The sequence below is a fragment of the Thalassophryne amazonica genome, chromosome 10 (genome assembly GCF_902500255.1).
Source record: "Thalassophryne amazonica chromosome 10, fThaAma1.1, whole genome shotgun sequence".
NCBI lineage: Eukaryota > Metazoa > Chordata > Actinopteri > Batrachoidiformes > Batrachoididae > Thalassophryne > Thalassophryne amazonica.
Window position 1 is genome coordinate 29,681,858 of NC_047112.1, and position 121,896 is coordinate 29,803,753.

Sequence of the window (121,896 nt, forward strand, 5' to 3'; positions counted from 1 at the left end):
CTGGGAGGAGAACTGAGGACCACGATCCGAGACAATGTCTGATGGAATCCCATGCAGACGCACGACGTGGTGGACCAGGAGGTCTGCAGTCTCCTGGGCCGTCGGGAGCTTCGGGAGGGCCACAAAGTGGGCCGCCTTGGAAAACCGGTCCACTATCGTTAGGATGGTGGTGTTTCCCTGGGACGGCGGGAGGCCCGTGACAAAGTCCAGGCCGATATGAGACCAGGGGTGACGAGGCACCGGCAGAGGCTGGAGGAGGCCTTGAGCCTTGTGATGGTCAGCTTTGCCCCTGGCGCAGGTGGTGCAGGCCTGGACATACTCCCGGACGTCGGCTTCCATAGACGCCCACCAGAAGCGCTGCCGGACCACTGCCACGGTTCTTCGCACCCCTGGGTGACAGGAGAGCTTGGAACCGTGACAGAAGTCAAGGACCGCAGCCCTGGCCTCTGGTGGGACGTACAGTTTGTTCTTCGGACCGGTCCCCGGGTCCGGGCTCCGTGTCAGGGCCTCCCGGACGGTCTTCTCCACGTCCCAGGTAAGGGCGGCCACGACAGTGGACTCGGGGATGATGGTGTCAGGGGGGTCTGACAGCTCGGTCTTGACCTCCTCTTCGTGCACCCGGGACAGGGCATCAGATCGTTGGTTCTTTGTCCCGGGGCGGTAGGTGATCCGAAAGTCAAAACGCCCGAAGAACAGCGACCAGCGGGCTTGCTTGGGGTTCAGACGCTTCGCGGTCCGGATGTACTCCAGGTTCCGATGGTCCGTGAAAACCGTGAAGGGCAACGATGCCCCCTCCAGCAGGTGTCTCCACTCTTCAAGAGCCTCCTTCACCGCAAGAAGTTCCCGATTGCCGACGTCATAGTTCCGTTCAGCTGGGGTCAACCTGCGGGAAAAGTAGGCACATGGATGGAGAACCTTGTCGGACTCCCCGCTCTGGGATAGCACGGCTCCTATCCCTGAGTCAGAGGCATCCACTTCAACAATAAACTGGCGCTTGGGATCGGGCTGCACCAGAACTGGTGCAGTTGAGAACCGGCGTTTCAACTCCCTAAACGCGGCTTCGCACCGATCCGACCAGGTGAAGGGGACTTTTGTGGAGGTCAGGGCTGTCAGGGGGCTAACTACCTGACTGTAACCCTTGATGAACCTCCGGTAGAAATTTGCAAAACCGAGGAACTGTTGTAGTTTCCTACGGTTCGTTGGTTGGGGCCAATCTCTCACCGCCGCAACCTTGGCCGGATCAGGGGCGACGGAGTTGGAGGAGATGATGAACCCCAAGAAGGACAAAGAAGAGCGGTGGAACTCACACTTCTCGCCCTTCACAAACAGCCGGTTCTCCAACAACCGCTGTAGGACCTGACGTACATGCTTAACATGGGTCTCAGGATCCGGAGAAAAAATGAGTATATCGTCTAGATATACGAAGACAAACCGATGCAGGAAGTCCCGCAAGACGTCATTAACCAATGCTTGGAACGTCGCGGGCGCATTGGTGAGGCCGAACGGCATGACCAGGTACTCAAAGTGACCTAACGGGGTGTTAAATGCCGTCTTCCACTCGTCTCCCTCCCGGATCCGAACCAGGTGATAAGCATTCCTAAGATCCAATTTCGTGAAAATTTGGGCTCCATGCAGGGGCGTGAACACTGAATCCAACAGAGGTAACGGGTATCGGTTACGAACCGTGATCTCGTTCAGCCCTCTGTAATCAATGCATGGACGGAGTCCGCCGTCCTTCTTGCCCACAAAAAAGAAACCAGCACCCATCGGGGAGGTGGAGTTCCGGATCAACCCGGCAGCTAACGAGTCCCGGATGTAGGTCTCCATTGATTCGCGTTCCGGACGTGAGAGGTTGGTACAGCCTGCTGGACGGGTACTCAGCGCCCGGTATCAAATCAATGGCACAATCGTACGGACGGTGCGGGGGCAGCGTGAGTGCCAGATCCTTGCTGAAGACGTCAGCAAGGTCGTGGTACTCGGCTGGCACCGTCGCCAGATTGGGGGGGACTAAAACCTCCTCCTTAGCTGTCACACCGGGTGGAACCGAGGATCCTAAACACTCCCGGTGGCAGGTTTCGCTCCACTGAACCACAACCCCAGACGGCCAATCAATCCGGGGATTGTGTTTTAACACCCATGGAAAACCCAATATCACTCGGGAGGTAAAAGGTGTTACATAAAACACAATCTCCTCCCTGTGATTCCCAGACACCACCAATGTCACTGGCTGAGTCTGGTGTGTGATTAGTGGAAGAAGGGTGCCATCTAGTGCCCGCACCGACAATGGTGACGGTAAGGCCACTAGAGGGAGCCCAACCTCCTTTGCCCATCTGCTATCCAGCAGATTTCCCTCCGACCCCGTGTCCACCAGTGCTGGGGCGTGAAGGGTTAAATCCTCACTGAGGATCGTGACTGGGATTCGCGCACACACACACACACACACACTTTGTCATTTTAAATTACAGTCTTGATCAGAATTATTGTTCCCTCTGAAATTAAATATGCGGTAAAATTTAAAATATGTTCACAATTTAAAAACAAAAAGAACAACATTTGTATAATCTGAATAATTAATAAACTGTCCATAAGAGTTGAACAACAAAAAAGCTTTCATATAGTGAAAAAAATAATAAAAATACAGACATTGAATGTATGCATGACACAGTTCTTAAAAACCTTCAGTCGTGAGGGAAGCCACCAGAACATCCATGACAACTCCAAAGAAGTTACAGGCTGTAGATGTGACTAGAGTAACTGAACATTCATTATCTAGTTTTACAAACAGGAAAACGTAAGGAAAGTAAATTCCACACACTTCGTGAGGTTCCATGTAGGTACCTTTAATCATGAAGTTCACTAAAGTTTAGACACGTTGTCTTTTCAAGGTATCTGATCTACAAACATTTGCACAGATAGTAAAGGTAGTTGGTCCACCTGGGTGTGACTGTTCAGGTGATTCCTGGTTGCAGTAGGTAAGTGCCTCAGATTCTGTCAAAAATGTTGAACTGCCTCATCACGTCTGCAATACTTTCCTCACTTTCTCCTGTTCATAATTTGTTAACAGAAGCACAGAGGTATGGATTTGTTCTCTGTTTTATTTATAGTGTATCTTTAGCCTGTGATATCACCAGTTATAGTGTACCATTTTATGGTGGTGTAAACTCAAGAAGAGAAGAGCTTCAACACAAGAAAACAGATCAAACCGACACTTGAGTTTCCTGTGTGACTTCTAGCTTTTTATTTCACATCATCTTTTTGAGCAAATCCTTCAATGTTCCACTCCAACATAAAGCCATGTAACTGGATGGACAATGTGAGAAAAATATGTGTATAAACTACACTAATCGATCTGTGTAGTGAAATACACATCGGCCGTGGATATGAGATGAATGCGTGGCACAGTACGATGTCTGAATGATTGATCAATCATGTCCCGATTCAAACGACACCATCACCTATCTTCCGACAAGCTGACAGAGACAGAGCGGTGACCTCCGAGCACAGCCCAGAGCTGAGACAGGAAATGATTAATCATTCACATTGAGCTCGCTCAGCATGGCTAACAGTCTCTGGAGACCAATGCTAAAATGTGTACCTTATCATCAAACAAGACATGTTCTATAGAAGCACTGGATGTGCTGTCTTGGAACCAATCAAATTAAACCATGAACAAAATATGTCATGGCCTCTTTGTTCAGCAAGTGCATTTAAAAACAACAATGACAAGGCAACTGCCACAGAATCTGTCCCTAGTGTGTGTCACCTAATGTCCCACAATCACTTCAAACCAGCTGGAACTGAGCTCTCAGACTTGCAGCTCTACTGCACAACAGTGAAACTCAATCAAGACACAGAACTTCAACCATGTCGTGCTCAGTGTATTTCAGGTCAAGTCCAATTTTGCAGGCAGTGGTGAGCTGTCCAATCTTCAAAAGCTCAGCCTACCCAAACCTAACCTTAATCTACCCTTTAACTAACTCTTACCAAAACCTCCTTCCTTCCTTCCTTCCTATCCCGTAGGCTTGGTCAGCTGTGGGGGGTACGACAAATGACCTAGCCACAAGTTCCCTCCATCACTCTCTGTTCTTGGACTCTCAGGATTTTGCAGTTTTTTGTCTGTCTATTCTAGGATGTCATTCTATTTTCTCTCTATCTCTCTCTCTGCCTCTCCTCCTTCCTTGTCCTGTGCTCTGCAAGTTTGTCTTTGCAAACTGATGATCATGAAACGTGTCCGTACCATTTCAATTTGCAGCTCTTTACTATGGTTAGGGGGTCTTTATAGGATATGACATCTTGCCTGATTTTGCTCCTGGCTTCTCCATTGGTGACGTGGTCTTTGTAAAAGATGACGAGAAGCTTAAAAATAGTGATGTCATGGATCACAAAAGCAGGTGCTTGGAAAAAGTTGAGACTACAGTGTTTGTTATTTTCTGGAGATATGGAATTTCTACCAGTTTGGCTGTGCACACACATCGAACGGGAAACTCATTTTAGTGAGCTAAGCACCATGCAGAGAAGAGATGATGGACACTTTGCCCTCAACTCTCTTAATTTTTGTGATCGCAGCACCTGCTCTCTGTATCGGTCAAAGCACAACACCGTTTTAGCCTGGGTTTAACTGGTTTCAGCCAGGCTGTGTGAACGTGCAGCTTAAACTCCCTATAACTCTGTCTTTACAGGCTGCTTGAAAATGCAACTGTAATTCAGATTTTTCACCGTTATTGCAATGATGACGGACACTTATGAGTGTGCACCAAGCTGTCTCTCTAGCTGCTTTTAACAGGCTGTATTCACAACTGTGCACACGCAGCAGTCCCTTTTCTCATAGTGAAGAGGGAACCAGGGCCACTCAGAGCGAACCAGCAGCAAACCAGCCAGTGAAAGCGCTGCATCGCTCCATCAAAAAGGACTGGAAGAACAAATGGAATTGGTTAACTTACTTTTTCTTTCAAACTAGGAACCTAAAAGCCAAAGCGTATGGATCCAGATTTGTCTTGATTCACTGTCTACGTATGGGATCAGACCTCGCCGCATGTGAGTTTAGGAAGGCGGCATCACCAACTTACCACAAAAAATGACTTTTTAAATGGTTTAAGATTTCACAGATGGGATGTTTTATGTTTTTTAATCTGTACAGAGTGATGCTTTATGACATGCTGTGATATGCACAAAAATTAAAACAAACACATTTGACAAAATATTGACTATGGTCTGGCTCCACATGTTCCACAACTAATAAAAAAAATAAAAAATGCTGCAGAGTAAATTCATCCAATGCAAATGAGAGCTTTAACAGAAATCAAAAATGTTTAATGAAAATAGAAAGTTTACATTTACTACATTTAATACCTTTATTCATAAATTTGCTCTTGTTTACGTCACCTTTTTCAAAATTAAAACTACATAATCTTAGACAAACTTTGCTTTCATGGCATCATTTGCCACACCACCTTTCTTCGCACACTTGCAGCACACTTGAGTAGTTTCTGAAATTAGCTGAATTGATTTAGAATCGAAAATCGATTTTTAAATCGAAAATCCTTTTAAAATGAATCATGACCCCATGAATCTGAACCGAACTGAATTGTGAGATGTTAAAAAATTCACCTCCCTAGTTAGCTGCCACGCTAAGGTTAACTAGCGCATTTTGAAACTATCAATCCCCACACATTTAAACTCGCACCAAATTGCACATCAACACAAATTTTATCCTCTTTCACCAACAAAATTCCCTGCCATACTGTACTTACAGTCTAATGTCTAAGATTTATTAAAGCACATCATTATCTTATAGCCTTCATTGTCTTTGCCGAGTGGCAACACTAAATAACACTCAATCAGACATTCACTCTGAAGTGTTGCTTGTTGGGAAATTGCTGTAAGAGTTGCTTTTTGCAACTTTGGAAAGTTTCAACTTAACTTCTCATGAACATCCCCTACACTTTTTCATGCAGAAGACCTAAGAATGTAAGAATTATGGTAAAGCCAGTGGCAGCATGTGGTGACACCGTGAGTGGCCTTGTGTGACTGTGCATGTATGCACTTATCTCTGTCTGCCCATGGTTCAGATTGAACTATGTGACGTCCAACCCAACCCCCACACAATGTTGCCATAGCAATTAAAATACATCAGAGGCATGGGTCAGTGTTGTTCAAAGTGTCACCTATTTTTAGCAGCTGGAAGCTTGTTATTCTGAAAGAGCACAAACAGGTAGTCAGCACTACCAGACCGGACTGAGTTATGGTATTTTACTTACCTTCAACGGATGGAGCTTGGTCCTGAGCAGCATACAGCATTTCCTTGAATGCCTGATGAAGGAATGAGACAAATAATCATGAATTAGGTCTTAAACTCTCTGTAAATGTTGACAGGTAGTTGATTGGACATGGTTTGAAAAGGCGCCCACTTGTCTACATATAAGCTCACACAATTGACAGTGCATGTCAGAGTACAAACCAAGCAGAAAGTCAAAGGAATTGTCTGTAGACCTGAAGGTCCCAATGAGCACAGTGGCCTTAGTCAGCACTGCTCTGTGGAGAGAGGAGAATCTTCCAGAAGGACAACCATCTCTGCAGCAATCCACCAATCAGGACTGTATGGTAGAGTGGCCAGACAGAAGCCACTCCTTAGTAAAAGACAGATGGCAGCCCACCTGGAGTATGCCAAAAGGCACCTGAAGGACTCTCAGACAATGAGAAGCAAAATTCTCTGGTCTGATGAGACAAAGATTGAACTCCTTGGTGTGAATGCCAGGAGTGATGTTTAGAGGAAACCAAGCACCATCCCTACAGTGAAGCATGGTGGTGGCAGAAGACTAGTCAGAATTGAAGAAAAAAAAAAAGATGAATGCAGCAATGTACAGAGACATCCTGGATGAAAACCTGCTCCAGAGTGCTCTTCTCTGTGGTAAATCTTTCAGCAGGACAATGACCCTGAGCACACAGCCAACATATCAAAGGAGTGGTTTCAGAACAACTCTGTGAATGTCCTTGAGTGGCCCAGCCAGAGCCCAGACCTGAATCTGATTGAACATCTCTGAAGAGATCTGAAAATGGCTGTGCACCAGCGCTCCCCATCCAACCTGATGGAGATTGAGAGGTGCTGCAAAGAGGAATGGACAAAACTGCCCAAAGATAGGTGCACCAAGCTTGTGGCATCATATTCAAGAAGACTTGAGGCTGTAATTGTTGCCAAAGGTGAATCAACAAAGTACTGGGCAAAGGATGTGAATACTTATGTATATGTGATTTCATAGTTTTTTGTTTTTTTTTTAATTTACAAAGAAAAAAACTTTTTCATGTTGTCATTATGGGGTGTTGTGAGTAGAATTTTGAGGGGGGAAAATTTATTTGCTTCATTTTGAAATAAGGCTGTAACACAGGGGTGCTCAAGTTCGGTCCTTGAGAGCTACCTTCCTGATACTCTTAGTTGTCTCCCTGCTCCAACACACCTGAATCAAATGAAAGACTCGTTAGAAGGCTTTTAATGAGCCTTTCATTGGATTCAGGTGTGTTGGAGCAGGGAGACAACTAAGAGTGTCAGAAAGGTAGCTCTCGAGGACCAAACATGAGCACCCCTGCTGTAACATAACAAAATGTGGAAAAAAATGAAGGGCTGTGAATACTTCAGACACACCATATTGAACAGGATAAAGAAGAGCATCATTTGGGCTCTAAGGATTAAATAATTCATTTTGGCAAAGGTCAATGTGAAGAAATTAAATTTTCATCCTTATCTGGATTCAGTTTGGCACACAATTAAGTGGATTCCAGAACTGCCATGGCAAAATCAGCCAGATGTGAATTACCTGGGTGAAGTTCAGAAAGTAAAGTGTCCCTTTCTTATCAGCTTGCAATATTTATTATTATTATTATTTTTTATCATTAAGACTTAGCAATGATGCACACCTCACGTTTATATAAGACAGTTCCATAACAAAAAGGTCACTGTATTTTGTCTGTATAACTACACTGATATGGGTTCATCTTCACCAGTTTCACTATTTGTGCTTAATTACACAATACCTAGAGGAGTAAATAATACAACTTTAATTTCACACTTAAATTCTGTTTTGTTTGACTTACTATTTTAGAGCAAGTAATTCAGAGCAAGAATACGAAGGATAGAAGTAATTTATAGCAAGAGTTTGTCTTTAAAAAGCAGACTGAAGCAGAAGAAACACACAGATATATGAGAGCCAGAGATAACTGCAGCACTGAAATAAGGCTGATTCCCTGCTGTAACACTGGTCTGACAGATCAATTGTATGCTGGTTCATATCAGTGGTAATTAAACAATGGAATTAAACACTGTTTCAAGAGATAAAAATGTATTGAGGATTACGTTGTCTGAGAAACAGTTATAAATAAATACAGTTGTTACCCATTCAACTCCTTATAGTTTAGTAAAAAACAAATTGACATCTTTAAAAGTGCACAGCCTTTGGGGGTTTTTAACATTTAAATCATAAAAAGAATTTTTGGCACCACTATAGGTTTATTTATTACCATTTAAATAGGGGATTCATACTACGACATATGATCACTATGATCAAAATTTGCATTATTCAACAAAAAAAAAAACAAAAAAAAATAGTTCCCCTGAGGGGGAAAACTTCAAATAAACAGACAACCTTGAACTACTTATGATAGTGACCCATACAGTCTATGATAGCAATGTCATAGATCATGTGGGGTCTTCCACTGACTTGCACAAGGGATGCTGGGAAGCACATGGTGACACCCAATCAGAGTAGAGATGCACACTGATGTTTGCTGGCTGCTCACTCGATCAAAATAATCCAACATGGCGGAAGACATGCCGAAACACCTTATATTTCTGTATAAATCTAATATTTTTCTCATAAGGCTCAATCCTGACTAATTTCCAGTTAACATTAACATTCCCTTGACTAATAGCTGGGGCATTCAGACAAGGAGGTGCTCATTAACATGAAGGCGATGCCATGGCGATGGTAATGAGAAGAATGGGGGCAGGGTGTCTCTTTGGGGAGTTGAGATGAACCTGTGGGCTTGGCAATAATTAGTGGAAAAACCTGTAGACAATAAATAAGAAAAAACTAATGGTGCCATCAGCTTGAACAGCCATGTTTTAAAGTGACGATTGCAATTAAATGATAAACATGATGCTGAACAGGATACCAAAATATTTGAGTACTATATTCACAAAACATTCCTCAGGCTTGTTATCTGTGTTCTCAAGATTAGAGCTGCAACAAATTAATCGATTTATGTAATCAATTAATCTTTTTTTTTTTCTTGTATTAGTCTATTGATTATTTTCTACAAATAACTTTCAATCTTGGATTCAATTTTTTTTTTCATAAAACTGCCAGAGACAAATAAAGAAACCAGAAAATAATCACATTTAAAGAAGCTGAAATCAGAAAATTTAGACCTTAAAAAAAACTGAAAATGATTCATCTATTACCAAACTAGCTGGCGATTAAATTAAAAATGAATTAATAATTGATTCATCCTTGTAGCTCCACTCGGGATGAATGTTTGTATGTCTAACAAGATTTCCAACCCAAATGGATGAATCCACTCTACGTCTGAGTGGACCCCTTCACAAAAAGAGGAAGGGAGGAGGAGAGGATGGAAGGAGGGGTGGGGGAAGAGAGAGCAGAGGGCAGGTCTGGTCGGGGACCAGATGTCCTCCCAGTGGGGGAGGAAAGACGAGGTGAGGGATGCAAGGAAGGAGGGAGTTGCGAAAAAGGAGGTTCTCAGCAGTTGCTGTGCCTGTTGGATACATAATGTTATAACACGCTGATAAGATTTGTTGCTATACCACAGCTGACATGAGCGATGTAAGTTCTTTTGTGTGTAGGGCTGCAACAAATGATTATTTGGATAATCGATTAATCTGATAGGGTTTCGACACGATTAATCAATTAATCGGATTAGCGGGGAATTTTTTAAAAATGTGCCAGGGAAACAATTTTTCTCTCCTTCCATCACTTTATTTAACAACAGAACATTATTTGAAAACTTAAAATACTTGAAAATCAACAAATCATCAAATGTCCCTTGACTGTTGAAATATAAAATAATAAAGAATAAAACAGTTTATAATAAAGAACAAAAATAATTATTTCAAATGGCATTGCTTTATCAAAGTGCTGAGTTGCCATAAAACAACATTGAAACATATAAATGTTATAAAATATATGGTGAAAAAAGAGGTATTTTTGTTGGTGCAAAATAAGCAATTAGCATAACCAGTTAACCATAAAACCTAAATCAAAAACTGTAGCCTGACTCATTATATGTGCAACATTCTCTGTATAACTTATAAACTATGTGGTCATTTCACATTGACACATGTGACTCATGTCTCTTTCTCTAAAATTGTATTGTAGCATTATTAGTTATTATTACTATTATTATTGTTGCTATTATTATTAATATATAAATAAAAACAAGTTTAAAAATATAATAATTTGTAATACATTTGACTCTTTTACAACAACAAATGCTGAGCCATGAATTATTATACAGAAAACAAATGCACAAACATGCTGAAATGACAGCATCTTAAAGCTAACTTTAACATTGAAAACGCCATAGACATGCTAATGTGTTAGCATCGGTGTTAGCATAAAATACATCTATCAACTGTTTCAGAAGACCATAACAGGTCAGTTTAACATTAAAAAAAGGTAAATATTCCTCACAGACATATGCTCTTTAGGGTTTTGGTGGGGAAAAATTAAGATAAAGCGAAATAAAACAAATGAAACCAACAAAGCAGCAGCTCGAAGCACTCCTTCACTGGTTCAAGATTCAAAGCAAAGCTCGGTTGATTATATGGAAGAAACAAAACATTTGCGGTAAAACAACGTTATTTAGCAACTAATCGATGACTAAATTAGTTGACAACTATTTTAATAATCGATTTTAATCGATTAACTCGATTAGTTGTTTTAGCTCTATTTGTGTGTGTGTGTTTTTTTTTTTTTTTTGCTCCATTACCATTATGTCTCAAGCAAAGCAAAGATTGGCTTGTCAGTTTAAGCATTTACACGTCAGTGGAGAGATTAATTAGAGAAAGGTGAGGCTTCACCTCTGGACAACCACCAATTACTTGATGAAATCACACAGCCACCTGCTTATGGCCAAACACCCCCCCAAAAAAACCAGGACTTTTTTCATTTGAATTGTAAACGCATGTCTCGACAAGCACCCTCCTCCTCATCTTTCACAAGTGATTAGACTGCGGCAGAAAATGCATGAGTGACCTTGCTCGCTCGCCCATGCCTGTAACGGTCTCGCTTTATTACAGATGGTTTGCGTTGAGCACAGCGTTATATATGGTACAGCTCTGAATTCAGCAGTTGCAGTCTCTTGGGTACAGTTCAGCTAATCAACTAACACCTAATTATCGAGCCTATGTTTTTCGCTTACGGATAAGCTTTTCAGGTAAATCTGAAAACCCTTAGAGGACCAATTAGCTTCTACTAAATTAAGTTCCGCTAACTTCAAGTCAGCTAAGTTTAACAATCAAAAATATCTGTAAACCCTAAAATCAGATATGGTTGTTCCTGTTGGAGCTTATAGACTAAGCCAAGAAGCAAAAGTAGAAGCATCACCTCCAGGGCATGGAGGAACAGAAGGTCAAGCCACAGTAAATGCGAGTCTTTCATTGGATTCAGGTGTGTTGGAGCAGGGAGACAACTAAGAGTATCAGGAAGGTAGCTCTCGAGGACCGAACTTGAGCACCCCTGAATTAGATAATAAAATATTATTTTGCAGATGTGTTTTCTATTTAATATGTTTTTATTAATTTAATACTTTCTGTACCGTGACTAAACTGTATGTTGAATGTTAACTATTGTTTAATTTCATTTGTTCATTTAATTATTTTTGTACATCTTGATCATCATTTGATCTTGATACGCTAAGCCTTTTTGGGAACCGACTAGCTTACGCTACAGAATATTAAAATTTCCACTCTTTGTTCTGTTTTACATGGTTTTAGAGTCAAAAAAATAAAACAATGAACTCCAAACCAAAGCTAAATTCATCTAATAAAAGTTAATGGTTGGCGTAGCCTCAGCTACTAAACTTTTAAGGGGTTTATCAGTTTAAGAGCTAACGTTTAGCTTAGCTGTGCCCATTCAAACAGTTTTCACAATTGATACTCAACAATATCTTCCACCATGAAAGCTGGGTTGCGTATGAAAATTACTCAAGAATGCTATAAATAAGATAAGATAAGATAAGATAAGATAAGATAAGATAATGCTTTAATAGTCCCATGGCTGGGAAATTTACAGTGTTACAGCCAGAGGTGGGATGAAGTCACCATCATGTCACTCTGAAGTCATGAATAAGCAAGTCCCAAGTCAAGTCTCAAGTCATAATGAACACCAGTTGTTTGCAAGCTGACTCGAGACTTGACTTGGGACTTGCTTATTCATGACTTGAGAGTGACTTGACAGTGACTTCATCCCACCTCTGGTTACAGCAGCATAGGGACAGTCACAGAACAACAGTGTAAGTATCCAAAAATAAGGTAAAAGTAAAATGATTACCAAATATAACACAATATACACAGTAGAATAGATTAAACTATACACAAGCAGAAGGAATGTACTGTAATATTGCACTGATGTTGTACATGAGTGTACAAGTATTGTTGCACAGAATGTGTAGTATTATTGCAAATGGCTGAAAAATTGTTACTATAATGATATTAATGATTTGAATGATCTACTCAAATAAATTGAGATTGTTAATAAAATTAACTTTTTGTGCATTTGAAAGCAAATCCTCATCGAATCTCTCCACCTACATACATCTCCTGCTCTTTGGCAGAAGCTTTCAGAGTCAGCAGGACACATTCACCTCTGTTACAACCAGCTGTTTAAATCTACTCCTTCACTGAAAAATAATTATTTCACTATTCCCCCCATCAATCCCTGCATGTTTAAACCTCCACATCAACCTAAAAGCTGGTTTGCCGTAAAAGTGGCTTTGCCGCATTCTTCTCATCTGCATAGAAACGGGCTGACCAATCGGAATGGACGGCTGTGATAGTCTTCAACACAATAGCTTGCACCAAAAGAAAAAGGAGGCCCGTGAAAAGTGGGCAGCAGGTTAATTAATCCATCTGACACATAGCAGCCAGAATATTACATCAAACCACAGTCAATTTGCCTTATTGGACCTGCCACGGAGACGCCATTTGACTACACAGACGAGAGACTGTGTAAAAATGGATCTGTGCTGCTGGAATAATGTGTCACTACCATTTAATAGATACACAATGTGTTAGAAGAAAACACATTCTGTGCAACATTCAGTGTAAATACACACTGTGTAAGCATTTGTTACGGCTAAAGGTGTAATATAGTAACTAAATGATTTTGTGCATTCCTCAGGGGTGTTTATTATAGGACTCTTTGTAGAATATAGTCAGCTCCATCATTTTCAGGATAGTGATGCATTTTTTTTTTTTTTTTTTTTTTGTAATTTTGCCTCTATATGCAGCCACAGTGGAGATGAAATGAAACAATCAAGATGTGCTTTTGGAATTTCAGCCCAGTCTCACGTTTTTTTTTTTTCGTCCTCGTCACGAAAATTTGAATCATTTCGTGATGGGTTTTTTTAACTCACTATTACGAACCTACTCCTACCCACAACCCTTAACCATAACCATAACCATAACCTAACCCTACTCCTTCCTCTAACCCTAACCATAACCCCCCCCCCCCCCCCCACTGCACTTTTAATTACGTGCAGCCATCACGGAATGAATTAGAATGAATTCATGCTCCCATGACGAAAATTTTCCACTTTTCGTGACAATATGACAAACCAATAGATGAATGTATATTTCGTGCTGCTGAATCACGACAATCCATGAGACTGGGTTGGCAATTTCAACCATTTTTATACACAGTGCAGATACTTTTACAGGCCATACATAATTAGACAAACTAAATGTAAGTGTTAATGGTAATAGTAGAGAAGCTTGAATCTTCGACTGGACTGGGTTGCTTGACGTGAAGACGTTTCGCTTCAAATCACAGAAGCTTCCTCAGCTAAAATTCTTGCTCTGGTAGTCTGACTTCTGTCTTGACTCTTGTAGAGAAGAATAAACCAGAAGCCAACAAAAGCTGGAGTTTTTAACCTAACCAGACCCCTCCTACTGAGAAGCCGACTGCTATAGGCTAGTGACTAAACAATAGCTCTAATTAGCACCTATTGTGCACTCTCCTAATGATGGGATGGAAGCCTCCCCTGATGGCTCCCTTGACGACTCTCCTGATTACATGAATGACTCATTACCATGAACAAAAGACTGAAACTGCTTTGACCTGAGTACCCCATTGTAAACAGGGGACAAAGCGTGTCTGAGACCCGCCCCCCGGTTAAGGCTGGGTTTCAACTGTTTTACAAAGAATGCTTCCTTGACACCTCTCTCAAACCATTTCTTCTCTATGGCTAAGATTTTAACTTCCTTGTCCTCAAATGTGTGGTTAGTGTCTTTCAGGTGGAGATGAACTGCAGACTGAGGTCCACTGGCGACCTCTCTGCGGTGCTGGTATAGCCTCTTGTTTAAAGGTTGCTTAGTCTCACCTATGTAGTGTTCATTACAGTTTTCCTGACATCTGATATAATACACTACATTGCTCTGTTTGTAACTAGGGATCCTGTCCTTAGGGTGAACTAATTTCTGTCTCAAGGTGTTAATTGGTTTAAAGTAAACTGGGATTTTGTGCTGTCTGAAGATCCTCTGTAGTTTTTCCCCTACTCCTGCTAAATAAGGGAGAGACACTCCTCTTCTTCTTTAGAATTCATCATAGTACAGAAACAGCATTAGTGAAGGTTACAAATGATCTTCTTATGGCCTCAGACAGTGGACTCATCTCTGTGCTTGTTCTGTTAGACCTCAGTGCTGCTTTTGATACTGTTGACCATAAAATTTTATTACAGAGATTAGAGCATGCCATAGGTATTAAAGGCACTGCGCTGCGGTGGTTTGAATCATATTTATCTAATAGATTACAATTTGTTCATGTAAATGGGGAATCTTCTTCACAGACTAAGGTTAATTATGGAGTTCCACAAGGTTCTGTGCTAGGACCAATTTTATTCACTTTATACATGCTTCCCTTAGGCAGTATTATTAGACGGCATTGCTTAAATTTTCATTGTTACGCAGATGATACCCAGCTTTATCTATCCATGAAGCCAGAGGACACACACCAATTAGCTAAACTGCAGGATTGTCTTACAGACGTAAAGACATGGATGACCTCTAATTTCCTGCTTTTAAACTCAGATAAAACTGAAGTTATTGTATTTGGCCCCACAAATCTTAGAAACATGGTGTCTAACCAGATCCTTACTCTGGATGGCATTACCCTGACCTCTAGTAATACTGTGAGAAATCTTGGAGTCATTTTTGATCAGGATATGTCATTCAAAGTGCATATTAAACAAATATGTAGGACTGCTTTTTTGCATTTACGCAATATCTCTAAAATTAGAAAGGTCTTGTCTCAGAGTGATGCTGAAAAACTAATTCATGCATTTATTTCCTCTAGGCTGGACTACTGTAATTCATTATTATCAGGTTGTCCTAAAAGTTCCATGAAAAGCCTTCAGTTAATTCAAAATGCTGCAGCTAGAGTACTAACGGGGACTAGAAGGAGAGAGCATATCTCACCCATATTGGCCTCTCTTCATTGGCTTCCTGTTAATTCTAGAATAGAATTTAAAATTCTTCTTCTTACTTATAAGGTTTTGAATAATCAGGTCCCATCTTATCTTAGGGACCTCATAGTACCATATCACCCCAATAGAGCGCTTTGCTCTCAGACTGCAGGCTTACTTGTAGTTCCTAGGGTTTTTAAGAGTAGAATGGGAGGCAGAGCCTTCAGCTTTCAGGCTCCTCTCCTGTGGAACCAGCTCCCAATTCGGATCAGGGAGACAGACACCCTCTCTACTTTTAAGATTAGGCTTAAAACTTTCCTTTTTGCTAAAGCTTATAGTTAGGGCTGGATCAGGTGACCCTGAACCATCCCTTAGTTATGCTGCTATAGACTTAGACTGCTGGGGGGTTCCCATGATGCACTGAGTGTTTCTTTCTCTTTTTGCTCTGTATGCACCACTCTGCATTTAATCATTAGTGATTGATCTCTGCTCCCCTCCACAGCATGTCTTTTTCCTGGTTCTCTCCCTCAGCCCCAACCAGTCCCAGCAGAAGACTGCCCCTCCCTGAGCCTGGTTCTGCTGGAGGTTTCTTCCTGTTAAAAGGGAGTTTTTCCTTCCCACTGTCGCCAAGTGCTTGCTCACAGGGGGTCGTTTTGACCGTTGGGGTTTTTACATAATTATTGTATGGCCTTGCCTTACAATATAAAGCACCTTGGGGCAACTGTTTGTTGTGATTTGGCGCTATATAAATAAAATTGATTGATTGATTGATTGTCTCCGTCTCCTGTCTATCTGGTCTCTTTGTTTTCTGGGACTGCTGCACTTTGTCCAGGGACCATCGTGGGTACCCACATACTGTGAGGGCTTTCCGTACAAGTTGTTGTTCTTTAGCCCTTCCCTCTGCAGTTGGTTGTTTCTGGCATCCAGCCAGAAACAACCATTTAGCCTTCTTGGACTGTGATGTTACGATTGGAGAGAACAGGCAGCTCCAGACAGAGGTTTACAGAAAACCCACTCACACTGACCCATATCTGCTCTTTGGCTCAAACCATCCGCTTGAACACAAGCTCGGGGTGATCAGGACTCTTCAACACAGTGCCCTACAGGTGCCGACAACTGCAGAGGGAAGGGCTAAAGAACAACAACTTGTACGGAAAGCCCTCACAGTATGTGGGTACCCATGATGGTCCCTGGACAAAGTGCAGAAGTCCCAGAAAACAAAGAGACCAGATAGACAGGAGACGGAGACAAGAAGAAGAGGAGTGTCTCTCCCTTATTTAGCAGGAGTAGGGGAAAAACTACAGAGGATCTTCAGACAGCACAAAATCCCAGTTTACTTTAAACCGGTTAACACCTTGAGACAGAAATTAGTTCACCCTAAAGACAGGATCCCTAGTTACAAACAGAGCAATGTAGTGTATTATATCAGATGTCAGGAAAACTGTAATGAACACTACATAGGTGAGACTAAGCAACCTTTAAACAAGAGGCTATACCAGCACCGCAGAGAGGTCGCCAGTGGACCTCAGTCTGCAGTTCATCTCCACCTGAAAGTCACTAACCACACGTTTGAGGACAAGGAAGTTAAAATCTTAGCCAGAGAGAAGAAATGGTTTGAGAGAGGGGTCAAGGACGCATTCTTTGTAAAACAGTTGAAACCCAGCCTTAACTGGGGGGCGGGTCTCAGACACACTTTGTCCCCTGTTTACAATGGGGTACTCAGGTCAAAGCAGTTTCAGTCTTTGGTTCATGGTAATGAGTCATTCACGTCATCAGGAGAGTCGTCAAGGGAGCCATCAGGGGAGGCTTCCATCCCATCATTAGGAGAGTGCTAACTAGAGCACAATAGGTGCTAATTAGAGCTATTGTTTAGTCACTAGCCTATAGCAGTCGGCCTCTTGGTAGGAGGGGTCTGGTTAGGTTAAAAACTCCAGCTTTTGTTGACTTCTGGTTTATTCTTCTCTACAAGAGTCAAGACAGAAGTCAGACTACCAGAGCAAGAATTTTAGCTGAGGAAGCTTCTGTGATTTGAAGCGAAACGTCCTCACGTCAAGCAACCCAGTCCAGTCGAAGATTCAAGCTTCTCTACTATGGAAACCACCTGGACAACTGAGAGCCTACACAGAAACATTGTTAATGGTAATATGATTCAGAACTTTTTTTTACAGTAGGTTTCTTTAGACAAGTCAGGGGATGGACACATGAACATTTGCAAGTCACTGAATGTCTTGGATTTTATTTGCATCAATCATCACGAAATGCAAACAGTACTGTATGGGAAATCTGTTTGGAATCAGCAGTTCTCAATAACTTAGTAACCATGCTAGAGAGGGAAGCCACCAAGACACCCCAAGGCTGTGACTGGATAGACTGGGGATGGTGCAACTTTTGTCTGCTGCATCAACAGTTACATAGCTTCATGATGGAGTGGAACAGACAAGAAAACAGATCAAATCCAAGCTTGAGTCTCCAGTATGTGAAACTGGAGCTGAAATTTCATATTTATCTTTGGGGAAATCCTTATCTGTTCCACTCCAACAGGATGCTATGATTGGTGGTGCAACAGACAAAGGTTTAACCATGCACAGCTTCTCCGATCACAGCCACAATAGCCGATAACGCCAAGCATGTGTGTCTTGGTGGCTTCCCTCATAAGTCTCCTTCTTGCACAGTCACTCACATTAACGTAAATAAAGTGCAAGACATATTCAGTGACTTTGAAAACTTAATGTATCCATCCACTGGCATGTTTAAATGAAACTGACTGTAAAAGCGATGCCCTGCATTAACAATCATTTTCATATTTAATTTGTTCAATTACTTATGATGACTGAAAATCGAGGCACTGTGGCTGTTATTCCTAAACACTTGAATTAAAACGTTTGAATTAAAGTTGAAAGTCAGATGTCCATCTAGAGGTGTGATGGCAGCACATTCAGGAGGCAACAATATTTACATGTTTCAGACTAAAGGCAGGTATGGGAACATAAATGCAATAAAACTACTTGTTGATGGTCTGAGGATGCTGACAGAAGTGGAAAAGCAGTCTGTTATGAGGCATCAAAGATTGATTACAGTTGACACACTGCATTCACTGTCTCAGGTCCAATAAAAATGAACCACAGCATTTGTTCATCACATTAGCACTGATAAAACTCATCAATCCTTCCTGATATCAGAGGTGACATATTCCAATATCTGAGGATTAACTCCTCATATCTAAACACTGATGATATCAGTCAAAAACATACGATCACCTGTACTCAGTCGTTCTTGAACTAAATGACTACATCTGACAGGTTTTTCTGAACATAACCTGCTAAAATAGACCAATATTACAACTGTCACGTGAAGATTAATTTAAAAGGCAAAACTATCACTAAATTGTGACACCATGCACAGACGACTTAGAAAATCCATCATCATCCATCTCAGGTTTGTAAGTGTGGAGCCACAGACTAGAGGGGTAAAATGGCCGGTAAACCACTGCGCAGCTGCCCCTCAAATAACATATACAATTATGTTAATTATCATTTCAAATAGACTCTTACTGGAAGGTTTTGCTCTGTCAAATGTGTCCACTCTATCAGACGCATTTTGAGTTCTTTTCAACTTGCATCAGGTTGCATGAATGTTTGTCATATATACAGTTTCAACAGCGTACCATTTTGAAAGCTGGATAATTACACACACACACACATACATACATACATACATACATACATATATATATATATATATATATATATATATATATATATATATATATATATATATATATATATATATATATATATATATATATATATATATATATAGTGAACTCAATAATAACATCCGAGCCATGTTTCCAAAATGATACCAATGGGTTGTGCTCCCAGAGAAGGGGATGGAGGCTGCAGAGGTTGAGGAGAACGGGGTCTTTGTCTATAATTCATAAAGCTAAATGGAACGGAGCAGTCTGTCCTGTCACAACAGGTCTGCAGTCAAGCTCTTACTGCAAAGCCAGTGATAAGTGGACTGTGAAAATAAAATATTCCTAATGTACTCAATAAAACATTAATAAATAAGATTAAACACAAAATGTGATTGAATAAAGGACTTAATTTACAGGCATCAGGAGTTAAATTAACCTTTGTAGGGAGATTCTCCTAAATAACAGTCCCTTTTTAAAATATACACAACATTTAAAAACAGCATGCTATATCAATAAAATAATTTGCATTCATGTCTCCAAATCTTCACAAAAAAATGAGTAATTACACAATATTTGAAATTTCACAACAATGCATAATGTCTAAAAGGCAAAGTTAAATAATGAAAATCAAAGCAAAAATCAAAAAAGTGCAAATTTATTTTAAAAGGGTGCACAAATTTAAGAAACAACACTGACTGTTAGCATTTAAACCTTCAATTATATGATTAATAAATACGATAAAATGTTACAGGGTGAAAATAAAGGCGTTTTGCAGAATCCTGAAGTCATTAAAAAAATCAACATGTGCCTAAAAAGCACGGAAGAAAAAACTGAAAACACACAATAAAAAGAACTGACAAGAAATAAACCGACTTGATAAAAATGCATTTAAAATGAATGCGTCAGTACATCAAAAATGTTAAGTAAAATGTAAGATTTTGTCTCTTATTATTTATAATACTGAATTCACGCACATTCTGCCATTCACCATAAACAATAGAACATCCTTCATCTTCTCTGTTCTAAAAACCAATCATTCAAAATTTTATTTATAACTGAAAAAAAAAAATAAGAAAACTTTCCAGGTATTTGAACTATTACAAAGCTGCTTTTGATTATTCCTCTAAAAAAATAATAATAATAAAAATAATAAGGCGGCGGCGCAGATTTTCATGTGATTGTATGAGTTTGTAAGTCTGTATTTTAAATAAAAGCTCGATTCCTCCTCACCTCATATTGAAGGTACTGCTTCCTCCACTCCGGAGTGATGTGAGACGAAAGATGCTCCGCGAATTTCATTTTGCCGGAACAAACGTCCACCTCAAACCTCCGTTAAATCCGAGAGCGGCTGGTTTCGTGGCCGTCGACGGCACTTGTGTTATTTCACTCAACTTGCTGCTGTTGCTGCTGCTGGCTCGACGCGCGCTCCGCGTCAGGCCGGCGCGCACTTTACTCCACTTGGTGCTGGTCAGCGCGCACCGAGCGGCTCCTGTCCCGCATATTACTCCGCTTCCACGCAGTCCCGGTGTGTGTCAGGTGCGCGGCAGTCTTGTTTCAGTGATTTGGCTCCGTCCCGCGCTGGGAAGGTCCGGAGACTGTGCGCTCCGCCGTCGTACTGAGTCTCAGCGGCAGCAGCGTGTGTGCGTCAGTGCCGCCGGGCGTAGTTAGGACCTCCCGTGAAAACTGACCCCTCACCGTCTGTTGCAAAACACACACACACACACACACACACACACACACACACACACACACACACACATAATACATGGCGATAAAGAAAATGGCTCGAAATGAAAATAGAGAAGCCTCAAAGTAACTTTGCAAGTTGTTTTTCTACTAATAATGTGTGCAACACGGCATGTTAGTGCAGGGGCGGCTCCAGAGGGTTTTTTTTTTTTTTTTTTTTGGAAGTGGCTATTCGCACGACAAGACTGGTGGTAAAACTTGGAACTACTTGTATAAACAATGTAGCGGGATGAAGGTCCTGACTGAAAAGAAGTTCCCGCCACCTTGGTAACGGGGAATTCTAATTTGGCTGACCTGGTAGAGGAATGGTCTTTAGTGCGAGCCGTCCGGGTTCGATCCCACCACCGTCCCAGCTACGAAGGTCCTGCGGTCACACAAACATACTGCATTAAATGAGAGTTATGGACACGGCTGCCGTTCGAATAGAGTCGGCCTTTTGCCACCAGAGTCTTGCTATGCGAATACTGAAATGAGAGTTATGGACACGGCCGAAAAAAAAAATCAAACTCGAAAAATATTCAAGGAGTTATGACATCTTGAATGCAGTATGTTTGTTTATACAAGTAGTTCCAAGTTTTGCCAACAGAGTCTGCGTGCAAATATACGTACCAGAGTCTTGCCGTGCGAATAGCCAAATGAGAGTTGTGGACATGGCCGCCGTGCGCCACAGCCTTTTTTTTTCCATGGTAGGAGGATTTTTTGTGGTAGTGAAATATTGTTTGTTGCATATATGCAAATACGCAGTTTAAAGTTAATTCCAAGTGCCAAAATACAGAAAAACTACACAGGTAATAATCCAATCAAGACAGACAGGTGGTGTTATTCTTCTACACATTTTCCCACTGTTGGTCTGTCATCCTGTTTCTACACAGTAAAATCACCAGTGTTAAATTAACACTGACAACAAACATATGGTCCCACTGATTAGAGTACCATATGTACACTGGCAGTGTTAATTTAACACTATCAGTGTTAGTTTTACACTGGTGATTTTACTGTGTAGTGGACCTGTTACACCTTGACGATTTAGCCACGAATGCCGACTTATGAGAGATTTGATGAATGCGTTGGCTACATTATGTACGAGGTGCCTTCAATAAGTTTGGAGACTTTTTTCATAGGGGCATTTATAGTCATCCCACACTCTTGTAATTTTGATATGTCATTACCATATGTCTAAGGAGATAATCTACCAATTTTTGTTATTCCAGGTTGAAAGAGACGGCTGTATGTGGACGTTAAGTGGACCCTACTAAATCACGCTCATCACAGCTGACTTTTGCAAAATGCAGTCAGGACGGGAGGACACTTTGGAAAAGCGATACACTATAAAATTTTGTGTTAAGCTCGGAAAGAACGCGACGCAGACTTATGAACTGCTTCAGACTGCTTATGAATTAAATTGCATGGGCAGAGCATGGTACATGGTGTTTCGATGGCACAAAAAGTTTAAGGGTGGCAGAGAGTCTGTGAGAGACGATGAGAAGTGTGGGAGGGGGAGGGAAGTCAGAACACCGGAGCTGGTGGGGAAAATTTGTACTTTTATGGATGAGGACCCTCAAGTGTCAATAAAGACAATAAGTGTAGAGTTTGAAGTCAGTGTGGGAACTGTGCACACGATTATTCATGATGAACTGAACATGCAGAATATTTGTGCGAAGTTCAGGACAATGCACCAGTCCACAACTCCATCCGTGTTTCCAACTATTTGACCAAGATGGGCATCAAGACAGTTCCTCACCCTCCCTACAGTCCAGACCTTGCTCCCTGTGACTTTTGGTTGTTCCCTAAGCTCAAGGAAAACCTTAGAGGCAGTCGTTTTGAAACCATTGAGGAGATGAAAGAGGCTGTGACAAGGGTCGTGGACACGTTCACACCAGAGGACTTCCAGGGGGCCTTCCAGAAGTTGTTGGAACGATACAACAAGTGTATTGCATCTGGAGGGGAATACTTTGAAGGGGACTAGAGTTTCATGCTTGTCCGAGGAAAAAAGTGTCCCTACGAAAAAAGTCTCAAAACCTATTGAAGGCACCTCGTAGCTGTAACACCATGAAGATTTAGCAAGGAACAACAGTACGGGTCGTTACTTTAAAGTCTGGCTTGGGTTGTGTTTCTACCGCCAGCAAAAGTCTTTTGTTTAGTAGACGGAGCATGTAGATGTTGGCATGCATGTCATCGAGAGAGCAAACACTTTCATGCAGCCTCACCCCCTCCCCACAGAGGCCAAATGGAGTAATTTAACTTTTTTTTTGTCTTGGTGGATCATGGGATTTATTTTCATTGCATGCAGAATGTTGAAGAATCTACTGATGCCCGTGGAAAACGCTGACGTGAATGAATGAGGTGCTGTGACTCTTTCATCTTTTACATACAAACATACATCTTTAACCACTTATCTGGGATCAGGTCACGGGGGCAACAGCTCCAGCAGCGGACCCCAAACTTCCTTTTCCCAGGCCACATTAATCACCTCAGACTGGGGGATCCTGAGGCATTTCCAGGCCAGTGTGGAGATATAATCTTTCCACCGAGTCCCGGGTCTTTCCCAGGGCCTCCTCCCAGCTGGACATGTCTGGAACACCTCCCTAGGGAGGCACCCAGGAGTCATCCTTAGAGATGCCTGAGCCACCTCAGCTGGCTCCCTTCAACACAAAGGAGCAGCAGCTCTAATCCATGCTCCTCACGGATGACTGAGCTTCTCACCCTATCTCTAAGGGAGACACCAGCCACCCTCCTGAGGAAAACCATTTTGGCCACTTGTACCTGCAATCTAGTTCTTCGGTCATGACCCAACTCAGGATCATAGGTGAGAGTAGCAACAATGATTGACCTGTAGATCAAGAGCTTCGCCTTTTGGCTCAGCTCCCTTTTTGCCATAACAGTATGGTAGAGCAAATGTAACACCGTCCCTGCTGCACCAATTCTCTGGCCAATCTCACTCTCCACTGTACCCTCACTTGTGAACAAGACCCCGAGGTACTTGAACTCCTTCATTTGGGGCAAGACCTCATTCCCTACCCGGAGTAAGCAGTCCATCGGTTTCCTGCTGAGAACCATGGCCTCAGATTTAGAGGTGCTCATCCTCATCCCAGCTGCTCCACACTCAGCTACAAACTGACCCAGTGAGTGCTGAAGGTCACAGGCTGCTCACAGATCTTTCAACTTTTAAATTAAGTTAATTTTCTTGTTGTGGCACAAAGTACCGGCATCCTCTGATTCAGGCTGAGAAACACACCAGGAGCAGACAAACACAGAGGGACTTCTTTTAAAATGCTACGTTTATTCAGTGTCAACAAGGAACTAAAGTACTTTCAGATGTCGTTTTCCATAATCAGGATGCTTTATGTGGATAGTTTTTTGTCAGGCTGTGATGATAAATCTGACTGAAATGTCATAACAAGTAAGAGTAAGACTTTATATTTAAGCAGTGTGTGAATTATTTTAATATTTGAAACAGTCTGAATTGTTTGCATGACTCCAATCAATTGGCAACATCAATGGAGAGCATCAATGGACATATTTTGACTTATGAGTAACTTACAAATAACGTGTCAACAATTGCATAACTTACCAACAACTTATGGCCTGTGTATGCAGGAGATATGAGCCATGTGCTGGCATGTGTCAAAAATATTGTGCGTGCTCAAAATTTTTTGAAGAACTCGCCATACTATCACATATACCAGCATGCTTCAATATGTTCTTAACTTACACAAAACTTACCCATAACTTATTACACGTACACCATTGTATTCTGTGTATTTTTTATGCATTGGCATACGCAGGCTAAATTGTTAAGGTGTGACAAGACCGTTAGTTTCACCAGGTTCTAGGTGCAAGATGGTGTACAGCAGATCTGGTAAAGACCCGGATTGGGATTTGGCACAGGTTTTACACTAATGCAACTTAGGATGCAACCAATCTGATCCAGTATTGGGATCAGCTTCCGATACTGACGTAATTCGAGTATCGGAAAATACCAATACAACCTGTAATGTTTTCCGATACCGGAGAGGAGCCACTGTGAAACCTCTCAACTGCTGCTGCATGCTCTCTGCTTTGTTTGCTGTCAAGCGTGAGGAGGGGAGGCTGGAGGTTTCTGAAGCTGAACTGTTTGAGATAGGTCTCTTCCGCACTGTTCTAAGCCACGGGTAGCGGCAAATTTCCACCTGGATTTTCCAAAAAATGAAGTGAATTGTTGCTGAAAATGTGTGCTGAAATGTTAGCCGCTTCAGCATCCAGAGACTGTAAAACGCTATGAAACACCAGCTCAGAGCACAGCTGAGGACAGCTGAACAGAGATTCTGTCTGCTAAAAGGGAAAAAAACAATCTCCATCAAAATCCTTCAGTATTAATCCAGAGTTTCTCACGTGAGCGTCGCTGGTGATACATTTAGAAATTTACAGTTCATTTTACAGTTCAAAGGCTTCGTGTTTCCAAAAAGTTCCAAGTTTGCTCAGTAGGAAAACAGCGAGAAAGAGAGAGTGAAAGAGAGAGACAGCGAGCAACAGAGAGAGACAAAGCGCGAGTGAGAGAAAGGACCCCTGTGGAACCCCAAATTTCATGTCACTAAGGTTAGAGGTAGTGTTATTGTACAAAACACAGTGAGAACAACTGGTCAGGTATGATGTCAACCATGCAAGGGCATTCCCAGTTATCCCAAAATGATTTTCCAGCCTATCGAGTAGAATATGATGATCCATGTTATCAAATGCAGCACTAAGAGCACCAAAACTGTAGTGGTGTCCTAATCCATTACAAGCAGCAGATCATTCACCACTTTAGTGAGAGCTGTTTCTGTAAAAGCAGACTGCAGTGGCTCAAAAAGATTTTTCTCAGTAAGGTGGTCCACGAGCTGCAGTGAAACCACCTTTTCCAGAATTTTAGAGTAAAATGGTAGATTTGATATCGGCCTATAGTTTTTCAGTACACTAGGGTCAAGATTACATTTCTTAAGTAATGGTTTAATCACTGCAGATTTGAAACATTTAGGAACAGATCCAGAGGTTAATGAGAGGTTAATAACTTCCAGCACAGTCGGGCCAAGAATGGGCCACAGGTCCTTAAATAGTTTTGTTGGTATGGGATCAAATAAGCAGGTTGTGAAATTTGTCAACGTTCTGAGTTTTGTCAGCATGTCTAGTGAGATACTATCAGATTCTGTAAATCTAGGTAATACCTCAGTAATGGCACCCACCGCAATAGCAGGGTGTAGTGGCTGGGTTAAGGAATGCTGTGATATGTTTAACCTAATGCTGTCTATTTTCTTCTTGAAGTAATCCAAGAAATCTTGTGCTGTAAAAGGAGAGCGACTGGTGGTTCATGGTGGTTGTCCATGAATAAGTGTTGCCACCATGTTGAAAAAGAACTTTGAGTTATGCTTGTTTTTGTTGATCAAATCAGAGTAATAGGCCAACTTTGTAGCTAGTAGTGTATGGTTATAGTCTAAGATAGCATCATGCCACGTGAGGTGAATACTTCCAATTTTGAACTACGCCATTTCTGTTTTAGACATCTAGCCTTATGCTTGAGGTCACACAAGTAATCACTGAACCAAGGTGACTGTGTTTTGGGGTGTGTGGTTTTATTATAGGTGGCACAATCATGTCGAGTGTAGTTTTGAGCTCTGAGTTTAAACGATCCTCAAGACTGTCTACTGATTGGGCATTTTCCAAATGTGAAGCCAGGATATCAAGCAGTCTAGCTTTGAGTTCAGTCATAGTTAGTGAAACTTTAAACCTAATTGAGTGATCAGAGACCACCGATGCAAGAGGCATGATGTCAATATTTGTGACAGCAATACCACATGCGAGAACCAGATCCAGGGTATTTCCACTAATGTGCATCGAGTCGTGAATGCATTGCTGAAATCCTAATACATCCACAATTTCCATAAGTGACTTGCAGAGGGGATCAGAAGGCTTATTTAAAATGAATGCTGAAGTCACCAATAATCAGAATGTTATCTGCACTAGTCGACAAGTTAGAGATGAACTTACCAAATTGATCAAAGAATTCAGAGCATGGGCAATGGGCCTATATACAGTGACAAAGTAATACAGCTGATTTTTGTTCTTCTGACTTTGGCAGAATCAAATGTTCAAACAAATTATATTTGTGACCCCCAACAGCTAATAAGCTAAACCTAGATTGATAAATAAGATCAACACCCCCGACTTGCTTTGCATCACGAGGGACATGACAAAATGTGTACGCCGGTGGGCAGGCCTCATTTAAGCAGAGGACAGCTGTAGGTTTAAGCCAGGTTTCACATAACGCAATCATATCTAAGTGATGATCCATAATTACATCATTAATCAGCATTGATTTTGAGGGTAGTAATCTTATGTTAATAAGACCCAGACTAAGGACCTCAGTGGAGTTGACAGTTGAACTGTTTGGGTTTAGGGGTGGTTCCAGAGTAGCATATATAAGATTCCTGGAAGTAGGTTTAGGTTTGAGACATTCCACGCCGGTTGTAGGTATCAGACATGAAATATTGCTGGAACAACCACTGGGCCATCCTCAATTTCAACATCATCCAATGTAGTAATGGGTATTAAGTTTTCAAGGCATATCCCTCTATTACCTTGTATGGACACATCTGCAGAAACAGGCCACAATCTCAACTTGACAAATTTTCCTCCCTCCCACATAAACTGCACTATCACCATAGTGGATTTTCTGTACTAATTTCCCTGTTAAACTAATGGATTTCACACCCACATTTGTCATAAGCCTTGCAGGGTTTCTAATCACCTGCTCCGTGGCCTGCTGGAAAGTCATAATGTTATCCTCCCTGTAGAAGTAAAGCAAAAATCCCTCTCTTTAACATGGAACAATTTTTCAAAAACTCATAACTCTGTCAAAAAAAGATAACTTTTTCATATTTGATAGCAAACTTTGATCTGGATCTGATCCAGATTACAGATTTTGTGGCCATTTACATTTAACATTGAAAACCCCTTTTAATGCAAATTTTACATCATATCTTAATCAAACCTGCTCCAATAACTCTCATATTTGAAAGTGAGGTGCAGACTGGCACAAAGTTTAATCCGGATTGTGGATTTTGTGGACATTTGAATTTATTATTGAAAAGCCCATTTGGTGTACATTTTGCATTGTATCTCAATCAAAAGTGCCTCAATCCCTCTCATTTGTGACAATGAGGTGCAAACTGGCACTCTCAATGAATAGACAAAGTTTGATCCACATCTGGTCTGTATTGCAGATTTAGCAGATATTTGATTTTAATATTGAAAGGCCCTTTTGATCTATATTTTGTATTGTATTTTAGCTTATGAAAAGCCACGTCTAACAGGACTTTGACCTTGAAAATCTTTTCGAAGGTAAAAATTTGTGGAATTGGAAACTGGTGTTGGCAGAGGTTTGCGCTCTACGAGCACGGTGCTGTAGTTAAAAAGTGTGCAAATTAACGCCAAGTAAACACAAGCTACCCATGCCCTGGGAACACCCATCAAGCTACAAACTCCTTGTCGCCCTGATTTGTAACTAATGTGACATCCAGTAGTGAGGTTACAGATTGCATTATGCCATTGCTGATCAAGAATTTGTTTTTCTTCACATTTTCATTTCTTTGGCAACAGGGATTCATGCTCCCTTGCCTCCTCTTGTGATAAGTAATTTGTCTGATCCTCTATTTCATAAAAATGAGAGTTATCAAACTTGTTAGACTGTACTAGCAACCAGTAGACAGTATGTAGAGAGCATCCACTGATTCCTTCTCTTTTTCTTTAGTTTTGTCGAGGCATGCAACATGGTGACGTCATACTCGGCTTATAAAGCAAACTGATTCATTGTTGCAGGTAATAAACAAGTTGCTATATTCCATTTCTGCTAATAAATGCCCCAAAATCCTACATGCTGCAGCTTTAAACAAAAATATTCTCACCATTTACATGGTTTGTGTTTTTAAAAGACTGTGAAACCATTAGGTTCAGGCTTGTGCACATTGTTTGTAAATTATTGGGAATATAATAATATGTTGCAAAAATTCATCATCATACTAGCTTTTCTGATTAGACCAGTTTTTAAATGGACTGCATTTATACAGCGCTTTTGCATCTGCATCAGATGCTCAAAGCGCTTTACAAATAATGCCTCACATTCACCCCGATGTCAAGGTGCTGCCATACAAGGCGCTCACTACACACCGGGAGCAAGGGCCCTTAGTGATTTTCCAGGCAGGCTGGGATTTGAACCGAGGATCTTCTGGTCTCAAGCCCAACGCCTTAACCACTAGACCATCATCTCCGTGTCACCTTTTTAATTCACATTTTTCTTTGTTTGAGTGTCTCTGCTGGAAGTGGAGTTAAAATCTTCAGGCATTGTCCTGACACGTAAACAAATCAACTTTAGACCAATAGCGGCATCTGCTGGACGCACCACGCTAATGCGTTTGTTTGCTCTTTCCCCAGCAGACAGGAGCTCCCTGAAGACTTCTGACCTGAAGATTTACATTATAAATAAGTTGGTGTTGTTTTCCCTTTGGGAGCTTCACAGTAGATCCATCAGAGATCCACATTTGGATTTGGCACAAGTTTTACGCTGGATGCCCTTCCTAATGCAACTGGTTTTACTTGGAGAAATGGAGATTAAAAGAACACTGTTGAATCAGTAATAGTAAATACCCAAATAAATTGTAATTAATGTACTATGAGCATACAGTTTAAAAGTTTTAAAATAAAGTATGTACAAAGCAACCCCCCCCTCTCCAATTTTTATTGTCCATTACAAAGATTTACCCTATAAATATCATGACCTGCCATCTAATTCTAAATCATACTTTGAACCCCTTTGTCACTTTCAGAGATATGCACCCTGAAAGATCACAGTCTACAACTGAGACAAACATGCATGTGAAGCACACGGCTGCCCGTGGATGCTCGAGGGCGGCCGTCTCCGCTGGGTTGCACTTGAAAATTACATTTTAAAACTCAATGTGGTTTTAGACTGGTTTAAAGAAAGAAACTGAATGTGATCTAGCACATGGTTTGATGTGAAATGTACAAAAACAACTGTAATATTCCTGTTGTACAACATTAGTACAGGATAGGAATGTCCAGAATGAAAAAATATCTGGATTCATCTCAGTCACCCTCTTGTGACGTTCCTGGATGCGTATTCACAAAATGGAAACCAGCTCTTTATTGTGTTATAAAGGTTGAATACCTGTGCAAACCATTTTTGCGCTTATTTTTTTTTTAGCCTCCTCCTACTTTCCCCCAAAATGTCATGAAACAATAAAAATATATAAAAGTCAAAGAGGGTCTGTGCTTGTTATGGTTGCTGTATGTGAATGTTTTCTAAACATTCCACAAACTTGCCCTGTTCAGTCTGTATTTTCTTTCTCATCTGTCAGAATGAGCCAACAAGAAAAACTGAAGACGACACTGGAAGTAAAAAGTTAATCCCCTCTCATGCAGAAGGTATGTGTGAGCCGTTGAGAGGCGCGTGTAGCACTCGCTACCCAACTCTCCACTATCTGCCACAAACACATCACTACTCACAAACAAACACGTCACACAATGCCACGTGATTGCTGGCACATGCCAATGCCCACCTCCAATCGTCATATGGTGTCCCCTTACACGCCACTAATGCTCTATACACACATCACGCACACTGTGGCTATGTGACAGGCTGGAAAGCACCAGGTTATTCATGAAATACAAATCCATAATAAAAATCAAAGAAAACAGAGTCAAAGTTCATAACCACTAGCCAGGAAACAGCAGCAAAAATGCTATGTTAAATGCCGCACTCCAGAAAGAAACACAACTACCCCAAAGTAGTTATAGAAGGGGCTCAGACATGATTAATCAAAACTTTGATATTATTAAAAATGTTTAAAATTTGCTTCAAAGCAATAAAATCAATTTTTATGCTGTAAGTCTGGTTGGAGCTGAGGCCACCCATCACCCCCCTCCTGCCTACGCCTCTGCGACCTTTTTAGCAAGCACTAAACCAGGTAAACAACGCCAATTAAACGTCGTCTAAATAATTGTACTTTTTGGTCTGAATTTAATAAAATGCATTTTATTCTTGAATGTTTTTCTTTAAATCTCTTTACATTTCTTGCCATGGCGCCAGGTGACCGTTGACAAACGGAATCCGGAACCTTCCCCATAGCTCTCATTTTAGCCGGCGCTTTTAGGTAACAGTACCAAAAACGGACCAACAGTAGAAATAAATCCGACTATTACGGATATTATTATTCGGCGATAACGGACTAAAATTCGTTGTTGAAACGCTTCCGAATATCTCCACCAGACATTTATCAACGTATATTGACACACGTCTCGGCTCGGCGACGTCTCGCTGTAAGGAGTATGGCCTCCGGGTCACCGTCGTCCTCTCCGGACACTGCGACGGGTTCGGGTACGGACCCGGCTCGGCCTGACACAGGGGAGCCCCTCGGCGGAGCGGGCTCAGACTCCGACTCGGACCTGGGTTTGGGGAAGTTTGATTGCAGCGCCATGGAAATGGCAGAGCGGCTGGAGGGGGAGGACCTGGAGCAAGAGTTTGACTCCGCAGCCGAGCGGGTCAGAGATCTGGTCCAGACAGCCGGCAGGGAGCAGCTGCTGTACCTGTACGCTCGGTACAAACAGGTACAGCACCGGCCGGGGAGGCCACTGGCTGTGTGAGATTTAGAAGTGATTTAAAGGCTGATTGGAAATGCAGGTGGATAAGCTGAACAAATGGTGTTCTTGTTGTGTTCACAGGTCAAAGTGGGGAAGTGCAACGCACCAAAGCCTGGCTTTTTTGATTTTGAAGGACAGAGAAAATGGTACGTACCCAGAATTGGTTGTTATAACTGTGATTTTTTTTTTTTTTTATGTCATTTTTAACTTTGATTCTTTTTGAAAATTCCAGTTTAATATTGGCACTGTAGTTTTGCAGGGGCAGCACAAGCAAATTTCACCAGGGCGGCCGAATGAAAAACTTTTTTTTATTTTTTCAACTGGAGTGCAACTGCCATTCAAGTCAGAATTACAAGTCGGACACTTGGGCAAGATCTGTGACAACTGAGGTCATCCATCTCATGTTACAGCCACATGATGGTGCAAATAGTAAGAAATAAAAGAATAATCTTTGAGTTACTTTTTACTTATATGTTGTGTTTTATGCAATCCAGTGGCTTTGTATTTCCGTAAATGCACTGTGATTTTCCAACAATGCACTATGATTTTTGGCGTGAAAATCGGTGCATATCTTTTTTGGTAAAGGCGACTGCAATGGAGGACACAGAAGGTGCCTCTTTTTTGATTGATTCATCCAAATTAACTGGTCTGGTGCAGGGGTGGTGGACAAGTGGTTAGCGTGCTTGGTTTTAGTGCGGAAAGTTCCCGGTTCAAAACTGACTCATGTCATATTTATCGATGCATTGTGGATTTGCGTCAGGAAGAGTGTCCAGTGTGAAACTTGTGCCAATTCAACATGCAGCTTCACCTTGAATCTGCTGTGGCGATCCCGAGTGAAAACAAGGGAGCAGCCGAAGGGACTCGCATTTTTACCAAAATTAACTGGTCTGAAAAGAAGGAAAGTGGTTCATACAAGTAATTTTTGTGATGCTCCATTTGGCAGCAACTCATCTGGGAAAGATATGGTGATTGGGATACTGCAGATTCCCACACAAAGAATGACAAAAATTACAACAATTCTCCCAGGAAACCAGAAATTGTCCCTCACACATCTCGGACGAAATTGCGCACTTTGAGAGTTTGTGATCTTTCAACATGCGAAGCCACTGGATAAATGTATCTGACAGCTCTTGACTTGGGTTGTGGATCTTGGTATTGCTGTTAGATTGGCAGTGGATCGCAAACACATGACAGTCCTCCTCCCAAGGCTGATAATGAAAAATATTGCAGAAAGAGCTTGATGTCCTTTTCCTGGGCAGATGTACTAAAACACATTTAGATCAGATGCTGGAAATACCAACTCTGAATTATCGACTTCCAACGTGCAATAGAAAGCAGTAATATTGTCTTTATGGCATATTTGGTCATACATGAACAATATGCATTAGAAATATAGGCATGATTTTTTTTATTTATTTTAATGTATCTACTTAGCCATCAAACTAGTACTACAACTTGATAAATACTATAAATTTGAAAGATCTGCTGTGCTTCAGTGTGAAGATAGAGAGGCCTGAAACTGCTCCAAAGCACAATTAAAAAAAACAAAAAAAACAGTTAGCAAATTAAACATGACAAATATGCAACTGTATGTGGAGGAAAGATGATTTCCGCATGCCTGTGAGGTAGGGCATACTGGCCTAGGGCCATCCCCGTCCTGGTTGTCTTTCTCCAATTTTACAACTAAACATCTAATCATGACCCTGACTAGCTAAAGGCCATATTTGTATTCTGATTTTGTTTTTGTTACGGCAAAGGTCCTTACAGTGGTTCTGACTGAGAATGGAAAGACAGAAGGCTCTGGTGGTACATTGCATGTTGTACCTTTTTCGAACTTCTCCAGGTGCATCTATTTCTGTTTTCTGTTTTAACCAGAAATAATTCTCTCATCGATATGTCTGACTCCTTCCGTCACCACTTTCATTTTATCATTTTATGCTAACATTCATCACAGAAATTACACAACACTGGCCATCTTACAGGAGTTGAAGACATCTTGTACTTAAGTAGTCTTGAAGATAACGTCCATGAATAATTCAGATGTAATAACTTATGGAAAGTTTTCTGTACAACTTGTTTTAAAATACAATCTGCGTCACAGCCCATTCTCAAAGCCCAGTATACCAAACATAATGTGTATATATAAAGCTGAAATTTTGTATGGTGTTTACTGGGAAAATTAACATTTTGTGAAAGTATGAAGCTAATCAAAGCTAGCCAGCAATGAAGCCCCCAGTGATGTCATATCAACTGAGCTCTCTGTGTCTTTATTTTGTCAACTTGCTATAAGTATAAGCAAAACTATAACCCTCAGTGAGGTAACCTTTTGTATGATGAATTTCCTCAGCTCTACTAAGTCACCGTACTGCCCAAGCCTTTTAATTACCACCTTAAATTTTATGGTGATCCATTGTCATGATTGTTTTGTTGCTAAGCTCTGTGCATGGGTGCCGCACATCACCACATTCACCATACCATGGATCACCCAGGGTCCTGGATGGCAGCTGACAATGTTTGTATTTATGGGCTTTATATAACAAGTCTTTTTTTCAGCTTCAGAGTGTATATTGTGACATTTTTGTGTTGAAATGTATTGGGCTACAATATATAGTAAGACTCCTAGTGCAGTGATTTTCAACCTTGCTACTGGAGGGCACTTGTCCAGCATATTTCTTTTTATGGCTTTTTTTTTTAATCACAGTGAAGAAATAAGGAAAGAGACAGGCAGCACAGGCTGGCCAACTTAGAAATCAAACTAGGAATGTGACCATTTGTGCATTTCAGAATGTGGTTTTTAAATTTCTTTTGCCACAGATGCACCCACTTGCTCTGCCTGTTTTCCATTTCCCTGTTCTGACTATACTAAGTTTACAAAGTCTGGTGTAATGCGATTCTTGAGGGCTCACCACACCTGACTGTATTATTATGTCCGCCAAGGACATAATAAAATCATCAGATTTTTCTGTATTTACTTATTTATTTATTTATTTAAGTATTTATTTGTCTGTCTGTTAGCAGGATTACGTCAAAACTGCTCCACGGATTTGATGAAATTTTCACCACAGATGGATATTACGCCATTAAATTTTGGATGTGATCCGGATCCGGATTCTGGATCAAGATTTCACTTTATAAATGCTTTAAAACTACCGCACAGAACCAAGATCAGGAAGACACTGTTTTGTTACAGCTTGCGAGTTAAATGTCAAATTGCAACATTTTGACCATTCTGGATCAGTTTGCAATCATTGCATTGTGTTGTGGAATCTGGATCCAGGTAAAGTCCGTGTCATGATGTGAATCGCATAGCTTTTATTTTGAGTCTTCAGCAACCCTTGGCGAATATCAGAAATCTCAGATTGCTCTTGTTTAGCTGTGTGAAGATCTGACAGAACTGGAAAAACATGGAGTGTGTGTGATCCAGACAGATCTCTAAATGGGTCTAAGCTTTCAATTCATGGTGTTGCCGTTACTGTTGCAGGCATGCCTGGAAACAGCTTGGAGACATGGAGGTGGAGCAGGCCATGAGGGAGTACATATCCTGTGTTAATTCATTAGACCCTGAAGGCAGCTATAAGGTAAATTTACACATCTGTGATGATCACAAAACAGCTGTACTTGGCGTCTTTTTGAGAGTGCCATGCAGTGTATTTGCCAGTAGATGTCAGTGTCACAGTGCCATATTCTTTCAGGCTTTTCTGAAACTGCATATTTTGTATGAAAAGTACATGAGACAAGTATGTGTTTGTCTTCAGTAACTGACACTTTGGGAAAGTAATATTCCAAGAAATTGCAGTTCTCTTGTGTTTGCTTACGTGGGTCAGATTGCATCATGAGAGACGTGTTGCCATGTACATTCCCCAGCCTGACTGGAAAAATCACTAAGGATCCTTGGGCAAGGTCTTTAATTCCCTATTGCTCCCATTGTGTAGTGAGTGCCTTGTATGGCAGCACCCTCACACACACTCAAGGCGCTTTACAGTGATGCCTCACATTCACCCATTAACAGAAACACACTCACACCTATGTCAGGGTGTTGCCATGCAAGGCGCTCACTCCACAACGGGAGCAACTTGGGGATTAAGGACCTTACCCAAGGGTCCTTGGTGATTTTCCAGTCAGGCTGGGGTTTGAACTGAGGATCCTCTTGTCTCAAGCCCAACGCTTAACCACTAGACCATCACCTCCCCATGTGGGGAAATGCCTTTGGCATGCTGTTACTGCCAGTAACAATTTTGTTTCCCTTCATGTTTATGTTTTTTTTTTTTTTTGGCTTTCTCTTGTAATAAACAATACATGTTATCCTACATTTCACAATAAGTGTTCCCAAACTTGTTAGCCTGCACTAGCAACCAGTGTACAGGGGAGCAACCAGTGATTCATCTTCTTTTTTTCTTCAGTCTTCTGACCGTGCTGCAAAAGGCAGATTAGGTATGTCCCTTTTGGGCTACTGTATCAACATGACAGTGCAACATGGTGGCCTCCGTGAGGGGGCCCGCTCCCATGTGGATACAAAGGGCTCATTCTAAGTTTATGAAAACACAACGATTCATTGTTACAGGTTATACACTAATGAGCAGAGTTTATGGATGCTACATTCCATTTCTGCCAATAAACACCCTTAAATCCTACACACTGTAGCTTTAAGCACTGAAACACAAAAGTGTACAGTTATGTAAACCTTTAAAAGCTTACCATGTCCAATTTAATCATGTGTCTCATTCAGCACACAGTTCTACCTTTGTTGCTGAAAGCAGAGTGGGTGTGCAAACTGTCTGACTCTGTGTGGGTGCCAGACAAGGTTGGGTAGGATTACTTTGAAAGAATACATGTGGATTACATGTATGTACAGTAGTGTTCAGAATAATAGTAGTGCTATGTGACTAAAAAGATTAATCCAGGTTTTGAGTATATTTCTTATTGTTACATGGGAAACAAGGTACCAGTAGATTCAGTAGATTCTCACAAATCCAACAAGACCAAGCATTCATGATATGCACACTCTAAGGCTATGAAATTGGGCTATTAGTAAAAAAAAAAAGTAGAAAAGGCGGTGTTCACAATAATAGTAGTGTGGCATTCAGTCAGTGAGTTTGTCAGTTTTGTGGAACAAACAGGTGTGAATCAGGTGTCCCCTATTTAAGGAGCCAGCACCTGTTGAACATGCTTTTCTCTTTGAAAGCCTGAGGACAGGTGCAAAAATTATAGGCTGTTCATCTACAATGATCTCCAATGCTTTAAGATGGACAAAAAACAGAGACGCGTGGAAGAAAACGGAAAACAACCATCAAAATGGATAGAAGAATAACCAGAATGGCAAAGGCTCACCCATTGATCAGCTCCAGGATGATCAAAGACAGTCTGGAGTTATCTGTAAGTGCTGTGACAGTTAGAAGACACCTGTGTGAAGCTAATTTATTTACAAGAATCCCCCGCAAAGTCTCTCTGTTAAATAAAAGACGTGCAGAAGAGGTTACAATTTGCCAAAGAACACATCAACTGGCCTAAAGAGAAATGGAGGAATATTTTGTGGACTGATGAGAGTAAAATTGTTCTTTTTGGGTCCAAGGTCCGCAGACAGTTTGTGAGACGACCCCCAAGCTCTGAATTCAAGCCACAGTTCACAATGAAGACAGTGAAGCATGGTGGTGCAAGCATCATGATATGGGCATGTTTCTCCTACTATGGTGTTGGGCCTATATATTGCATACCAGGTATCATGGATCAGTTTGAATATGTCAAAATACTTGAAGAGGTCATGTTGCCTTATGCTGAAGAGGACATGCCCTTGAAATGGGTGTTTCAACAAGACGATGACCCCAAGCACACTAGTAAACGAGCAAAATCTTGGTTCCAAACCAACAAAATTAATGTTTTGGAGTGGCCTGCCCAATCCCCGGACCTAAATCCAATTGAGAACTTGTGGGGTGACATCAAAAAAGCTGTTTCTGAAGCAAAGCCAAGAAATGTGAATGAATTGTGGAATGTTGTTAAAGAATCTTGGAGTGGAATGACAGCTGAAAGGTGCCACACGTTGGTTGACTCCATGCCTTGCAGATGTGAAGAAATCATGAAAAACTGTGGTTGTACAACTAAATACTAGTTTAGTGATTCACAGGATTGCTAAAAAAAAAAAAGCAGTTTGAATATAATAGTTTTGAGTTTGTAGCGTCAACAGCAGATGCTACTATTATTGTGAACACCCCCTTTTCTACTTTTTTTTACTAATAGCCCAATTTCATAGCCTTAAGAGTGTGCATATCATGAATGCTTGGTCTTGTTGGATTTGTGAGAATCTACTGAATCTACTGGTACCTTGTTTCCCATGTAACAATAAGAAATATACTCAAAACCTGGATTAATCTTTTTAGTCACATAGCACTACTATTATTCTGAACACTACTGTATGTACATACATTTGGATTACTTGTAATCTGATTACTTTTGGATTACATTTCAAAGTAATCCTACCCAACCCTGGTGCCAGTGGAAGGCATCTTTACGCACTTCACGATTCAATTCGATTATAATTCAGAAGGCAGTGATTCGATTATAAATCGTTTATCGGTGCATCTTTTTTCTATGCAGAATTTTCTCTCTCTCTCTCTCTCCCTCTCCCTCTCTCTCTCTGTGTGTGTGTGTGTGTGTGTGTGTGTGTGTGTGTGTGTGTGTGTGTGTGTGTGTGTGTGTGTGTGTGTGTGTGTGTGTGTGTGTGTGTGTGTGTGTGTGTGTGTGTGTGTGTGTGTGTGTGTGTGTGTGTGTGTGTGTGTGTGTGACTGCTTGTTACTTTTCAAATCAAACTATTTGTAATGATCCATGAATGGATTTATTTCCAAAACATTTTTAACAGCTCAGCCATATTTGCACTTGTATGGCTCTTATTCACTGATTCTAAATTTTAAACCCCAGGGGGTTTGCCCCCAATACCACCTGCTAAAACTGCCTGTGTAAGTGTGGGTTCAGTCTGACACTGTTTAGATTGTTACCACTCCAGCAAAAAAGAAAAAAGGTCAGACTCACATTTGCAGCTTCTTCATGCTTAATGTACACCTCATTACTATGCCCATGAACACTAGCTGTGATGCAAGTGCATTTGTACTTGTGTCAGAATAATGACAAGAACATGTTTTATGATAATGGACTGCACTGCCAATGATTTGCCAATACATAAAACTGCGCAAATGTTGGCATGCGCCATCTCTTCTCATCATGTGTACGCTTATTTTTATTGCTCTTTGGGTACAGCCAGATGAACTGCACACACGTACATTCTACCACAGTGCGCTACCCAGTGCATATTAAAATGAAAATAGTCATGGAGAAATTTGAGGTGATCAACCATGATACTTGGTAAATAATTCATTTGGATTCTTTCTTATCCCTTTATGAAACAATAGAATGAGACTGCTTTCAGTTGACCTCAGAAGGTAAAAGCAGAGATTTTCTTTTGGAGCTCAAACAAGCACTCTATCATGTCACCGTTTTGTTTGTTTTTTCTATTTTAAAGGTAAAAACTGTGTTCACATGTAGCCCGGACTTGTCGTTAGATGCTTTTTGTTATGTGGTGTGTCGTGTGTGTATATAGTCCAAAAACAGGTGTTTTTTCCCCCTCTGTTTCCTCACACACGCAGCACGTAACCTGCAGCTGCACTGCATGCCCCCCCACCCCACCCCCCAAAAGCTTATACAATAAAAGAAGCTGTAACGAACCCATATGGCAAATGTATTCACATAAAAAGTACCTTACCAGGTAAAAAAGACTTAAAAATAGAAACACAGGTTTACATAAGGAACATGAAAAGTGCTCATTAATGATTATTGCCATTTGTGAATCAGTTTATAATTTTCCATGTTCACATCATGATGCATCTAAGAAATGATTCCCCCACCCACACACCCCTCGTGGGCTTCTTTCTGTGGATGGATCCATGTTGTGGGTGACGTGCACGTGATCTTCACAAAGACTTTGTGTATCAAGGTGAAACTTGGTACATAATGTTACCTTAGTGACATGTTTGATATTGGGTATGTTTTGATTGTAACTGTGGTCACAGGGGGCCAAGTCTAGAAAAACAATGTGTATGCATTATCTTCAGAAAGAATTTGTGTATCCAGGTGAATCTCTGTACACAAGATCACCTCACTGAAACCTTAGATATGTTCACTGTTGAGCAGATTTTGATTCTAATTGTGGCCAATGGAGGCAGAGTGTCTTAAACCTTGTGGATGGAAGAACTTCAGAAGGTTTTAATGGTTTGTGACTTCTGTAGATTTTACCTTGCTAAGTTGCTTGGTGACACAGGTTAGCAAGTCATTGTGAGGTGATTCTCTAGAGGTTAAAGCGGTGGGTTCCAGACCACAGGATCCTCAGTTCGATTCCCTGTCATACAGGAATATAATTTGGGCAATGTCGTAAAATCTTAAATCCCGGTGCTCACTTCAGTACTTTGCATGGCAGCACACTGGCATCTGTGTGTGAATGTGAGGCACCATTGTAAAACATTTTGAGCATCAGATGGAAAAGCACTATAGGAATGCAGTTCATTATTCGATTTAGGGTATTGCCCTTGTTTTGCGTTGTCCTTCCTGCTCTTGTTTTGTTGTCTCCATCTGTGGTACCTCCTTTTTTCTCTGCTATTGCTATATGCCCAGCTCTTTAACCTGGTTCCTCGTTTATTTAGCCCTTCCCTGCTCTTTCTTTTCCTCGTTCCACATTCATGTCAGTTTAATAGCATTACTGTCAGCCACAGGTCCCACCCTGACACATTCTTTTCTCTTCGGCCGTGCTGCAAAGGCCACCCTCACTGGTTTTGCCCCACAGCTGCACAATGCCAGGAGAGAACCCAGCAGACAGGCCGGCAAACACACGAACGTCCCCTGAAAAGAAGCTGATTGTGTTAGTGTTAACAAAGCGACACAGCATGGCAGCAGCTATTCTTTTGGAAGCTCAGTCAAACGGTCTAAGTAAGAGTGCATAGACAGAGAAGCAGGAATGAGAATAATAGCCATGAATTTGACCTTTGTTCCGGCCTCAATTGTTGAGCAGATGCTGGCTTTATATTACATTACATTGTAGAGGAGCAGGGCCAGTGCATCAGCGAATATTCTGAGTTTCCGAAGTGAATTAAGTCATCCCAAAAGTGCACGTACAGTCGTTTCCCTTTGCTTTTCAGGCTCCACTCCACTTTCCCCATTTTTCTAAAATCAGATTTGTGCGTGCTCTTTTGTGAGTTGTGGGGGTCAGTGAGAAAAAAGGGCACGTAATAAAGTCCTGCTGAACATAATGGAATTTTATGAAAAATCTAAGAAAAGATTAACAGGAGTCACAAATTAAGGAGGTATATATTTTATATTGTTCTCTTGCACGCTGTGTGCTCTTTATGGCTAGTGAGGTCATGTTTTGGGATCATAAAGACAAGGTAAAAAAAATTGTAAGTAATTATTGCGAATAGATGAAGGTTTTGCTTTGTGCTAAGCACACATAGCAATAAGGTCATTGCCTGTGTATGTGTGAGATATAACGCCACAGATGGCAGCTCACAGCCGAACTAGATTCCATGAGTGATCACTGAAAAAGTAATGTTTGCACAGATTTTGTGTTCAGCAGTTGTATCGTTAAGTTGTACCAGTGTCTGGGGGCATTCTTACTTGTTGTGCATATGTGTCTTTTAGATGACTTTAGTTTTTGATCTTACAGGAAAGACGAGGAGCAGAGAAGAGATCTGTCTTTGGAGGTGCAGCTGTCAGCTCTCTATACCAGGAGGAGAAGATCAGGTAACACCCGAGCATCAACACACACCAAAATGAGAGTCAAGGCTGGGGGCATGCGCTGGTGTCACATCCACCACACCACGGAACCAACCAGGGTCCCGGTTGGCATCCACACAGGCAGACAACTGATTGAACCCACCTATTGAAGGTAACCAACAGGGCTGGTATGATTTAAATCAGCTGATTTAAATAAAATAAAAATAAAAAATATATATATTTTTTTTTCGAAATTAGTACTTAGAAAAAACACAGAAATATGAAATTAGTACCATTAATTAATGGTACATGTTGTATGTGCACCTTTATGTTTAACATGTCAATAAAGATTATAACTACTGATATTTATATACTGTTATATTATTTCACTCTTCTCATTTAGAAGAGTGAAATAAATAAAAATGAAAAAAGTCAATTTAAATCAATAAAAGTTGATTTAAATAAAAAATCATGACTTTTTAGAAAAAAAAGTCTTTGTTGTTACCAGCCCTGGCAACCCAAGTATCTCCCGCTGCCAGGAGACATGTGGGCATTAGGTTTGCCTTCTACAGTCACCGGGTGTTCGACACTGATGTACCGACATGCTGGATCATATGCAGAGAAGCACATAATCACTTGTTTGAAAAACAAAAATGCCATACCCCCCCAAAAAACCCCAAAGACATCCAGCCCTTCATATCCACTCCCATGTTGCTACACCATCTTTTGTTTCTCCCTTTTTTTCTCGGATTCACCACAGGAGACCCAATATGGATCAGCATGTTGTTTTGGCATGTTTTATGCGGGATTCCCTTCCTGACATAACTCCACATTGCTTGGAGAATGGGCATAAGTGGTCGTGAACCAGGAACTTTTTCTTTTGGAACCAAGTGCACTGACCACTTGGCCACCACACTGCCTGGGATGATACAGTCGCTGCTCCATATCTGCTCCGCTTCATACCATGCCCGCACCATATTTTGAATATTGTAGCACGACTGACAGACAAAAAAAAATGTCTGCTCGTTTGACAGTCATTTCAGCTACAGTGGGTAGCATTTAGGTGTTTATTACCACAAATGGAATATAGCATTCATAACCCTGTTAATTACAGTGTAATTACTTCCAACAAGGAATGAAAGTGGGTTCTTAAAGTTAGAATGATCCCTTCATATCTACAAGAGAGCGGACCCCCTGATAGAGGCTATCATGCTGCACTGCCATGTTGATATGGTAACATAAAAGGACGTATGAGCTTAAATTGAGGCACCTATATGCTGGATCGTGCCCAGAGAAATGTGTAACTAAGGATTGCTGTGATATCCAGTCATCGCCTTGGGTCATTGGTTGACCCAGTGACTAAAAATGAGAACAGGAAAGAAAATGATTCATTCAGCTGTTTCTTGGAGTGTGTTTTCAGATGCCAAAGCAATCGCCAGTTGGTAAAATACTGGAAGCAACGTAGCCTTTTTTTTCCTGCATTTCTGAATCAACACTTACTTGCTGCTTAGGTCACCTCGGCCTGAGCATGGTATTGTTAACCACTGGATTTGATGCTGCATTTGATTATATGCAACGACTGTAAGTGCAGTTAGTGCCCAGAGACAGCACACACTTCTGATTTATGATAATGAAATATATCCATTCACTCTTGCCTGGCAGACTTACTCAAGCTTAAAAACCTCATCTTCATTTCAATGAAAAAAGAGCTCTTTTGCAGATGAAAATGAGATGTGTGAATCCTGTAGGTTTTGCTCCTAAATGGCTCTGCGTGATTAGTATGCACAGCGTTGAAGGAAAGTGGATAGAATCCCCCCCTTTTTAATTACGTTGCATTTCGGGGTTTAGCGTGCGGGGTGGGAGGGGTGATGAGGATGGGCCGGGTACTGCAGACGGAGGGAGGTACCAGCAGGATTCCTAAGAACGCTCCCATTGGCGATGCCGAGTCGCAGCGATGCCCCGAGGGAAACCCGGAAGAGGAAAATCATTAACTTGCCACACACTCCTGCGCACACATGTGCACACAAACACATAAGTTTGCCGCACAGAGTTGAAATGATTGCATTTGAATTTGCTCATAACCTGCCGGAACTGTCACACTCACTGCTCTGCTGCATTCCAATTTCCTCTTTTGCACACAGACCCGCTTCTTATTAAACAGCTAAGCACCTGTTAGCCAGTTAATTGCATTGCTCTCCGCTCATCTCCATGTCATAGTCCGTGTGTGTGGATGGATTCTGTATTGACAAAAGCAGGATTGATTAACAGTATCCCTGGGCTGCTGAGCTGATCAGTGTGGAAGTGAGTAGTTTTTGATCACTGTATTTGCAATTTTCTCACTCACCTTGAAAAAATGACCCAGTTACACACTGGAGGCATTTTTGTCCACTAGAACTGAAAAAGTCAGTCAACACAAAAATCATTGTCAGCTGTGTTGATAATGACAGAATTGTTTATGAAAGTTATTAAGAAATGCAATTTGACCTGTGTCAGCTTCTTAAATGTGAAGATATAATTATTAGTTTTGTTTGTTTGAGACACGAGTATTTGCATTTTTTAAAAATGTGTTTATTTTAAAGGATAAGCTAAGCATCTGCCAGTCTGAACTGCTTTTAAGATGCTTCGGACATGTTTTCAGTCACTTTAAAGAGGATATAATCTTATTTTGAAAAGGAATGCATCACTCTAAAGCTTAAAGCATTGGAGAAATTCAGTAAATAGTCCTTATTGTGGCTATATTAGGGATGATGTTATTTAATTGTTATCTACACTGAGTATAGGATGAATTAAAGCTCTAGTGTGTAGACAAGATGAGTTTTCATTACCTTGGAATGAGTCCTTCATATGAGTCCTTCATATCTACATGATTCCTTCATATCTACTTATGGAAGCTGCCATGGTGCACTGCCATGTCCATACTACCGCTAAAAAGTATGCCTATAGACTGAAGAATATGTGTGTGTGTTTGTGTGTGTCTTGGGCCTGTTCTTGTGTTGCCACGATCAGAGCTTTTGTGCTGTCCTTTAGGTCGGCCTTTTCTAGCCACTGGTAGGACTTCTTGACGTCATCCATTTCCTCTATCTGTTGATGGTACATCCCATGGAGGGGGTTGGTCTTCCATGATACCTCCTCCTCCTGTTCCTGATCATAGTCTGTTTTCAGCTGTCTGAGACTCTTGTGACAGCTTATCTCGAGGGGGCCGTCTTCCTGATGTATTTATGGATGCTCCTTGTTTCATCCTGGATCATGGTTCTGACACTCACTAATACTCGCCTTTCCTCTTCCTGTTGCTCAGAGTGCTTCAAGGTGCTGGACTTTGTGTAGAAACCTCCGTGCATTGTGAGGAGCTTTGCTGTCTTGACATCAGTGGCATCTATCTTCTCTTGACTGCGCTTGTGGAATGTTCCCAGTCTATAGTGGTCAGTACTTAACAAAAGTGGTCAGAAGACTGAAAACCAGTGATCCAGCAACAAGGTCCTGTGCGGCCAAGACTTGCTGACGTGTGTGGGTGTGGGGCCCATGTGGTCTGACCTAACAGAAGGATCTGCTGCGGACAGCTTTGGGCCAGATACCACAGCACACCCTAATAGGTCTCGTGAAGTTAACGTGCCTCCACGGGCAAGCAAATGAAGAGTAACACATCATTTAAGTCCCATAGCTTTGTTTTATGACTTATTATTGCAGTTTAAAACTAAGCATGAGTTTTTTTGGGTAATTTTAAACATTTATTAAAAATCCAAATACATTCGTATTTTTAATAACATCTCATGGCCCACCTACTGTACCTTAATGGTCCACACTTTAGAAATCAGTGTTCAACACGAAAGAAAAGCGTTTATATAACACTTAACAGTAGTTAAACACATTAACTGTGTTAAACTAAATTTTTATTTTATTTTGAGTTTAACTTTATTTTCGTTGAAATATCTGGAATTTAAACAATAACAGTAAAGATGTGTCTTGAGGCTCTGAGACAGTAATTTCGATTTTATTATGATCAATCAATCAATCAACTTTTCTTTTATATAGCGCCAAATCACAACAAACAGTTGCCCCAAGGCGCTCCATACTGTAAGGCAAGGCCATACAATAATTATGAAAAACCCCAACGGTCAAAACGACCCCCTGTGAGCAAGCACTTGGCTACAGTGGGAAGGAAAAACTCCCTTTTAACAGGAAGAAACCTCCAGCAGAACCAGGCTCAGGGAGGGGCAGTCTTCTGCTGAGACTGGTTGGGGCTGAGGGAAAGAACCAGGAAAAAGACATGCTGTGGAGGGGGGCAGAGATCGATCACTAATAATTAAATGCGGAGTGATGCATAAAGAGCAAAAAGAGAAAGAAACAGTGCACCATGGGAACCCCCCCACAGTCTACGTCTAAAGCAGCATAACCCAGGGATAGTCCAGGGTCACCTGATCCAGCCCTAACTATAAGCCTTAGCGAAAAGGAAAGTTTTAAGCCTAATCTTAAAAGTAGAGAGGGTATCTGTCTCCCTGATCTGAATTGGGAGCTGGTTCCACAGGAGAGGAGCCTGAAAGCTGAAGACTCTGCCTCCCATTCTACTCTTACAAACCCTAGGAACTACAAGTAAGCCTGCAGTCTGAGAGCGAAGCGCTCTAATGGGGTAATATGGTACTACGAGGTCCCTAAGATAAGATGGGACCTGATTATTCAAAACCTTATAAGTAAGAAGAAGAATTTTAAATTCTATTCTAGAATTAACAGGAAGCCAATGAAGAGAGGCCAACACGGGTGAGATATGCTCTCTCCTGCTAGTCCCCGTCAGTACTCTAGCTGCAGCATTTTGAATTAACTGAAGGCTTTTTAGGGAACTTTTAGGACAACCTGATAATAATGAATTACAATAGTCCAGCCTGATGATGATGATGATGATGAAACTGATACAAAAAAAAAAAAAAAGGCAATGGTAAAGTACCCTCAGCTGTATGAGCATGTAATCAATGAAAGAATGTGACCTTTTTATCACTTAAAATAGGTCAAGGTTAGCCATCTTTGAACTTGTCTAAGGTCTGTGCCCCAAGAATGCTTCCTGTGAATTTGAAGACCCTGGCAGTTAATAGAACTGGACTTGGGCTGAGCACAGACAGATGAACACACAGACACAAAGTCTTTGTAATACCCGATTACCGTATTTTGGCCTCAGGTAAAAATTTGAGGAATCAGAATTTTAAATGATAAAGAAAAAGCTGTATTGTCCCATCATTGTGTTCGATCTAGTGCTGTCTTCATTGTTTCTTATCAGGGGCTGTAAGAAAAGGTGCGTGTGTGTGTCTGTGTAGCTCAGGTCGGTGATTGTTCTCCACCTGTGGAGTTCTGTGCAGTCAGATGGATGAAGGACATGTCTGTTGGTATGCCAGAATGGTAGCATGTATGTCTGGCACCCTCACAGAAACACAAATGCACACAGTGTCTTTGATACTCCAGCTGTTGTGTTGACAGAGTAGCTTGTAACCTTCCCAGCATACATTGCAACACTTGCTGCCACTTCATTTATGGTACCCACATTAATCATTACTTTGTTTTTCCTGTGTTTGTGGGTGGGTTCATGCATACAGTTTCCGTGATACTGACTATAGCCTGCTGATGGCTCATTTTAATGCTTGTGTATGTTCTAAACACTCACTGTGTGGACGAGGTGGGTGTGCTTGTACTTTATGTATGTGGCCATGCGTCATAATCCCATCAAACCACCCCTGTCCGACCATCGACTAAAGACTGATGAGCTGGCCTATTGATTAGTTGCCGCAGGAGATGGATGGCGGCCACGTGTCAGGGACACATGGGGTCACCATGGCCATCAGACAAGGAAGTGGGTGTGGCTGTGCCTGGAAAATCATGAATAAACATAACGGTGGTAATCAGGCATATGCAAATGAACGTGCTCATACATAAATGGGACGGGGATAAAAGTGTAATGAGTTCTTCATCATTCATCACAGGCTGATGAGTAAATGTTGCAAAGAAGGAGGGGCGGAATGAGAGACACGAGAGTGAGAAAGCATGTTGATGGAAACACTGAAGAAAAGGAAGTACAGCGATTCATTAAAGAACAAAACTTGGGGAAATGTCGGTGTTAAAAATCTTTCCTCAGAGGAAACTGTAAAAGGTGGTGCTTGTAATGCAGCTGCTTTGCTCTTTGTCTCACACTTGGCCTTGGGACATATTACGACATAAACACAGGTTGTCCAGATATGCACATATTACAGAAGTGTACACTTAGGTCCATGGATATGTGGAACATCATTTTCAGCAATTATTACAAAAGAAACAATAGTATGATATAGTAAATCTGTCTGGAGTGGGTAATTCTCAAAAACTGTGTGACCATGCAAGAGCGACACAAATGAGGGAAGCCACCAAGACACCCAAAGATCTCTGAATGAGTTATAGACTTTTGTGACTGTGATTGAACAAACTGTGCACAGTGGAACTTTTGTCTGTTGCATCGCCAAGGAGCAGAGAAGGATTTTCTCAAAAATAAGATGTAAAATAGCACCTACAGTTTGCCAGGCAGTACATATGAGATACACCAAATTCCAGTGAAGTTGGGATGTTGTGTAAAATGTAAATAAAAACAGAATACAATGATTTACAAATCCTCTTCAACCTATATTCAACTGAATACACCACAAAGACAAGATATTTAATGTTCAAACTGATAAACTTTATTGTTTTAGTGCAAATATTTTCTCATTTTGAAATGGATGCCTGCAACAGGTTTCAAAAAAGCTGGGACAGTGGAATATTTACCACTGTGTTACATCACCTTTCCTTCTAACAACACTCAATTAGCGTTTGGGAACTGAGGACACTAATTGTAAATGTCATGATTGGGTATAAAAGGCGCATCTGCAAAAGGCTCAACCATTTACAGGCAAAGATGGGGCAAGGAGCACTTTGTGAACAACTGTGTGAAAAAATAGTCCAACAGTTTAAGAACAATGTTTCACAATGTTCAATTGCAAGGAATTTAGGGATTCCATCATCTAAAGTCCATAATATAATCAGAAGATTCAGAGAATCTGGAGAAATTTCTACATGTAAGCGGCAAGGCTGAAAACCAGCATTGAATGCCCGTGACCTTCGATCCCTCAGGTGGCACTGCAATAAAAACCGACATCATTGTGTAAAGGATCTTATGCGTGGGCTCAGGAACACTTCAGAAAACCATTGTCAGTTAACACAGTTCGTCGCTATATCTACAAGTCAAAGTTAAATCAGAGATCATTGTTTAAAATACATTAATGACCACATCTTAAAAACTAGATGAGATATTGAAACACTGTTTCCTGCATAGGCATTTGCGTTCCTGAGCCAAAAAATATCTGACCTCTGATGTAAAGCTGAAAAATTAGCTGGTCTCACTATAATCATGTGGATGTCTTGATACTAGTTTCTGTTATTTTGTATAATAAATTATCATTCAGGTAAAGGTTAAAAAAGGAAGATCAACAAGTTCAGAATGAAAATAACAGTAGTCATTGCTTGCCAACTTGCCTGAGACCTTTTTTTTATAGCCTTTTCCTTTTAAAAATGACTTTTGTGCCTGCATTTTTATAACCGTTAACTTTGTTTTCATTAAACAGATTACTGAAGACTTAAAAATCATATTAAGGTACAATTTCAATAATCTTAGGTAGAAAATTGGCCATAACTATGCTCTTCAGAGCTAAACAGAACTTGGTGTCTGCATGCTGTGGGGCGTGCATTGCTGCAGAAACGGGGATTATGTTGTTTGGCCTTGAGGATGACTGACGGTACTGCATGAGAGCGGTAAAGCTGTGAGTATGTGGTGTTTCCGTCAGACAATAGCGCACTAAATTCAATTAATCTTAATGGCTAGCATGGAGAAGAGGGAGGGGAAGGCGTAAAGCTCTAAATGAGATTTGGCTCCTTCTCCCCACCCAACAGCACCACCACCGATGCATTCTGCCTCCCCCAGTAGCCTCTGCGGTCCACAATGTCAGGAGGTGATTAGAGACAGATACAATCAGAGGTGGTGTGATTGTGTATGGGTTGTATCGAAGGTCCAGTGGGGTCCGGCATGTGGGGCTGCTGCCTGCATAAGAGACATATTTGTTTGTTTTAAAGTTTGCCTTATGACCACATACATGGTATTCAGAATGGCATGTTCGCATGAGTGGGCACACATCACACTTCAGATAAAGTTGACACCATCTGCTTTTTTCCTTTCTCTTTATTTCTCTTTCAATCTTAGAGAGGAGGACAAGAACATCTTTGACTATTGCAGAGAAAACAATATCGACCACGTCAGCAAGGCCATTGGCTCCAAGAAAGTGGATGTCAATGTTAAAGATGAAGAGGTAACTGCAAAATATCGTGCTAAAATATGTCAAGGAACACTGCAGTGTTGGCATGTGAGAATGATTTTAATTAATACTAGCTGAACAGCAGGTGAGAGACAGACTATAGAATTGTAGGATCTGTATTCAGCCCTGTCAGGAGACAGAAGTAAGTAGTTTGTTCTTTAGCAAATCTGTAAATAAGTAGTTAACTTCCATAGCACTTTTCACAGATAGTCGCAAAGTGCTTTACACAAAAGTGCAGAATTAAATCAAAATAAAAACATCAAAGTAAGAATCATCCCTGTCCCTAGACTTTTAAAGCCTCTTTAAAAACCTATTTCTTTTCTCTGGCATTTCCTAAATGAGCAGTTACATCTCTGTTTCACTTTAGTATTCCTTCTGTTTTTCCTGTTGCTTAATGCTGACAAATTTTATCTTATTTCTACTCTTTCAGTAGCATGGCCCAAGCAGAGGGTCACCCCTTTGAGTCTGGTCTGCTTGAGGTTTCTTCCTCAATATCTTCGGAGGGAGTTTTTCCTTACCACTGTTGCCTGTGTGCTGTGTGCTTAAATTATTTCCTACTACTTTTTACTGTTTATTTTACGTTGTTTTTTATCTGTTTTATTGCCTGTTGTAATTTTATTGTTATTTTTAATTCTTTTATTTATGATTCGGGGTAACTTGGTGCCCATTTTTTAATTATGTACAGTGCTTTGGTCGACTGTTGTTGTTTTAAACATGCTTTAGAAATAAAGCTTGAGTTGAATAAATATTAAATTAAAATAAGTCAAAATAAAAACAAGAAAGTAAAAATACAAGGTAAACAGGTGGGTCTACAGTTGCATTTTAAAACTATCAGTAAATCAAATGAGCAGCAGGGTCTCTGTTCTGTGCAGGAATGCATCTGATAAAAGAACTTAAAGCTACATTGTGTTGGACTTAAGGTAGCCTACCTCAGAGTGATCTGTGAGTGACCATTAGTGGTACATGAATATGTTACTTTGAATCACAGTTATTCCGTGATCCGTATGGACCGCTCCGCAGATTAATTGCAGAGTTTACATAAGTGTGATTTTTGTTCATGGTGACTTGTTTTTAAAGTGACAGTTGGTCATTTTGATGCAGTAGCTATAAAATCACACTGAGTCACACTGAGTCATATGCATGTACTTCGGTCATGAACATAGCTTGTTAAAAACAGCCTCGTGCTCTGCTGGAGAGATGGCTTGGTGCTTGCTCAGTGCACGTATGGATCCAAATAAAGTAAGAATCTCTCTTTGAATTCAAAGGAGCGCAGGATGAACTGTCTGTTGTCAAAGCAGTTGCGGTTAAAAGTGTGACTGAAAGAAATGCTGCGTTTTCACGCAGCTTATTAAAACATTACAAAAACAGCCTTGTGCCGCTACCTGCAGGCTCGACACATATCTGGATCTGAAACCGACAGAATCTCTAAAAATACATTGAGAGTTGAGGGTGAAGTGTCTGCCGTCACTGCCCTGTGTGGTCTTGAGCTTACTCAACAGTGTTGTGCTCAATGCGCTTGCACAACCGAGCTGGCAGAAAGTCTGTAGTTCCAAGAAATAACTGAAGAAGTTCCTGAATTTTTCCCAGCATTGGCTCCACTGGTCCTGAATTAATTTGTATCAGTGGTGGTAGGACAACTGTATTTATCCTGAAAGGGTTACAAATAGTTATCATTCTTACCCTTTTACCAGACATGATCTTTTTTTTTTTAAAGAATTAGAAGTTACAAATTTAGATCAGGCCGTGTGATAGTCTTCCGTCCTGTCCAGGGTGTACTCTACCTGTTGCCCAGTGACTGCTGGGAAAGGCTCCAGCCGCTCCCGCTACCCTTAATTGGAACATGCGGGTATAGAACATGAATAAAACAGATCATCATCTTCTTCTTCTGACTGATACTGTTATTGCACTTTAATATTCGTTTTTACTTTTTTGGTTAAGAGGTGGGTGTTTATAAGCTTTTGCTTCTGCCTACACCCTTTCAGGCACAAATTCATTCATTCGGGCATAAATTCATTCAAAATATGACAATGAAGTAGTTTTATTTCAATATATTATGTAAAACATTTTAACACCTTGTTTTTGTTCAGGAACATAGACAAGCTTTGTTTGTTTTTGGGTTTTTTTTTTTGTTTTGTTTTTTTGTTTTTTGCTCATTAAGTTCATTTTTTAAAAATGGAAAGCACAGAATAATTTGTCTGTTTTTTTTTTTCCTTATCCAAAAAAATTATCTGATCCATAACATAAAAAAACGTATCTGCTCCAAATCACGTGGCCTTTGTGATTTGTTACACCCCTAATATTGCTAAAATATCAAATTTTAAATGATCATTTTGTAACATAAAAGTGTTTCTCAGACTGTTTAATAACAATTCCAAAGTCCAAAGATAGTAATAGACTGTTCTTATGGTAAGCAATTGTTTTTAGATATTTGGAGAGTTAAGAGGTCTGCAAGATTTTTTTTTTTCTTTTTACTAATATTATTATTAAGTCATCCTTGGTATGAAAAGTTTGAAAAAAACTGATTTAGGGTCATAAGCAAATAATGAATATAGCATTCATAACCTTCTGTTTATTATCATAGAATTAAATAATTAATCATAAGCTTAGCACAAGCCCTTCTTATCTGTGTGGGAGCATGCACCCTCATGTAGGCCTCCGTGTTTATACAGCATCTCCAAAGGGGCATATTTAGCCTTTTGTAATGTGACCAGAAGATGTAAGAAAAAAGAAGATCCCCCAATGCACTGTCTGGTTGCTCGTGCAGGCTTGTGCTTGTGCAGGGAACAAGTTTGAGAACCCTCATTTTTGTGAGCTGGATAATCATACAAAGTACGTATCACAAGGTTCGATTTAGGGTCTGCAAATAGCTGCACACACATTCATGCAGCTACAGAAAGGTAGACTAAGGAAGCTTTTGCTGCCATTTGTCCATGTTTACTTGTGCTTTACAGCTCAACAATTAATGTTTTGTTTGACTGATTTACATTTTTGTTTACCTTTAATTTGTGCTCTCTGTCTCACTTTTTTTTTTAACTCAGTCTGAGTTCACATACAGCAGCAGGCAGAGGAAAAATACAGCCAAACACCTGTCATAGAGTTACTTGTAAAAGCGCCACGGTGCTCTTGCTTTGATATCACGGTCACTTAGCAGTACTTCGCTGATATGTCGAGAGAGAGACTCCGCATCCATTTGACGCTACGTGTGTGTAAAATCTGCATGCTTTCTATATTTTTGTGGGGTTTTTTCTACCGAAGGACAGAGTTAAATTAAATCCTATAATGTAAGAAGACTAGGGGTAATTAATTCCCATTGCAAAAGAAGAGAAAATGTGAATGGAACCTATTATCATGACCCACAGCAGGATTATGCAGTCTGCAACCTCACCACTGTAGGTTGCAGTGTAATTTGTACACACACATTGTTGTGGCTCTTGTTTCACATTAACCCTGAAATCCATTCATCTGTTCTCGATTCAATATCAATATGAACAAATGTCTCACTGGCCGCCACTCTTACTTCAGTTTTTCTTCGTATAAGTAGGTAATTTGCCAGTCAAAGGCAGAAAAGAGCTTTATGTGTCTGCTCACCGGTAGTGTGCAGTGGTAACCAGCAGAGGGCAGTGGTCAGGTTTCACATCAGCAATGTCTGATCAGCATCAGTTTGTGTTGCTAAATGAGGCAGGGGATTTGTACTGTATCGATCTACTTAGGTATTTATAAGACTTGTTTCATCATCATTTCTGTCACATTTCTTCCACATTCTGATATTTAGACGGTAGACAGCTGGACCTTTTGTTCACAGCTGTATGATTTGTAAACACTGACTGAATTGGCTGATCTGTTCTGTTGAAATGGAAAGTAAATGGAGCCACTTTATATAAAGATGAATACATATTGTGAAGCTCATAGGTTTCTGATGCAGCACAAAATCTGGAAAAGGAATGTACTTCTCAAAATTATTAGTGGAATAAAAGAAGGGCAGTGCTTGCTGAAATTGTTCAGTGTGTGGACATTAATACAATACAACAGAACAGAAATGCAGGTGATTATTCTGAGGTAGATGTAGTGTTTTTGTGGATTTTTTTTTAGTTCACCTTATGTGGAAGTTTTGTGGTTTCTTTAATTAAATTGACCTATCAGAACCTTAAAAAAAGCATGCAGGAATAATTGTAAAGTGCCCTGCACTTTTACATACTAAAAGATGAGTTTCTAGAGCTAAATCCAGTGCCATATTGTAAAGTTTATGGCTTCCAAGTTTGAGTATGTTGACTTAAATTGCAGATATGAAATATTTGAAAATCAGGCTTTACCTAACTCAGTATGCTACCCAGCTCATGGTACAGGTCAGGGTTGTCTCCTCGACTACTGCATTGCCCTTGTAGCAGGACTCGTGGTGCAGTGAAACCCTTAGAGAAGGTCCAGAACATGGTGGCACATCTGGTATTCAGTCAACCCAAAAGGTCACATTACCCTGTAGCTCACAGACCTCCACTGGCTGCCCATCTACCCTGACTCAAATTCAAGGTGTCTCAGGTGTCGTCAGTGAGCTGCGTGTCGTCACTAGAGAGTGTGTTTATCTGCATGTGTTTATCCTGAAGTATTTAAGTAATGTCTTGGTTAAAGTCTTTCTATAATATGATGCTGCATTAGAAAAGAGCAGCAATGGTTAGGGAGTGAAATATAATCACGTTCAGCAGGAGAACAGTTTGCTGTTTTCTTAGCTGTCTCCACCTTGTTTTACCTTAAACTCTAAGATGCGATCGCAAAAGAGTTTCTACAGAAAGTTAGATGGTGAACAGCTTATGATTTGGCTGTGAAAAAAAAAATCACTTAGATTTGTTTATTTTTGCTTTAATCTCTGCAGTTTGTACTGCATTTCTAGTGTTCTTACTGTGCCCACCCAGTTTTTGGAAAATGTAGTGGGAATGTGGCTGAGTGTGACGAGTGTTGAAGGAGCCATAAAGTCACTGGACAGAGGCATTTGATGATGCTGATACTTTTGCAGGAGAATGAATGCTTCCTCTCTTACTGTATGGTTGTGAGACTTGGGTACTAGACAGTTGGATGTCTTTGGTATTCAGTCTCTTTGAAGGATCCTTGGGTTCTGTGAGAATGACTGTATCAAATGAATGGTTAGTTAAGGAGGGTCAAATGAGAAGTGTGACTCACTTGAATGGTGAGGGAATGTCAGCTAAGACATTTTAGCCATGTGATGCATTTTGTTTGGGCATGATCCAGCACGCAGATGCCTCATTGTTGAGGACCCTAGCATCTAGAGACGGCCAAGTGGGACGACCATGTTTCATCTGCCTACAGCAGATGGATAGCTACTTTTGAGTGGTGGAGATGGACCAGTTGGGTGGTTACTGTCAGGGACCCAAGATTGTTCTGTAAAGTTGTGCATACTGGGGGTGGGTATATCATGGTTTGAATTAGTGATGTTCTTCAATTATTGTGCTGAATTAATCACAACACATAACCTGTCCATGTTGTTTAAAGTAAGTCCTTGTTAATAAACCAACATTATTATGGGCCTGATTTACTAAGAATCCACATAATGAGAGCTAAATTGCCTGGGCAATCCAGACCTGTCCAGACTGGGACAGAGACAGTTTTGTGGTTGATTTAATAAGCGTAAATGCTACCTGGCTTTTACTAAGAGTAAATTTTCAATGCCCTGAACATTCTGGTGTAACAGCCAATAAGTGACGTTTCCAAAGCTAGGGTTTGCATCCAAGCCTCGCACCCGTACAAGAGGATTGCTCCTACACTTGCTGTGAATAAGCACAACATCACTTCCAGAGACATACGTGACTTTCAGATGGCTTTTGGGTTTTCATTAAATATGTAATTGATGTTGGGTGATGACACTTTTGGCTTATTCTAATTTATCATGAAAAATTAATGTCTACATTAAACTAAAGAATTGTTTGATATTGCAGTGAATTGAATTGCATCAAATTGTTCCCTGATAATAAATGATTATTCCTAAATTGTATCACACCTCGTGTAGCTATAGATGCATATTGTTTTGTAAGGTAGAGATGTACGCCCCTAGTAATTATATTTGTCTTTGTGTGCGTGATTCTGCAGGGTCGAGCTCTTCTGCATTGGGCTTGTGACAGAGGACACAAGGACCTGGTGTCACTATTACTGCAAAACAAAGCAGATATTAACAGTCAGGTAAGCAGCTTTTCCATGTGCATATGCAAACAAATTCTTCTTCTTGAAAGCTGATGAAAGTTTGGTGTTGCAATCAGATGGCATCTCAAAATCAGTGTATCTTTAGTTTGGGTGCACGTTTCCAGGCGAACCAGGCTATTTCAAAATATTGCATTTAGCTCTGAGAAATGTTCTTTGAAATTTTATTGACCAGAAATTTCATTTCAACAGATATGTACAGTAACTGTTTAGTAAAAAGTGGAAAATGAAATATATTTCCAACAATCACCAATGCATGCGAACACAAGCTCAAGGGAAACGGGACATCTTCAGCATCCCAGCACTTCTTTTCACTCTCTCTCTCTCGCCATTCTCCCCATCCCTTCTGGAAGGTCACCTTTAATTCACTTTGTGCCACAGACAAATCCCCCGGAGCTTTAACAGACACAGTTAGCCAGTAGCTAGCCTTGTGTTTAGCCTCTCCAAGGTTTAGCGGCATTCAGGAGGCTTTAGGTTTGGCGGTAAGCTGGCTCAGCTGCACATTGGAGAAATTACTCCTCTGTTCACCCGGCAGCACAGCGCAGTGCATTTTCAACGGGCAGCACTCTGAGGCTTTAACCGCCGAATCAATTGGAAGTAATCAGGCAAATTGTTTTATGTTGCACAACCCACATAATCAGGGCATTTCACAAATCACTTTGTCTTTTTGGTCATGTGTAGTCCCTTTTGTTTAGAATGCAGTGGGGATGAGGTGGATTTGTGGCGAATGGTTCATTGAAAAACTTAACAGTAACATAAGTAAGAAACACTTAAATGATGATGTAGGGCCATATCAAGATAATGACAGCAGAGGATTGATGTGCAAACAAAGGCTTTTTGTCCTTTAGTAAGATGAAGTGTGTTTGCAATTTTATCTTTGGAATAGGAATTAATCTTTCCCTGTGCTAAAGTTTTTCAGCAATCAAAGCTACAGTCATAAATCTTTGCCAAGGTATGCATATTGGATGCCTGAATCTTCATTGCCCCCCCCCCCCCACACACACACACACCCACACACACACACACATGAGCTTACTCTGTTGCTTTGTGTTATTTAAAACATACGATATTGTACAAAGGTTTTACACATCATTGAATTTTGACCAATCATCCAGTCAACAATCAAACTTAAACTGTCTGAACATTCTTATTCCAACAGCCTTTTCATCCTGCACACGTGGCAAGCAGGGGCTTGTAATTGTTCGTGTGTGTGTGTGAGTGAGAGAGAGAGAACAAAACTAAAAGTCACTTGGATTTTCACCAAACGTGGTGGGAATATTTCTTGGCTGAATGTCTCTGGATGATTAACTTTGACACTTGATTGGTCATAGGTCAACATCAAGCACAACATAGCCCAAAAACACATTTAGCATAATACCTCCATTGCCTAAGTGGCTTGAGTTTTGATTAAAACTTCATATTTAATATGTATATGTCGCAGACATGAACGAGCGAAGTTCTTCAGCATCTCACCATGTCATTTAGTTCCTTCAGACTTTTTTTGAGCAAATACTTCAGGGGAGCATTAGCATGGCTAAAATCTTTCAGATTCTGGGGAGCTCTGTCCCCCAGACCCCCTGCCTTTTTAAGCATTTTTCTTTATTTGCCTCTCACATGCCTGGAAGCTCCTTGCCATCTGACCATGTCATTTAGGTCCTTCAGACTTTTTTTCAGTAAAATGGTTCTAGGGAGCATGAGCATGGCTAAAACAGCTTGGTGGGGGGCTCTGCTCCCCCAGACCTCTAGCTTTTTAAGCATTTGTTTTGTTTTTTTTGCATTTCAGCTCCAACCCCCCACCCAGACACACCTAATTACAGCCCTCTTAACCCCTGCCACTTTCAGCATTTTTTAAATGTAGATGTAAATTAATATTCAGACTTTTCAGCTAGTTGACAGTAGGGCTGTACAATATGGACAAATTACCATAGCTCAGTATTGTCATATCAATATGATACAACCCCAGTTCCAATGAAGTTGGGGCGTTGTGTGAAATGTAAATAAAAACAGAATACAATTATTTGCATATCCTCTTCAACCTATATTAAATTGAAGAAAGACAAGATATTTAATGTTCAAACTAATAGACTTGTGCAAATATTTGCTCATTTTTGAAATAGATGCCTGCAACACATTTTTAAAAAAGGTGGGACAGTGGTATGTTTACCACTGTGTTACATCACCTTTCCTTCTAACAACACTTAATAAGTGTTTGGGAACTGAGGACACTAATTTTGAGTGTCATGATTTGGTGTAAAAGGAGCATCCCCAAAAGTCTCAGCAGTTCACAAGCAAAGATGGGGCAAGGATCAACACTTTGTGAACAACTGCAGGAAAAAATAGTCCAACAGTTTAAGAACAATGTTTCTCAATGTTCGATTGCAAGGAATATAGGGATTCCATCATCTACAGTCCATAATATAAACAGAAGATTCATAGAATCTGGAGAACTTTCTACACGTAAGCGGCAAGGCCGAAAACCAAAAGCCAGCATCTGTGATGGTATGGGAGTGTGTTAGTGCCCACGGCATGGGCAACTTACACATCTGTGATGGCACCATCAATGCTGAAAGGTACATCCAGGTTTTGGAGCAGCACATGCTGCCATCCAAGCAACGTCTTTTTCAGGGACGTCCCTGCTTGTATCAGCAAGACAATGCCAAGCCACATTCTGCACGTGTTACAACAGTGTGGCTTCGTAGTAAAAGAGTGGGTACTAGACTGGCCTGCCTGCAGTCCAGACCTGTCACCCATTGAAAATGTGTGGCATGTTATGAAGCGCAAAATACGGCAACAGAGACCCCTGACTGTTGAACAACTGAAATTGTACATCAAGCAAGAATGGGAAAGAATTCCACCTACAAAGCTTCAACAATTAGTGTCCTCAGTTCCCAAACGCTTATTGAGTGTTGTTAGAAGGAAAGGTGATGTAACACAGTGGTAAACATACCACTGTCCCAGCTTTTTTGAAACGTGTTACAGGCATTCATTTCAAAATTAGCAAATATTTGCACAAAAACAATAAAGTTGACCAGTTTGAACATTAAATATCTTGTCTTTGTGGTGTATTCAATTGAATATAGGTTGAAGAGGATTTGCAAATCATTGTATTCTGTTTTTATTTACATTTTACACAACGTCCCAACTTCATTGGAATTGGGGTTGTATACGATATGACTATGATTTCCCACAAACATTCTTAAACAAAACAGTAATAATACCACACTCATGCACACTCATCATAAGGTTAGGATACTGTGCCCTCCAAAAGTATTGGAACACCTGGTATTTCACACATTTTAATTTGTTTATGCCATTTCAAATACAAGAAATACAAAAACTATAAAGAATAAACATTTCTAAAATTATCTTCCTCAAACTGAAACTGAAAGCAAATCTCTAAACTGTGATAATACCTGTAAATAATAATCAGTTTTATTACCAGTTTTCTTCAGACAAGTCAAGGGATGGATACATGAACATTTCCAAGTCACTGAATATGTCTTGGACTTTATTTACATCAGTTATAAGAAATACAAAAGTTTCTTTCCCCAAAACATCAAATCTAGGCTTGCATCTCATCAGCTTGTATCAGTAAAGTATTTATGATTGATTACCGTAAGTGACCTCATAATGAAGTCAGAAAGAAGTCAAAATATGTTATGTCATTAAAAACAAAACCCTGTTCCGTGGCATATAGTACATTAGCCATCTGATGCCTTTTATTTTAATGAAGTAGCTAATGAATGATTAAATTACAAACCTTGATTCCAAATAAAAGAGAAATGGGCACAAAGCTAATTTGCTGAAATGCATTCATATTTTTATAGAAGGAATTATTTCAGTTTTTTCATTCCCGATTAAGTACTCCAAAGCTCAAGAGATTTATAGTGTATTTTATTTAATTGAAGCTATTTTATTTTATTTATTTTGACACATAAGGAAATATTTCATAGGCAGGATTTTTTTTGTAAGCCAGTTTTTGCTAAGAGAAACTGCTTTCATGCATTCAGTCCTTTAGGTTCTTTTCACCCAGCTGTTTCTCAGGTGTCAGACATTGCGCAAACTGCAATAGCCTGAATATTAAAACTCTACCTGTGCTGCAACAAACTCACGAGCAGCAGATTTGTGAGACGACAGAGAAAATATAGTCTGCTAAATCATATCACTGTGTCACAATGCCAAATTATGTCACTACGCAAAGCTTACAGAGCAGTGCTCTTCTTATTACAACATGCTTGAGCATTCCTTTGTTTCTTCCTTGATGTTTGGTGGTGAAGTCCCCAAAGAAGGGATTGAAGTAAGTAGTAAATGATAATTTTATGTTGTATTGGAGAAAAAAAAATTTGGGGTAACTTTATGGCTTTGTCCTTTCTGCCTAATGCTCCAATAACAGGAATTTTCACGTGTGCATGTTGGGTGTGTCCATGTGAGCAAAAGAGGAATGTTTGGGTTGTTTGCAAGGTATTTAGTGCGACCAGTAATCTCTCTTGACCTCGACCAGCTGCCAAGCAACCAGTAAATAAAGATCAAACATGATTTACTCTTAATTTGTTGATTAAAAACGGGAGGATATACATCAGAGTTAAAACAAAAAGTATTATTTGCTTTGCAGAGGAGCAAAATCATTTAAAATTAATCAGCTGATTGTTTTAGTGAATTGTTCCAAACCCCTGGTAACCTGCATTAAGGGTTTGTTTGATGGTTAATCCAGGATCAAGGCACTACAATAGGTAGCTGTGTATTTGAATGCACAGTTCACAGCTGGTCCAACTGCAGATCAGTATTCAGCATTAACACACCCCAGCCTGACTGTATCACTGCTCCCTTAGCTAAACACCCAGCAAAAGTGGGACACACACAGTGCAAAGTGTGAGAAAGATGACACTTGACCCTCACTTAATGTAATAATGGAAAGTAAGGCTTAACCACTGGATTAAGTTTATTAATAAGGCATTAATTTAAGCTTTGAGTATTCTTTATTGCTCCATCTTCTCTGTCACTGTCTGTCTGTCTAAATCTATAGGAATATAGATATAGCAATATTTGGGTATTCTATATCTAGAGAGACAAATATTACCCTAAGAAGCCTGGCTTATGTACATCTGAAGCTTCCCCACTGAAATAATCACTAATAAGCAGGATCAGGCGGCACCATGGTTGAGCTCGCATTTAACGTGTCATTTGGTGTATATACAGTGCCCTCAAAAATGTATTCATCTCTGTCATGGTTTTCAAAATGGTCAGCAGCAAAGTATCACAAAATTGTGTGTTTTTTCTGTTTAAACCTTAAAAACTGTTCAGTCAAATTGATTTTTTTTTCTTAACTTTGGTATTTTGTCATATACACGTGTGCAGTGATGACTGCTGGGTAATATGTAAATTGTGTTGTTCAGTGTTAAGTCACTATTTGAGTTCTGTGGTCTAATGTGGACTAATGTGGTAGAGGAGGTTTCAGAGAATGGGGCAAGAATATCATCCCATTAAACATGGGATTTTTTTTTTTCAAGATACAAAAAATCACAAACTAGTGAAAAATTTCAGTAAACTGGGTAGCTACTACCTAGCCTGGTAGTCACTGCAATGGAAGACATGAGTAACATTACCGTCAATGACAAGCACATTGTTGATGTTGTTTATTATCCATTATTATAGTTTATTATCCATTTATTATCCATATTATCCATACCATTTTCAAGATTAACCTGTAAAAGTGCCAACAACTATGTTGGATGTAAACTATGTAGTTCTGTAGGTTTATGCCCAGTTGGTCTACTCACTTTTGGCTGCTCTCAAATTCCCATTTTGTCACAAGGAAAATTCCCAGTTGGTATGCTCTGTATGGTCTACTCCCAGTTTGTCTACTGTCAAATTTCACCATTCTTCCTGTTTTCTCTATTTTTTTCTAAATACACACTGATAAACATGAAATAATACTTGAAAAATGAAATTTTCATACTTTAAGTGCCAAATGTAAAGAGTTTAGATGAACAACACTACAAGTCAGTTTTTTTTTTTTTTTCGAATGAGGAAAAATGCAATTGAAAATGAATGAAAAATCCACAGATTTACATAAATAAAATGAAAATCGAATTTTGAAATTCTTTAATATTTTGCACGCTGAAAGTGCATAAGCAGGGGGTGGCATCTGTGGTTATCATTTTGAATCTAAACACTTGATATGATTAAATTCTAAGACAACAACCCAAACCCCAAAGCCTTTTTTATGCATTGTTTCAATAACCTAGTAAATAACAAAGTAGACAAAAATCACAGTGTCATCCATTTTAAATGTAGACTAAATGAGAGTCGCTAAATTGGTAGTTGTTCAAGTGGGATGTTCATGCTGTCTTTTGCAGTAATTGAAGCAAAACTTCCTCTACGTGTGCTGTAATCCAAGATTTTCTTTGTTTTCACATGTGGTTAGTGCATGATTCCCATATGTGTATGCTGATTGCATGTGGGTTTCACCCTGACAAACAGTTTCTCAATCTAAATTCAATATGGCAGGGGTTTCAAACCCAAATAAGCTGAGGGTGACGTGCTGGGATGTTTGTGGGGAATCAGTTGAATCTACTGGTAGTTAGAAAAATTCTGTTTTAACAGATGTTACTATCTGCTGGTAACTGTTAAACAAAAATCAAAATGTGTAGTAAAATATTTAGTCTTTCTCCGGTTAAACTGATGGTGTCGTTGAGAATGGGAGAAAGTCAAATATTTTGTGGTTAGCCTGTTCTTTCTGTGTAACTAAAGGATGTGACCTTAAATGGCCGGAGACGTGTTTGTGTTTGTGTGTGTGTGTGTCCGCTCCTCTTATGGTCATTCTCTCTCTCCAGACGGTGTAATTCCATACCCAGGGCTAATCCTTATCCCACAAACAAAAGTTTTGTTTTTCACATGGAAATTCCAAACCCCCCTCCTGCCCCCCTAACAATCTGGAGGGTTGTCATGGTGATATGCATTTATAGAAAGGAAATCCCAGTTATTGACAACTGCAGTTGAAAGGCAGGGTTTTGAGTCAGACGAGGACCAGCCTATGGAAAAGGTCAGGAATGGCCCTGAGTAGATCACCACAAAGTCAGCCTTACAAGTGCTATTTCTGAACAGGTCATTGACGGAGGCAGAGGATAGATTTTGGGATTAGACTGACAAAGAGTAAGGACAGGTGAGCTGCAGGTTAATGCAACAGCAGCAGCAACAACCAACAAAACCCCAACAATGTCAGGAAGGAAGTAAATCAACGGTTTAAAGCAGGAGGTAGCTGGTGGAAAGGGCAGTGCGGGTTTTATGCCTCTGCTTTGCATGCTTCTACCTCGCTTTACTGCTTTCTGTCCCTTTCCTCTCTTACGTCTTTTCCCCATCACTCCTCCCTCTGCTGCCTCCTCCTCTACTTTGTATTAAAACAACATGATCCATGAAGCAAAGAGGGTGACTCGCAGCACCACTAATTCTAATTAATCCAGCATGGTAGCACAGCCACGGCAAGGACCAGGCGCTCCCAGTCTATCAGATAGAAATTCATAACTTAATTGAGGTCAGAGCCTCGAGCCGACAGAACAAAAGTCTCCAGCCAGGACCAGCGAGATCAATAGTAATAAATATCTGACTGGGCATCCTGCAACTGGTTGCTAGAGAGAAAACAACACACAGTCTGCACATGGAAGGATGGGAGTGGATGTGATCGTTGAGGATTTTGGAATACAAGGCTGGAAGGGTGGCATATATTTCTATGCATGTTCTAAACGGATTCCTAAAAATCACAGGTTCTATATCAACGACAGATTTTCCATAAAGCATGTTTTTCTCACCTTAAATTACATCAGTAATTCCCCCCTCCGAGTGTGTCTTTTGTCAGTGAGAATTTTGTCTCCATGTACCAATGTACTTGATTTGTAATGGGATGCATTCTACTTGTGGTATGAACTCACTGATTTGTTGTTGATTTAATTGGTTTGAGTGGAGATGGACTCAGAGTTTTTTAGTTGTACCTTAACTGTTACTACGATTCCATCCATCTGTTGCTATAAATAGGAACAAACTGTAAATTAGTGATAGAGTTTGACTTCAGTCATGTACAAATGTTGGTGGAACACTTGCATCAAAAATTTGAATTGCCACATACACTCAATTTGGTGCACCTGTTCTACTCCTTATTAAAGGGGAATTATGTGACAATATGTCAAAAACAACATGAAAGCATACATCCATCATGTCTTGTATCAATAATTCAGGCATTAAAATGTTTTCATACCAGTATAGACCAAAATCTCAGAGGAATGTTGCCAGCACCTTATTGAATCTACGTGACAAAGAATAAGAGCAACTATAAAAGAAAAAGCTGGTCCAAGTTGTACCAAATAAAGTGACCAGTGCAAGTTTATCAGTAGTTGCCCCTATCACATTAACCCACACCACAATCTACACAAGCAAGGGGGGTTCATTAGAGCTTCACAGATGCCAAACACGTGGGTGGTGGTGAGTTATCGACAAATAGAAACAGGCGGGTATCCAATTAGTTATCACTGCAGTCCTCCAGAGACTTTATACCTAAGTCCTCCCTACTGTCAGATGTTCAAATCAAATACTTTCTGGTGTTTTATCCAGTGTGAAAAATGCTGTTTCGCTAAAAGGTAGAACACATTACACAAGCATATTCTAACCTCCAGGTCATGGCACTTGGAAAATATGTATTGTTGTTAGACTGCAAAGGATAGCATGACATAAAAGATTACAAAGAGTAAAATTACTGTGGCACATCAGTATCTATTACTGCAGGAACCAAATGGTACAACAGTGAAGTATTTGGGGGGGAGGGTCCACCCTCAAAGGAAAATGTGTTACAAGCTCACAAATCACTGAGCATGTCAGAGCACTTTTTAATAAAGCTGTACAAATCTAAAAGATTCACATCTAATTTGTGACATTTTCAAGAGAGTCCAGAGTAAAGCTAATCGAAACAAGAAGAAAAATATTTTGTAGCTATATGATGCCTTAATAGGGATCAAGGCTAACCAGTTATAGTAACACACAAAGAACACTGAACCCTCTCGTCTGTGTCCTCTACCATAGTGTCAGCAGCAATGTGCGTGATTAAAGTGGTAAACACACAGGTACGTGCACTATGGTAGCTGATTGAAATTCTGTGGCGAGGCATTGTTACATGTTGGTATCCCTCCCCTTTCCCAGCACTGCCTCGTATAACTAATGGCTCAGTCAGCCCAGTCATAACACATATACAGCATGATTTGTCATAATTGTGTGTGCATGCTTGTTTGTGTGCGATTTGGTTCAACTGTGCAGCCTCCTAGTATATATATGGTCTGGAAGAAAGGTGGCATGGTGGGAAAGATAAGGGAGGGAATTGAACAGAAAATTGGGAGCATATTCATCTGTTGAGTTTTAGGTTTCTATTGATATTATGGGAAGGCATTTTTATTTCTGTAATAAACGTAACCCCATAAGCATTAACCCCATAAACATTGTACCGGGGACAGAGCCGGTGGTCATGTGTGGGTGTTGCTGTGCAATCAGAGAAACAAGCATTGTTCGTCCTCTTTTGGCTGCTGCTGTTAGGGGTCGCGCCACCAGATCATGTGTTTCCATCTCACTCTGTCCTCTACATGTTCCTCTGTCACCTAAAAACCACCTGCATCTTTTCCCTCAGCACATCCATAAGCCTCCTTTTTCATCTCCCTCTTCTTATCCTGCCTGGTGGCTCCATCCTCAGCATCCTTCTCCCTGTGTACCCTGGATCCCTCCTCTGCATATGTCCAAACCCAGTCCATGCAAACACTGAACAGTGTTGGAGTCAGAACACATGCCTGATGAACAGTGGAGGAAAAAGTTCTCTGGATCCCCTGCATCACCTGCTATCACATTTAAAAACTAGTGCACCCCGCTTATATAGCGCAAACTCCACCAATTCCACAAATGTTTACCTTGCAAAAAAATTTCAAGGTCAAAGTCCTGTTAGAAGTGGCTTTTTATAAGCTAAATTAGATGTGATCAAATGTCAGGAGTATGTATTTAGTTCATGCACGTGAATCAAAGTTTTTTTTTTTGTTGTGGTGTTGTCAGGTTTTAGTTTAGTTTTTTTGGGGGGGTGGGGGGGGGTCGCTGAATTCTTCTTCAGGTAATTGTCACAGAACATTGGTTATCTCTGCTATGCACAATTTCATTGCTTTTTGGCACTTGGTTCCGACTGATAACTGGAAGATAAACAAGCAGGCATAAAACTGGAACCTCCATCCAATTTTGGTGGTGTAGATAAATCCATACCAGAAAAATGAGAGTGATTGAGCCACTTTTGATTGAGATATGATGGAAAATGTACATCAAATGGGCTTTTCAATATTAAATTCAGATGTCCACAAAATCCACAATCCAGATCAGATCTGGCTCAAACTTTGTCAGACGGTAGTGAGTGCCTCACTTTCAAATATGAGAGAGATTGGGACACATTTGATTAAGATATAATGTAAAATATACATTCAATTGGGTTTTCAATGTTAAATTCTGTAATATGGATCAGCTCCAGATCATACTTTGTCAGTCGATAAAGGATACCATCCTACATAATGCTCTCAAATATGAAAGAAATAAAATTTTGTTTTTTGACAGTTATGAATTTTTGAAAATGCATTCAGTCTTAAAGGATAGGGATTTTTCCAATTTTCCAAGGTTTTTCCTGACTTTGAGCTTTGACCTATGACCTTAAAAATTTAATCTGTTCATGCCTACCAGGATATGAATCTTCTTTAGAAAGTTCATAATGATATATGGAAAAATTATCGGTTACAGGCTGTTCACAAGCAGACAAACAGGCGTTGGTAATAAGTTTTAAGAAATACTATACTTGTTAATTTGCTCATTTGAAAGATGTAATCCTCAGTGCACGCCGTTGGTAGATCAAGTTCCTCATTTGTTTGCGGATTATATGGAGTTGGAACACATTTTTATACAACCAAACTGTTGGTAAATTAGGCCCAGATATTTTCAAGAATAGAGGAAATTGAGTGCGTCATGGTAAAGGACAGCACACATATGGCACGAGTACACATAGAAGCTAACATACTAGGCATGTGGAGATTAATCAGTACGAGTCAGTATCTAGATACAAACCTGCGCGGTGCAAATGTATCGATTCATTCAGTGGCATCGATTCAATTGACTGGTGGAATCGTGAACACAAGGGCGAAAGATTTTAACCTTTTCAAGTCCAGGCAGATTGATCGAAAGCCGCGGTGTTGTCCGATGCACAAAATGTCAGGCTGCCGCTCGCTTCGCTCGCACACACGCATTTGCTCCCAACAGCAGACACTTTCCTCTATCGTCTCCATGTTCTCACTGCTCACAGGAACACATTAAATGTCAACCCCAAATAATATGTTCACAATAATCTTGAAATGGTCAAGGAACTTGTAAAAATATCAGTGCAATATCTAGTAAACACGGCAGCAGCATGTTCACTGTTATTTTCGCAATCTTTTTCGAAACTTTCACCATTTATTTCCTATTCCTTCGTGAAAATAATGTAACTAAACACGGATGAATGCAATGCCAGGCACTCAAAAACGGCAAAAACCTGAAGGTAATGACGGTGGTCCGCAAGTAGTAGCTACATTATCGCGTTTCCGGAACAAAAACAAAGGCAGTAAACAGATGCTATAAACAAAAATGCTATAATTAGAGTGTTATAAACAGCAGCAACAAAAATCAAAGCCTCCCTTACCATTCCGTATTCTGCAGCCTTTCAAAATCCATCAGAATTGGCATGTCTCTTGCCTCTGCTTCGGCTCCGCCATAAACACCGTCGACATTATTTTCGCTGCCAGAATACTCCTGGTTTGAATGTTCGTCCGAAAGATACGGCTTCAATCTGTAGGGTCTAATCACTGCTGCGACATCCTCAGGATCCGAGTCAGAAATAATCCACACTTGAAGAGGAGTCAGAAAAGTTCTTGATCTCGTCACTGTCCATGCTGAGGTCTATCTGTTCCTGTTGTCAATCTAACAGACAAAGACTGGACTCTACACGTTGTGATGTCACGGCATCACGTGACCAGTGATGGAACGCTGCCAGTGCGCTTTCCAAGAAACACACTTTTGAGAAACTGTACAAACTTTATTTCTCAGTGATAATAATTAAAACCATTTTCAACTTACTATACTGTATTTATATTTTGATATTTATATCAGTTTTACCTTTTATAGGTGTCATATCCACTTTCAGTCACTCAGTGAGTGTGATGTTGTCTTACTGTTTAAGTTCTAACGGTGTGATGAAGCAGGTTCCACTTATGAGGGAACTGATTTTGGGAATGGAGGTGAATCGTATTGTATTGCTGGTAGTGTATCGAGTAGGGATGTGAATCTTACAACTCACGATTCAATTTGATTACGATTCTTGGGGTGACGATTCGATTCAGAATCGATTTTCGATTGAAAGAGCTCTGAAAAATAGTTATATTACTTAAAAAATGTTTATGTTTAAGAAAATGCAGCTTTACAAGGTTAATCAAGTGATTCTAAAGATGTAAATTTACTTATCTGCTTTGCTCTTTCAGAGTTGCCTGGCAGTTTAGCGAAGCGCTGGTCAGTAGTCGACAGATACAGCTGCTCCGCTTCTTTTAGCTCCGGGTGATGGCATCGCATGTGGGCTTGCGGATTTGAAGTGTTTCCAAAGTACTTGACTTTCATTTTGCGGATTTTGCACACTGCATAAGTCATGTCAAGCTCCTTCTTACGCAGCAAATAATAAAATCCAAAATGCGCTCAAAATTTGCCTTCAGCAAAGATGGTGCTGGCTGAATTAGCTCTTCGTCCGCCATGCTAAGCTACAGCTCATGAATGTTTGAAGCACGCCGGACCCTCCCCTCGCGGGGACGCTGTAGTACAGAGGCTGTTGCCTGACAAACAGTACACGCAGTGAGTAAGCAAGAAAATGTAAAAAAAAAAAAAAAATGCTTTTTAAAAATCGATTCTTGGACATTTTGGATCGATTCAGAATCTTAATAAATAAGAATCGCGATTCAGACGTGAATCGATTTTTTCCGGCACCCCTAGTATCGAGATGCATATGGAATCGTTATCAGTGATGAAATTCACATGCCTATAACCTACCCATCATGCACAGCATTCAACATTTTATGTCACACTGTAAAACGGGCTTATAACATTTATATTTTGTTTGTCGCACACATTAGTCTGACTTGATGAAAGCAAACCATTGCGGTGCTACGTTAAGAGGACTTAGTGGGCAACGATACAGTTATGAGCACTCAGAAAAGAGCCGGCAGTCTGAGCAGAGCCTAAAGAGCCATTGCAGCAGGTAACGGTCCTTTTTGCCATCATCAGCTGTTGTTTCATTCTTATTGGCCACTCACTGTGCCTTGCCTTCACTCAGCTATTTGATTTCCATCGTTCTTAACCATCCACATAAATTGTCAGGAGCATTAAAGCTGTCCTCGACTGGTTGGGACAGAGGGGAAGAAAGAGAGTGAGCGCTTCACACAGACAGAGAGCAGCAGTGAGGAGAGAGAATAAACAAAGTAAGTGTTCTGCCTTCCATCAGTCTCCTGCAGTACTCAGCTTTATGAGTCCCTTCCTCCAAATGCCTCCTCCGCAGCCCCCACCGCCTGCCCATTGATTTTCATATTATACTCTTTTATGTATTTATTTATTTTATATATTTCTTTTTAAACATCATCGATGAGTCGCAGGAGGACAGATGAGGGGGGGGAGAGCTCTAGCGATGTTAATTCTCGGCCTCAACCTTGTCCTCTTCGCTGATGGCCTTAATGGAGGCTAAGGTGTCCCATGGGAACAAGCAAGCATGGCGACATGAGAGGAGAGAAAAATGGACAGGGGAAGAAAATGTGTACAATGAGAACAACACAAGCGAATACAGATTTAGAGAAAATAAAAGCCTGGTACACACACACAAAAAAAAAGATGCAGAAGGGAGAAGAGGGAAAGCCTGACTTTGTATGAGTTCATCTGCTGAGATTCACCATGGTCTCATTTTTACTGTTTATGGTAGACAGAAAAGTTGTTTTGGGATGGATGGATTGGTGTAGGAGCCATAAACAAACAAACAAAAACAAAAAAAGAGATGCATCCCATTTGAAGCCAAAATATTTCTTTCATCCTTTTAGTGGCAGGCTGCAGTCATAATAGGGCTGTCTCGATGTGATCAGAGCCGATCAGAATCAGCCCAGTCAAGGCACGTTCTTTTTTGATTGATCTGTATTTAATCCGTTAACCCCAATTCAGCCCAAGTCACCAAATAGATGCATGCACATAGTCTCTGCTTCTCCATATGAGGGTGCCAGTCATGGACTGAACAGAGTCATGGCAGGGAGCCCATTTTATTCACACAGATCATCATCTGGGTGCATCAGTCTCGGTTAGCGGTGCAAAGCGATAACTGGTAATGCTCAGTGCTGCCGTGGTAAAATTTCTACAAACATATTTCACACTTCTTCAGACATGCACCAAATCTGTTTCTGTTGGATCATGTGTGCGATACGACCTACCTACCAGCCATTCAGGTAGCGATCTACACAAAAAATAAATGAGTCATTGTGTCTGTTTATGATACGATACGATATACTTTATTGTCCCCAAAGGGAAATTTGTCTTGGACTTCAAGTGCTTTGCAAACATTCCTGTCTCAAAATCAATAAATACAACAACAAACGGTACACTGCTTACATGCCTGTGGAACATTCATCAGCATGTTGCACATTCCCATAATATAATATACCATTAAAACAGCATAATAAGACAATAAAAAAGCCAGATTAAAACAGATAATAAGTTAAAGTACACACCTTACTTGTACACATACATACACACACACACGCGTGTGCATGCACATATACACACACACACACACCCTTATACATATATACATACACGTCTACATATAACACATACACACATATTCAAAAATGCATACACATCCATGCACAAAGCCCTTAACACTGCTCCCGGACAACCCCTGCAGCATTCAAGAGTCTGATTGAGGTTGGAACAAAAGAGTTCTTGTATCTGTTCAGTTTGCACTTGGGAACTCTGTATCGTCTCCCGGATGGTAAAAGTTCAAACTCCTGATGGAGGACGTGGAATGGATCACAGAGTATTTTCTGTGCTTGCCTATAAACCTATTTCTCTTCTGTTTGCAGAGACAGCACAGGCTTGTAACCAGAGGGGTGGGTCAAAAGCACCCCCCCCCATTAGTGTAAAGGCCCATATGGATGACAACAATAATAATATGAATACATTTATTTTTAACAACCAAAATATCTATTCATTATTATCCTGAGTGCCCTAGTTTTACTACTGCAGTCCTGCACTAAGTGGAATTGATGTAAATTGAATACAAACATGAAGTACCAACTTGAACTAACAGTGTTTTGTTTCTTTAAAACATGGCAGAGCTGTTAAAGTTACATGTGTATACAATGGATTGACTTTACTGTGTTTGAATTCTGCTATGTGCAACTGTAATATCGAGGAAATAAAAGTATCGGATTGGGGCTGTATTGACAGATACTCAGTATTAAATGACTGTGATCGGGATCATAGTAAAAAAAAAAACAACAATCAGGATATCCCGAGTAAAAACGAGTCCCCCCCCCCCCCCCCCACCCTCCACTCTGCTGTACTAGTTGATTTCATGTCAACCTGTGTACATGTGATTGACAAATATCACATATTCTAAAAAATAATAAGTATAATTCCAATTAGCTCCCCTTTAAAATGTCAGACAAAAATTATTTTCATTCATGAATACCTCCATATAGTGTACTGCCATTTAGGAGTTACACTGACAAGACAGGATGATTGCGACCCCCACCCCCAGCTCCAGTTTATGTTTTCATTGGGTATCATAATGATAACACGAAAATGAAGAATTAAAAATAAATAACTTTATTTGTTTAGTATTTCAGAAACTTGTGGAAATTAAAACACAAAGCTAAAAGGAACCATTTGGAAGCATAGTTATAAAGAATATCCTGAATAAACAATGATATGTAATCACAGCTTTCTGTTTACTCTTTAGCTACATACACCGTAGTTCCAGTGACAGAGCGGGTAAAGATAATTGGATTGATTCCTAACTATCCCTGCACGATGAATTACAGTTGTATGCAAAAGTTTGGGCACTGCTGATGTCTTTCATGATTTTCCTTTATAAATCATTGGTTGTTTGGATCAGAAATTTCAGTTAAATATATCATATAGCAGACAAACACAGTGATATTTGAGAAGTGAAATGAAGTTTATAGGATTTACAGAAAGTGTGCAATAATTCTTTAAATAAAATTAGGCAGGTGCATAAATTTGGGGACCCCAACAGAAAAAAAATACATCAATATTTAGTAGATCCTCTTTTTGCAGGAATAACAGCCTCTAAACACTTCTTATAGCTTCCAATGAGCATCTGGATTCTGGTTGAAGGTATTTTGGACCGTTCTTTAAAATCCATTCCAGTTCAGTCAGGTTTGTTGGTTTCTGAGCATGGACAGCCCGCTTAAAATCACACCACAGATTTTCAATAATATTCAGGTCTGGGGACTGAGATGGCCATTCCAGAATGTTGTACTTGTTCCTCTGCATGAATGCCTTAGTAGATTTTGAGCAGTGTTTAGGGTCGTTTTCTTGTTGAAAGATCCAGCCCTGGCACAACTTCAACTTTGTCACTGATTCATGAACATTGTTCTCAAGAATCTGCTGATATTGACTGGAATCCATGTGACCCTCAACTTTAACAAGATTCCCAGTACCTGCACTGGTCACACAGCCCCACAGCATGATGGAACCACCTCCAAATTTTACTGTAGGTAGCAAGTGTTTTTCTTGGAATGCTATGTTCTTTTTCAGCCATGCATACCACCCCTTATGTCCAAATAACTCAATTTTAGTTTCATCAGTCCACAGCACCTTATTCCAAAATGAAGCTGGCTTGTCCAGATGTGCTTTAGCATACTTCAAGCAACTGTTTGTGGCGTGTACACAGAAGAAGCTTCCTCTGCATTACAGCATCATAAGCATCTCTTTGTGCAAAGTGCGCTATATAGTTGAACGATGCACAGAGACACTATTTGCAGCAAGATCATGTTGTAGGTCTTTGGAGCAGGTCTGTGGGTTGACTATGACTGTTCTCACCATCCTTCGTTTCAGCTTATGAGATTTTTCTTGGCCTGCCACTTCGGGCCTTAACTGGTACTGTGCCTGCGGTCTTCTGTTTCCTCACTGTGTTCCTCACAGTGGAAACTGATAGCTGAAATCTCTGAGATAGCATTTTCCCTAAACTATGATGTTGAACACTTTGTTGTCAGGTCATTTGAGAGTTGTTTAGAGGCTTCCATGGTGCCACTCATTAGAAGAAATGCAAAGGGGAAACATTTGTAAATGGCCACCTTAAATACCCTTTCTCATGATTGGATTTACCTGTGTAAGGAGGTCAAGGGTCAGTGAGCTTACCAAACCAATTTTGTGTTCTAATAATTAGTACTAAATGTATTCGAATTAATAAAATGACAAGGGTGCCCAAATTTATGCACCTGCCTAATTTTGTTTAAATAACTGAAATTTCTGATCCAGACAACCAATGATTTATAAAGGAAAATCATGAAAATTTTCAACGGTGCCCAAACTTTTCCATACAGCTGTATTTTCGAGTAAAGTATTAAACCCCAAATTCCTTCCAGTCCCAGTCTGTTTAAAACAGGTGAAGGTTAGTACCAGTGAGAGCGTTAAAAGGAAGAGGCTGCGAGCCAGTACAGCAGACAAGGCCACTGCTAGAATGTTTGCACCTCCAGTAGAGCTGAAACAACTATTGAGTTAATCGATTAAAATCGATTATTAAAATAGTTGTCAACTAATTTAGTCATCGATTAGTTGCTAAATAACTTTGTTTTACCGCATTTCTTCCATATAATCAACCGAGCTTTGCTTTGAATCTTGAACCAATGAAGGAGTGCTTCGAGCTGCTGCTTTGTTAGTTTCATTTGTTTTATTTCGCTTTATCTTAATTTTTCCCCACTAAAACCTTAAAGAGCATATGTCTGAGGAATATTTACCTTTTTTATGTTAAACTGACCTGTTATGGTCTTCTGAAACAGTTGATAGATGTATTGTGTTATAATGTCTATGGCGTTTTCAGTGTTAAAGTTAGCATTAAGCTGCTGGCATTTCAGCATGTTTGTGCATTTGTTTTCTGTATAATAATTAATGGCTCAGCATTTGTTGTTGTAAAAGAGTCAAATGTATTACAAATTATAATTTTTAATTTATTTATATTTATATATTAATAATAGCAACAATAATAATAGTAATAATAACTAATAATGCTACAGTACAATTTTAGAGAAAGAGACATGTGAAATGACCACATAGTTTACAAGTTATACAGAGAATGTTGCACATATGAGTCAGGCTACAGTTTTTGATTTAGGTTTTATGGTTAACTGGTTATGCTAATTGCTCATTTGCAGCAACAAAAATACCTCTTTTTTCACCATAGATTTTATAACATATGTTTCAGTGTTGTTTCATGGCAACTCAGCACTTTGATAAAGCAATGCCATTTGAAATAATTATTTTTGTTCTTTATTATAAACTGTTTTATTCTTTATTATTTTATATTTCAACAGCCAAGGGACATTTGATGATTTGTTGATTTTCAAGTATTTTAAGTTTTCAAATAATGTTCTGTTGCTAAATAAAGTGATGGAAGGAGTGAAAAATTGTTTCCCTGGCACATTTTAAAAAAATTCCCCACTAATCCGATTAATCAATTAATCTTGTCGAAACCCCATCAGATTCATCGATTATCCAAATAATCATTGTTGCAGCCCTAACCTCCAGACACCATCCCTGTGATCTTCAGGGACCCTTGTTTAGCTCAGGACCAGACGATTCATTCAGGGTTTCCCCTGATGGTATCTGTGAGTGGGATGATCACCTGAAGGAGGTGTGTGAAGGGCAGTGAGTTTGACTTCTGGTTAATTTGACCGGAGGTAAGTAGTGCTTGCACGCTGAGTGTTAGCGTTTGCTCAGAGAGGGGAACCAGATTGAATTAGTCAGCCCCTGTCTGCCGATCCTTTTAACGCCGGGGTGTCTCCAGTACACAGACACACAAACGTGAGTAACAGCACACCCAGAGCTATGCAGAATACACACAGTACATTTATGAATAGGATTTTATTCACAAATTAATTTGACTAGAATAAACATGTAGACATTTGTGTGTTAAACTGATTTAAATGGCCAAATAAATACTTTATTCTTCTTTTTTAAGTAACTGATTATCCATTTGTTTTCTATGCAAAGATGTTTCGTTGAGGGTTGCAAGTGACTGAGTCATTCCACATTGTGCAGAAGTACAAAAACATGCCGTTCTTCAAATGGCCATTTGAGATGGTCTTCAAAAGTGAGTCATTGTCCATAGAACTCCATGTTAAGATGTCCAAATTTACATCAGAAATAAACATGTTTACAGTGTAGTACAAAACATGGTTCTGGATGAAATTTTATATAATTCAGTTCATTTATATAACACCAAATCACAACCTAAGTCGCCTCAAGGTGCTTCACAAGGGTAATATCTAACCTTACCCAACCCCCTGAGCAAGCACGTAGGCAGCTGTTGTAGGGGAAAAACTCCCTCTGGCATTTTTGAGGAAGAAACGTGAATCAGACCAGACTCAGAGGGGTGGTCAACTGTTTTGGCCATACTACCAATAACAGTGAACAAATATGACTGAAGTAAGTGTCCAGATAATAAAGAAATCCACTGGGCATCATGACTCAGTTCATCACGAGTGGCAGAGTTCATTGTCCAGTGATTTTGGTCCAGACACCGCATGCTCAGGCGACTACCATAGATTGACACTCTTCTCTATTGCAGCAATCAGTGATGACTTCAGCTACAGCGCCTCGATCAAAGAGACGGAGCAGAAATCAGTCAACTGGAACTAACAACTCATAGAACACTATTTCTCAGTGGCAAAGGGGGAGAGTAACAGACAGGATGCTAGCCCAGTTATTAGTAACAAAATTTAAGATGGAGAGAAAGGTAATTTAATACAGTACTAATATATTAGTCACACGAAAGGGAGAACAGATGCAATTTTTATCTAGGTTTGAATGACTGCACCGAATCAGACTGTTTTATCTGAGCAGGCAGACTGTTCCACAGAACAAGTGCACAGTAAGAAAAAGCTCTGTGACCTGCTGACTTCGTTTTAACCTTTGGAACACTCATGATTTTGTATGTTAATAATACAACTTTGAAATCTGACCTCACATGGACTTGAAGGTAGTGCAGGTAGGCCAGAATCAGGATATGATCAAACTGTCTTCTCTTAGTCACAACATACAGCAGCATTTTGAAGCATTTGAGACCTCTTATGCTGGACTGCGGTAAGCCAGAAGACAGGAAGTTACAGAAATCCAGTCTAGAAGAGAAAACGGCATGAATCAATGTGTCTGCATCCACTGTAGACCAAATAGGCAGAATCTTTGCAATATTATGGAAGTCATAGAAAGTATTCTTTGTGATTTCCCTAATGCTTAGGTCAAAGGACAGTGGGGGATCAATGGTGGACCCTAGTGTTTTTCCTTTTTTTTTTTTTTGCTGTATCGCTATGATGAATAGCACGAGAGCCCAAGATTAACATTAGCTGATCAAACTGATGTTTGTCTCACAGGACCAATGATCATCATCTTGCTCTTGTCAGAATATAAGTGTAAGAAACTGTTAGGCATCCAGTTTTTCACTGATGTCAGGCAATCCTCCAGGGTCCGAGTAGGAGCAAGACTATCTTTGTTTATTGGCATGAAAACCTGAGTGTCATCGGTATATCAATAAAAAGTAATTACATAGCATTGCAACATCTGACCATGAGGTGCTATATAGCGAGAGAATAACAAATCAAATCAATTTTATTTATATAGCGCCAAATCACAACAAACAGTTGCCCCAAGGCGCTTTATATTGTAAGGCAAAGCCATACAATAATTACGGAAAAACCCCAACGGTCAAAACGACCCCCTGTGAGCAAGCACTTGGCGACAGTGGGAAGGAAAAACTCCCTTTTAACAGGAAGAAACCTCCAGCAGAACCAGGCTCAGGGAGGGGCAGTCTTCTGCTGGGACTGGTTGGGGCTGAGGGAGAGAACCAGGAAAAAGACATGCTGTGGAGGGGAGCAGAGATCAATCACTAATGATTAAAAGCAGAGTGGTGCATACAGAGCAAAAAGAGAAAGAAACACTCAGTGCATCATGGGAACCCCCCAGCAGTCTAAGTCTATAGCAGCATAACTAAGGGATGTTTCAGGGTCACCTGATCCAGCCCTAACTATAAGCTTTAGCAAAAAGGAAAGTTTTAAGCCTAATCTTAAAAGTAGAGAGGGTGTCTGTCTCCCTGATCCGAATTGGGAGCTGGTTCCAGAGGAGAGGAGCCTGAAAGCTGAAGGCTCTGCCTCCCATTCTACTCTTACAAACCCTAGGAACTACAAGTAAGCCTGCAGTCTGAGAGCGAAGCGCTCTATTGGTGTGATATGGTACTATGAGGTCCCTAAGATAAGATGGGACCTGATTATTCAAAACCTTATAAGTAAGAAGAAGAATTTTAAATTCTATTCTAGAATTAACAGGAAGCCAATGAAGAGAGGCCAATATGGGTGAGATATGCTCTCTCCTTCTAGTCCCTGTCAGTACTCTAGCTGCAGCATTTTGAATTAACTGAAGGCTTTTCAGGGAACTTTTAGGACAACCTGATAATAATGAATTACAGTAGTCCAGCCTAGAGGAAATAAATGCATGAATTAGTTTTTCAGCATCACTCTGAGACAAGACCTTTCTAATTTTAGAGATATTGCGCAAATGCAAAAAAGCAGTCCTACATATTTGTTTAATATGCGCATTGAATGACATATCCTGATCAAAAATGACTCCAAGATTTCTCACAGTATTACTAGAGGTCAGGGTAATGCCATCCAGAGTAAGGCTCTGGTTAGACACCATGTTTCTAAGATTTGTGGGGCCAAGTACAATAACTTCAGTTTTATCTGAGTTTAAAAGCAGGAAATTAGAGGTCATCCATGTCTTTATGTCTGTAAGACAATCCTGCAGTTTAGCTAATTGGTGTGTGTCCTCTGGCTTCATGGATAGATAAAGCTGGGTATCATCAGCATAACAATGAAAATTTAAGCAATGCTGTCTAATAATACTGCCTAAGGGAAGCATGTATAAAGTGAATAAAATTGGTCCTAGCACAGAACCTTGTGGAACTCCATAATTAACCTTAGTCTGTGAAGAAGATTCCCCATTTACATGAACAAATTGTAATCTATTAGATAAATATGATTCAAACCACCGCAGCGCAGTGCCTTTAATACCTATGGCATGCTCTAATCTCTATAATAAAATTTTATGGTCAACAGTATCAAAAGCAGCACTGAGGTCTAACAGAACAAGTACAGAGATGAGTCCACTGTCTGAGGCCATAAGAAGATCATTTGTAACCTTCACTAATGCTGTTTCTGTACTATGATGAATTCTAAACCCTGACTGAAACTCTTCAAATAGACCATTCCTCTGCAGATGATCAGTTAGCTGTTTTACAACTACCCTTTCAAGAATTTTTGAGAGAAAAGGAAGGTTGGAGATTGGCCTATAATTAGCTAACATAGCTGGGTCAAGTGATGGCTTTTTAAGTAATGGTTTAATTACTGCCACCTTAAAAGCTTGTGGTACATAGCCAACTAACAAAGATAGATTGATCATATTTAAGATCGAAGCATTAATTAATGGTAGGGCTTCCTTGAGCAGCCTGGTAGGAATGGGGTCTAATAGACATGTTGATGGTTTGGAGGCAGTAACTAATGAAAATAACTCAGACAGAACAATCAGAGAGAAAGAGTCTAACCAAATACCAGCATCACTGAAAGCAGCCAAAGAGAACGATATGTCTTTGTCAGCCTGGCTACAGTGCTGAAAAGAAACCTGGGGTTGTTCTTATTTTCTTCAATTAGTGATGAGTAGTAAAATGTTCTAGCTTTACGGAGGGCTTTTTTATAGAGCAACAGACTCTTTTTCCAGGCTAAGTGAAGATCTTCTAAATTAGTGAGACGCCATTTCCTCTCCAACTTACGGGTTATCTGCTTTAAGCTGCGAGTTTGAGTTATACCACGGAGTCAGGCACTTCTGATTTAAGGCTCTCTTTTTCAGAGGAGCTACAGCATCCAAAGTTGTCCTCAGTGAGGATATAAAACTATTGACGAGGTAATCTATCTCACTCACATAGAGTTTAGGTAGCTACTCTGCCCTGTGTTGGTATATGGCATTGGAGAACATAAAGAAGGAATCATATCCTTAAATCTAGTTACAGCGCTTTCTGAAAGACTTCTACTGTAATGAAACTTATTCCCCACTGCTGGGTAGTCCATCAGAGTAAATGTAAATGTTATTAAGAAATGATCAGACAGAAGGGAGTTTTCAGGGAATACTGTTAAGTCTTCAATTTCCATACCATAAGTCAGAACAAGATCTAAGGTATGATTAAAGTGGTGGGTGGACTCATTTACATTTTGAGCAAAGCCAATCGAGTCTAACAATAGATTAAATGTAGTGTTGAGGCTGTCATTCTCAGCATCTGTGTGGATGTTAAAATCGCCCACTATAATTATCTTATTTGAGCTAAGCACTAAGTCCGACAAAAGGTCCGAAAATTCACAGAGAAACTCACAGTAACGACCAGGTGGACGATAGATAACAACAAATAAAACTGTTTTTTGGGACTTCCAATTTGGATGGACAAGACTAAGAATCAAGCTTTCAAATGAATTAAAGCTCTGTCTGGGTTTTGGATTAATTAATAAGCTGGAGTGGAAGACTGCTGCTAATCCTCTGCCTCGGCCGGTGCTACGAGCGTTCTGGCAGTTAGTGTGACTGGGGGGTGTTGACTCATTTAAACTAACATATTCATCCTGCTGTAACCAGGTTTCTGTAAGGCAGAATAAATCAATATGTTGATCAATTATTATATCATTTACTAACAGGGACTTAGAAGAGAGAGATCTAATGTTTAATAGACCACATTTAACTGTTTTAGTCTGTGGTGCAGTTGAAGGTGCTATATTATTTTTTCTTTTTGAATTTTTATGCTTAAATAGATTTAAGCATAGAAATAGAGGGCCTAGTACGGACCTCTGCAGTACTCCATATTTGACTGGAACAAGCGTTGAAGTAACATTGTTGTAGAAGACGGAGAGAGCACGAGATAAGTAAGATGTCAACCATGCGAGAACATGGCCATTAATGCCAAAATAACTCATGTCTATCCAATAATATACAATGATTGACTGTCTAACAATAGCACCACTGTAGTGGTATCTGAATCCATCGCAAGGCGAGGCTCATTCACCACTTTATTAAGTGCTGTGTCTGTGGAGTGGTGCGTTCTACACGCCAACTGCAGTGACTCAAAGAGGTGACTATCAGCAAGGTAATCCACAAGATGCCATGAAACCACTTTTCCAAGAATTTTAGAGCAGAAGGATAGAATCTGTCTGTAATTTTTTTTTTTTTATGAATTCGTTTTGGTTAAGTTCCTCAACTCAGCAGTTGAGTCATGAAGTTATGAAGAATTAGGGGAGTGATTGATTAAATGACACCTACCACCCAGGTGGCCAGCTACTAGCAGGCCACTTTTCGAATTTATGGGCTGACTAGGAGTTTGACAGAGTCAAGTTCAGCGAAAATGGTGGAAAATGGTGACATCCAGCGCTACATCACTTGAATTTCTAACCTGCTCTTCAGAAAACCTATAGGTGACATCACATTTCGGTTTAATTTCTTGTTGTTGGTCAGTGGCCTTTTCAGCCATTGAATGTGCTTTGTTGGGGGCGGAATTTCTGTAATGTACCTGCTCTCTGTCATCTTACATGTTCAATCACAACGGTCTCAGTGAAAACATGGAGCGGGGGGGGGGGGGGGGCATGGTTTCACATCACAAGATTCACATGTACTAAACATGCTCATGTAGGTGGTGTGGCCATGAAAAGCTTGGATTCCCACACACACAGGGGGAGTGTTGCTACATCCTCTGCACATGATGCCATTACATTGCTATGTCTTTACATAGAAAATAGCTCTTGGCTGCTACATTAATGTTTAATGTGTTGTTCATAGGACCTTTAATGCTCGAAGCATACATTGATAAATTTTATTTAAAGGACATTGGGAAAGTTTGTGAAGTTCATGGTGATTTTGTGCTTGGGCCACGAAGTTGATGCTGCATAATCCGTCTTCCTCTCCTCCATCTGGATGTGTGTGCTGTTTTCTGATTAATGGCACCTGCTCATCATAATGCTATCTGCTGGAATCTGCATACCAACGATCCCAGTCGCCTATCGATTCACCCCTCATCTCTCCAACACACACCCTGGAGACTGTTGCGCACACTCACACACACACACACACACACTCATTGGCTTTCTCGCCCACTTTCTCTCCCCGGCTGCTGTCATTATAAAAGTCAGCAGCTGCTGCATGCATTGATCATAAATCATAATTGCTTGTCCATTTTTTACCACTTGTTTAATGTGGCTGTCAGGGACAGTAGAGGGGAAGAAAAGGGAGAGGCGGAGAGAGGAGGAAGGACTGAATGTAACTTTAATAAGAGAGAAGAATATGAGACAAAATGTGAAGGGCCCTATCTTGCACCAGGCACAGACCAGCATGCAGTGCAGTGCAAATATCACTTATAGGGCAAGCAGTTGTCATTTTTACACCCAGTGTACATGTTGTGTAAGTAACAACACACCCATAACTAATTGACTAAATACAACCCTTCTGAGCCCTGCGCCCCCTACTTTCCACTTACATTACACGCCATGTAAGTAGGTAAGTGGAGTCGGACATGCCCCAAATGCACTTATGCCATGCATTTTCCCGTGTGCATAGATCATCAAGATAAAGCCCTAAAATGGAATAAAGAGAGATTGAGAAACAGAGGAGCTTACAAATAAAGAAATAATATATCACTAGCGTGTTGCCCATGGGGATCCATGGGCTCTAGATTGGGTATTGTTTATAAAATAGGTAGTTGACATTTTTCAAGGGTGGTAATTATGCAAAGTTGCTACAATGACGGTGCCTGAGTCCAGAATGTTTTTTGGAATCTTTGACCTTACACCTCAACAGTGTCTAGAAGAAGAATTCAGTCCTTTGATTTGCTGTTAATTACGTAATTTTTTTATGTTCATTGTCTGTCTTAATATATTTATAAATTTAGATTTTTGTTATCATATACACACTATTATATTTTATTATTACTTCTATTTTGACATTTTATTTTTTCAGTGGACCACAATAGAAATAAGTGTTTTCTCTTTCTTGTGTCATCCATGTATTTTTATATTTTTAACGTATTTACAATTATATTATGTACTTACATTGAACTTGGGGGGGGGGGGGGGCGCATTGTTCCAGAACACTTCCTGTTTCTTGCCTAAGAGTCTTTCAAAATAAGAGCACATTTCAATTTAATATTGATGGTCACAGGTCAGACCCCAAGAAGTTGATTTAAAAACCTTGTGAAAACTCATTATGTTTTGCTTTTTATGGTGTGTCGGGGTCAAGAAATTAATTTATTTTATGCTAGATATTTAATCAACTTTAATAAAGATAATTACATTTTGGGTGGGTGTCTAACCATCTTTCTTCAAAAAAAAGTGGAGGAAGCTGATGCTTGGCCAGGGGCGGTCCAGCGTGTGGATACAATAGTTGAACAAAGGGCTATGAACAAGATAATTTATGATGTCAGAAAAGAGATTTAGTATAGATGCCCCCTTTCCAGAATTGGTTCTCAGCCTTAGTGGTACAAATTAAGTATATTTAAGGACTCATAATTTAAGCACATCACAGCGTAAATCACTTGTCTTCAACCCATTGGCTTCAGAATTGAAATGTAGCAGCTCATATTTCAGTAGAAACATCTTATAATTTTTTTCTTCTGTAGATGGTAGAGCAGGTAGCTCAGTCAATATATTGGGCTACCAATATGTAGATCTGGTTTGTTTCCTGGTCATGCTACCTGTGTGTATCATTGGACGAGACGCTTCATCTGCATAGTTCCCCCAGCTGTAAAAGTGGGTACTAGCCTTGGCTGGGGAAGTAACCAACGATGGACTGGCATCCTGTCCAGGGAGAGTTGTAGAGTCTCATCCACTTCACGCTGCAGAGTCTGTAGATAAGCACCAACACCAGTGGGCCTTGGGGCCTGTATTGACCACTATTGTTCTGATTTGCATGTCTTCTGTTGTTAGATTCTCTGAACATAGTTTTTACTCTGGAAATACAAGCACTATTTTCTTGTTTTGTTACCGAAACTGGCAGCAGATTTCTCATGATTGCACTTTGTAGTAGGGTGGTGGCCAAGTGGTTAATGTGCTTGGTTTCAGTGCAGATGGTTCCGGGTTCGAATCCCACCCCTGCCACATTTCTCCATGTAATGTGGAGTTGCGTCAGGAAGGGAATTCGGCGTAAAACCTGTGCCAATTAAACATGCAGATCCACCTTGGATTTGCTGTGGCGACCCCGAGTGTAAACAAGGGAGCAGCCGAAGGGACGTACTGCACTTTGTAGTAGTCGATGTAAAGTACTGTGTTGGGCTCAGCAGCGTCTGCCCATTGTGTTGGCTCAAGGTTCAGTGGGTTCCCAAAATTGTTCACGTCACAAAATGATTGCAGTGGTGACTTACTAAGAATAGACTTGGAGCCATACTGCTTTTAAATTGTTTTGTTTCTGATTGTTTTTTCAAATTATTGACACCAAAACAGAAAGTTCCTGGTTCAAGACCATGTGGATTTCCATTATTAAGCGCATCCCTGTGTAAAAACTGTGTCAAACAAACATGCGGATACATATCAGTTCAACTTAGGCAACCTCAAGCAAAAAGAGAGAAGCAGAAAAAATTATTAATCTTTATTAGTTATCAATTATTAGTAAATATTAGAAATTCCAGTGTGTGTGTGTGTGTGTGTATATATATATATATATATATACACACACACACACACACACAGAGATAGTGGAAAACAGTTGGCTTTTTAAGAAAAATAACTTGTTTGCTTGTGAAACAATAAAGAAAATAAGGTCTTACACTATAAAAAAAAAACTAAGTCCAATATCTCCTGCATGTGTACCTAGCCCTGGTGGGTGTTGGGGTGGATTAGTGTGGTCTTAAAAGAAAGCTGTTAGTGTCAGTGAAAGATGTGACACATTGCAGACTTGGCTCCTGCACCAGACTCTGCAGCAGCTGGTGATACATTTGACAGCCGTGTGACCGTTAACCATTCTGAGGCTCAGCCACAGACATTCTAAAAGTGTGTTTCAGCGCAGTGATAGGTCAAGGGGACTTGTACTTTTTGATAGACTTGAGTGTATCTATGAGAGTCCTTTGGAATGTGCAGTCTCTCACCAAAAAATGAAGGGGAATATTTTTAAATTATTGTCATACAGAAATTCATTTTCGAAACTCTTATTTTAATTAAGGGTCACGTGGGGCTGGAGGCTATCCCAGTGGTCATTGGGTGAGAGGTAGGGTACACCCTGGACAGGCTGCCAGTCTATCACAGGGCATTATTATTATTATCAGAAATACCCATTGATTAGAATGCATAATGCAAAAGATAAAATAAATAAATGCAGTGGCCGTATTGTATTAGTCAGAGAATGACCTGTTTGAAAAGGACTGTAACTACTGGCCACTTGGTTATTTTAATCAACTGTTGCTCAGGGGTCTGCTGAAGCAAGTTGAAGAAATGCAAATAAAATACCTGTAATGTCATATATTTAAAATACATATAATTTAAATATGTATTTACTGTCTTTCAGACATCAACATCATCATCATCATGTTCAGTCTCACACTCACTACACAACAAAGCCCAGTTCTCCTAACACATTAGGGGCGTGACCACTGTGTTTGCAGGATTTTTTGTTTGTTTGTTTGTTTATTATTTGTCTCTTTTTTTTGTTGTTGTTGTTTTGTTTTTTTTGCTCGTGTGTTGGCACTGCAGCCAGTCAGAGGCTCAGCAGGCTGATGGCTGCAGCTACTGTGAAGGCTTGTCTTCTTTTGAGAATTTTATTACAAATATCTGTAATAATAATATGGTTTGTTGTGTGGTTAATTCTCTTAACGAATCACTTAAGACGTGTTACGTATTTGCATCAAGTGAAATTATTTTTCATGTCGTTTTGGATGCCAACAGTGTTTGGAGCAGCTATCGGAAGGTTCATGACATTTGGTTGTGAAACCATTACTGAAGAAATAAGCGGGTCATGTATGCCCATACCAAAGCAAAATCATTATGAGAACCACCCCTTAGCCCCCAAAAATCTGATGCAATAAACACCCAGAACCAAGGTTAGCCTGTTAGCTGAGCTTGTCAGTAAGATGCTAACGGTGATAGTAGTTTTAGTAGCTTGAGGACTTTAGGTTGAGATCCTCCAAGATTGCTGAGGAAATAAAGGGGTCAGAATTTTTAATGGTCACACCAAAGCAAAATCGTTATGAGAACCACTGCTCAACCCCTCAAATATGATTTAATAAACACCTGAACTGAGTCTAGCTTGTTAGCTGTGCTTGTTAATTTTTGGGCTTCATTGCCTCATCCCACTGGCTCCCATTGCACTGCAAGGTTTATTTGAAGATGATGTAATACCTCATAGCTACATACAAAAATTGTTTATCTTAATTTCTTTGCAGTTGAAGCCTTTTTCAAAGTTAGTATGAGTAAAACTCAAGCATAATAAAGTGCGGGTAAAACCATTAATAGTCTGTTCATGAATAAGAATTATCACAGTTGAAAGCAACAATTGGGGACAAATGGAAATCTGGTAGCAAGCGTGTAAGAGAATGTCTTTGTTCAGTCAACACAGGTGGCAGTGGATGAAATGTCCAATTTTGGCTTTGAACTATGGCCTCATGCTCGTTCAGATGGATTTTCAGTTCTTTGACTGCTACACGACGGCATCACCTCAACCATTCGTTTGTGCGGGATTGCATACTATTGGCCTCAGTGTGTACCTGTTGACACCAGAAAACATTGTAGAAGAAACCCAGACTGAAAACAGTTTTCACCCTGTTCACCCAGCATGTTATGTTACCACTCCAACAAGGATCATTTATCATAAAAGAAATCAATCACCTATCCTCCATTGTGCTGAGAGTTCTCTGCATTTATCAATATTTGTTGTAAACTTTGAGCTTCTCCATCTATACCATTATTTGGTTGTGGATTAAACTTGTCATCTGACTATAGCATTAAATAGAAAAAAAAATGGCTTCTTTTGATGTGCAGAAGAGATGATGCACTTTTTAGACTTGGCTGGGATGCATGTTAACATGTTAGCGTGTCAAGAAATCTCTACTTCATTCTGTCAAGTAGAGACAGTGACGATGATTTACTCGCCAGACTTGACTCAAACCCTACTTTGGCATGTTTTGTAATCAGGAATCCCACCTACATGGTAACCAGTTTTCCAGTGGAAATGATATCAATGCTGTTGGGATGTATTTAGCAGCTCAAAATATGTCCTCCTTCTTTGACGGGCTCTGCACTAAGACATGAAGGTAAAGGAATGGACCTAAAAGGGTACAGTTTTTTGGCGTGCCAGCTTTACCTTAGAAGGGTGAACACGATCAAGTATGATTGTATATCCTTAAAATGATTGTACAGTTATCACCTTAACGTCCATTTCTCCACCTATAGGGTACTTTGATGGCAAATGTTGCTTTGGATACAGAAATGATATACACACAGCCCATCCTCTTCTGAGATCTGATGGGATCAGGTGTAAACAAAGCAGGATGGCTGCTTCAATATTTCATTAGATACTACAGAGAAAAATACCAAATCCATTTATTTGTCATGTTTCCTGGAAATGAATCATGTCAAAGTAGTTTCAGTCAAATAAACAAATTGAAATTGGGTACAGGGCTGTAGTTGGATGTCTTGAGGGTATAAAGTTGAGACTCTGCACTGCACCACATCTCTTATACCCTCTATCCACTCTCTTCTCTTTCATTCATCTTGCTTCACATCATTTGTGTGGTACAAATGATAGATTAGTATGACCTGAATTCAGCAAAACTGCAATCGTCCTAATAGAGCAGTCCATGCTGCTCCTAAGCATATTGGCCCAGACCATTAAGGTGATACACTACAGCATACTAGATCTCTGCTGCTGGCCTTGTGCAAGCAGCTACTTTATTGAGCACTGTGCTGACATCCAGCCCAGCATTTCTGCACCGCAAGGCGAAACTTTGGATGACACGTGAAAGCAGAGGTTTGAGTCGACGTGGCTCCGTAATTGGATGGGAACACGGTTGCATCGGAGGGGGAAATGCCACGGTAGCTAACTGCAGGTATTGGGGGTGGGGATGGAGCGTCCCTCCCAGGCTACTTCCAAAGAAAATGGAACACAATCCAATTTCCTGTGATTCCATCAAGGCTCTGTCCCAGATCCAGGGCATTAGGGGATGCTGAGGGGACACGCTGCTGATCCCTCACATGAACATGCAACAAGCATGTTCCCTGCACACATACACTTTCATGGTTAAGATGTTTAACATGTTCACATACTGAATGTGAGTGTGTAAAGCTGTTGTTCTTGCATTGTTTTTGGAATATAACGTGTCAGTCCTGTATCAGGCTTTTTGTAACTTTTGTATGCATGTGTACTTGTGCACAATTGTGAGACAGCTAACTGTGGATTATTGCTAGTTACAGAGTAGGATTTAAATCCACACTTTTATTAAAGCTACCGTATTTTGGGGAAATATAAATTGCATTTTTTGTCACCAGTTTGGGAGGTCCTGCGACTTGTATACTGAAAAAAATGGTGCACTTATTATTATTAATAATAATAAGAAGAACTATTTATATAGGAGTCCTCCAGGAATCAAAACACTACACAAAATATGCTCCAATAATAAATTAACAAATGGCAATAATGAAAATTACACTACAACAATACACAAAAACACCCAATTAAGTAGCTGGTAATACAGAAAAAACTGTGAATTCTGGAAAATACAGCATGTTTTTATGTACATGAAGGTCTTTTATTTGGCGCTTGTGTCTGTGCGAGCATGTGTTGTCTAATTTACAGGAAGAAGAGTCATGTAATTATTGGAGGATGTTTCCCTTCACTTAAAGAGGAGGACAGAATTATTAGCCCCCCCCCCCTATGAAATTTAACATTTCCTTCAAAAAATTTTAGCAGCAAGGAATTTTCAGCTCAACATTTCTAAACATCCTAGTTTTATTTTGGATGCATGCATTATTTTACTTTGCACACAGAAACAAAACAAAAAAAAAAACTACCAGGGTCAAAATTATTATCTGTCTTGATGCCAATAGCCAGTTCTGTGCCCTGTTTGCTGGATAACAGCCTGCAGTCTTCCAGTCAGGGCTTTGTGCAGTCCAGTCAGTGACTTTCAGGTTGATCTTCTGGAGGTAGTTCTTCACCGCGAGTGACTCATGTTTTATGGTTGTTGCCATGTTGGAAGACAAAGCGATGACCCAGGCCCAGTTTTCCTGCTGACTGCTTGAGGTTTTCTTTCCTAATCTTCACATATCCTTCATGATTCCTGCCTCTTTGAGAAGATTCTCAGTTCCAGACACACTGAAGCATCCCCACAGCATAATACTCCCACCGCCATGTATCACTGTGGGACTGTGTTTTTGGGTTATAAACCTCTCTTCCTTCTTTCTCCAAACATAAGCAACATCTTTACAGCCAAAGAGCCCTAGTTTTGTCTCTTTTGGCCAAAGGGCATGCTTCCAGTATGCACAGTCTTTCTCCAGGTTGTCCTTGGCATACTTCAGTGTGGCTTGGAGGCATCTCTTCTGCAGAAGTGGAGTTTTTCTTGGTTTGCAACCTCACAGTCCATTCCTGTCCAGGGCTCTAGTGATTGTTTTTTTTGAGATTACAATTCCCAACTTGGCTAGTGTGTGGGCAGTTGTTGTGAGGTCTTTAGACACATTTCTCACTAGTTTTCTTTCCAGAGTCTTTGAAATCTTTCACTTCCTACCTCTGCCAGGCTTGTTCTGTGCTGTGTGTATCTCTCTTTGAATTTCTTGATGATACTTCTCACTCCAGTTCTTGACACTTGGAGACACTGTGATAACACCTCCTCCTGCTTTGTGAGCAGTAACAATTCTTTTTTGTCAAGTCTAAACTGATTTCTTTTGTTTTTTGGTATGTTGTTTACTCAAGTGGTAGCTCAAGCCCTTAAATAAGTTTTTATACTGTGTGTGTATATTGGAAAATAACCCTGTTGACACTTGATTTTATACATTTTTAGCATTACAAACTTAAAGCACATTGTGGTTTGTGCTGTGGCTCAGCAAAAACATCAGTTCTTAAGGGGCCAGTTATTTTGACCCTGGCAGTTTTTGGTTTTTGTGAAATAATTTTGTTTCTGTGTGCAAAGTAAAATAATGTAAACATCCAAAAATCAAACTAGAATGTTTAGAAATACTGTGTTAAATTCTTTGCTCTTTTAAAAAAACACTTGGATAATTTTGACGAAAACATTCAGCTTCATAGGGGACTGATATTTTTGTCCTCATCTGTATTTAAATGTCACAGAGGAGTAATCAGATCAATGTTTCACTATCTTACATTCATTTTTAATTTAATTTCAATTTTTACATCTGCCAAGGATGTCTGTCTGTCTTGAGCAGGATTACATCAAAACTACTGCACGGATTTTGACGAAATTTTGACCACAAATACATATTAGGCCAAGGAAGAACCCATTAAATTTTGGAGTTGATCCGGATCAGGATCAAGTTTCACTTTATATACGCTTTGAAGGATTACTGTTAGTAGGATTACGTCAAAACTACTGCACAGATTTTTAACACAGACACATATTACGCCATGGAAGATTCCATAAAATTTTGGAGGGGATCCAAATCCAGATTCTGGATCAAGATTTCACTTTATATATGCTTTGAAGGATTACTTCAAAACTACTTAATGAATTCTCACTAAATTTCCGAGGGAGATTGAGTCATCTTGTGTTTCTTCCACTTTCTAATAAATAATCATAACAGTTGTTGTCTTCTACCAAGCTGCTTGCCTGTTGTCCTGTAGTCCATCCCAGCCTTGTGCAGGTCTACAGTTTTGTCCCTGGTGTCCTTAGACAGCTCTTTGGTCTTGGCTATGGTGGACAGGTTGGAGTGTGATTGACTGAGTGTGTGAACAGGTGTGTTTTATACAGGTAAAAAGTTCAAACAGGTGTAATTAATACAGGTAAAGAGTGCAGAATAAGAGGGCTTCTTAAAGAAAAATTAACAGGTCTGTGTGAGCCAGAATTATTGCTGGTTGGTAGGAGGTCAAATACTTATTTGCAGCAGTAACATACAAATAAATTATTAAAAAAAAATCATACATTGTGATTTCCAGTTTTTTGTTTTTTTTTTAGATTATGTCTCTCACAGTGGACATGCACCTAAGATGAAAATTTCAGACCCCTCCATGATTTCTAAGTGGGAGAACTTGCAAAATCACAGGGTGTTCAAATACTTATTTTCCTCACTGTATCTGTGTCTAATGAAGGCAATCACAGCAGTCATCAGAGGTGAGGCAGGATACACCCTAGACAGGATACCTATCTGTCGCAGGGCCACAAACACACACTCGCACACCTACGGTCAATTTAAAGTTTGCAGTTTGCCTAACCCGCATGTCTTTGGAAGTGGGAGGAAGCTGGAGCACCTTGAGGGAACCCATGCAAACACGGGGAGAACACGCAAAGTCCACACAGAAAGGCCCCAGGTGGAAAGCAATCCCACAACCTTTTTGCTGTGAGGCAACCACTAAACCACTGTGCCGCCCTTATAAAACTGCACTGGGTAAAATCTCTGCTAATGTTAGAAAAAAAAATGCACAAAGACCAAATTAGCCTGGGCCCTGTTTATGATTTATCGTGTCATAGAATAAATACAACCAGTTTTTGGCATTATAATTCACTATATATTTTGCTATTTATTTATTTAAATACTTTTTTTGTCGCACACAGACGTGACTAAAAAGTAGAGATATGATACACCTGATAAAAATGCACCTGTAGTTGACTTGTAGACGGAGCAGCATTGTTGTCGTGGGGTAACGATGGCACACTTTCTATTGGCAGCGATTTGCATCTGTGTTCTCGATCTGCCCAGAGGGACTAGAAGGCTCTAATCTAATCAGCAGATCCCTGAAGTGCTGCCCCTCAGAGAGAGAGAGAGAGAGAAACACAACAGAGCAAGAAGAATCTGCACTGGCCTTAGCCAGGAATGAGGAAGAGGGGCCACACTGTAATTATGAATTTAGAATAGGAGGATTTTGAACTTAACCAAACAGTAAGGGGCTGGAGAGGATGTGCTGTTAATAGGTTAAAAGGTGGAAAGACTAATGAATAATCTGAACATAACTGTTTTACTAATTTAGAAGTATTTCCACTGCAGTGACATTTTGCGGTGTAAAAGGAAACGCTGATGCACCTGCTGGCTTTTAAGCTGTCTCTGAGGGCCATTGTACTTGGCTCAACAACTGCTTTTTCGACTGCAGGCAACAGTTTGAACGTTTGTCATCATTATGAGTTGCAAAGGCAGGCTGGAGCAGTGATTAAGAACTGAATCTCCTGTTGATGATGCCTGTCATATATTGTGTCTTTTTATACGTGCACTCACACAGAGACAAATCCCCGTCCCAGTCCTCCACCCACAATTCCTGTGAGAATTATATCTGCACCGCTGACCTTTTGACCCCCACGCTGCAACACGACTGATTTCCCAGTCTGTCTCCAATAGTGAAGCTTCTTCCTACCGTCCCTGAGCTGTTGTATGTCAAGGTCACACTGCCTCCATGCTTAATTAATTTAACATTCTGAGGCCTACCATCCAGTCTGAGCTTTGACCACAACTGACACACACTCGCCTTTAAAAACTAAGACATGCTGGTGCTGGCTTGGCACGGTTGAAATGCAGGACGGTGGACACCCCTGTTTGGAGGCGGTGAGCAGACGGTGAGTGCTGCAGTTTCACGTTGAGATTTAGCTCATTGACTCTTAAAGCTGGAGGTCACCTGTCCAAAACACTGAAAGGTTTGAATCACAGGCCGTGAGTTTATTCAATCAATATCTAATTTTTTGATAATCCTGCCAATATACAGTCATGAAATCCTGGTTCTCTTTATCAGAAAAGTAGAAGTTATGAATTTTGAATTCCTGCAGCTGAAATTTAAATTGTTGACAAGTGGATAATTTCAATAAAGTATTTTTGCAGCTTCAGTCATTCAGATTGCTGCCAACATATTGAACACTCCTGGTCTAACAGTAAGTGGGGGTTTTTCTAGGAAAAGTTAGCAAGGGGGTGGCACCAGATGCGAGGGAGCAGAGCGGTGCGGAGCTTTTGAAAATTTGAGGTCAAATGGGACATTCTGAGGCTTCTTGAAGGACCGGAACAACAACAACAACAACAGAGCTTGGGAGCTGGTTGAAATAGGACATGTTTACGCATTCGTACTGTCACTTACTGTCATACAGGCCCGTAGCCAGGATCTGAACAGGTGAGGGGGTGGGGGTCTTTTTTGATGAGAGTGGACTTTGGTCGACAGGAGGTCTGCGGCTGGCTGAAGGCCCACAGAACATTTTGGGATTTTGATGTACAGGGATGCATTCTGGAGGGTTTTTGATGACTGTCCCCCCCCCCGGCAAATTTAGTTTTATTTATATATATATATATATATACACACACACACACAGTAGTGTTCAGAATAATAGTAGTGCTATGTGACTAAAAAGATTAATCCAGGTTTTGAGTACAACCCCTGGCAATAATTATGGAATCACTGGCCTCAGAGGATGTTCATTCAGTTGTTTAATTTTGTAGAAAAAAAGCAGATCACAGACATGACACAAAACTAAAGTCATTTAAAATGGCAACTTTCTGGCTTTAAGAAACACTATAAGAAATAAAGAAAAAAAATTGTGGCAGTCAGTAACGGTTACTTTTTTAGACCAAGCAGAGGGAAAAAAATATGGAATTACTCAATTCTGAGGAAAAAATTATGGAATCACGAAAAACAAAAGAACGCTCCAACACATCACTAGTATTTTGTTGCACCTCGTCTGGCTTTTATAACAGCTTGCAGTCTCTGAGGCATGGACTTAATGAGTGACAAACAGTACTCTTCATCAATCTGGCTCCAACTTTCTCTGATTGCTGTTGCCAGATCAGCTTTGCAGGTTGGAGCCTTGTCATGGACCATTTTATTCAACTTCCACCAAAGATTTTCAATTGGATTAAGATCTGGACTATTTGCAGACCATTACATTGACCCTATGTGTCTTTTTGCAAGGAATGTTTTCACAGTTTTTGCTCTATGGCAAGATGCATTATCATCTTGAAAAATGATTTCATCATCCCCAAACATCCTTTCAATTGATGGGATAAGAAAAGTGTCCAAAATATCAACATAAACTTGTGCATTTATTTATGATGTAATGACAGCCATCTCCCCAGTGCCTTTACCTGACATGCAGCCCCATATCATCAATGACTGTGGAAATTTACATGTTCTCTTCAGGCAGTCATCTTTATAAATCTCATTGGAACGGCACCAAACAAAAGTTCCAGCATCATCACCTTGCCCAATGCAGATTCGAGATTCATCACTGAATATGACTTTCATCCACAGTCCATGATTGCTTTTCCTTAGCCCATTGTAACCTTGTGTTTTTCTGTTTAGGTGTTAATGATGGCTTTCGTTTAGCTTTTCTGTATGTAAATCCCATTTCCTTTACGCGGTTTCTTACAGTTCGGTCACAGACGTTGACTCCAGTTTCCTCCCATTCGTTGCTCATTTGTTTTGTTGTGCATTTTTGATTTTTGAGACATATTGCTTTATGTTTTCTGTCTTGACGCTTTAATGTCTTCCTTGGTCTACCAGTATGTTTGCCTTTAACAACCTTCCCATGTTGTTTGTATTTGGTCCAGAGTTTAGACACAGCTGACTGTGAACAACCAACATCTTTTGCAACATTGCGTGATGATTTACCCTCTTTTAAGAGTTTGATAATCCTCTCCTTTGTTTCAATTGACATCTCTCGTGTTGGAGCCATGATTCATGTCAGTCCACTTGGTGCAACAGCTCTCCAAGCTGTGATCACTCCTTTTTAGATGCAGACTAACGAGCAGATCTGATTTGATGCAGGTGTTAGTTTTGGGGATGAAAATTTACAGGGTGATTCCATAATTTTTTCCTCAGAATTGAGTGATTCCATATTTTTTTCCCTCTGCTTGGTCTAAAAAAGTAACTGTTACTGACTGCCTCAATTTTTTTTTTCCTGATTTCTTATAGTGTTTCTTAAAGCCAGAAAGTTGCCATTTGAAATGACTTTAGTTTTGTGTCATGTCTGTGATCTGCTATTTTTCTACAAAATTAAACAACTGAATGAACATCCTCCGAGGCCGGTGATTCCAAAATTTTTGCCAGGGGTTGTATATTTCTTATTGTTACATGGGAAACAAGGTACCAGTAGATTGAGTAGATTCTCACAAATCCAACAAGACCAAGCATTCATGATATGCACACTCTTAAGGTTATGAAATTGGACTATTAGTAAAAAAAGTAGAAAAGGGGGTGTTCACAATAATAGTAGTGTGGAATTCAGTCAGTGAGTTTGTCCATTTTCTGGAACAAACAGGTGTGACTCAGGTGTCCCCTATTTAAGGATGAAGCCAGCACCTGTTGAACATGCTTTTCTCTTTGAAAGCCTGAGGAAAATGGGACATTCAAGACATTGTTCAGAAGAACAGCGTAGTTTGATTAAAAAGTTGATTGGAGAGGGGAAAACTTATACGCAGGTGCATGTTTTAAAATGGACAAAAAAAAAAACAGATGCGTAGGAGAAAAACGGAAAACAACCATCAAAATGGATAGAAGAATAACCAGAATGGCAAAGGCTCACCCATTGATCAGCTCCAGGATGATCGACAGTCTGGAGTTACCTGTAAGTGCTGTGACAGTTAGAAGACGCCTGTGTGAAGGTAATTTATTTGCAAGACTCCCCCGCAAAGTCCCTCTGTTAAATAAAAGACGTGCAGAAGAGGTTACAATTTGCCAAAGAACACATCAACTGGCCTAAAGAGAAATGGAGGAATATTTTGTGGACTGATGAGAGTAAAACTGTTCTTTTTGGGTCCAAGGGCTGCAGACAGTTTGTGAGACGACCCCCAAACCCTGAATTCAAGCCACAGTTCACAGTGAAGACAGTGAAGCATGGTGGTGCAAGCATCATGATATGGGCATGTTTCTCCTACTATGGTGTTGGGCCTATATATCACATACCAGGTATCATGGATCAGTTTGGATATGTCAAAATACTTGAAGAGGTCATGTTGCCTTATGCTGAAGAGGACATGCCCCTGAAATGGGTGTTTTAACAAGACAATGACCCCAAGCACACTAGTAAACCAGCAAAATCTTGGTTCCAAACCAACAAAATGAATGCCTCGCAGATGTGAAGAAATCATGAAAAACTGTGGTTATACAACTGAATACTAGTTTAGTGATTCACAGGATTGCTAAAAAGCAGTTTGAACATAATAGTTTTGAGTTTGTAGCATCAACAGCAGATGCAACTATTATTGTGAACACCCCTTTTTCTACTTTTTTTTACTAATAGCCCAATTTCATAGCCTTAAGAGTGTGCATATCATGAATGCTTGGTCTTGTTGGATTTGTGAGAATCTACTGAATCTACTGGTACCTTGTTTCCCATGTAACAATAAGAAATATACTCAAAACCTGGATTAATCTTTTTAGTCACATATACTCAACAAAAATATAAACGCAACACTTTTGGTTTTGCTCCCATTTTGTATGAGATGAACTCAAAGATCTAAAACTTTTTCCACATACACAATATCACCATTTCCCTCAAATATTGTTCACAAACCAGTCTAAATCTGTGATAGTGAGCACTTCTCCTTTGCTGAGATAATCCATCCCACCTCACAGGTGTGCCATATCAAGATGCTGATTAGACACCATGATTAGTGCACAGGTGTGCCTTAGACTGCCCACAATAAAAGGCCACTCTGAAAGGTGCAGTTTTATCACACAGTACAATGCCACAGATGTCACAAGATTTGAGGGAGCATGCAATTGGCATGCTGACAGCAGGAATGTCAACCAGAGCTGTTGCTCATGTATTGAATGTTCATTTCTCTACCATAAGCCATCTCCAAAGGCGTTTCAGAGAATTTGGCAGTACATCCAACCAGCATGTTCACCTCCATGATCGTCTGAGACCAGCCACTCGGACAGCTGCTGAAACAATCGGTTTGCATAACCAAAGAATTTCTGCACGAACTGTCAGAAACCGTCTCAGGGAAGCTCATCTGCATGCTCGTCGTCCTCATCGGGGTCTCGACCTGACTCCAGTTCGTCGTCGTAACCGACTTGAGCGGGCAAATGCTCACATTCGCTGGCGTTTGGCACGTTGGAGAGGTGTTCTCTTCACGGATGAATCCCGGTTCACACTGTTCAGGGCAGATGGCAGACAGCGTGTGTGGCGTCGTGTGGGTGAGCAGTTTTCTGATGTCAGTGTTGTGGATCGAGTGGCCCATGGTGGCGGTGGGGTTATGGTATGGGCAGGCGTCTGTTATGGACGAAGAACACAGTTGCATTTTATTGATGGCATTTTGAATGCACAGAGATACCGTGATGAGATCCTGAGGCCCATTGTTGTGCCATCCAAGAACATCACCTCATGTTGCAGCAGGATAATGCACGGCCCCATGTTGCAAGGATCTATACACAATTCTTGGAAGCTGAAAATGTCCCAGTTCTTGCATGGCCGGCATACTCACCAGATATGTCACCCATTGAGCATGTTTGGGATGCTCTGGACCGGCGTATACAACAGAGTGTACCAGTTCTTGCCAATATCCAGCAACTTCGCACAGCCATTGAAGAGGAGTGGACCAACATTCCACAGGCCACAGTTGACAACCTGATCAACTCTATGCGAAGGAGATGTGTTGCACTGCATGAGGCAAATGGTGGTCACACCAGATACTGACTGGTATCCCCCCCAATAAAACAAAACCGCACCTTTTCTTAGTGGCCTTTTATTGTGGACAGTCTAAGGCACACCTGTGCACTAATCATGGTGTCTAATCAGCATCTTGATATGGCACACCTGTGAGGTGGCATGGATTATCTCAGCAAAGGAGAAGTGCTCACTATCACAGATTTAGACTGGTTTGTGAACAATATTTGAGGGAAATGGTGATATTGTGTATGTGGAAAAAGTTTTAGATCTTTGAGTTCATCTCATACAAAATGGGAGCAAAACCAAAAGTGTTGCATTTATATTTTTGTTGAGTGTAGCACTACTATTATTCTGAACACTACTGTGTGTGTGTGTGTGTATATATATATCAAATCAATTTAATTTATATAGCGCCAAATCACAACAACAGTTGCCCCAAGGCGCTTTATATTGCAAGGCAAAAGCCATACAGTAATCACAGAAAAACCCCAATGGTCAAAACGACCCCCTATGAGCAAGCATTTGGCGACAGTGGGAAGGAAAAACTCCCTTTTAACAGGAAGAAACCTCCAGCAGAACCAGGCTCAGGGAGGAGCAGTCTTCTGCTGGGACTGGTTGGGGCTGAGGGGAGAGAATCAGGAAAAAGACATGCTGCGGAAGACAGCAGAGATCAATCACTAATGATTAAATGCAGAGTGGTGCATACAGAGGAAAAAGAGAAAGAAACACTCAGTGCATCATGGGAACCCCCAGCAGTCTAAGTCTATAGCAGCATAACTAAGGGATGGTTCAGGGTCACCTGATCCAGCCCTAACTATAAGCTTTAGCAAAAAGGAAAGTTTTAAGCCTAATCTTAAAAGTAGAGAGGGTGTCTGTCTCCCTGATCCGAATTGGGAGCTGGTTCCACAGGAGAGGAGCCTGAAAGCTGAAGGCTCTGCCTCCTATTCTACTCTTAAAAACCCTAGGAACTACAAGTAAGCCTGCAGTCTGAGAGTGAAGCGCTCTATTGGGGTGATATGGTACTAAGAGGTCCCTTAGATAAGATGGGACCTGATTATTCAAAACCTTATAAGTAAGAAGAAGAATTTTAAATTCTATTCTAGAATTAACAGGAAGCCAATGAAGAGAGGCCAATATGGGTGAAATATGCTCTCTCCTTCTAGTCCCCGTCAGTACTCTAGCTGCAGCATTTTGAATTAACTGAAGGCTTTTCAGGGTACTTTTAGGACAACCTGATAATAATGAATTACAATAGTCCAGCCTAGAGGAAATAAATGCATGAATTAGTTTTTCAGCATCACTCTGAGACAAGACCTTTCTAATTTTAGAGATATTGCGCAAATGCAAAAAAGCAGTCCTGGTTAGACACCATGTTTCTAAGATTTGTGGGGCCAAGTACAATAACTTCAGTTTTATCTGAATTTAAAAGCAGGAAATTAGAGGTCATCCATGTCTTTATGTCTATAAGACATTCCTGCAGTTTAACTAATTGGTGTGTGTCCTCTGGCTTCATGGATAGATAAAGCTGGGTATCATCTGCGTAACAATGAAAATTTAAGCAATGCTTTCTCATAATACTGCCTAAGGGAAGCATGTATAAAGTGAATAAAATTGGTCCTAGCACAGAACCTTGTGGAACTCCATAATTAACCTTAGTCTGTGAAGAAGACTCCCCATTTACATGAACAAATTGTAATCTATTAGATAAATATGATTCAAACCACTGCAGCGCAGTGACTTTAATACCTATGGCATGCTCTAATCTCTGTAATAAAAGTTTATGGTCAACAGTATCAAAAGCAGCACTGAGGTCTAACAGGACAAGCACAGAGATGAGTCCACTGTCTGAGGCCATAAGAAGATCATTTGTAACCTTCACTTATGCTGTTTCTGTACTATGATGAATTCTGAAACCTGACTGAAACTCTTCAAATAGACCATTCAATTCAATTCAATTTTTTTTTTTTTATATAGCGCCAAATCACAACAAACAGTTGCCCCAAGGCGCTTTATACTGTAAGGCAAGGCCATACAATAATGATGTAAAACCCCAACGGTCAAAACGACCCCCTGTGACCAAGCACTTGGCTACAGTGGGAAGGAAAAACTCCCTTTTAACAGGAAGAAACCTCCAGCAGAACCAGGCTCAGGGAGGGGCAGTCTTCTGCTGGGACTGGTTGGGGCTGAGGGAGAGAACCAGGAAAAAGACATGCCGTGGAGGGGAGCAGAGATCGATCACTAATGATTAAATGCAGAGTGGTGCATACAGAGCAAAAAGAGAAAGAAACAGTGCATCATGGGAACCCCCCAGCAGTCTACGTCTATAGCAGCATAACTAAGGGATGGTTCAGGGTCACCTGATCCAGCCCTAACTATAAGCTTTAGCAAAAAGGAAAGTTTTAAGCCTAATCTTAAAAGTAGAGAGGGTGTCTGTCTCCCTGATCTGAATTGGGAGCTGGTTCCACAGGAGAGGAGCCTGAAAGCTGAAGGCTCTGCCTCCCATTCTACTCTTACAAACCCTAGGAACTACAAGTAAGCCCGCAGTCTGAGAGCGAAGCGCTCTATTGGGGTGATATGGTACTACGAGGTCCCTAAGATAAGATGGGACCTGATTATTCAAAACCTTATAAGTAAGAAGAAGAATTTTAAATTCTATTCTAGAATTAACAGGAAGCCAATGAAGAGAGGCCAATATGGGTGAGATATGCTCTCTCCTTCTAGTCCCCTTCAGTACTCTAGCTGCAGCATTTTGAATTAACTGAAAGCTTTTTAGAGAACTTTTAGGACAACCTGATAATAATGAATTACAATAGTCCAGCCTAGAGGAAATAAATGCATGAATTAGTTTTTCAGCATCACTCTGAGACAAGACCTTTCTGATTTTAGAGATATTGCGTAAATGCAAAAAAGCAGTCCTACATATTTGTTTAATATGCGCGTTGAATGACATATCCTGATCAAAACTGACTCCAAGATTTCTCACAGTATTACTAGAGGTCAGGGTAATGCCATCCAGAGTAAGGATCTGGTTAGACACCATGTTTCTAAGATTTGTGGGGCCAAGTACAATAACTTCAGTTTTATCTGAGTTTAAAAGCAGGAAATTAGAGGTCATCCATGTCTTTATGTCTGTAAGACAATCCTGCAGTTTAGCTAATTGGTGTGTGTCCTCTGGCTTCATGGATAGATAAAGCTGGGTATCATCTGCGTTACAATGAAAATTTAAGCAATACCGTCTAATAATACTGCCTAAGGGAAGCATATATAAAGTGAATAAATTTGGTCCTAGCACAGAACCTTGTGGAACTCCATAATTAACTTTAGTCTGTGAAGAAGATTCCCCATTTACATGAACAAATTGTAATCTATTAGACAAATATGATTCAAACCACCGCAGCGCAGTGCCTTTAATACCTATGGCATGCTCTAATCTCTGTAATAAAATTTTATGGTCAACAGTATCAAAAGCAGCGCTGAGGTCTAACAGAACAAGCACAGAGATGAGTCCACTATCCGAGGCCATAAGAAGATCATTTGTAACCTTCACTAATGCTGTTGCTGTACTATGATGAATTCTAAAACCTGACTGAAACTCTTCAAATAGACCATTCCTCTGCAGATGATCAGTTAGCTGTTTTACAACTACCCTTTCAAGAATTTTTGAGAGAAAAGGAAGGTTGGAGATTGGCCTATAATTAGCTAAGATAGCTGGGTCAAGTGATGGCTTTTTAAGTAATGGTTTAATTACTGCCACCTTAAAAGCCTGTGGTACATAGCCAACTAACAAAGATAGATTGATCATATTTAAGATCGAAGCATTAAATAATGGTAGGGCTTCCTTGAGCATCCTGGTAGGAATGGGGTCTAATAAACATGTTGATGGTTTGGATGAAGTAACTAATGAAAATAACTCAGACAGAACAATCGGAGAGAAAGAGTCTAACCAAATACCGGCATCACTGAAAGCAGCCAAAGATAACGATACGTCTTTGGGATGGTTATGAGTAATTTTTTCTCTAATAGTTAAAATTTTGTTAGCAAAGAAAGTCATGAAGTCATTACTAGTTAAAGTTAATGGAATACTCAGCTCAATAGAGCTCTGACTCTTTGTCAGCCTGGCTACAGTGCTGAAAAGAAACCTGGGGTTGTTCTTATTTTCTTCAATTAGTGATGAGTAGAAAGATGTCCTAGCTTTACGGAGGGCTTTTTTATAGAGCAACAGACTCTTTTTCCAGGCTAAGTGAAGATCTTCTAAATTAGTGAGACGCCATTTCCTCTCCAACTTACGGGTTATCTGCTTTAAGCTACGAGTTTGAGAGTTATACCACGGAGTCAGACACTTCTGATTTAAAGCTCTCTTTTTCAGAGGAGCTACAGCATCCAAAGTTGTCTTCAATGAGGATGTAAAACTATTGACGAGATACTCTATCTCCCTTACAGAGTTTAGGTAGCTACTCTGCACTGTGTTGTTATATGGCATTAGAGAACATAAAGAAGGAATCATATCCTTAAACCTAGTTACAGCTCTTTCTGAAAGACTCCTAGTGTAATGAAACTTATTCCCTACTGCTGGGTAGTCCATCAGAGTAAATGTAAATGTTATTAAGAAATGATCAGACAGAAGGGAGTTTTCAGGGAATACTGTTAAGTCTTCTATTTCCATACCATAAGTCAGAACAAGATCTAAGATATGATTAAAGTGGTGGGTGGACTCATTTACTTTTTGAGCAAAGCCAATAGAGTCTAATAATAGATTAAATGCAGTGTTGAGGCTGTCATTCTCAGCATCTGTGTGGATGTTAAAATCGCCCACTATAATTATCTTATCTGAGCTAAGCACTAAGTCAGACAAAAGGTCTGAAAATTCACAGAGGAACTCACAGTAACGACCAGGTGGACGATAGATAATAACAAATAAAACTGGTTTTTGGGACTTACAATTTGGATGGACAAGACTAAGAGACAAGCTTTCAAATGAATTAAAGCTCTGTCTGGGTTTTTGATTAATTAATAAACTGGAATGGAAGATTGCTGCTAATCCACCGCCCCGGCCCGTGCTACGAGCATTCTGACAGTTAGTGTGACTCGGGGGTGTTGACTCATTTAAACTAACATATTCATCCTGCTGTAACCAGGTTTCTGTTAGGCAGAATAAATCAATATGTTGATCAATTATTATATAATTTACCAACAGGGACTTAGAAGAGAGAGACCTAATGTTTAATAGACCACATTTAACTGTTTTAGTCTGTGGTGCAGTTGAAGGTGCTATATTATTTTTTCTTTTTGAATTTTTATGCTTAAATAGATTTTTGCTGGTTATTGGTAGTCTGGGAGCAGGCACCGTCTCTACGGGGATGGGGTAATGAGGGGATGGCAGGGGGAGAGAAGCTGCAGAGAGGTGTGTAAGACTACAACTCTGCTTCCTGGTCCCAACCCTGGATAGTCACGGTTTGGAGGATTTAAGAAAATTGGCCAGATTTCTAGAAATGAGAGCTGCTCCATCCAAAGTGGGATGGATGCCGTCTCTCCTAACAAGACCAGGTTTTCCCCAGAAGCTTTGCCAGTTATCTATGAAGCCCACCTCATTTTTTGGACACCACTCAGACAGCCAGCAATTCAAGGAGAACATGCGGTTAAACATGTCACTCCCGGTCCGATTGGGGAGGGGCCAGAGAAAACTACAGAGTCCGACATTGTTTTTGCAAAGTTACACACCGATTCAATGTTAATTTTAGTGACCTCCGATTGGCGTAACCGGGTGTCATTACTGCCGACGTGAATTACAATCTTACCGAATTTACGCTTAGCCTTAGCCAGCAGTTTAAAATTTCCTTCAATGTCGCCTGCTCTGGTCCCCGGAAGACAATTGACTATGGTTGCTGGTGTCGCTAACTTCACATTTCTCAAAACGGAGTCACCAATAACCAGAGTTTGTTCCTCGGCGGGTGTGTCGCCGAGTGGGGAAAAACAGTTAGAGATGTGAACGGGTTGGTGGTGTACAGGGGGCTTGTGTTTAGGGCTACGCTTCCTCCTCACAGTCACCCAGCCGGCCTGCTTTCCCGGCTGCTCGGGATCCACTGGGGGGCAGCTAACGGCGGCTAAGCTACCTTGGTCCGCACCGACTACAGGGGCCTGGCTAGCTGTAGGATTTTCCAAGGTGCGGAGCCGAGTCTCCAATTCGCCCAGCCTGGCCTCCAAAGCTACGAATAAGCTACACTTATTACAAGTACCATTACTGCTAAAGGAGGCAGAGGAATAACTAAACATTTCACACCCAGAGCAGAGACGTGCGGAAGAGACAGGAAAAGCCGCCATGCTAAACCGGCTAAAAGCTAGTAGCTGCGCTAAGCTAGCGGATTCCTAAAAACACACAAAGTGAATAATGTGTAAATAATTTAGAGGTGAATTCAGCAGAGGGAGTGCTTTAGTTAAGGCACGTTAAGATTACACTGTGAAACAAATCCTTATCTAGTTATCTAGATCAGTCTAACTACGCAGATTAAACAGCTAACAGATACACCAAAACACTGCTGTGCTCCGAAACAGGAAGTGAGAGCCAACCACCAGTAGAGGGCCTATATATATATATATATATATATATATATATATATATATACACACACACACACACACAAAATAAGAAATGTACTCAAAACCTGGATTAATCTTTTTAGTCACATAGCAGTACTATTATTCTGAACACTACTGTATATATATATAGCACATGTTCACCTTTTCTTTGCCTTTATCCCAAATTGTTATCACAACCTCCATGTTTGCTTGATAAGATTACTATCAAATCAACATTTATTTTATAGCCCCTTACAGCAGTCAGACAGTCTCCAAAGTGTTTGAGAGTAAAAATCAAGAAACAAGAATTCACAAAAATTAAACAAGTGTACAATAGAATTAACACCACCAGGTATTGTCAGCCAGTTTCAATAAATAAGCCTTGAAGTTTGATTTAAAGTTTAAAGTGCTGTGTCAGAAATAGTGCGTAACTCAGGAGGTAACTTGTTCCAGTCTGAGTTCAGTTACCGCAAAAACACAATCACCCCAGAGTTTATATTTTGACCTCAGAACATCTAAGTAAAGCTGACCAGACACCCGTAATGTCCTATTCTAAGTGCAGAGAGTTAAAATTTCAGACAAGATGGTGCAAGACCATTAATAGCTTTAAAAACAAACATTAAAATCACTTCTGAAATAAACTGGAAGCCAGTGGCGTGAGTAACAGGCAGGTGTAATATGCTCACTTCTGGAAGTGTTTATCAAAAGACAAGCAGCAGCATTTTGCATAAGTTGGAGGTGTGCAAGAGAAGACTGGTTAACACCAGCATAAAGAACATTACAGTAATCAAGTCTAGAGCTGATGAAAGCATGAACAGCCATCTGAAGATCACATCTACTGAGGAAGGATTTTTACTTTAGCCATAAAACGGAACTGGGAAAAAACTTGCTTTGACAACAGAGTTTATTTGTTGATCAGAGTTTATTTGTTGATCAAACCTCAAACAACTATCACACACATACTAACCACAAGAGCCAGAATCTTTTTCATATTTATGGCTTCCTGAACTCTAAAGAGACTGATTTTAAAGCTACAACCCCAAACAGACCCACTGATGCCTGAGCTTAGATATAAGCTATGTAGTTATGCAGAAAAGTTAAATTAAGTAAACTTATTTTTATATAGCTCATCAATTAAACATTGCAGAACTGTAGTAAAACTCAGGCCCAGAGTAATACTGATGTAAACATTTTAGTTGTTAAAAATGTTATTATTTTTTGAATTGAATTTATTTATTTATTTATCCGGCACACAACTGAGCAACAACAAAGGCAACAACAGAACATAAAAAAACAACATACGAAAACCCGTGTGGCCGAAAGGGTGAAGGCAGAAGCAAAGCGTATAAGCAGCATCCCCTTATACCATTAAAAATAAAGAATGTATATATACATATACACACATATACATATATACACATACACACATATATATACTTATACATACAAACCTACACATATGGTCATAATAACTGTACAAGAAAAGAGAGGAAAAAAGTACATAAACAATTGAACTTAATCGCAAAATTTCAAAACACAACCAAACAAGTAAGAGTGAACAGTGACAAAATATAAACGTAATCCTTCAGCCTATAATGGGTAAATATACTCTTTTTGTAAAGCCTTTTAAAACCAACCAATGTACCAAGTATTTTAATATTATCAGGACAATTATTCCAAATATTAACACCCCTGACGGAAACACTGACTTTTAACAGTAGTATGGATCTTCAATTTCTCAAATAATAATGTTCCTCTCAAACAGTAGCTGGAGTCTCTCATTTTAAACAGATTCTGAATATGTAGAGGCAAAAGCTTATTTTTAACTTTATACATAATCTGTATTGTAATATAATCAACCAAGTCCCAGAATTTTAAAATTTGCAGACAAGCAAATAATGAATTTGTTGGCTCTCGATATGGTTTATTACTGATAATTCTTATAGCTTTCTTTTGCAACAGAAAAACTGGTTTAGTATTAGTTCTGTATGTATTTCCCCAAACCTCGACACAATATGTCATATATGGAACAAGCAATGCATGATATAAAGTGGTCAGTGCATGTTGGGTGAGGAAGTCCTGGGCTTTGTGCAGAATTGCAATGGCTTTTGACATTTTAGTTTTAACATAGTTAATGTGTTTTCCAGCTTAATCTATCATCAATATGAACACCAAGAAATTTTGTATCTGTTACAATTTCAGTATCATGTAGTAGTAGTTTTTTTACTTAAATTCCTGGTCTTATTCCCAAATATTATACACTTAGTTTTACCAAAATGGAGCGATAATTTATTTAAATCAAACCATTTTTTAAATTTATGTAATTCGTTCTCCATCTTGTCCAGGAGCTGTCCCAAATGATCCCCACTACAAAACACAGTTGTATCATCCGCAAATAAAATACAACTTACATACTTAGAAACCAAACATATATCATTAATAGACAAAAGGAACAACAGTGTCCCAAGGACTGAACCTGGGGGCACCCCACAAGTAATCTTCAAAAACTCAGAATTTGTCCCACCAAAGTGGACACACTGATGCCTACTGTCTAAGTAACTCGCTATCCAGTCATGTGCCAATCCCCTGATACCATACTTCTGTAATTTGTCCAGTAGCAAGGTATGATCTATAGTATCAAATGCTTTCTGTAAATAAATAAAAAACTCCTACAGTATATTGCTTATTTTAAATCGCGTTGGTAATTTGTTCAACGAAATCCATCACAGCCAACGAAGCGATTCTTTCTAAAACCATATTGGTGCTCGTTAAGGATATGATGTTTAGTTAAAAAATCGTTTAACCTAATTTCAAATACCTTTTCCAGAATTTTGGAAAATTGTGGTAAGAGGGAGATTAGCCTATAATTGCAAAAGACATGCTTGTCACCAGATTTGAACAATGGGATCACTTTAGCTATTTTCATTTTGAAAGGAAATTTCCCAGTCATTAATGACAAATTACAGGTATATGTTAAAGGCTTAACAATGCAATCAATAATATTTTTAACCAAAAACATATCAAAACGGTCACCATCAGTTGATTTTTTTTCCCCTTTAAGTTTGTGAACTATATCAATAATTTCTTTTTCATCCGTTCCTCTAATAAACATTGAATCACGAACTGTTTCTAGTTTTTACCCACGTTAACAAAATAACCATTAAAATGATCTGCAATAGCTTTGTTTTCTTTAACAATTGTGTCAGTATTTGCATAAAAATATGCAGATATTCTTTGACATCTTTTTTTTCTTATTTATGATTTCATTTAACAACAAGTACCCTTTATATTCGTTTTATTTTTTTCCAATAAATCACTATAATACTGCTTTTTACATGATCGCATAATGTAAGTTAGTTTGTTTTTATATGACTTATATCTTATCTCAGCTTCAATTGTTCTAGATTTTAAAAACTGCTTATACAAAAGATTTTTCTTTTTACATGCATTCAGAAGTACCTTAGTGATCCAAGGTTTATCTTTGCTTAGCTTTTTTCCATTTTTTAACACACAAGGACAATGTCTGTCATATAAATTAGAAATAATAGAAATGAATAATTCGTAAGATTGATCAACATCCTCAATGTAAATGTCACTCCAGTTTTGCTGTCTTAAATCTGCCCTAAGCTTTTCCATTGTTTCCTTTGTTATTTTCCTTGTGAAGTTTGTAATATTAATATGGTCAATTTTATCAACTAATGAATTGAAAACAACAAAAACAGGCAGATGATCACTGATATCACTAATGAGAAGTCCACCCATTATGTTTCCCGTAGTAATGTTTGTCAATATATTGTCAATAAGTGTTGATGAATTCCTAGTTATCCTAGTTTGGTGAGTAATTACTGGATACAATCCCATACTAAATACGGAATTAATAAATTCATCTATATGTGATTGACAATGAGGATTGAGGAAATCCATATTGAAGTCTCCACAGATAAACAAAAGCTTATTATTTTTATAGGTGTTATACATAACACCTATAAAAATAACACCTATTTATTTATAAATAGTATATTATAAATAGTAAATAAATAAATATAATATAAATATTATAAATAGTAATTAATATGGAAAAAATGTCTTCACACCCTCTTTCTGGCTACATTCGCCTCTGGTTTGCAGTCTGAGCAGGTTATATGTAGAAGTTGTGTATTTATGTGGTAAGCATGACCTAATTAAGAGGTAAGAAGGTTTTATCAGCGCTTTTTACTTCACACCGTGCAGTGTGGCATGGAAGTGATCAGCCTGTGGCACTGATAAGTTACGACAGCGGCCTTCAACTCATCTGTATTGTTGGGTCTGCTGTTCATCCTCTTCTTCTTCTTGACAATACCCCACAGATACTCTATGAGGTATTGTCTATGGGGCCAAACAGGTACAGTAACACCATGGTCAGCAAACCTGTTACTGATAGTTTTGGCACTGTGGGCAGGGTGCCAAGTCCTACTGAAAAAGGAAATCAGCGTCACCCTCAAGTTTGTCAGCAGGTTCTAAAATCTCTTGGTAGACGACTGTGTTGACTTGTGATTTGATACAGTGCAGTGGACCAATACCAGCAGATGGCATGGCACCACAAATCATCACTGACTGTGGAAACGTCACACTACGTAGTCTTCAAACAACTTGGATTCTGAGAGCGTCACCCTCAAGTTTTTCAGCAGGTTCTAAAATCTCTTGATAGACGACTGTGTTGACTTGTGATTTGATACAATGCAGTGGACCAATACCAGCAGATGGCATGGCACCACAAGTCATCACTGACTGTGGAAACGTCACACTAGTCTTCAAACAACTTGGATTCTGTGACTCTCGACTCTTCCTCCAGACTCCTGGACCTTGATTTCCAAATGAAATGCAAAATTTACTTTTATCCAAAAAGAGGACTTTGGGCCACTGTACAGTGGGGTCTAATTCTGTTTCTTGTTAGCCCAGGCAACATGCTTCTGACATTGTGAATGCAACACTTGTAGCAGATTCCCTGGACATGTCTGTGCATGTCATCTCTTGAGCCAGCCTCAGTCCACTCCTTGGAAATCTCCCCCAAGTTCTTGAATCGGCTTTGTTTGACAATCTTCTGAAGGCTGTATTCATCCCTGTTACTTGTGCATCTTTTCTTTCCACACTTTTCCCTTCCAGGCAGCATTCCATGATTATGCTTTGATACATTACTCTGCGAACAGCCAGTCCCTTCAGCGATGACTTTCTGTGGTTTGCCCTCATTGTGGAGCGTGTCAGTGTGTGTCCTCTGGGCAACCGTCAAGTAGGCAGTCTTTCACATAGCTGTTTTGGTGTGTACTTAACCGGACTGAGCGATTTATGGTATTTATATTTCATAAATTGTAACGTATTCAAATTTTAAATTTAAATATTCTAATATTTAGAGATACATTTCTTTTGTTTGTTTGTTGTTGTTGTTGTTGTGTTTTTTTGTTTTTTTTAGAGCTGTAGGCCATAATTATTTAATTGAATAGAAAAAAATACTTGGCGCATTTTAGTTTTTATCTAATGAGTCTAGAATATATAATATTTTTCCACTTTCTGAAATAACTGACAAAAAATGTATTTAGCTCCTGTTACAATCTTTTAACATGCGCCTGTATCAGGATTATTTAGAACACAAATCATCACTTCTACAGCCAGTTTTCTTGAGATTAGTCAGGGGATGGATACATGAATGTTTCAGTCACTGAATACGGCTTGGACTACATTTACACAAATCTTCAACAAATACAGTGTGGTAGCTCTGTCTCAAAATCTCAGTGACCCTGCAAGGAGCAGACTAGTGAGGGAAGCCACCAAGACATCCATGACAACTCCGACGGAGATAAAAGCTTCTGTGGCTGTGATTGGAGAATTGTGTGCATTTTAGTACAATGTTTGTCTGTTGCATCAACTGTCCCATCAGTCACACAAAAGGATTTTAAAACAAGAAAACAGTTTAGGTCTAGCCTCAAGTCTCCCATGTGCCTTCTGTCAAACTGTAGCTGAAATTTCAGACCTTATTTTTAGAGAAAATATTTCTCTGTTTCACTATCCGGTGAAGCCACATAACTGATGATGCAACAGGCAAAGGCAAGATACATTTACCATCGAGTACCAACCAGTTTGTACTCCTTCATGATTGATGTCAGTGAAGTCCAAGACATATTCAGGGACTTTGAAATGTGCATGTATCCATCCCCTGACTTGTGTAAAGTAAACTGGCTGTAAAGGTGATGATTTGCACTAACAATAATACTTATTTTTAGTTTGTCAAAATACCTATGGGCTCTGAAAATTCACATGCTGTGTATAAAAGCTGCTTAATTTCCCAAATGGTTAATATGATATTTTTGTTAACCCTCCTGAATTAAAGCTGGAAGTCTACAAGAACATCCTTATTGTTTCATTTCAACTCCACTGTGGTGTACAGACACAAAATTACAATATTCATGAATAAATTGTGTCATATGGACTTGACTGTAGAAGAATAATTCATAATCTCACATACTGTCAATTGTTTCAAAGTAAAGACTTGGGTTTTTTTTTTCTGTTTGCAGGACAATGAAGGACAGACAGCACTACATTACGGTAAGGCTGCTCTGGTATTAATATGCATTATTTATTGTGCAACATTATGCATTACCTATTTTGCAACAAAAGAGTAATTTATTTTCCTTTTAAAAAATGTGTTTTGCACTGACATAATGTTGCCGGCGTGCACTCAGCCTTTATACATACAGCGGCTTGTTTGCTGTGCATGTCCACTCTGTGCTAACATTCAGAATGTTTCCCTCCTCTTCCTCCCATGCTTTCATTATTTCTCAGCTCTACAGTTTTATCGGCTCTTTTTCATCCAGCGGTTTTGTGTGCATGTGTGCGTTTTGTCCTGTGCTATGACGTGCGCACGTGTGGCTGCCTGCTTCTGTATGTGTGTGTAATTATTGCCAGGACTCCCAAAGGAAATCAGCAGTGGTCCTTAGACTCTCATGACCCCCTTATGCCCCAGCGCACATGTCCCACAGGGGCGGTTCTCCTATCCTCTGAGCATGTGCACATGTGCAGGTGGTTACGCCATCTGTCCCGCCCGCCCTGGCTTGGTGGCATCAGGGTGGGTGTGTTGCATCACTCGCTGTTACATGCTGGAGATGCGCGCACACACAGGAGCCTTAAGATGGGGCATAAAAAGATGACTAATAAACATAAGCGATGAACTCCAAGAGACAAATAGCAGAGAATGAAAATTCATTCCCACCTCTCTTTGCACAGGGCCACAGCGGCTGGCAAGTGATTAATTGAGGGTTTACTGCTCACCATAAATTGTTCTCCTCCTCTACGGCTCCCCCGAGGGCCGGCCACTTTTTACAGCTCAAGGCCCAGGCGAGACAGCCGCCACGTGCATATACACCGCTGGCTAAATAAAATTCACTTTAGCATGGATGGAGAAACACGCCGAGGTGTTTCTCATTTTATTTTGTCTGATACAGCTGCAGAAGAGCAGCCTCTCTTGTTGCTTTCTGATGCATCTTCACATCTTACCCGCTCTTCAGCCAGCTAGCCACCCACGTACTGGAGGTTAAAAGGACTGGCTGTCAATCACCTCAGCTGCTGACATTAGCGATCACAGCCGAGCGGCAGTCTGCTCTTTAAGAGGAGCAAGTGAGCGATTGACACCAGCACAGAGGAGTACTCAGAACCAGAGGAGTAGGAAAAAGGAAACGAGGGAGAGGTGCAACAGGATGCTCCAACATGCTAACTGGATTAAAGACCAGAAACACCAATCCCGCCCCACCTCCCTACCCCTATATGGAAAGGAGAGTCTGAGGGAAGAGCCTTTTAGTGGGGCACAAATTGCCAATGGGGCAGAAATGAAGTGTTTGAGGGAAGCACAGGTTCAGGCTAGTGTCAAGCAGATGGGCTTTTCATTATGTGGAGCACTGTGTGTACTTTATTGAACTATAGCACTTATTGGAAATGACTTTTTTTTTCCTCAGATCTGCTCGATACCATCACAGCAGTCTACAGGCTCATTTATGGTCTACTTACGTACAGTATGTAAATCAATCCGTGCGTTTGAAATGGTGTAACCGTCGCTGCTCAGATACTTCTATACGTCCCATATGTTTGAACATATGGGACGTACATACATCTAGTGAATAAAATATTCACTAGATGTCACCAGAGACCCTCTTGAAAGTTTCTGACAGCTTTAAACATGCCAATGGTCGAGGAAGTCATAATGTTTTTACCAATAAAAGAAACTAAAAGTGGAGGCAGCATTTTAGACCAAGGCAGTTTGTGCGGCGTTAAATGCTTTATGACATTTTTTCATTTATATAGCGCCAAATCACAACAAAGTTGCCTCAAGGAGCTTCACACAAGTAAGGTCAAACCTTACCAACCCCTAGAGCAAGCACACAGGCGACAGTGGTAAGGAAACTCCCTCTGATGATTTGAGGAAGAAACTTCAAGCAGACCAGACTCAAAGGGGTGACCCTCTGCTTGGGCCATGCTGCCGGCACAATTGACAAAATGAATATACAGGAAATTTTGGGAGTCCATGCTGGTGTCCAGGACGGGACACCAGCATTATAAATTTAAATTTATAAAACTTATCAAAATAAGTAGCTGTTGGCAGGCTTTCTCATGTCATTTTGTTTTCAGGTTGTCATATTCCTACTTTTGACCACTTTCTTGTCCACTGCTCTTAACAACTCATTTTTGTCACCTCTCTCACTAGCGTCAGCGTGCGAGTTCGCGGAGATCGTAGAGCTGCTGTTGAAGTCTGGAGCTGACCCGTCTATCAAAGACATGGAGGGCTCGCTTCCCGAGGAGGTGACTGAATCCAGTGCAATTTCTTCTCTACTGCGTCAGTACACTGCTCCCAAAGGCTAAATCACCTGTTGACCCTCACCCTACCCTCGCCGATCCCTTGTCTTATCCTTACTTTATGTTTACTAACCATTCCCTCTGTCCGTTCTTTATAAGAGACTGTGTTCAACCCCAGCAGCTGGTGACATTGACTGGAAGAGTTTAGATTTTTTTTTTTTCCAAATATCTGAGGTGACTTCCTTTTTGACAAATGAAATGAGGCTCTACAGCATGCATTTACATTCATTTATGTATTGTATATTTACTTTAAGTTGGTACGGTTTGGCCGTGTAACTGTATATACTGTGAGATCATGGAATCTTGTAGTTTTACTGTGTTTCACAACACATTATCTAAAGAACTGTGGTTATATTGCAGGAAGAGGTCACAAATTTAGGGGATTTAGAGATTTGTTTTTTCGATTTAAATATGTTTTACAGGAAGTTTGCACATTACTTCTGTCCATTGCGTTTAAATTCCAAGCAATTATTTTATCTATAAAAGTATTTCTATGTCATGACTATTGCAATATTATATTCCATATACTGTGATTTTAAAAGTTGTTACCTTCCCTTACTGTTCTGGTCTGACAGGCGTTTTGGTCCCGGTCAGCCCCCTTTGACTGGTTCTATTACTGCAGTTTGTTCCTCATTTGGTTGGTAGAGTTCAAATAATGATTTAATTATTTGTCATGTATCATCATTAAAAGTTTCCAGTGCATGTTCTTCTGATCAATCAGCCTGTTGTCCCTGATGTGAGCACAAATGGGCCTCATCTCACTTTACAGTCTTTACATATTTAAACACATAAATCCAACTGAGCCATGCTTTCTACTACTCACCAGAAAACGTCATACATCTACCAAGAGTACTGATGGTTTATTTTAAAAATATTTTATCCTCTGCAACTCTACACATTTAATCAGGCTGCCATCAGTACTGCTGCACTAATGGGAAGTCCATCATATAATTCTGTGTTACTGAAAAACAAGACTGCAGTTTTTAAATATAAAGTAATATATTCACTATAAACTGAAAGATCCACTAAGGAAATACTGACACTTATTAGCATGTGAAAGTTAAGGCCCCCTGACACAGGCACAATGTTGATCCCCGCACTTGCATGCACTCTGCCGTGCACAAGAGTAAACTTGTCTCAAACTTGTAAACCTTTGTAAACTGTGCGCAGCTTTGTGCAAGTGTGCAAAGAAAATTTTGAAATGTTCAAAATCTCCATCGTGCATTAATTACGTGAACATTATGCAAACAAGTCAAAAACACTGCGTGAGTGGTTGCGTCAGCACATTGCATCAGAGCGCAGCTCGTCTGAATGATTATAACAAAATGTTAAATCTATCATAAACATACTTTTACAGCTGCACACAAGAAGGGATGAACATGCAACTGTTTTACCAAGCCATTACAATATAAATATGGCAAATAATTACCTTTTTAGATGGCTTCAAATATGTTCTCCACCTCATTAAGCGCGAGAGAGAAAAGCAGCAGCTGGAGCACTCCTCTGTGATTCCGGAAGTGATTAGAGCCGTTTTCAACAGCCAACTTGCAGAGAAAATGTTTAATCCGCTAATTATTAGCCAGTGGAACAAAGCAGGGTGTCCAGCTGGAAACACAGTGGGTGGGATTGTCACGACGATGTTCGTGCAAGTGCGCGGATCAAAGTCATACAAGTGTCAGAGCACCTACAGTAGTGTTCAGAATAATAGTAGTGCTATGTGACTAATAAGATTAATCCAGGTTTTGAGTATATTTCTTATTGTTACATGGGAAACAAGGTACCAGTAGATTCAGTAGATTCTCACAAATCCAACAAGACCAAGCATTCATGATATGCACACTCTTAAAGCTATGAAATTGGGCTATTAGTAAAAAAAGTAGAAAAGGGGGTGTTCACAGTAATAGTAGTGTGGCATACAGTCAGTGAGTTTGTCAAAGGCTCACCCATTGATCAGCTCCAGGATGATCAAAGACAGTCTGGAGTTACCTGTAAGTGCTGCGACAGTTAGAAAACGCCTGTGTGAAGCTAATTTATTTGCAAGAATCCCCCGCAAAGTCCCTCTGTTAAATAAAAAGACGTGCAGAAGAGGTTACTATTTGCCAAAGAACACATCAACTGACCTAAAGAGAAATGGAGGAATATTTTGTCGACTGATGAGAGTAAAACTGTTCTTTTTGGGTCCAAGGGCCGCAGACAGTTTGTGAGACGACCCCCAAACCCTGAATTCAAGCCACAGTTCACAGTGAAGACAGTGATGCAAGCATCATGATATGGGAATGTTTCTCCTACTGTGTTTTAACAAGAAAATGACCCCAAGCACACTAGTAAACCAGCAAAATCTTGGTTCCAAACCAACAAAATTAATGCCTCGCAGATGTGAAGAAATCATGAAAAACTGTGGTTATACAACTAAATACTAGTTTAGTGATTCACAGGATTGCTAAAAAAAAAAAAAAAAAAAGCAGTTTGAACATAATAGTTTTGAGTTTGTAGCATCAACAGCAGATGCTACTATTATTGTGAACACCCCCTTTTCTGCTTTTTTTTCTGGTAATAGCCCAATTTCATAGCCTTAAGAGTGTGCATATCATGAATGCTTGGTCTTGTTGGATTTGTGAGAATCTACTGAATCTACTGGTACCTTGTTTCCCATGTAACAATAAGAAATATACTCAAAACCTGGATTAATCTTTTTAGTCACATAGCACTACTATTATTCTGAACACTACTGTATAGACTCAAGGACTCCTGTTCAGTCACCTCACAGCAGTTGAAGCTCACATATATCAACATACAATCCATCCAAAGAGTTACTCATATCTCATATCCAAGAGTTCACCTGACATCTGCTTGATGTCCTGTTGTTTTTCTGGACATTCTGCCATTAAGGTGACATCTGACTAAAAGTTGTTATACAGTTGGTAAACACCTCAGTTCAGTCTCCTTCAGAAGGAATGAATGTCACGCCACACCAGCAGAATCTAGCATGTCAATAAAGCCATTTTTTTTCAAAAAGGTTGCTACATTCTTCGTGGACTAAGATCCAGGAACCAGCACTCTTCACCAGTACCATTAAAATACATTGAACTGAAATTGTATTACTGAAATCTGGAGCAAATACCTCAATGTGCATTTGAGTGCTTTTCAGTTTCTGTGAGTAGGCATTGGGAAATTTTTAATTTGAAAAATCGTACATTGAATCTGACCACTTCAAAAGATTCTGGCAGCCGCTGTGGACTTAAAAAGGAAAAAAGTGTTTTTAAAATCTTACACTTAATCTATGTTTTACATCAAACTACCTTAAAGTCACATTTGGCTCATTTTCAGAGTGATACAATCAATTACAGCAATGTATTAAAAAGCAAACTGTTATTTAAGAGATCTGAGTGTTCTCCAGACAAAACACACACACATGGTCAGAGTCCAAATCTGCGTTACTTGCTCTGCTTGATCAGTTCACTCTCTGTCTCAGCTCACACCATCAGATGAGGATACACTAAATCTGGATAGCCGTTCTTAACTACAGCATCATGAAGATGCAAATCAACATTTTGTGCAAACCGGAGACAAGGCTTAATCCTTAGCCTTGTAACACATAGTACCCATGCTCCACCCGTCATCACCCCCCTCAAATCCTACACATTTTGCTGAAGTGGAAATTTGGCCTGGCCATGAGGCATTAGATAACATCTCAGGCATCAGTCTGTCACAGATCTTCCAAAGAAGTCGGTGTGCAGCCCACCATTGGTAGTCATCACGGGTGGCACCACTTCAGATTCACTTTTGTCTTGACGGTGGTTGTCTCAAGTGCTTTCAAAAACAAATACACAGTGCTACATAAGGTTAAATAAGATACCTAATGTGAAGTCTGCATTGATGTGTAGTGTTTCTCTTGATCACAACATTTGAAAAGAGGGTGAGCAATTCTTTTCCAAAAGGTACACAGTACATTTTGCAGTATGAACATTGACGCAGTTGCATATAATCTCATTCAATAGTGTTAAATCCTCATCACCATTAATTCCACTGGTAACACTTTAAGGCGTACACAACAAAAATGTAGAAGAGTGAGTCAATGAGTTTGTCTATCCCACAAAATATACAACAGAACATGGAAAGTAAATCTGGAATTAAAGAGTAAATAGAATGTGTGGCTGGGGATGGTGCCACAACAGTTTGTGGTTAACTCAAAAGACTGCTCCGGAATGTTTAGAAACCTTTGCAACACTAGTGTTTCAAAGTAATATTCTGGAGTCATTATTAAAAGAAGAAATCACTAGCTATGCTAAACGGGGCCTCAATAACTTGCAAACCACTTGGACTCCAATCCATTTGATTTGCCCACTCTGGTGTTCAAACATAATATGAGTAAATGAAATTGGTCACACCGTTTTTGAATTTCATATTCAAAAGCTACAGGCAGTGCAGGGTCTGCATGTGCAGTAATCATTTCATGTATAGATAATTCACATAATGATCGAGTTGCTTTAATGCAGCCATCCTGCTTTGGATTCACCTGATCCGTCAGATCTCAGAAGTCAAGTGGTCTTGATTGGTCCTTGGCTGGGTGACTGCTTTGGAACAACATGGGTTGTGTGTGGTTCTCTGTGTAGAACTGGAGTTGGATCAGGAGGGGCCCCCAACAAAAAAAGACCTTTGCCAAAATCCCAAACCAGATCGGTCCTGGATCGACTATGGTCACCCTGATCAAATGGGGGCAGCTGAAAGACAAACAACCACAGAGTTTAACACAATTTGGAATGGAACCATGTGGATTTGCTGCACAAATCAACTTTATTACAGTGTTAAATCAACACCAATACAGTCATCATCCAATTACACTATGGATGAGTTTAATATGTGTATGTCGCTGACATGAACGAGCGAAGCTCTTCAGCATCTCACCATGTCATTTCGGTCCTTCAGACTTTTTTCAGTAAATGCTTCTGGAGAGTATTAGCATGGCTAAAAGTCTTCAGCTTCTGGGCCCTATGGCCCTCTAAACCCCCTGCCGCTTTAAGCATTCTCTTTATTTGCATTGTCACGACTAGAAAAAAGGGTCCTGACCAATCTCATTTAGGTCCATGTAATTTAGGTCCTTCAAACTTTTTTCAGTAAATACTTCTGAGGAGCAAATGCATGGCTAAAAATCTAACCCTACACACCCCCCAACTACGCCCATCTTAATCTTTTTTTTTTAATGTTGATGTAAATTGAGATTCTAACTTTTCAGCTACTTTACAGTACACTGCGTGTCGCTTTGCTCGTAGTATTATATGGTACACGATTACATTTTGTATAGTTATTTAACGTATTTGCGCATATATTGAATAAATAATAGTTAACATATTATTTTTATAACAAAGTTGATTTAACAGTATTTTGAATGGGACCGCAAGTAAAATTTAACACTGCAGCTGAATAACTCACTGTTGGAAAGTCCACAGCAGTTGCCAGTAAACTTTCTGCAGTGTCTGCTGTGCACTTTCAAAAGGAAACATGCATGGTGTCTTACATGAGTTAAGAATAAATCTTTTGAGTATTCAACATGAGTCTGAGACATGACGCACTACAATCCCACAAAGAGACGAGCAGTGATCACCTCATTGTTATGAATTCCATACACATCCAGCCATTAGGCTTTTGGTGTATCTCTAAAGCCTGTTTGGGGCCGAGTGTTGGCTCTTTGTTGCTTCCTAAACCCCTGTTATACCGGCTTGAGGTAAGAGATGGTGACGGCAGTCGTGCTTGCCTTCCAGCTTGTCTGCAGGACTCTGACACTAAGCCCATTATGCTTCCATTACTGGGCTTCAATTTTCCTCTGTTCTGACACCGCATCTCGCTCTCCAAACCACAGGCCCCTTTTTCAGGCATGAAATTGGTTAGTCTTTAATGAAGTTCTTTTACTTTCCTGAGCTGTACTTAGTTACAAATTAGAGGTACATATAAATGCAGTACATCCAGAAAGTATTCACAGTGCTTCACTTTTTCCACATTTTATTATGTTACAGCCTTATTTCAAAATGGATGGAATTCTTTATTTTTCCTCAAAATTCTACTCACAATACCTCATAATGACAATGTGAAAAGTTTTTTTTTTTTTTTAAAGATTTTAGCAAATTTATTAAAAAAAAAATCTAAGAAATCATGTGCATAAATATTGACAGCCTTTGCCATGAAGCTCAAAATTGAGCTCGGGTGCATTCTATTTCCACTGATCATCCTTGAGATGTTTGTACAGCTTAATTTGGAGTCCATCTGGGGTAAATTTAGTTGATTGGACATGATTTGGAAACGCACACACACCTGTCTACATATAACGTCCCACAGCTGACAGTGCATGTCCGAGCACAAACCAAGCATGGAGTCAAAGGAATTGTCTGTAGACCTCGGAGACAGGATTGTCTCAAGGTACAAATCTGGGGAAGGGTACAGAAACGTTTCTGCTGTTTTGAAGGTCCCAATGAGCACAGTGGCCTCCATCATCTGTAAATGGAAGATGTTGGGATCCACCAGGACTCTAGTTCCTAGAGGTGGCTGTCTGTCTATACTGAGTGATCAAAGGGAGAAGGGCCTTAGTCAGGGAGGTGACCAAGAACCTGATGGTCACTGTCAGAACTCCAGCATTCCTCTGTGGAGACAGGAGAACCTTCCAGAAGGACAACAATCTGCAGCAATCCACCAATCAGGTCTGTATGGTACAGTGGCCAGATGGAAGCCACTCCTTAGAAAAAGGCACATGGCAGCCTGCCTGGAGTTTGCCAAAAGGCACCTAAAGGACTCACAAACCATGAGAAACAAAATTCTTTGGTCTGACGAGACAAAGATTGAACTCTTTGGTGTGAATACCAGGTATCATGTTTGAGGGAAACCAGGCACCATCCCTACAATGAAGCGTGGTGGCAGCATCATTCTGTGGGGATGTTTTTCAGCGGCAGGAACTGGGAGACTAGTCAGGATTGAGGGAAAGATGAATGCAGCAATGTACAGAGACATCCTCGATGAAAGCCTGCTCCAGAGCGCTCTTGACCTAAGATTGGTGGACGGTTCATCTTTCAGCGGGACAATGACCCTAAGCACTCAGCCAAGATATCAATGGAGTGGCTTCAGGACAACTCTGAATGTCCTTGAGTGGCCCAGCCAGAGCCCAGATCTGAATCCGATTGGACATCTCTGGAAAGATCTGAAAATGGCTGTGCACTGACTCTTCTCATCCAACCTGATGGAGCTTGAGAGGTGCTGCAAAGAGGAATGGGGAACAGTGCCCAAAAATTGGTGCGCCAAGCTTGTGGCATCATATTCAAGAATACCTGAAGCTGTCACTGCTGCCAAAGGTGCATCAACGAAGTAAGTGCATGTGATTTCTTAGTTGTTTTATTATTATCATTATTTGTAATAAATTTGCAAAATTAAAAAAACATTTTTAAATGTTGTCATTATGGGGTGTTGTGAGTAGAATTTTGAGGTGAAAAAAATTTTTAATTACTCCATCAAAGAATAATCCGTAACATAACAAAATGTGGATAAAGTAAAGCACTGAATACTTTCCGGATGCACTGTATGCTGAGTGTGCCCAGTTTTCCCAACTTCTACTGCAGAATTTCAAGGGGAAACATAGTTTAATGGTAAATGTGGTATTCCCAACATAGAAATTAAGTAATTTCTACTCTCCCCAAGCTGTGCTGCTTACAGATCTTATGGATGAGAACTTTGTTTAAATCAGTTTAATTTTATCCAATCAGATTTCCCCCTGCTGTCTCTGGGTGAAAAATCCTCTTTCAGGCCTTCAGAATTACAACGCCCTTGCTGATTAGAACAAGCAGGGACTGCTGTGGATTGTCATATTGTTTAACCAATTAGATTTAGAGCATTATGTGTTGGGCACTTTGGAAACTCTGGGCTGCTAGTTGGTTTGCAGCTACATCAGCAGTGCATTTGGCTCCAACACATAATGTGGCCAAAGTTCACTTAGTAATTCATTTAAACGCTCTGTCTTAGTATTTAGGTGTAACATATACACCACTATATATATATCACATTTTATAAATATATTTAAAATTTTCACTGGTTATTTTAAATGTGCAATGGTTAAATGAGGGACGTGGTGGATTTACTGGGCAGCTGTGGATTGAACAACGATGTTAATGAACTGTTTAGAAAGAAAGAACAGGAGATGGAACTTGTCATTTGATGAGCAACTTTAGTCCTTTGATTTTTATGTATTTTTATACAAGGATTGTTGCTGCTGGTGTGAATGATGTTTGTGGTCTGGTCTGTCTTTGTCAGTCTGTCAGGTGCACACATAATGTCCAGCAACTTGGCTGAAATCTCACTCAAAAAAAAAAAAAATACTGACTCATTGGATGAACTCAGTTCAATTATAAGTAGGCTTTCCATCTAAAATATATGTAGTCCCAACTAAATTAAATTATCTTATGTGGATGTGCTTTATTTGAGTTGGGGTTTTATATATTAATTAGATGGAAATCTTGCTCGTAATCTAACTGAGTTTTCACCCACTGAGTCATATTTTTAGTGCCGTTTAATTCTGATTATTTGTGTTTGTGGCATTTTTTGCTTGATTGGTGGTCATATAAGTAAAGGTGGCTGCTTGTTGTGACTTTTCTCTTCACCTTTCTGCTTCAGCTCCCCAACCCGCCTCACTCTCTAACATTTGATAACAGGAAACATTTGATAATGACGTTGATTTGGGACATAAGTGATGTCTATTTCTGATGGTGAATCATGAGATCCCTTACCAAAAAATAGTACTGATAAGTATATAAAAAGTAAACTAGAAGTATACTTGAAACATACTTGCATATACTACTTTTTGGTAAGGGATCCTGTGTTTAATTGTGGTAGGATACCTCTGACAGCCTAGGTGTGCAGTCCATGAGCCATCACCACTTGAGCAAAATTGTTCAAAAATATTATTGTTCCTCCTCATTACTGGTACTGACCCAAACTTTGGCACCTAAATAGCTGTTTATTAGTGAGATGGTCATGGTTGCAGTTGTAAATATGGTTGTTACACTCGGGCCTAGGGGTAAACCATGGCATAACATAAAGGTGACGCCCCTGTTTCCAGCCAACAAGGATGACCAACCACCAGGTCCGCAGTCCAAAATATAACAAATTTATTATTCTTATATAATAAACTTCAGGGTGAGAAAACAGCCAAAATAACAAACAAAATAATCTTA

At 40.1% G+C, this 121,896-nt stretch overlaps 2 protein-coding genes across 2 annotated transcripts in view; one reads left to right on the top strand and one right to left on the bottom strand.

The window, feature by feature from the left end:
- xpr1a (xenotropic and polytropic retrovirus receptor 1a) overlaps positions 1-21,116 on the bottom strand; it is a 229,231-nt gene extending 208,115 nt beyond the window's left edge. Inside the window, exons 1-2 of the mRNA XM_034179678.1 lie at positions 20,615-21,116; positions 6,258-6,309 (exon numbers count right to left, since the gene is read on the bottom strand). Coding sequence (XP_034035569.1) covers positions 6,258-6,309; positions 20,615-20,683 — 121 coding nt within the window. The 5' untranslated portion in view covers positions 20,684-21,116. The remainder of the gene's footprint in view (positions 1-6,257; positions 6,310-20,614) is intronic.
- Positions 21,117-31,309: 10,193 nt separating this feature from the next.
- On the top strand, positions 31,310-113,273 carry acbd6 (acyl-CoA binding domain containing 6). Its single transcript, XM_034179679.1, has 8 exons — positions 31,310-31,765; positions 31,880-31,944; positions 35,280-35,376; positions 41,496-41,572; positions 49,785-49,890; positions 55,990-56,079; positions 110,362-110,392; positions 112,542-113,273. The coding sequence occupies exons 1-8, from the start codon at positions 31,487-31,489 to the stop codon at positions 112,694-112,696; spliced, it is 900 nt and encodes a 299-aa protein (XP_034035570.1). The 5' UTR covers positions 31,310-31,486; the 3' UTR covers positions 112,697-113,273.
- Positions 113,274-121,896: the final 8,623 nt, after the last annotated feature.

What these genes read in the sequence shown, in the direction of transcription:
- acbd6 (XM_034179679.1), top strand. Translation starts at nt 31,487, where the DNA reads ATGGCCTCCGGGTCACCGTCGTCCTCTCCGGACACTGCGACGGGTTCG. An exon ending in ACCCTGAAGGCAGCTATAAG is followed by an intron (nt 35,377 to 41,495) that starts GTAAATTTACAC and finishes TTGATCTTACAG; the next exon opens with GAAAGACGAGGAGCAGAGAA. An exon ending in AAGCAGATATTAACAGTCAG is followed by an intron (nt 56,080 to 110,361) that starts GTAAGCAGCTTT and finishes TTCTGTTTGCAG; the next exon opens with GACAATGAAGGACAGACAGC.